This window comes from Salmo salar, chromosome 06 (assembly GCF_965601325.2).
Source record: "Salmo salar chromosome 06, fSalSal1, whole genome shotgun sequence".
In the NCBI taxonomy this organism is placed as follows: domain Eukaryota; kingdom Metazoa; phylum Chordata; class Actinopteri; order Salmoniformes; family Salmonidae; genus Salmo; species Salmo salar.
The window spans coordinates 28,746,829-28,891,007 of NC_138296.1; the positions used below are offsets into that span (position 1 = coordinate 28,746,829).

General features: G+C 42.0%; 3 protein-coding genes, 1 pseudogene and 1 gene segment (V, D, J or C); 1 reads left to right on the forward strand and 4 right to left on the reverse strand.

The window, feature by feature from the left end:
* Window positions 1–10,022: 10,022 nt before the first annotated feature.
* Window positions 10,023–11,790, reverse strand: LOC106606792 (immediate early response gene 2 protein). Its single transcript, XM_014203148.3, has one exon. It carries the CDS (start codon window positions 11,339–11,341, stop codon window positions 10,772–10,774), a length of 570 nt encoding a protein of 189 aa, XP_014058623.1. The 5' UTR covers window positions 11,342–11,790; the 3' UTR covers window positions 10,023–10,771.
* Window positions 11,791–13,014: 1,224 nt separating this feature from the next.
* On the reverse strand, window positions 13,015–30,906 carry LOC106606789 (nucleus accumbens-associated protein 1). Of its 2 annotated transcripts, none has more exons than XM_014203146.3 (8): window positions 30,749–30,906; window positions 23,631–23,783; window positions 22,991–23,248; window positions 20,537–21,158; window positions 20,199–20,369; window positions 17,774–17,879; window positions 17,434–17,531; window positions 13,015–17,238 (listed from the first exon to the last, which is right to left on the reverse strand). In XM_014203146.3, exons 2-8 carry the CDS (start codon window positions 23,754–23,756, stop codon window positions 16,946–16,948), a joined length of 1,674 nt encoding a protein of 557 aa, XP_014058621.2. In that variant the 5' UTR covers window positions 23,757–23,783; window positions 30,749–30,906; the 3' UTR covers window positions 13,015–16,945. The 2 variants fall into 2 exon arrangements, with proteins under 2 accessions (XP_014058621.2, XP_014058622.2); XM_014203147.3 differs by lacking the exon at window positions 30,749–30,906 and adding an exon at window positions 29,574–30,252.
* A 16,075-nt stretch (window positions 30,907–46,981) lies between these two features.
* On the reverse strand, window positions 46,982–98,864 carry LOC106606764 (uncharacterized). Of its 6 annotated transcripts, none has more exons than XM_082976422.1 (14): window positions 98,622–98,864; window positions 61,963–62,259; window positions 54,920–55,258; window positions 54,506–54,805; window positions 54,023–54,337; window positions 53,573–53,866; window positions 53,137–53,436; window positions 52,654–52,968; window positions 52,168–52,497; window positions 51,703–52,029; window positions 51,186–51,506; window positions 48,050–48,337; window positions 47,731–47,882; window positions 46,982–47,358 (listed from the first exon to the last, which is right to left on the reverse strand). In XM_082976422.1, exons 1-14 carry the CDS (start codon window positions 98,746–98,748, stop codon window positions 47,350–47,352), a joined length of 3,714 nt encoding a protein of 1,237 aa, XP_082832548.1. In that variant the 5' UTR covers window positions 98,749–98,864; the 3' UTR covers window positions 46,982–47,349. The 6 variants fall into 6 exon arrangements, with proteins under 6 accessions (XP_082832548.1, XP_082832551.1, XP_082832550.1 ...); XM_082976425.1 differs by lacking the exon at window positions 98,622–98,864 and adding an exon at window positions 63,829–64,053; XM_082976424.1 differs by lacking the exon at window positions 98,622–98,864 and adding an exon at window positions 63,660–63,790.
* Window positions 80,732–88,578, forward strand: LOC106606763 (ER lumen protein-retaining receptor 2-like; annotated as a pseudogene).
* Window positions 98,865–140,555: 41,691 nt separating the features above from the next.
* Window positions 140,556–144,179, reverse strand: part of LOC106606762 (immunoglobulin heavy constant mu-like) — a 5,887-nt gene continuing 2,263 nt past the window's right edge. Inside the window, 5 exon segments of the C gene segment in view lie at window positions 140,556–141,379; window positions 141,710–141,864; window positions 142,730–143,047; window positions 143,386–143,703; window positions 143,832–144,116. Coding sequence covers window positions 141,368–141,379; window positions 141,710–141,864; window positions 142,730–143,047; window positions 143,386–143,703; window positions 143,832–144,116 — 1,088 coding nt within the window.

Sequence of the window (144,179 nt, forward strand, 5' to 3'; positions counted from 1 at the left end):
TATGTAAATAGGGCAGCAGCCTCTAAAATAAAATATAATAAAATGAAATTGTATTTGTCACATGCGCCGAATACAACAGGTGTAGACATGACAGTGAAATGGTTACTCACAAGCCCTTAACCAACAATGCAGTTTCAAGAATTAAAAAAAAAAATTATAATAATTAAGGAGCAACAATAAAATAACAGTAGCGAGGCTATATACAGCAGGTTCCGGTACAGAGTCAATATGCAGGGGCACCGGTTAGTCGAGGTAATTGAGGTAATATATACATGTAGGTAGAGGTAAAGTGACTAAGCATGGATAATAAACAGAGAGTAGTAGCAGCGTAAAAATGGGGGGTGGGGTGGGGACTATTCAAATAGTCCGGATAGCCATTTGATTAACTGTTCAAGAGTCTTATGTTAACTGTTCAAGAGTCTTATGGCTTGGGGGAAGCTGTTAAGAAGCCTTTTTGACCTAGACTTGGCACTTCGCTACTGCTTGCCGTGCAGTAAAAGAGAGAACAGTCTATAGCTGGAGTCTTTGGCAATTTTTTGGGCCTTCCTCTGACACCCCCTGGTTTAGAGGTCCTGGATGGCAGGAAGCTTGGTGCACCTGTACTGCCCTCACCTTCTGGATGATAGCGGGGTGAACAGGCCGTGGCTTGGGTGGTTGATGTCCTTTATAATTTGTTGTACTTTTTACCCCTTTTCTATCCAATTTTGTGATATTCAATTCATAGTTACAGTCTTGTCCCATTGCTGCAACTCCCATACGGACTCGGGAGAGGTGAAGGTTGAGAGCAATGCGTCCCTCGAAACACGACCCCGCCAAGCCGCATTGCTTCTTGACACAGTTCTCGGTTAACCCAGAAGCCAGTCGCACCAATGTGTAGGAGGAAACACCTTACAGCTGGCGACCGAAGTCAATGTACATGCACCCGGCCACCACATGGAGTCGCTAGAGCGTGATGGGACAAGGACATCCTAGCCGGCCAAACCCTCCCCTAACCCGGATGACGCTGGGCCAATTGTGCACCGCCTCATGGGTCTCCCGGTCCCGGCCGTCTGCGACACAGCCCGGGATCGAACCCGGAATCTGGAGTGATGCCTCTAGCACTGCGATGCAGTGCCTGAGACCGTTGTGCTACTCAGGAGGCGAGGTGGTCGATATCCTTGATGATCTTTTTGGCCTTCCTGTGATATCGGATGCTGCAGGTAGTGTGCCCCCGGTGATGTGTTGGGCAGACAGCACCACCCTCTGGAGAGCACTGCGGTTGCGGGCGGTGAAGTTGTCGTACCTCTCAATTGTGCATCTGTAAAAGTTTGTGAAGGTCTTAGGGGCCAAAGCAAATCTCTTCAGCCTCCTGAGATTGAAGAGGCGCTGTTGCGCCTACTTCACCACACTGTCTATGTGGGTGGACCATTTCAGATTGTCAGTGATGTGTACACCGAGGAACTTGAAGCTTTCCACCTTCTCCACTGTGGTCCCGTTGATGTGGATAGGGGCGTGCTCCCTCTGCTGTTTCCTGAAGTCCATGATCAGCTCCTTCATTTTCTTGACGTTGAGGGAGAGATTATTTTCCTGGCACAACTCCGCCAGGGCCCTCACCTCCTCCCTGTAGGCTGTCTAGTCATTGTTGGTAATCAGGCCTACTACTCTTGTGTCATCTGCAAACTTGATCAAATCAAAATCAAATCAAATGTATTTATATAGCCCTTCTTACATCAGATGATATCTCAAAGTGCTGTACAGAAACCCAGCCTAAAACCCCAAACAGCAAGCAATGCAGGTGTAGAAGCACGGTGGCTAGGAAACACACCCCAGAAAGGCCAAAACCTAGGAAGAAACCTAGAGAGGAACCAGGCTCTGAGGGTTGGCCAGTCCTCTTCTGGCTGTGCCGGGTAACAGAACATGGCCAAGATGTTCAAATGTTCATAAATGACCAGCATGGTCAAATAATAATAATCACAGTAGTTGTCGAGGGTGCAACAAGTCAGCACCTCAAGAGTAAATGTCAGTTGGCTTTTCATAGCCGATCATTGAGAGTATCTCTACCGCTCCTGCTGTCTCTAGAGAGTTGAAAACAGCAGGTCTGGGACAGGTAGCACGTCCGTTGAACAGGTCAGGGTTCCATAGCCGCAGGCAGAACAGTTGAAACTGGAGCAGCAGCATGGCCAGGTGGACTGGGGACAGCAAGGAGTCATCATGCCAGGTAGTCCTGAGGCATGGTCCTAGGGCTCAGGTCCTCCTAGAGAGAGAAAGAAAGAAAGAAAGAGAGAAAGAGAGAATTAGAGAGAGCATACTTAAATTCACACAGGACACCGGATAAGACAGGAGAAATACTCCAGATATAACAGACTGACCCTAGCCCCCCGACACATAAACTACTGCATCATAAATACTGGAGGCTGAGACAGGAGGGGTCAGGAGACACTGTGGCCCCATCCGATGATACCCCCGGACAGGGCCAAACCGGCAGGATATAACCCCACCCACTTTGCCAAAGCACAGCCCCCACACCACTAGAGGGATACCTTCAACCACCAACTTACCATCCTGAGACAAGGCCGAGTATAGCCCACAAAGATCTCCGCCACGGCACAACCCAAGGGGGGGGGGCGCCAACCCAGACAGGAAGACCACGTTAGTGACTCAACCCACTCAAGTGACGCACCCCTCCTAGGGACGGCATGGAAGAACACCAATAAGCCAGTGACTCAGCCCCTGTAATAGGGTTAGAGGCAGAGAATCCCAGTGGAGAGAGGGGAAGCGGCCAGGCAGAGACAGCAAGGGCGGTTCGTTGCTCCAGAGCCTTTCCGTTCACCTTCACACTCCTGGGCCAGACTACACTCAAACATAGGACATACTGAAGAGATGAGTCTTCAGGAAAGACTTAAAGGTTGAGACCCGAGTCTGCGTCTCTCACATGGGTAGGCAGACCATTCCATAAAATTGAGCTCTATAGGAGAAAGCCCTGCCTCCAGCTGTTTGCTTAGAAATTCTTGGGACAATTAGGAGGCCTGCATCTTGTGACTGTAGCGTACGTGTAGGTATGTACGGCAGGACCAAATCGGAAAGATAGGTAGGAGCAAGCCCATGTAATGCTTTGTAGGTTAGCAGTAAAACCTTGAAATCAGCCCTTGCCTTAACAGGAAGCCAGTGTAGGGAGGCTAGCACTGGAGTAATATGATCACATTTTTTGGTTCTAGTCAGGATTCTATCAGCCGTATTTAGCACTTACAGAAGTTTATTTAGTGCTTTATCTGAGTAGCCAGAAAGTAGAGCATTGCAGTAGTCTAACCTAGAAGTGACAAAAGCATGGATACATTTTTCTGCATCATATTTGGACAGAAAGTTTCTGATTTTTGCAATGTTATGTAGATGGAAAAAAGCTGTCCTTGAAACAGTCTTGATATGTTCTTCAAAAGAGAGATCAGGGTCCAGAGTAACGCCGAGGTCTTTCACAGTTTTATTTCAGACGACTGTACAACCATCAAGATTAATTGTCAGATTCAACAGAAGATCTCTTTGTTTCTTGGGACCTAGAAAAAACATCTCTGTTTTGTCCGAGTTTAAGAGTAGAACGTTTGCAGCCATCCACTTCCTTATGTCTGAAACACAGGCTTCTAGCGAGGGCAATTTTGGGGCTTCACCATGTTTCATTGAAATGTACAGCTGTGTGTCATAGCAGTGAAATGTAACGTTATGTTTTCGAATGACATCCCCAAGAGGTAAAATATATAGTGAAAACAATAGTGGTCCTAAAACGGAACCTTGAACACCGAAATGTACAGTTGATTTGTCAGAGGACAAACCATTCACAGAGACAAACTGATATCTTTCCGACAGATAAGATCTAAACCAGGCCAGAACTTGTCCGTGTAGACCAATTTGGGTTTCCAATCTCTCCAAAAGAATGTGGTGATCGATGGTATCAAAAGCAGCACTAAGATCTAGGAGCACGAGGACAGATGCAGAGCCTTGGTCTGACGCCATTAAAACGTCTTTTACCACCTTCACAAGTGCAGTCTCAGTGCTATGACGGGGTCTAAAACCAGACTGAAGCGTTTCGTATACATTGTTTGTCTTCAGGAAGGCAGTGAGTTGCTGCGCAACAGATTTTTCTAACATTTTTGAGAGGAATGGAAGATTCGATATAGGCCGATAGTTTTTTATATTTTCTGGGTCAAGATTTGGCTTTTTCAAGAGAGGCTTTATTACTGCCACATTTAGTGAGTTTGGTACACATCCGGTGGATAGAGAGCCGTTTATTATGTTCAACATAGGAGGGCCAAGCACAGGAAGCAGCTCTTTCAGTAGTTTAGTTGGACTAGGGTCCAGTGTGTAGCTTGAAGGTTTAGAGGCCATGATTATTTTCATCATTGTGTCAAGAGATATAGTACTAAAACACTTTGGTGTCTCCCTTGATTCTAGGTCCTGGCAGAGTTGTGCAGACTCAGGACAACGGAGCTTTGGAGGAATACGCAGATTTAAAGAGGGGTCCGTAATTTGCGTTCTAATGATCATGATCTTTTCCTCAAAGAAGTTCATGAATTTATTACTGCTGAAGTGAAAGCCATCCTCTCTTGGGGAATGCTGCTTTTTAGTTAGCTTTGCAACAATATAAAAAAAATATGTGGATTGTTCTTATTTTCCTCAATTAAGTTGGAAAAATAGGATGATCGAGCAGCAGTGAGGGCTCTTCGATACTGCACGGTACTGTCTTTCCAAGCTAGTCGGAAGACTTCCAGTTTGGGGTGGCGCCATTTCCGTTCCAATTTTCTGGAAGCTTGCTTCAGAGCTCGTGTATTTTCTGTATACCAGGGAGCTAGTTTCTTATGACAAATGTTTTTAGTTTTTAGGGGTGCAACTGCATCTAGGGTATTGCGCAAGGTTAAATTGAGTTCCTCAGTTAGGTGGTTAACTGATTTTTGTCCTCTGATGTCCTTGGGTAGGCAGAGGGAGTCTGGAAGGGCATAAAGGAATCTTTGGGTTGTCTGAGAATTTATAGCATGGCTTTTGATGCTCCTTGGTTGGAGTCTGAGCAGATTATTTGTTGCGATTGCAAACGTAATAAACATAAAACATATATTTTTTTTATAATGTCACAGGGGCAACAATGCATGTCATGTTGCTATGATTTTCAGTTTGCTTCCATATGACTGGTTTCACATTTGCCTCCAAGGATCATAAGGAAAAATAATCAAAACCAATTGCTTTTTTTAATTGCAATCCCTTCTCCAAACGGATTACTCATTTAACTTCTATGGGCTACGTGGGACGCTAGCAGCCAGTGAAATATCAGGGCGGCAAATTCAAAAACAACAAAATGTCATAATTCAACTTTCTCAAACATACAACTATTTTACACCATTTTAAAGATACACTTCTCCTTGATGTAACCACATTGTCCGATTTCAAAAAGGCTTTACAGCGAAAGCAAAACATTAGATTATGTTAGGAAAGTACATAGACAAAAATAATCACACAGCCATTTTCCAAGCAAGGACATGTGTCAATAAAACCCACAGCTAAATGAAGCACTAACCTTAGACGATCTTCATCAGATGACACTCCTAGGACATTATGTTACACAATACATGTATGTTTTGTTCGATAAAGTTCATATTTATATCCAAAAACAGCATTTTACATTGGCGCGTGATGTTCAGAAAATGTATTCCCACCAAAACTTCCTCTGAATGTGCACATCAATTTACAAAAATACTCATCATAAACGTTGACAAAATATATAACAATTATTTAAAGAATTATAGATAGACTACTCCTGGATGCAACCGCTATGTCAGATTTTAAAATAGCTTTACGGAGAAAGCACATTTTTCAATATTCTGAGTACATAGCTCAGCCATCACAGCAAGCTATATAGACACCCGCCAAGTTCGGGGCCACCTAAACTCAGAATTAGTATTAGAAATATTCTCTTATCTTTGCTGATCTTCGTCAGAATGCACTCTCAGGACTGCTACTTCCACAAGAAATGTTGTTTTTGTTCAAAATAATCCATATTTATGTCCAAATACTTCCGTTTTGTTCGGGCGTTCAGAGCACTATCCAAAGGCATAACGCGTGAGCGCGGTACCAGAGACGAAAAGTAAACATTTTCCATTACCGTACTTAGAAGCATGTCAAACGCTGTTTAAAATCAATCTTTATGGTATTTTTAACATAAAATTGCGATAATATTCCAACCGGACAATAGCGTATTCATTCAAGGAGAAAAAGAAGGAACGGTGTGCTCGCGGGATCGAGCATATCCAATCCCTTTGTAGCCAGGCAGTCCGCTCACTAACTGAGCTCCTATTATCTGCCCAGTGACAGGAGAATGCTAAACAACTTTCTGAAGGCTTTTGACAGCCAATGGAAGCCTTAGGAAGTGCAACGTAACTCCACAGATACTGTAGTTTCGAAAGGGACTAGAAAGAAGAACTACAATTCTCAGATCCTCCACTTCCTGGTTGACTTTTTCTCAGGTTTTTGCCTGTCATATGAGTTGTGTTATACTCACAGACACCATTCAAACAGTTTTAGAAAACACTCTGAAGTTTCTATCCGAATCTACTAATTGTATGCATATTCTAGTTTCCGGGCCAGAGTAGTTACCTGTTTAAATTGGGTACACATGCTTTGCTTTGCTTGCTGTTTGGGGTTTTAGGCTGGGTTTCTGTACAGCACTTTGAGATATCAGCTGATGTACGAAGGGCTATATAAAAATAAATTTGATTGATTGATTTGATTTTATTGGTACGTTTTTCATCCGGCCGTGAAAATACTGCCCCCTAGCCCAGACAGGTTAACTAGCTCTTATCAACAGCTATGACACTTCATTTGTAATGTATTCAGACCCATCCCTTTTTCCACATTTTCTTCACTCATCAATTTACACACAATACCCCATAATGACAATGCAAAAACAGGTTTTTAGAAAAGTGTGCAAATTTATTACAAATAAGAAACAGAAATAACGTATTTACATACAATACCATTCAAACGTTTGGACACACCTATTCATTCAAAGGTATTTCTTTATTTTACTAATTTCTACACTGTAGAATAATAGTGAAGACAATCAAAACTATGAAATAACACATATGGAATCATACAGTAAGAAAAAAGTGTTAAACAAATCAAAATATATTTTTAATTTTAGAATCTTCAAAGTAGCCACCCTTTTCCTTGATGACAGCTTTGTACACTCTAGGCATTCTCTCATCCAGCTTCATGAGGAATGTTCTTCCGACAGTGTTGAAGGAGTTCCCACATACAGTTGAAGTCGGAAGTTTACATACACCTTAGCCAAATACATTTAAACTCAGTTTTTCACAATTCCTGACATTTAATCCTAGTAGACAATCCTGTCTTAGGTCAGTTAGGATCACCACTCTATTTTAAGAATGTGAAATGTTAGAATAATAGCAGAGAGAGTGATTTATTTCAGCTTTTAATTATTTCATCACATTCCCAGTGGGTCAGAAGTTTACATACAGTTAATTCGTATTTGGTAGCATTGCCTTTAAATTGTTTAACTTGGGTCAAACATTTTGGGTAGCCTTCCACAAGCTTTGCACAATAAGTTGGGTGAATTTTGTCCCATTCCTCCTGACAGAGCTGGTGTAACTGAGTCAGGTTTGTAGGCCTCCTTGCTTGCGCACGCCTTTTCAGTTCTGCCAACAAATTTTCTATAGGATTGAGGTCAGGGCTTTGTGATGGCCACTCCAATACCTTGCCTTTGTTATCCTAAAGCCATTTTGCCACAACTTTGGAAGTATGTTTGGGGTCATTGTCCATTTGGAAGACCCATTTGCGACCAAGCTTTAACTGCCCGACTGATGTCTTGAGATGTTGCTTCAATATATCCACATCATTTTCCTACCTCATGATGCCATCTATTTTTTGAAGTGCACTAGTCCCTCCTGCAGCAAAGCACCTCCACAACATGATGCAACCGTGCTTCACGGTTGGGATGGTGTTCTTCGGCTTGCAAGCTTCCCCCTTTTTCCTCCAAACATAACGATGGTCATTATGGCCAAACAGTTCTATTTTTGTTTCATCAGACCAGAGGACATTTCTCCAAAAAGTACGATCTTTGTCCCCATGTGCAGTTGCAAACTGTAATCTGGCTTTTTTATGGCGGTTTTGGAGCAGTGGCTTCTTTCTTGCTGAGAGGCCTTTCAGGTTATGTCAATATAGGACTCGTTTTACTGTGGTTATAGATACTTTTGTACCTGTTTCCTCCAGCATCTTCACAAGGTCCTTTGCTGTTGTTCTGGGATTGATTTGCACTTTTCGCACCAAAATATGTTCATCTCTAGGAGACAGAACGTGTCTCCTTCCTGAGCGGTATGACGGCTGCGTGGTCCCATGGTGCTTATACTTGCGTACTATTGTTTGTACAGATGAACGTGGTACCTTCAGGCATTTGGAAATTGCTCCCAGGGATGATCCAGACTTGTGGAGGTCAACAATTTTTTCTGAGGTCTTGGCTGATTTCTTTTGATTTTCCCGTGATGTCAAGCAAAGAAGTACTGAGTTTGAAGGTAGGCCTTGAAATACATCCACAGGTACACCTCCAATTGACTCAAATTATGTCAATAGGCCTGTCAGAAGCTTCTAAAGCCATGACAAGCTGTTTAAAGGCACAGTCAACTTAGTGTATGTAAACTTTTCACCCACTGGAATAGTGATACAATGAATTATAAGTGAAATAATCTGTCTGTAATCAATTGTTGGAAAAATGATCTGTGTCATGCACAAAGTAGATGTCCTAGTGGACTTGCCAAAACTGTAGTTTGTTAACAAGAAATTTGTGGAGTGGTTGAAAAACGAGTTTTAATGATTCCAACCTAAGTGTATGTAAACTTCTGACTTCAACTGTATGCTGAGTACTTGTTGGCTGCTTTTCCTTCACAAAGAAAGTAGAGGTTTTTACACTTGGAACCGGCAGGTTTGCTCGACCTTATTTACGGTTTCCTCGCACATAAAAGTGGTGGAATTATGAGTGAATTAGTGAAGGTCATAACTCACCTCCACCACACCTTAATTTCTTACATCTCCACCCTGAACAAATTGCAGGTGCTATTCTCATTCAATTCAAGGTAAGAATAAGCATAGAGAAAAAAGTGCATACAAAGGAATTACTTTCTATTTACATGCGCTTAACTTGGTTCGGAATCGGCCCACAACAGCGCAAATACAAACACCAATTTGAAAAACCCTCATGAAAGCAGCTCCAGGCAGCCCCTTATTGCCGTTTCACACTGTATTTTTGTCTGGTTATCCAACAAGAATCTTGGTCCAGATACATGGGCCAGTCGTGCAGAGTCATGCCCAGATTGTGATTGGGCTGGTCAGGCCGATGCCCCTGCATGCCACTGGGAGAACAGTGTCCCATGTCTGACCGTACTCCACAGCTGTCAGGTTGGCACAATAGACCCTCTCAAGTTTCCCGAGGTTAACAACAAAAGTGATACATTGTACCCATTCCGTCCGTAATTTGATGACGGGGAAATAGTGTTTGTCCTGCGTCTCTTTCTTTACAACAGCGTAACCTCCTGGAAATATAACCTCTCTCTCTGTGTGTGTGTGTGTGTGCGCGAGAGAGAGAATAGCGATGACAGCGTGCTTCCGACTCATCACACCCATTGCCGTTTCCTCCCCACACGCGCCATGGGGCAATATTCTTACTACCCTTGTTTCTTTTAGTCACGCGTACCCCATACCACACCCACATCCGCCCAACCACTGGGTACAGATGTCAGTTCAACGTTAAGTTTTTATTTACGTTGGTTGAGTTGTCAACTAACGTGAATTCAACAAATATGTGACCATGTCATCAGGAAATAATTTAAACGTTGTGTGAAAAAGAATCCAATCAGTCTTCCACGTTAAAAACAGATTTTTAGGGGTTGAAATGAAATGGAAACAACGTTGATTCAACCACTGTGTCCAGTGGGCACCCATGTCATGATGAATAGTTTCCACAAGGCTACAACAAGTTAAAAGGAAACGAGACAAGGTTCAAGTTCATTATAAAACGTTTTAATAAATAAAACTGAGGTAGTGTCATTGGAATGGTTTGTTTCACAGTTTTGGTTATCAGTGTCGATACAATTCATGTTGGTTCGTATGGAAGAAAAGTTCCACAGTTTAACCAATTAACGTACAATTCCAAATTAACAAAATATACATTTGCATGTATCATACAGGTAGAACATTCAGAACATTTAATGGATCAATTTATGTAATAGGTCAAATGTTTGGATTACTGGGGCCCACAACAGTGATTAATAGTAAATAGTTGGTCTAGTATTTTCAGCATCATGGCGCACGTGTAGGCTATAAAAGTCCGTGAAACCAGCACTATTCAGTCGGTTTAGGCTTGTGCCATATATTGTATTCAGTCCTTTTCCACCAGGCCCAGACCTAGAAAGTATTAGACCAAACAATGTTCTTCCGTCTTCCTCTTTTGGCGCACAGCCAGCGGGGAAAGTCACAGCGGCAGAACAGGAACTATTTTACGGTAACGATCAGTCACTTCTTTCACAAAACAAGCTCCAAGTTTCGGAGAAATCTCAACTGAGTTCCCGGGACAGCCCCGTTTCCAACATTAGAGACCATAGCGTTTTATAGTGTCTGAACGCATATGCGGCCTCCTCTCTCTCTACCCGGCTCATACCCGGATAGTTTTGCCCATGGCGCATTCCTCCTACTCGGTCACAAAATTATATTTATGAACCCAAATCAAAGCAAACTCTTCATTGTCCCTTCAAAACGCTGCAATGGTTCTTAACATGGGCACCGATGAGGCCATTGAGTCCTCACTGACACGGTAGCAGTTCACAGAGCTCCGTATGACGGTATTTCTCCCTTGCTCCATTTTAGCTTTCTTGAAGGGGAGGAAGTCGGGCTCTGAGGCCGCCTTGCCGCGTCTCTTCCTGACGTTACGGTCAGGCCTCGACGGGCCCCGGTTCTCCTTGTCTTCTCTACCTGCTGTTACACTGCAGTGCTGCGGGAGTGAGCTCGTTTCGTCCTCGGAGGATGAGGCACTCTCCTGGGGCTGGGGGGTCGCGGGTAGTCCAGACAGAGACGAGGAAACCTCCCTCTCCAAAGGGTCTCCAGTTGTTTCCTCCATCGGTGACTCTTGCTGGACCGGCTCTGCTGCTGTCGTGGTTTCACAACTGGCCTGCGATGCGTGGTAGATATCCCGGGCGGACTGCATTACGAGCGTGAGCAGCAGACTCCGGTGGAGACGGTGTCCCCCGCGCTGTGCGCGCGAGCTGTATAGTTTGCCTAGAGCGTGGACCATAATCCTCTTGGCCTCAGCGCTGACCTCCATGTTGTTGCTTATTATTGATCTTAAGACGTTTAAAGACTCGTTAATTTGATTGCCACAACTTTAGACCTTCCTTTACCGTTAGGGCCTATATTCTCCAAACTTCACACACATACAGACATGAACGTGCCTGTACAACCCGCTTTATTATAACTTCGCTGACGTCAGTGGCTCGCTCTCATCTGAGAGGTGTAAATTCTTCCATGAGCTCCTCCTATGCCAAAAGCCCCACAAGAGCTGCGGATAACGCAGATAGACAACTATTTATGACTAGACACATGTGTAGGTTGTGTTTAGGCTGTGTTTATTTGTACCACATTTGTTTGCATAATTGTGTCATTTGAACAACCGAATATCAACGCAAATCTGACCACTGTCAACAGGCCATACACTTTATACTAGGCTAATGAAAGAACAGAAACCCGAGAAACCAATAAAATTCATAAAATATCGGTGCCATTTAGTTGTTGCATTGTCTTACTATCACCAGGCTAATTGTCTCTCTGTGTTTGTGTGTGTGGCATCTATTATTAAGTGGAAGGGAATTGCATTTTGTTTTCTTGTGTAAATGGACTACTGCTTTCTTGAACATGTCTCTCTTGCAAAATAGATTAGCCTGTAGGCTAATTAAAGGTTAAATAAAAAAATTGCATTTGAGACTGTTCCAATTTTTTTTTATGAATCCTTTGAACAAAAATGATATGGCTAAAAGGCTAACAGCCATGCCTCAATAGCCTTATATTTAGCTACTGGTATCAGGTCAAGACCACCAATCAAAGCCATTATATAATGATTTTCTACTGGGAAAAGCTGTGTTGATAAATTACTCTTGAATCTTCATGTTTTTCTTGCTTCACATTACTATAACATTACTCCGATGGGGGCTGTTTTTCAGAGGGGCTATCGACAGATGCCCATATAAAGTACATCCGACGGGTAACCGAGGCGCGCGCGCTGCAGTGGAAAACCCGTGACGCGCCTAGGAGACCCTTGCTTCCATTGGCCATACAAAGTGCGAACCATTAGGGATTGCGTCAGAACACATCTCCTTATATGGTGTTGTCAAGACTCTGCGCTCTGCTTCCCTGAGCCCAAATATGGGCATCGGGAGCGCGCTTAATACAGTAGTGCCGCGTTTGGGGTCAACTCAACACATCTATTTTAGGATGCACATCTGGCAGCAAGGATGCCGCTGGAAATCTGACATTGATGAAAGGAGCAAGCAAGCCATGCTAAGTGCTAATCAAACTACCAGTCAACTGTCTCTGGATTGGCAAAGAAAACTGTTTTTGTAATTTAGAGACTTTTTTTTTGTATTCCATCAATCCAAAATCACACCTCTAGTATTTCCTGTCCGATCCTCCATCTGGACTCTTTGGTTCAATATGTCCCTGTCCAATATAAGTTGTATGCATCATTTCTAAGTCAAGGTCCAAATGGAACCAAGAAGCATTCATTTGCTGAGCTGTGATTTGATTCACTTACTATGCACTCCCTTGCCCACATTCCATTTGGTGCTCTCACTTTAAATTGCCCATCTTCATTATTGCCAAAATCCCCACAAGAGTGAACAGACCTTTGATAATGTCTAATTACAGCAGGTAGCAAACCTATAATTTACAAGTCAATCTTGTCAGTGGTACAAATATTAGGGAAAAAATGAGCTAGGCCACAAATCATTTGTTACAAACCTTTTATTAAGATAGTTTTTTTAAATCCATGTTGACATTTATCTTAATGATTTTTCTTTACAGTAGTTAATGTGCAATTACCTTGAATAATATTGGGTCACAGTTAAGGGGTTTCACAAAGTTATTGGCACTTGGAAAACAATGAGAACAGAATGAGCACTGGCGCTACAGGGTCACAGAGGGCAAGGAGCAGGGGCAGAGACATTGGGGACGCTACTGCACTGGTTTCAATAAGCGGTTTGTGGGTATATACCTCATGCTGAGAGTGCACGACTAACAATCCAACTTCTTTAGTGCCTCTATGTATAATATACAGTATATATCTATACATATATTCATATTTATATATGTATATGTGAAAAAAGGTCCTTTGCCAAGCCTATATACCACACTGGACACTGCCTTTGTTTGTCCATCCTCTTGAGGTGTGTGTGTTGGGGGAGGAGGAACATCTACCTGTAGGGATGGAGGATGAATCAGCTTGAATTGTCCTGTCTCACACAAACAAACATTCCTTTCTGTTCCTTTAGTCTTGTGCTTCAGAGCTGAGAGAAGTAACCCTCCTCAAAACACACAAAACTAAACTTTGATCACTTAGTAACCAACTCAGTCAATGACTATGGTCTGTGGGGGAAATACTATCATCTGGTGGTGGCTCCAGGCAGTGCACTGGTCTGCAGTACCACATGTGAACATCAGGTGGTGAACAAGAGTGGATCTGACAGTGTCCATAATATCATGGGATCTGTTCAGCAGGGTGAAATCAGACCCTGGTGTACAGGTTCAATAACAGGTGCAAAGTTTGTAATTCAGACCTCTATAGCTCCAAACACCCACTATTACCCACCCACCTCCCCAAAAATCATTCCCCCCAATAGACAAGAGAGACAGTACAGTGCCCTAGTCTGTCCCATCACCCCCCCCCCCCCCCCCCCCCCGGAAGAACCTCTCATGGAACCCTCATCACAAACAATTAAAAAAAATATACAGTTCTCTGTCTAGCTACCGGTGCTCTGTCTAGCTACCGGTGCTCTGTCTAGCTACCGGTGCTCTGTCTAGCTACCGTACCGTTATCTTTCTTTCCTTTTCAAATTTTTCTTCAGCAAGAAGTTGGTAAATCTTTCACCACCTTTAATTAGTAGCATTTCTTTAAGGTCTTTACAGTACACGTTTCTTTAAAGAAAAAAGAAGCAATACAAGAAAAAAAAAGAAAAAGAAAACATTTTTAAAATTAATATTGTTTTCTGTACAACATTCTGATGGACAGAGAGTCTGCAGCCACGACACCTCTCTCCCTAAACATGACCCCTCCTCCCTCCCTTCAGTCACACCAACTCAGTAGCACATTAGGCCAGTACTTTAAGACCAAAGCAACCATCATCCTCCTCCTCTGACCTGTAGGCCAAATGCATGCTGGGAGCTCGCTCACACACACACACACACACACACACACACACACACACACACACACACACGTCTCCATGACGTCTCGACAACATGCGAGACCAAGTAAAAAATAACAAAACATATAAAAAAAATGGTCCTTTCATCGCTTCCACAATTTTACACAATCACCCTACATAGGAAATCGCTAGACGAGCGTAGAAAGTCAGTTCAACGGTCCCAATCTTTACAACAGGAGTCATCCCAGTGCATCCCACATCCATCTGAGACGCAGGCTATGTTCCAATACTCTCTAAATGCACCCTTCCTTTAGTCCCTTCCCTGAAGTGCTTACATCAAGGAAAGGGAGGAAGGATGCAGCTTAAAAGTATTTTGAACAAGGCCGTGCCTTTGCATGACCCTTGGGTTGATTCTCCACACGAACCATCAAAACCCTTTATCAAAGGTGCAGGAAACATGGGTTCATCCCATATAAAAAGGTGCTTCACCTCCCCTTTAACATATCCACCATTGTCCATTTTGGATTTACCAAGCGTGAGAGAGAGTTAAACAACAGCAATCAGGACAGAAATGTCATGCATAGAGTGGACCTGCTTCTCTGCCGTATGGATAAAAGTGAATTGTGTCCGCTCTATACATCACTTTTCTATCTGAAGGTGTCTCACATCTTTTGGATTGCAAAGGTGTATGGAAGATGGTGTAGGTCATCGTTCACAAAGACAAGAGTCCCAGCAGAGGGAGCCTTAAACCAATCCAAAACACTACCAGGTGGAGGACACACACACATAAAAGCACACTCACTCACACACGCACATCCACCTAAAGCACACTCACACACATCAATCGCACAGGAACAAATATGCTTTTCAGTAACATTCAAGGAATGAACACAAATGCTTGCTCTCGCACATACAGGAGACTGTTTAAAACACACCAACACACTCCACCGGAATGCCAGTCCCCCTGGCCTCACCCCATCTCTCTTTGGGACACGTGTGTGTTACAACTCTGTCTCAAGCTGAACGACCTACCACCTTTTAAACCCCGTTCTACTCCCTCCTTCCCAACATCAACATAAGCAGGACCCACCCCTGCATATCCATGTCGATTAAAAAAGGCACATTCCATTATTCCAAATGTTTTCCGGTCATTGAATCACCACCTCATGATGTGTAATAATGTCAGTAGTCTGCTTCGGAGCACGTCGCTAACCACCAGAGGAGGGGTTAGCTAGCTAGCACGATAGTTGCAGCAGTCAACCAGTTGATTCAAGCTGTGCATTTTTACATTTAGCTGTGATTTGAGTAAGCAGTTTAGCTAGCATAGTAACGTCGCTAGCAAGCATAACATAGTCAGTCATCGTTGTCAACAGCCACATAGGTAGGCTTCCTTGACAATTTCCATAGAGAAAAAGGACAAGAATAAGATAATAAGCTATATTGGATTGCCGCAGGTAGAAAGTGCCCAGTTCTGTCTTAAAAACAGATATTTTTCAGTTCAATAGTTTGTCAAAACAAAAAACTCAAAAGGCCCTACTTTAAGACTTCTCTGACCACTTGATCAATACCATATTTTTATGCAAAAAATAGCACTTATTTATTTGCTTTTAAATCTTATTTTTTCGGAGCATGACTTTCTTTGCAAAAACAGCTGTTCAAAATACAATAAATCAACAGAGATTTAAAACCAATCCCTCTCTTTCTCTCTGTACACACCCACGGTTGTATAAATACATATTCAAAAAAATATGGCCGTCTTTCTCTGTTCCCCTTGGATTTCTTTACAATTATGGTACAACCTGTAGTCCTCATCTCTGGATCCATCGCATGTTACAGAGAAACCAGCTGTGATCATAAAAGCTACAAGAAGAGAGACAGTACATTAAAACTGAGGACATAATCATTTTGTTCTGGTCACAGAAGGGTGTGGGGTTGGAGGACTGGTGGAGTAGGGGTCTATCTATCGCTCCCTCTCTCCCCCTTTTCTCTCATTCTAGAGAGAAACTACAGTCTCTCTCATATCCATAGAGTAGTTATCTTTCTGTCGGTTTGTTTTTCCTCAAGCGGTTGGGATACAATCGTTCAGACTGACATTGTGCAATGCTGCTGACATCTACATTCAAAACCAGGGGAATGTGTTTTGATATGGAGAGGCAGGAATTTGGTTAAAAAAAATATTAAAAAATAAAGAAAATACTGCATCCCCACAAACCCATCACCCTTTCTCTACCCCCATACTAACATACAGCAGAAACCATATCGGAAGTTACGATTGCTTGGACTCTCGCTTTCAAAATTAAAGCATAACTTCCTGGTTAACATCCTGGTAACAACCCCTGTTTCCCCTAGCAACGTTTCAGAGTCACATGTCGAAGGTGGAGGATCAAAAGGCCAAAGGGTCAGGGGGATGGGCCACACCACCAGAGGAGAAGAAAGAGGGGAGTACAGGGAAATATAGGTATTCATCATCATCATCATCGTCTTCTAAACACTTCTGTACTCCACCTCCCCATCTAAAACAAAGTGCCTCCGTCGCTGCCCACCCCCTGCAGCGACTCGCCGGACGAGACACCCGTCTCGGCGCCCTCCAGTGAGTTGGGTTCAAAGCCTGGCTCCGCCCCTAGTGCGTCGGCCTCCATCTTGGCGTCAGGGAGGAAGGCGGAGTACGCGTCGCCCTCGGCCATGAGCAGCTTCAGCTTGGGGATCCAGCTCTTGCGGACGACACGGCGGGCGTTGGTGCACATGTCCGCCGCGATGGCGTTCATCTCGCTCTCCTTGAAGCTCGTGGCGAAGTTCTGGCTGTAGACTGATTGAGGGAAGGAGGGAGGGAGGAGAGAGAGAGAGGAGGAAGGAATCAGGGAGGAAGGGAAGGAGGGGAATAGAGAGAGAATAAGAGAGAAAAGAGGAAAAGACCAGAGAATTAGGATTGATGAGCCTAATCATAAATCAGCCGTCCATTTGTACTAACAAAAAGGCACTTGTGTTTAAGTGAAACACTCACATTTGACTGCGTGCAACACTCTGTTGTCCAGGGGCTTGCGGCTGGGGTCGTTAGTGGAGGAGCGGATTCCTGTTCCACAGCTGTTAGCCAGAGTATTCCTGACAGGGAGAGAGTATAATGATACCTTTATAAACATACAGACATCCATCAACTGTTAACACACACACTGGCAGGCAGGCACACACACGTCAGACGTATAAACACACACACACACACACACACACACACACACACACACACACACACACACACACACACACACACACACACACACACACACACACACACACACACACACACACACACACACGTCAGATGTGAGAGAGAGACACACACTAACCTGTCGAAGAAGGCAGCCAGCAGCCTCCTGAGCAACACCTTGTGTCTGGTCCCTGCACTGACATGACAGTTCATCAGCTGGGCTCGAGATATGAACACACACGTACCTGCAGACACACACACACATTAGTGAGAATCAACATCAAAAAACAAACACACAGAACAGTGTTACCATGGACTACTCCAGACACTACCCCTATTGAATTTCTACACACACACAAACCTGGATATACCCCTCATACACCACACACACCATCTGTAAAACACACATAAACCTGGATATACCCCTCATACACCACACACACCATCTGTAAAACACACACAGACACATCCTGTTTACACACACAAACCTGGATATACCCCTCATACACCACACACACCATCTGTAAAACACACACAAACCTGGATATACCCCTCATACACCACACACACCATCTGTAAAACACATAGAAACCTGGATATACCCCTCATACACCACATACACCATCTGTAAAACACACACAAACCTGGATATACCCCTCATACACCACACACACCATCTGTAAAACACACACAGACACATCCTGTTTACACACACAAACCTGGATATACCCCTCATACACCACACACACCATCTGTAAAACACACACAAACCTGGATATACCCCTCATACACCACACACACCATCTGTAAAACACATAGAAACCTGGATATACCCCTCATACACCACATACACCATCTGTAAAACACACACAAACCTGGATATACCCCTCATACACCACACACACCATCTGTAAAACACACACAGACACATCCTGTTTACACACACAAACTTGGATATACCCCTCATACACCATCTGTAAAACACACACAAACCTGGATATACCCTCATACACCACACACACTATCTGTAAAACACACACAGACACGTCCTGCTTCAGACACACATCCTGGGACTGACTCTGCACAATAAACAAACAAGCAGCAGGCCAAACAAATGGGAATACTTGACTGTAGTCCACATGTAGCCTGACAGTACACTCCTGGACAAGGTGGCAGTAGAACGTTACATAGGCATGTTCCCAGAGGCCTTGACTTGGCTAATATTAACCACACTGACACATGCCTCATCTCTTACATACAGTCATCTCACAGTAAGGACCACTCTCAGTGTAGTGTAGAACCAGGCCACGTCCCATTTCACTAGTCATGTAAGGACCACTCTCAGTGTAGTGTAGAACCAGGCCACGTCCCATTTCACTAGTCATGTAAGGACCACTCTCAGTGTACTGCAGAACCAGGCACCGTCCCATTTCACTAGTCATGTAAGGACCACTCTCAGTGTCCTGTAGAACCAGGCCACGTCCCATTTCACTAGTCATGTAAGGACCACTCTCAGTGTACTGCAGAACCAGGCACCGTCCCATTTCACTAGTCATGTAAGGACCACTCTCAGTGTCCTGTAGAACCAGGCCACGTCCCATTTCACTAGTCATGTAAGGACCACTCTCAGTGTAGTGCAGAACCAGGCCACGTCCCATTTCACTAGTCATTAAGGACAACTACTACAGTAGACTATACAGTGTGTGTATAGTATACACTAAGAGTGCCAAACATTATGAACACCTTCCAAATATGGAGTTGCAACCCCCCTTTTGCCCTCAGAACAGCCTCAATTCGTTGGGGCATGGACTCTACAAGGGGTCAAAAGTGTTCCACAGGGATGGTGGCCCATGTTGACTCCAATGCTTCCCAGAGTTGAGTCACGTTGGGTGGTGGACCATTCTCGATAGACACAGGAAACTGTTGAGCATGAAAAACCAAGCAGCGTTGCAGTTCTTGACCCAAACCGGTGCCCCTGGCACCTACTACCATACCCTGTTCAAAGGCACTTCAATATTTTGTCTTGCCCATTCACGCTCTGAATGACACACATACACAATCCATGCCTCAAGGCTTAAAAATACTTGTTTAACCCGTCTCCACCCCTTCATCTACACTGATTGAAGTGGATTTAACAAGTGACATCAATAAGGGATCATAGCTTTCACCTGGTCAGTCTATCATTGAAAGAGCAGGTGTTCTTAATGTTTTCTACACTCAGGGTATAAGCGGTGTACTATCTTCATTTGATCACTCTGTTGCTGCAGAGAAAATGCAAACTTGTGTATTCAAGGTTTAAAAAAGGCTTCCATTTTAACATTTCAGACTTGATTTGCCCTAACAAAAAATCTATCAACCCCTACAACATGTCCATTCATTATAATCCTCATAATAATTCACATTTCCTGTTGCTGCAGGATTAGTTTCCTGCTGTTCAAATTAAGATAGCACATCTTTAACAAGGCCACATTCCACTTCGGTCCCTAGACCCTTCTCTGACCCTTCTCCTACTCCAGTTCTGAAATGACAGAATGGATCCACACACACACATAACACACACTGACCTGAGACAAGCTCCAGTTTCTCTGCGGGGTCCCCCTCCTCGTATAGTTTGGGGTGGCAGCGGTTGCCTATCTGTGTGATGAGCTCAGCGGGGAGAGACGACAGGTCCTGGCGACCGCGCATACGACCCCGGGTCTCTGAGTGGTCCGGCAGGGCCTCCACACGCTCACCAGCTACCAGTGGGAGAAAGACATGTGTTAGATCTGTCTGGTCTGACCTGTTACACACACACACACACACACACACACACACACACACACACACACACACACACACACACACACACACACACACACACACACACACACACACACACACACACACACACACACGTCGGTACCTGCGGCGCCCACGTTGAGCATGCTGTACATGGTGTACATGTTACAGATCTGCCTGTACTGTTCCTCTGTCTGCTCCTCCGTCACCTCCTCCTCTTCCTCCTCGTCATGGTAACTGATAGGCGAGTCACTGGTGTAGGCGCTCATCGTGCCCGGGCTGGCGCCCTCCGATGCCACGTTGCCCATGGAGACCACACTCCCGTTGGACCCGCTGCCGTGACCCCCGACCCCTGTGCCTATCCCCGCCCCGCTGGTGCCCATCCCCATGGCCAGTGTCAGCGCCCCCGAGCTCTGGATGGCACTCCCTCGCACGGACTCCTGGGAAAAGCGGGCGGCCTTCCTGGACCCGCCTCCGCATGAGCCCCCTCCGCCCCCGTCTCGGCTGCTGCCGCCCTCCCACAAGCGCTTGGCCACAGGGGTGCACACCACCGAGTAGGGCGAGGCTTCTGATTGGTTGCCCTGCTGCTCTGTCTTCACCCGCGACACGAGGGGGAGGGGGGTAAGGCAGGAGGCGGGGCGACTGCCAGTCCCCGCGGCAATGGTTTGAGTGACAGGGCTCTGGGGTTCGGAGAGCGGAGCCTCCTCGGCCTGCAGGCCCTGGGAGTCACAGCTGGGCGAGGAAACCTGGAGGAGGAATATGGAGAGAATACATTTATCAATAGTTTATTATGGAAATATAAATACACTGTATATGCAAATACTTGCAATGATTGTGATAAGTGGTTGTTTACGCATCTCAATTGAGAGTACTGTCGCTCTGGAAACGCCTGGTAGAGTTCTGATAAACATGTATCAGGGTTTCTGAACATGTGGTGCCGGACACTTGATCAGCAACATTTTAATTTACCGGACATTTAAGAAATTTACCGGGCACATTTGCATTTGGTGCATAGCGTGATTAGGGAGTCCACCCACGGTGCTCAGAATGACAGCAATCACATTTAGAATATGGTCATTCATATTAACAGAACATGCAAGTCCAGGATGCAACGATGTGCGGTGCTTCTTAACGCATTCTGATGTGCACTTCAAACACATTTATTTTTCCTCATCCAACAAGATGAGTAACAAACAGCAAAATCACTAGCCTATGTCAATCTACTATAGTAGAAATGTTTAGCTACCTATTCTATTGGTCAGCTTGTTGAGAATAAATTGCCCATTTCAAACAGACTCTGGGCCAGTTGTGGACCGATAGGCCTACTGATGAATTTGGGCTCTAAGCTACATAAAACGCAATGAGGCTGATGCAACAGATCAGAACGTTTAGCTTAAAATGTCGATAAACTATTATTTCTTCACATTATAAGCGTAGCAATGTGCACAAGGCAGTAGGCTATGCACAAATGTTCATTCCATACCACAATTAGCAGGAAAACACCATTATCAAAAGGGCACTACACGTGAGCGGTTTCATGTAACAGATGAAAATATCCGTTCTAAATTTAGAACGAGAGGAGATCTAACAGGTTACTTTGAAGCAACGTAAGACATGCCTCAATGTGTATTAAAACGTTCAGGTTTCAAACAATTAAGTATATGTTTTCAAAATGCATACTGCCTCCAGCTCATTGCAAAGCGGTGTGTGACACACTGATGAAGCCTGCCTTCTGTTGCCGTTTGATGCAGCGTTCAAAGCAACTGGGAAATCTCTCACTTCTGACTTCAGTGCGTTCAAGACAACTGGGAACTGGGGAAAAAACAAGCTCTGACTAGGAAAAAAGTTTTGAACAGTCATCCAACTCGGAATTCCAACTCAGGAAATCCGGCCTCTTTCCAGAGCGCCAACGTAATAATTTGACCTCGTATTTTAAGATACTGTACATACAAAATATACTGTACACACGTACCAATTTACTTCCACTAAATTATGCAGATTACCCAATAGACCGATAAGCATGACCAGTCAAATGTATTTCCATCAATAAATAGGCTAAAAAGCATTATTTCGCAATGGGATTTTCTCTTCTCCCTAGCAGTTAGCCGACGCAAATCTTATTTATCTGCATTTTTTTATACGGACAAAAGCAAGCTATTACAGGCTAACAGAAACCCTGGTATGTATGTGTGTATCATTCTAAGACCTCTGAATAAAGAGCACAGCATAACGACACAACCTGTGGTCACTGTGTGTGATTGTGATGCAGGACAAGCCTCCCCTTTGAAGGAGACCTCCTATCCACCTCAACCTTAAAGGAAAACTCCTCCCACAAACAATACTTTGGTCAAATGTTTTGCAGCCGGTATCACATGATGCAAAATGCATCATAAAGTCTGTATTTCTGTATTTTGAAAGTTATATATCTTGAAAACTTGATTGCTGACATGCAAAACATTTTTGGACTATATCAACAATGGACTAATGAAACAAATACCAAAATATCATTTTTGGGTGGAGTTTTCCTTTTAACATGCTTGGGTTGTTAAAAAGGCTATACAAACCCATGTATTAATACCTTGAGGAAGAACTCTGTGCCCTTCTCCATGATCTGCTGGATCTGCAGGAAGCCTGCGGTGTACATGAGGAGGAACTGGTCTCCCACTGTCATGCTGAGGCGGCCTGTGTAGCAGAAGGCCAGGATCTGCTGGAAGCTCTGGGGCTGGACGGCCGGGGGGAGCTCCACCACTGTGGGGGTCTTGGAGCCGCTGCCTCCCCCAGTGCTGAACAGGTCCCGGAAGTAAGAGCTGCTGGCCGCAAGCACAGCACGGTGAGCCTGGAGGAGAAGGAGGGAGGAGTAAGAAGATACTATAGAGTTATGAGTTATATAAGGAATGTTTCCTTTGTTTGAATGATACATTTATTTTAAAACTGTGTGGTTGATCTTTTGGGAGGTGCAAAATGTCATGATTCTGATAATTGAGGGCGGCTTTCATTCAGTGATTCAATTTTCTCTGTTCTTTTTCTAACATCAAAATTGTTGACCAATAATGGCAAGTCATGAAGGGCAACGGGATAATAAACTCATAAAAAAAATCAAGCCAATACCGCCGGGATAGACTGATAGATAAATAATTGGTATTGCACATCAGAACACTTAAAAAAATAAATGTACATTATAGTACACAATCTATGCAATTCACACAGTAATATCCCACCTTGAAGGCGTGTCCCTTGACGACCACGGAGACATCGCAGTAGAGCCCCTGGAGACGCTGCTCGTTCAGACACTCCAAGACGTTGTTGCCAAAGTTAGGAATCGCCATCTGAAGGGTCTGGGCCATGGTGCGCTACGCACACCACCACAGGGTCTGGAGGGAGAGAGATATCAGCAACATATTTTAAAAGAGCCAATTAAATCAGTTACCAATCTTCTGCATGAGGCTGACCCGTTTGTCCCCGACCTAATGAAGCAACAAACAGTAATGCCCTGTACTTAACCTATATCATGGATACCAACACCATTGGTAACTACACTGAACAAAAATATAAATGTAACATGTAAAGTGTTGGTCCCATGTTTCATGAGCTGAAATAAAAAATCCCAGGAATGTTCCATAGTTACAAAAAGCTTATTTCTCTCAAATGTGCATCATTTTTGTATGTCTCTTTTAGTGAGCATTTCTCCTTTGCCAAGATAATCCATTCACCTGACAGTTGTGGCATATCAAGAAGCTGATTAAACAGCATGACCATTACACCGTTGCACCTTGTGCTGGGGACAATAAAAGGCAATTTAAAATGTGCAGTTTTGTCACACAACACAATGCCACAGATGTCTCAAGTTTGGAGGGAGTGGGCAATTGGCATGTTGAATGCAGGAATGTCCACCAGAGCTGTTGCCAGATAATTAAATGTTCATTTCTCTACCATAAGCGGTCTCCAACGTCGTTTCAGAGAATTTAGCAGTACGTCCAACCAGCCTTACAACCACGTGTAACCACGCCAGCCCAGGACCTCCACATCTGGCTTCTTTACCTGCGGGATTGTCTGAGACCAGCCACCTGGACAGCTGATGAAACTGAGGAGTATTTCTGTGTGTAATAAAGCCATGTTGTGGGGAAAAACTGATTGGCTGGGCCTGGCTCGCCAGTGGGTGGGCCAATGCCCTCCAAGGCCCACCCATGGTTGCACCCCTGCCCAGTCATGTGAATTCCATAGATTAGGGCCTAATTCATTTATTTCAATTGACTGATTTCCTTATATAACTCAGTAAAATCTTTGAAATTGTTGAGGTAATATTTTTGTTCACTATAACAAGTAACATGGTACTAGTGGTGCATGTTACAATCAATCAATGAGAAACCACTAAGAATGAGGGCCTAATTATCAAGTAATGTAACTATTATTACCATCTCATTTCTAAGGACACCAGGTAAATAGAGGGCTGTAAAATAAAGCACAACCATAGCACCCATCATAGAGAGAGGAAATCCTATCAGCTCAACTCTGACCTTAACACTAGCGGACAGCACCCTCCAATGGATGAAACATGTTTAGTGATGATACCCATTTGGAAGCAACTGAAGTGAACCTAACGCTTTCATTTGTCATTCAGACAAAGTAAACCATTTTACAGTGTGTTTTGAGCAGAAAGGAGACCCTTAAAATACTATTTGAAAAAGCCTACTTATCCATATGTAGCAAATGTCAATGCCCATACACACACACACATCTTATTCTGAAAAGTTAAAGCATATCACTTCTATCTGCTATTTATATAGGCCTAAAACTGTCTAAAACCAATTCAATGATGTTATTTGATTGTAAAATGTGTGTTTACATCTGTGTAAATGTCCTACTGCTACAGTACTACAATGTGGGTTTGTTTGAATTGCCCATAACCTATTCTCTCAAACATACAACAACCTAAACCTGCAGCCCTCTAATATTTGATAGGCCTATGCTCAAAAGTCCACAGAAATGAAAGGTCTGTCATTCCTCTTGACAACATCATATAGAATGGCGTGTGTGGATGAAGAGGAGGAGACAAAGACAGTGAGCCACTCTGGACTATTAGATGCACCCTTAAAAGGTTCAGTGTAAGCGCCACCTCTCCCCTCCCACTATCTCTGAAGCTCAGCACAGACATCCACCTCAGCTGACCCCATAACAACCATAAACAGCACAGACATCCACCTCAGCTGACCCCATAACAACCATAAACAGCACAGACATCCACCTCAGCTGACCCCATAACAACCATAAACAGCACAGACATCCACCTCAGCTGACCCCATAACAACCATAAACAGCACAGACATCCACCTCAGCTGACCCCATAACAACCATAAACAGCACAGACATCCACCTCAGCTGACCCCATAACAACCATAAACAGCACAAACATCCACCTCAGCTGACCCCATAACAACCATAAACAGCACAGACATCCACCTCAGCTGACCCCATAACAACCATAAACAGCACAGACAACAGAGAAGCAGTACTGTCACATCAACGTTTTATCGTCTATGAATCAGTACCCAAAACAGAATTCCAGCTATCAGCTTATAAGCACTGTCACATATAGCGGTTCCACTGCATGGTGCTGGCTACACCAGCATTGTTGGGGGTTTGATTTAGAGGTTGACCGATTAATCGGAATGGACGATTAATTAGGGCCGATTTCAAGTTTTCATAACAATTGGAAATCTGTATTTTTGGACGCCGGTTTTTTAAATATTTTTTTTAGACCTTTATTTAACTAGGCAAGTCAGTTAAGAACACATTCTTATTTTCAATGACGGCCTAGGAACCGTGGGTTAACTGCCTTGTTCAGGGGCAGAACGACAGATTTTTACCTTGTCAGCTCAGGGATTCAATCTTGCAACCTAGTCCAACACTCTAACCACCTGCTTTACATTGCACTCCATGAGGTTACGTGAATGCAGTAAGAAGCTAAGGTAAGTTGCTAGCTAGCATTAAACTTATCTTATAAAAAAACAATCAATCAATCATAATCACTAGTTAACTACACATGGTTGATGATATTACTAGTTTATCTAGCCTGTCCTGCGTTGCATATAATTGCTTAGGTACACGTTGCTCCAACCATAAACATCAATGCCTTTCTTAAAATCAATACACAAGTATATATTTTTAAGCCTGCATATTTAGCTAAAAGAAATCCAGGTTAGCAGGCAATATTAACCAGGTGAAATTGTGTCATTTTGCTTTCATAGCACGCAAAGTCAGTGTATATGCAACAGTTTGGGTCGCCTGGCTCGTTGCGAACTAATTTGCCAGAATTGTACGTAATTATGACATAACATTGAAGATTGAGCAATGTAACAGGAATAACGTTTTGTTTTCGAGATGATAGTTTCCGGATTCGACCATATTAATGACCTAAGGCTCGTATTTCGGTGTGTTATTATGTTATAATTAAGTCTATGATTTGATAGAGCAGTCTGACTGAGCGATGGTAGGCAGCAGCAGGCTCGTAAGCATTCATTCAAAATAGCACTTTCGTGCGTTTTGCCATCAGCTCTTCGCAATGCTTCAAGCATTGCGCTGTTTATGACTTCAAGCCTGTCAACTCCCGAGATTAGGCTGGTGTAACCGATGTGAAATGGCTCGCTAGTTAGCCGGGTGCGTGCTAATAGCGTTTCAAACGTCACTCGCTCTGAGACTTGGAGTAGTTGTTTCCCCTTCCTCTACGTGGGTAACGCTGCTTCGAGGGTGGCTGTTGTCGATGTGTTCCTGGTTCGAGCCCAGGTAGGAGCGAGGAGAGGGACGGAAGCTATACTGTTACACTGGCAAGACTAAAGTGCCTCTAAGAACATCCAATAGCCAAAGGTATATGAAATACAAATCGTATAGAGAGAAATAGTCCTATAATTCCTATAATATCTACAACCTAAAACATCTTACCTGGGAATATTGAAGAATCATGTTAAAAGGAACCACCAACTTTCATATGTTCTCATGTTCTGAGCAAGGAACTTAAACGTTAGCTTTTTTACATGGCACATATTGCACTTTTACTTTCCTCTCCAACATTTTGTTTTTGCATAATTTAAACCAAATTGAACATGTTTCATTATTTATTTGAGGCTAAATTGATTTTATTGATGTATTATATTAAGTTAAAATAAGTGTTCATTCAGTATTGTTGTAATTGTCATTATTTCAAATAAATAAATAAAATCGGCCGATTAATCGGTATCGGCTTTTCGGTCTTCCAATAATCGGTATCGGCGTTGAAAAATCATAATCGGTCGACCTCTAGTTTGATTCCTGCACGGGCAGCGGGCCACCCATACTGAATGTGTCACTGTCAACTAGTCACTTTTCATAAAAGCATCTGATTCGCTAACTGATGCTATAGGCTATTATTGCATCCATTACACATGCATGTTCTAGCATGCATCTATGCACCTACACATGCAGTCACACGCAGTCACCCGCTTATAGACTACACACACACACACACACACACACACACAAAATCTGCCATTGACGGGGTGGATACTATGTGGCAGCATTAACAGACAGACAGACAGAATCTTCTCACCTAGTGAAACACAAGATTCACAAGAAGTCTGACTAACATATTAAAGGTGAAGTAAGCAGCCCAACATATAAGCCTTGTTTTGGGAACCAGCCAGCCACACTGGTAAAAGAAACACTGTATTTGTCTCCATCCCTCTCTCTCATGCCCTCTCGCAAAAACACAGATGCGCACTCACACACACCAACGCAAACAAACACACACACATTCACACACACACACTAAACAATACTGCCTGTTTACAGTTTGGCAGGACACACACACAGAATAGAATAAAGCCTGGGTGTGTTTGCAGAGTTTGCACTGAGAGAGCGACCAAGGAGGGTAGGAGAGGGGCCAGGAGAGGGGCCTGAACAAGGGCTGTGCCCAGCAAAGGGGTCATGTCAGGCACAGCAGCCAGGTTAGAGGGCAGAGGAGGAGAAGTTCAGGTAACACACTGCCTCACATCTCATACCGGGCAGTGGAGTCAGTCACAAAACTAGGTCACACAGTGTCAACATAAGAGCCTGTCTTTTCACAGGAGCCTCAAGAATGTTTTGCCAGCATTTAAAATGCAGCCACAGCTTATGTGATGTTGTGATGGACCAAGGACCAACATATTTGTGATCTTATAGAAAGTAAAAATATTTTCCAGTTTATCCACACTCCTAGACTATAGTCTGTGAAAACACCAACTGCTAAATTCATTTAGATTGCCTTACAGATTATTAGAGAGGGTTGCATGGGTGGTGGCCAGCAGCATACCACCCTGCATCCCACTGTTGGCTTGCCTCTGAGGCTAAGCAAGGTCCTGGACAGTCCCTGGATGGGAGTACATTTTACATTTTAGTCATTTAGAAACGCTCTTATCCAGAGCGATTTACAGTAGTGAATGCATACATTTCTTTTTTTCTCTCCGTACTGGTCCCCCGTGGGAAACGAACCCACAACCCTGGCGTTGCAAACACCATGCTCTACCAACTGAGCCACACGAGTAGGGGGCGCTACTGCCTCTGGTCGAAGGAGATCCCAATGCCCCAGGGCAGTGATTGGTGACATTGCCCTGTGTAGGGTGACGTCTTTTGGATGGGACATTAAGCATGTGGCCTGACTCTCTGTGGTCACTAAAGATCCCATGGCACTTATTGTAAGAGTATGGGTGTTATGTTAACCCCGGTGTCCTGGATACATTTACAAACTGGTCCTAATCATCACCAGCTTTCAATTGGCACATTCATCCCCCCTCCTCCTCGTTGCTTTAAATTAGAATGGGTTCAGTAAATTTACCTGGTAAAATAAGGGTAAAAAAAAATAAGGTGCTGGCACAACTATTTTATAGGCATTTCCTGGTTTCAAACCCCATGTCTACTGTAAGGATATAGCTTGCCTGCTATAAAATGTTGCCTACACACAATGTAACTATCAATTCAATGTTTACTTTTCTTCTTGAAGGGCTACTGACCATCATTGAAATACATTGTTCATCGTTTCAATGAATTCGATTAGCATGCAAATTGATATAGGCATGCTTAAATTGATCACATCGAAAACTGTTCCCGAACCACATTCATTAAATACCAATTCAATTAAACAGTTCAAAGCAAACCTCTTAAGTGATAGCTAGCTGTTACTAGCTACAAATTGTATCTCCCGTGAGTTGCGTTTTGACCAGGATGCAAGATCAAACCGCGGCGATAGCTGTCTGTGTACCGAGGTGACCGCCGCGCTGTGTGCCAGTCTGCCCGCTCGGAGTGCTCCACTGGCACGGGCCGGGGGGCGACAGAGAATGGCAGTGAATGCAGCAACACGCGATCCAAGGAGCGCCACGGCGTTTGCCAGCTGTCAAAAAAGTATACGGATATAATAACGAACTTTAATCAGTTTGAAAAGGTCCACATCTTTCCCTTTTAGTCCCGTCTTTCATTGCAATATACGCATCCCATCCGCAGGCCTGTGAATCGGGTGCCTGTCAGGACTAGCTAAGCTAGCTAAACTAGCAAGCTAACATAGCACTGCTAAAATATTTTGGGTTCGCTCCAGCGCACCATCCACCTCATGCACTCAGACAACCGCACAGTATCCGCTGCTTCCGCGATTACCCACGAATTAAAAACAACCGATTGTCACAAACTGTATCTATGAGGTTGACAGTTGTCACACGGTGTCAGCTATCGATTCAAAATCGTATTTATTGAAATATTTTTGGGATGGGGAAATGACTCCCACTGCTATACTCCATTTTACCGACATCAACAGGTCATCTCAGGACACGCAGCAGCTGAGGGCGAGCCAGACGGAACCAGTGCGGCACAGAACAGGGGGGTTCCAAGTCGGTAGACAAGACATCTATTTAACCACTTCTCACCAATGTGATAGATGGCCAAAATATTTGTGTCTGAAACTTACAATTATTTTAATCGTTTAGCTCACGTAAATTCTTACAATTGACGGTACATAAAAATATTTGATCGTGCACTGTAAAAAGTTTTTGATCATATGCCTAGGAGAAAGTAGCCACAAAGGCATGTGGGGCTCGGAAGCCGCAAGCCGGTGAGGTGTTTAAAGTTTGTGATGGTGCCATCCTCTTACCAACCCATCCCCCATCACACACCTTTCTCAAAACAATAGTTTACCCCCACGAAACATTCCGAACCCATCTGATATCTGCCCCAAACCGCGGTGCCAACTAGGGACACCGGTCTAGCCCCGGCGTCATCGCCCACCGCCCCTGCATCCTCGTACGACCCCAACAGACATCCTCATTCTCCAGCAGATACTCACCCCCTAGCTGGGAAACTGATGCAAAGCGTTTCAATGGAGGATTCGATAGCCCTCTCCCCGCACTCTCTTGCTACAGGCAGCCATTCGTTGTGAGCAATGGCGAGACGCCGATAGCAGAGCTATCGAGGGCGGAACAGTGTCCCAGGGGATTGCGGAGCGCCGAGTCACCGATCGCGCAGACCAGAAAGACAAGCATGACGCGCTCATCATTCAATCGCATGATCGTCTCAAGCACAGCCTCAATTTGGGGAGACCTATCCCACGGCGTGATGTGTTTGCGCATTGGCACAGCAGCGTGCAGGAAACCGCCTCTCTCCCTTCTCCCTGTGCTGTGTGTGAGATAGAAATGGGAAAGTAAGCTGTGCGCGTGTGTCTAGACTACATTCATTTAGGTGAACCCAGTGCGTGCAAAGAATAAATAATCATGCCTGCAAATAACGGGGAATCAAATACAAACATATTTTGCTTAGAGAGAGATGGAGCCCTGTGTTCTACCATTGCATGGCTGTTGGACCTGCTTTATAGCCTATGTAGGCTATGTCATGGGGAATATATATATTTTTTGGGTGGTTCATCCCCGATAGTTGTATTGGCAGTCAGCCATATTCAGGCTACCTACACTTTAAATAGTCACTGGCTAACTCATTCCTGAAAATGAGTAGTGACTACTCAAACATCTCCAACCGTCAGTAGAACTCAAATCATAAAAGTGGTACTAAATCATATGTCAATAAGATTTCATATAATTTCATGTTTTTGAGTACTGTTAACAAATATTAAGTTACTGAGTAAATAACTGTATTTGTGTTCGGCTAATGTAAAGTTAATGATTATTTAATATTTTAAAGTCAATCAAACATTTATGAAATAAGTTAATCTTACTTGATTGTATTATGTTTTACATCTTTACCTAAATGATAAGAGGTCGTCTGCCCTCTTTTAAGGTCCTAACTACTGAATAGTGTCTATTCCAGATGCGTAGGAGTCAAAATAAGAATACTGTCAAAAAAAATGTCTTGATATTTTAGTAAAAAACACTTGATTTATCTGTGTTGTGCTGATATAGAATTATTACGTTTTTGCAAGTTATGTTTTTTGTTGTTGAATTTAGGATACTTTTACACAATGTTGTATGCATGTTTGAAGAAAGAAAAGTATAGTAATGAAGGTAAATAATTAAGTAGAAGGGACCGTACATGTTTATGTTCAGTACAACAAATAATGTTCAAGTAACTTCAATCGTTATATTTCAGAATACATAATAGAATTTAGTGTTAAAAAGTTAATAGAACACAAAACAGTTAAGTATTTAGAACTTAAAAAGATAACAATATGGTTGGTGATGTCACTTTATTACTTTAAGTCTTGAACACTGTAATACTTTTGGTTACTCGAATGGTTCTAGGCAATGGGTTTCCTCAAAAAAATCCAGCATTTCCCAAACTCGGTCTTCAGGGCCCCAAGGGGTGCACGTTTTGGTTTTTGCTCTAACACTACACAGCTGATGCAACTGAACAAAGCTTGATGATTTGTTGATTATTGGAATCAGTTGTGTAGTGCTAGGGCAAAAACCAAAACATGCACCCCTTGTGGTCCCGAGGACCAAGTTTGGGAAACCCTGGCCTATACTGTTACCTGCCATATCCCCCAACACGATCAATAGAGCACTACAGACCTTATACAATGTAAATGCTTTTACTAATATGGAAGCAATCAGTATGAAGGGTATAATGTAAAAAATTATTCACAGCACCAGATATATCTCAGAGTGAGTTTGCCTCCATTTTCGCATGTAGGCCTATATATTTTCAGGTCTGTATTAACATACAGCTCCAAAACGCATTTATATATGCATTCATACATGTTTGTATGTCTGCATATATAAATGCGTTTTGGAGCTGTATATATATATATATATATATATATATATATATATACACAGTGGGGGAAAAAAGTATTTGATCCCCTGCTGATTTTGTACGTTTGCCCACTTACGAAGAAATTATCAGTCTATAATTTTAATGGTAGGTTTATTTGAACAGTGAGAGACAGAATAACAATGAAAGAAATCCAGAAAAACGCATGTCAAAAATGTTATAAAATGATTTGCATTTTAATGAGGGAAATAAGTATTTGACCCCTCTGCAAAACATGGCTTAGTACTTGGTGGCAAAACCCTTGTTGGCAATCACAGAGGTCAGACGTTTCTTGTAGTTGGCCACCAGGTTTGCACACATCTCAGGAGGGATTTTGTCCCACTCCTCTTTGCAGATCTTCTCCAAGTCATTAAGGTTTCGAGGCTGACGTTTGACAACTCGAACCTTCAGCTCCCTCCACAGATTTTCTATGGGATTAAGGTCTGGAGACTGGCTAGGCCACTCCAGGACCTTAATGTGCTTCTTCTTGAGCCACTCCTTTGTTGCCATGGCCATGTGTTTTGGGTCATTGTCATGCTGGAATACCAATCCATGATCCATTTTCAATGCCCTGGCTAAGGGAAGGAGGTTCTCACCCAAGATTTGACAGTACATGGCCCCGGCAAATTGATGCTGTGAAGTTGTCCTGTCCCCTTAGCAGAAAAACACCCCCAAAACATAATGTTTCCACCTCCATGTTTGACGGTGGAGATGGTGATCTTGGGGTCATAGGCAGCATTCCTCCTCCTCCAAACACGACGAGGTGAGTTGATGCCAAAGAGCTCCATTTTGGTCTCATCTTACCACAACACTTTCACCAGTTGTTCTCTGAATCATTCAGATGTTCATTGGCAAACTGCAGATGGGCATGTATATGTATTCTTGAGCAGGGGGACCTTGTGGGCGCTGCAGGATTTCAGTCCTTCACGGCGTAGTGTGTTACCAATTGTTTTCTTGGTGACTATGGTCCCAGCTGCCTTGAGATCATTGACAAGATCCTCCCGTGTAGTTCTGGGCTGATTCCTCACCGTTCTCATGATCATTGCAACCCCACGAGGTGAGATCTTGCATGGAGCCCCAGGCCGAGGGATATTGACAGTTCTTTTGTGTTTCTTCCATTTGCGAATAATTGCACCAAATGTTGTCACCTTCTCACCAAGCTGCTTGGCGATGGTCTTGTAGCCCATTCCAGCCTTATGTAGGTCTACAATCTTGTCCCTGACATCCTTGGAGAGCTCTTTGGTCGTGACAATGGTGGAGAGTTTGGAATCTGATTGATTGATTGCTTCTGTGGACAGGTGTCTTTTTTACAGGTAACAAGCTGCGGTTAGGAGCACTCCCTTTAAGAGCGTGCTCCTAATCTCAGCTCGTTACCTGTATAAAAGACACCTGGGAGCCAGAAATCTTTCTGATTGAGAGGGGGTCAAATACTCATTTCCCTCATTAAAATGCAAATCAATTTATAACATTTTTGACATGCGTTTTTCTGGATCTTTTTGTTGTTATTCTGTCTCTCACTGTTCAAATAAACCTACCATTAAAATTATAGACTGATCCTTTCTTTATCAGTGGGCAAACATACAAAATCAGCAGGGGATCAAATACTTTTTTCCCCCACTGTATATATATATATATATATATATATATATATATATATATATATATATATATATATATATATATATTTATCATTATGTTCATGCATACATATTTTCATACACATATATGAGCATGGAAGCACACCCTGCAGATAAGCCTACAGTCATCATACATAAACTCAGCAAAAAAAGAAACATCCTCTCACTGTCAACTGTGTTTATTTTCAGCAAACTTAACATGTGTAAATATTTGTATGAACATAACAATATTCAACAACTGAGACAAACTGAACAAGTTCCACAGACATGTGACTAACAGAAATGGAATAATGTGTCCCTGAACAAAGGAGGGGGGTCAAAATCCAAAGTAACAGTCAGTATCTGGTGTGGCCACCAGCTGCATTAAGTATTGCAGTGCATCTCCTCCTCATGGACTGCACCAGATTTGCCAGTTCTTGCTGTGAGATGTTACTCCACTATTCCACCAAGGCACCTGCAAGTTCCCAAACATTTCTGGGGTGGAATGGCCCTAGCCTTCACCCTCCGATCCAACAGGTCCCAGATGTGCTCAATGGGATTGAGATCCGGGCTCTTCGCTGGCCATGGCAGAACACTGACATTCCTGTCTTGCAGGAAATCATGCACAGAACGAGCAGTATGGCTGGTGGCATTGTCATGCTGGAGGGTCATGTCAGGATGAGCCTGCAGGAAGGGTACCACATGAGAGAGGAGGATGTCTTCCCTGTAATGCACAGCGTTGAGATTGCCTGCAATGACAACAAGCTCAGTCCGATGATGCTGTGACTCACCGCCCCAGACCATGATGGACCCTCCACCTCCAAATCGATCCCGCTCCAGAGTACAGGCCTCGGTGTAATGCTCATTCCTTTGACGATAAATGCGAATCCGACCAACACCCCTGGTGAAACAAAACTGCGATTCATCAGTGAAGAGCACTTTCTGCCAGTCTTGTATGGTCCAGCGACGGTGGGTTTGTGCCCATAGGCGACGATATTGCCGGTGATGTCTGGTGAGAACCTGCCTTACAACAGGCCTACAAGCCCTCAGTCCAGCCTCTCTCAGTCTATTGTGGACAGTCTGAGCACTGATGGAGGGATTGTGTGTTCCTGGTGTAACTTGGTCAGTTGTTGTTGCCATTCTGTACCTGTCCCGCAGGTGTGATGTTCGGATGTACCGATCCTGTGCAGGTGTTGTTACACATGGACTGGCACTGCGAGGACGATCAGCTGTCTCTCCTGTCTCCCTGTAGCGCTGTCTTAGTACGGACAATGCAATTTATTGCCCTGGCCACATCTGCAGTCCTCATGCCTCCTTGCAGCATGCTTAAGGCACGTTCACGCAGATGAGCAGGGACCCTGGGCATCTTTCTTTTGGTGTTTTTCAGAGTCAGTAGAAAGGCCTCTTTAGTGTCCTAAGTTTTCATAACTGTGACCTTAATTGCCTAACATCTGTAAGCTGTTAGTGTCTTAACGACCGTTCCACAAGTGCATGTTCATTAATTGTTTATGGTTCATTGAACCAGCATGGGAAAGTGTTTAACCCTTTACAATGAAGATCTGTGAAGTTATTTGGATTTTTACGAATTATCTTTGAAAGACAGGGTCCTGAAAAAGGGACGTTTCTTTTTTTGCTGAGTTTATTTCATGTGTGAATACACATACAATACACAACACATGAATAACATGGAAGTCTGCATTTAATGCATTTATTAATACATTTCTGAAATGAGTGACTCCATGCAGGAATTTAACCTGTTATGGCTAGGGGGCAGTATTTTCACGGCCGGATAAAAAACGTACCCAATTTAATCTGATTATTACTCCTGCCCAGAAACTAGAATATGCATATAATTATTAGCTTTGGATAGAAAACACTCCAAAGTTTCTAAAACTGTTTGAATGGTGTCTGTGAGTATAACAGAACTCATTTGGCAGGCCAAAACCTGAGAAGATTCTGTACAGGAAGTACCCTGTCTGACCATTTCTTGGCCTTCTTGATTATCTCTATCCAATACAGGGGATCTCTGCTGTTACGTGACACTTCCTACGGCTCCCATGGGCTCTCAGAAGGCGGCAAAAAGCTGAATGATATCGAGGCAGCCCCTGCCTGAAAAACATTAGCGTGTTTGGATAGTGGCCAGTCACAGTACTATGAGACTCAGGCTCGTGCACGAGGGGATCCCATGCTTTTATTTTCTCTCTCTTTTGTACGTAAACACGCTTTCCCGGTCAAAATATTATCGCTTTTTTACGAGAAAAATTGCATAAAAATTGATTTTAAACAGCGGTTGACATGCTTCGAAGTACGGTAATGGAATATTTAGAATTTTTTTGTCACGAAATGCGTCGTGCTCGTGACCCTTATTTACACTTCGGATAGTGTCTTGAACGCACGAACAAAACGCCGCTATTTGGATATAACAATGGATTATTTGGAACCAAAACAACATTTGTTATTGAAGTAGCAGTCCTGGGAGTGCATTCTGACGAAGAACACCAAAGGTAATCAAACTTTTCTAATAGTAAATCGGAGTTTGGTCAGGGCTAAACTTGGTGGGTGTCTAAATAGCTAGCCGTGATGGCTGGGCTATCTACTCAGAATATTGCAAAATGTGCTTTCACCGAAAAGCTATTTTAAAATCGGACACCTCGATTGCACAAAGGAGTTCTGTATCTATAATTCTTAAAATAATTGTTATGTTTTTTGTGAACGTTTATCGTGAGTAATTTAGTAAATTCACCGGAGGTTTGCGGGGGGTATGCTAGTTCTGAACGTCACATGCTAATGTAAAAAGCTGGTTTTTGATATAAATATGAACTTGATTGAACAAAACATGCATGTATTGTTTAACATAATGTCCTAGGTGTGTCATCTGATGAAGATCATCAAAGGTTAGTGCTGCATTTAGCTGTCGTTTAGTTTTTTGTGACATTATATGCTAGCTTGAAAAATGGGTGTCTGATTATTTCTGGCTGGGTACTCTGCTGACATAATCTAATGTTTTGCTTTCGCTGTAAAGCCTTTTTGAAATCGGACAGTGTGGTTAGATAAAGGAGAGTCTTGTCTTTAAAATGCTGTAAAATAGTCATATGTTTGAAAAATGGAAGTTTTTGTATTTTTGAGGAATTTGTAATTCGCGCCACGCCTATCATTGGATATTACAGCAGGTGTTCCGCTAACGGAATGTCTAGATGTAAGAGGTTAACCTCTTGACGGTCGCCTAGGATAGGGGGCGCCACAGCGCATTTTGAAAAAAATTCGTGCCCATTTTAAACGGCCTACTACTCAAACTCAGAAGCTAGGATATGCATATAATTAATACTTGTGGATAGAAAACACCCTAAAGTTTCTAAAACTGTTTGAATGGTGTCTGTGAGTATAACAGAACTCATATGGCAGTCAAAACCCCGAGACAGATCGAAACAGGAAGTGGAATTCTGAATTGCGAACTCAACTTCATCACGTTGCCTATTAATCACACCGTGAGCTATGGTTCATTGAGCACTTCCTATTGCTTCCACTAGATGTCCCCAGTCTTTACAAAGTGATTTGAGTCTCCTACTGTGAAAACTGACAGAATGACACGCTATGGAACGTGGTCACACGGAGAGGGCCATCACCATTATGACGCCGGCGCCCCTGGTTACCCTCCCCTTTTGAAACGTTTTGAAACACAATGCAATCGTCCTCCTCGAATCTTATTGGAGCTCTGGTTGAAAAAGTCCCTAAAGATTTATGTTATACAACGTTTGACATGTTTGAACGAACCTAAATAAGAAAAAAATGCATTTTGTTGAAAGAGTAGCCCCGCGCATGTCGGACCTTTTGGTGCAGCCTTCAGAACGCGCTAACAACAACAAGCTAATGGAACAAAAAGGATTAACTTTTTCAAACGAAAATACATTTGTTGTGGACCTGGGATTCCTGGAAGTGCCTAAGGATGAAGATAAGGCCGCACAGGGGTTAACGTTTGCTTCAATTATGTGACCGACATATACTGGGTCATGCATGTGACAGACCAATACCTCACAAAGCTTCTTCTCTCTAAGCTGAGACCTTGAAACTGAGATATATTAGGTTCTCAAAACAAGGGCGTACTGACAAATTGCAGATACTGAGAGTGAGGATTTGTTAAATCAATCACTTGCATGAACAAAGAAATTGGTTATTAGAAAAGCACAAACATAGAACACAGAAATTGGTTAATAGAAAAGCACAAACATACATTTTTTTAATCACATTCCCTTCTTGTATCACTCTGTGATAATTATCATTACATTTTAAGGTAAGCATTATATTATAGCTTCTATCAAAAGGTTTCATACTTCTATTAAAGTAAGGGAAATCAATACATAAAACCAGACACTTCATAATTTCAAACCCTTCATTCTGGGTTGTACAATCCTTTTTGTAAAACCATGGCTTATTAAGACCTTCGCTTCATACAGTTACACAAATTCTTCATTACACAATTTAATTTATGGATTCTGACAATAGCATTTCAGCTGGAGCTTTTGTCGCAAGTGGCTGTTAACCTCTATGGGATCAGTGTCCCCGTGTGGGACAGTTGAGCTAACGTAGGCTAATGTGATTAGCATGAAGTTGTAAGTAATAAAAAAAATCCCCTGGACATAGACATATCTGATATTGGCAGAAAGCTGAAAGTCTTGTTAATCTAACTGCACTGTCCAATTTACAGTACCTATTACAGTGACATAATATCATGCTATTGTTTGAGGACAGTGCACAATTTTGAACATGAAAATATATTAATAAACTATTTAGGCACATTTGGGCAGTCTTGATACAACATTTTGAACAGAAATGCAGTGGTTCATTGGATCAGTCTCAAACCTTGCACATACACTGATGCCATCTAGTGAACAAAATTTAAATTGCACCTGGGCTGGAATAATACATCATGGCCTTTCTCTTGCATTTCAAAGAGGATGGTACAAAAAATACAAAAGAACAGTTGGTTTTTTCTTTGTATTATCTTTTACCAGATCTATTGTATTATACTACATTCCTTTAGATTTGGGTATGTCATTTTAGGCAGAAATTGAGGTTAAACAACAGGTCTACACCTAAGGTCTACACCTGTTGTTTTCGGCGCACGTGACAAATACTCTTTGATTTCATTTGATTAGGTTTCATATTTTGAATAGTTTATGTCCCAGGGACAGTTAGTACAGACCTGTATGTCAATGCAACAGGTCAAAAAGATTAAGATTACAGAGAGGGGCTCTGAGATTGTTTACTTTAGAAGGTGCCTATTCAGCTTTACGGGACACCTTATCATCTGATGTGTCTGGAGTATAATTCTGTATACACATGGGTTTATCAAGACTTCCTGCCCATAATTCAGTAATCTCGATTAAGATTATGCATTTTTAGGACTGATCTGCAAACTAAGAACATGTTTATTTTCTTTCTTCCAGGACTTTCAAGTTGTTTTTACATGTTTATTAATGATTCTGTATCTCTCCCTTTGAAATTCTTTCTGAGGCAGGTGCCTTGGGAGTTAGTATAATGGTTCCCGAAGTGAGCTGTTGAAGGAGCCCCAAATTAAGTAAGGCTTGGCCATTTTGTTTGTTTTTATCTGTTATGAATGTTTGTTAATGGTGTAAAATACTGATATATTGTTTGGGGTCTTTTTATTTTGGTTTGAGTGGGTTCTTCACAGGTTAGAAATTATGCACCTTATTAACGGGCACACAAATGAAATGTTCTGAAGTATCTATTGTCCGAGTTTTGGTTGCACACATGTAAATTCTCTTGATAAGAAATGTAATTTATAACCCAATGTAAACCTGTTCCCCAAAATGTTTGACATTTTTTAAATATCTTTAAATAATCTTTGAGGTACAGGGAAAGAAACAATCACATAATGGGGTTGAATGACCTCTGACCTCTGTTCTGACTTTCTGGTGAGGCCTGATCACCCCTCACTAAAAAGACTAGAGACATTGGTTGAGATTTAAATGGGCTATGTAAACACTAATAATTAAAAGAAGTTTATAATTTAGCAATAGTCTTATGTGTGATTTGAACCACGAGAAGGACAGAGAGAGAGTGCTGCCCCTGAATGAGGGACACCTGTCTCTAGTCTATTTGACTATTTATTGAATTACCTTATGGGATACAATTAAGTTAAGATGGAGTCATCAAGGGTTGTAATTCTAATTGTATTTGTTATTTTGATTTAACAGGCAGCGTTGTTTTTTTTGTGTGTTTTTTTCATCCACTTTGAACATGTGCCATTGGGAGGACGAACAGAAACACCAGAAGAATGAGTCCCCAGAGGTATCAGGTTGATTGTGGAGGTCTGCACACTGCAAAATGTATATCACTTTAGACTAGAGAATTGAAATACTGATCTGTCATTAATAACCTGAACAGATCTGAGCACACAAGATGTGTGGAAGCAATAGGTATTTCACATCTGTGCAGATGAAAGGAAGGAGAAAAGGAGAGGAAGCCACTTTAGTCTATTGGGATGCATTACATCTCCCTCTACTGATCCATACAGAGATAAAGATATCCAATACACAAATCACTAACCAGAGCAATGAAATAAACAATATACTGTGGAGATAGGCAGAGCAGTGCAGAATCTTGGAAGAGGATAGTTATGATGACAATGGTAGAGCTGACAACAAAGTTGATAATGATTTAGTTACTGTACACTTTGAAAAAATAGTTTCAAAAGGGTTCTTTGCAGAGGGATAGGGTTCTATCAAGATGTCACGACGTCCGCCGAAGTCGGTTTCTCTCCTTGTTTGGGCGGCGCTCGGCGGTCGGCGTCGCCGGTCTTCTAGACATCATCGATCCACTTTTCATGCGCAGGGAGACCAGAGGAGGTTCCAGCTCGTGCACCATCTGTGGCCGCAGAGGTCACACTGTCGGTCGGTGTCGGGTTGGTTCCTCTGGGGAAGGCAGCAGGCAGTGTGCTCTGGCATCACCCCAGATGAGCCAGCACCATTCTCACCCAGAGCCCTCTGTTGCATATATGTTTTTGTATGTTACTTTTTCTGAGTTTTCCCCGCATTCCCAGCATAAGGCACTCGTCGATTCAGGCGCGGCTGGGAATTTTATAGACAGATCGTTCGCCCTTAGCTTAAGGATCCCCATTGTTCCCGTGTCTGTGCCCTTCCCCGTTCATGCCTTAGACAGTCGACCATTAGGCTCAGGGTTGATTAGGGAGGCCACCGCTCCTCTGGGTATGGTGACGTAGGGGGGTCACAAGGAGAGAATTAGTCTCTTCCTCATTGACTCTCCTGCATTTCCCATGGTGCTAGGCCTACCCTGGTTAGCTTGTCATGACCCCACTGTTTCTTGGCAATGGAGGGCTCTCACGGGGTGGTCACGAGAGTGCTCGGGGATGTGTTTAGGGGTTTCCGTTGGTGCTACTACGGTGGAAAGTCCAGACCAGGTCTCCACCGTGCGCATTCCCCCAGAATATGCTGATTTGGCTCTCGCCTTCTCCAAAAAGAAGGCGACTCAATTACCACTCCATCGATGGGGCGATTGTGCGATAAATCTCCAGGTAGAGGCTGCACTTCCCAGGAGTCACGTGTATCCCCTCTCACAGGCGGAGACGGCGGCTATGGAAACATATGTCTCCGAATCCCTGCATCAGGGGTACATTAAGTCCTCCACTTCACCCGCCTCCTCGAGTTTCTTTTTTGTGAAGAAGAAAGAGGGAGGTCTGCGCCCGTGTATTGACTATCCAGGCCTGAACCAGATCACTGTGAGGTATAGTTACCCGCTACCGCTCATAGCCACAGCGATTGAGTCAATGCACGGGGCGTGCTTCATCACCAAACTAGATCTCAGGAGCGCTTACAACCTGGTGCGTATCCGGGAGGGAGACAAGTGGAAGACGGCTTTCAGTACCACCTCAGGGTACTATGAGTACCTCGTCATGCCGTACGGGTTGATGAATGCGCCATCAGTCTTCCATGCCGTACGGGTTGATGAATGCGCCATCAGTCTTCCAAGCCTTTGTAGACAAGATTTTCAGGGACCTGCACAGGCAGGGTGTAGTGGTGTATATTGATGACATTCTGATATACTCTGCTACACGCGCCGAGCATGTGTCCTTGGTGCGCAGGGTGCTTGGTTGCCTGTTGGAGCATGACCTGTACGTCAAGGCTGAGAAATGCCTGTTCTTCCAGCAGTCCGTCTCTTTCCTAGGGTACCGCATTTCCACCTCAGGGTTGGAGATGGAGAGTGAACGCATTTCAGCCGTGCGTAATTGGCTGACTCCCACCACGGTAAAGGAGGTGCAGTGGTTCTTAGGGTTTGCCAACTACTAGCGGAGGTTTATCCAGGGTTTTGGTCAGGTAGCGGCTCCCATTACCTCACTACTGAAGGGGGGCCCGGTACGTTTGCAGTGGTCGGCTGAGGCGGACAGGGCTTTTGGTCACCTGAGAGCTCTGTTTACCTCGGCTCCCGTGCTGGTCCATCTGGATCCCTCTTTGGCGTTCATAGGGGAGGTGGACGAAACTATGACGTGGGGGACCGGGAGCTGTTGGCTGTCATCAAGGCCTTGAAGGCATGGAGACATTGACTTGAGGGGGCTAAACACCCTTTTCTCATCTGGACTGACCACCGCAATCTGGAGTACATCCGGGCAGCGAGGAGACTGAACCCTCGTCAGGCAAGGTGGGCCATGTTTTTCACCCATTTTGTTTTCACCCTGTCCTACAGACCAGGCTCCCAGAACGTGAAGTCAGACGCACTGTCCCAGCTGTATGACACAGAGGAGCAGTCCATGGATCATACTCCCATACTTCCGGCCTCCTGCCTGGTAGCGCCGGTGGTGTGGGAGCTGGACGCGGACATTGAGCAGGCGTTATGTACAGAGCCCACTCCCATCCAGTGTCCCACTTGGCGCCTGTACGTCCCGTCTGCTGTCCGTGACCGGGTGATCTATTGGGCCCACACGTCACCCTCCTCTGGTCATCCTGGGATTGGTCGGACAGTGCGCTGTTTGAGAGGGATGTATTGGTGGCCTACCTTGGCTAAGGACGTAAGGGTTTATGTTTCCCCCTGCTCGGTGTGCGCCCAGTGTAAGTCTCCTAGGCACCTGCCCAGAGGGAAGCTACACCCCTTACCTGTTCCACAACGGCCGTGGTCGCACCTGTCAGTGGATTTCCTTACTGATCTCCCCCCTCACAGGGCAACACCGCGATCCTGGTCGTTGTGGATCGGTTCTCTAAGTCCTGCCGTCTCCTCCCTCTGCCCGGTCTCCCTACGGCCCTACAGAATGCGGAGGCCTTGTTTACGCACGTCTTCTGGCACTACGGGGTGCCTGAGGATATAGTGTCTGATCGAGGTCCCCAGTTCACATCGAGGTGTCACCCCGAGAGTAATGGGCAGGTGGCGAGAGTAAACCAGGATGTGGGCAGGTTTCTGTGGTCTTATTGCCAGGACCGGCCGGGGGAGTGGGTGGCGTTCGTGACCTGGGCCGAGATGGCACAGACTCGCTCTGCCACTCCTCCACTAACCTCTCCCCCTTCCAGTGCGCCCTGGGGTACCAGCCGGTTCTTGCGCCTTGGCATCAGGTGCTGGGTTCTGGTCGAGGACGTGTTGGACCCTTCAATGCTGCAGGAGTTCCCCCGTCTCCGTCCGGATCGCCCTGCGCCTCGCCCTACGGGTCGTCCCCGAGTCCGGTGTCGGCGCACTGCTGGAGCCACACGTCAAGGGGGGGTACTGTCACGACTTCCGCCGAAGTCGGTTCCTCTCCTTGTTCGGGCGGCGTTCGGTGGTCAGTGTTGCCGGTCTTCTAGCCATCATCGATCCACTTTTAATTTTTCATTTGTTTTGTCTTGTCTTCTCACACACCTGGTCTCAATTTCCCTCATTACATGTTGTGTATTTTAACCCTCTGTTCCCCCCCATGTCTTTGTGCGGAATTGTTTATTGTAAGTGCATGTGCACGTTTTCTCTGGTGTGCGACGGGTTTTGTACCCATTTGTTTGTGATTCTGGTTACCGGAAACTGCTCCGTTGATTACCAAGTTTTGCTCTCCTGCGCCTGACTTCCCTGCTGCCAGTTACGCACTCCCTTACACAAGAACCGTTTTGATCAGAAGAACTGTTTTTGGAAGACAATTGTTTGAAAAGCAAAGAGTTCTACCTAGAATCTTTAACATTCTAAGAACTGTTTGTGGAACAAAGGGTTCTTTGATGATTATTTGGAAGGCAAGAAGGATTATTTGGAGGACAAGAAGTGTTCTACATAGAAACATATAATATTTCCCAGCTTGCTCTATTGCAGGGAGATGTCAGAATGAGTTGTTTTGATGTGATATCTGTGTTTTTGCATGTACACTGAACAAAAATATAAAAGCAACATGCAACAATTTCAAAGATTTTACTGAGTTACAGTACATATAAGGACATCACTCAATTAAAATAAATGTATTATGCCTCAATCTATGGATTTCACATGACTAAATACAGATATGAATACAGATATGCATCTGTTTGTCACAAATACCTTTCAAAAAAGCTAGTGGATTGGATCAGAAAACCAGCCAGAATCTGGTGCAACCACCATTTAACTCATGCAGTGCGACACGTCTATCGCATAAAGTTGATCAGGCTGTTGATTGTTGCCTGTGGAATGTTGTCCCACTCCCCTTCAATGGCTGTGCGAAGTTGCTGGATATTGGCGGGAACTGGAACATACTGTAGTACACGTTGATCTAGAGCATCCAAAACATACTCAGTGGGTGACATGTCTGAGTGTCCAGGCCATGAAAGAAAGAGTACAGATCCTTGTGACATTTGACTGTGCACTATCATGCTGAAACATGAGATGATGGCACCAGATCAATGGCACGACAATGGGCCTCAGGATCTCATCACAGTATCTCTGTGCATTCAAATTGCCATTGATAAAATGCAATTGTGTTCGTCATCTGTAGCTTATGCCTGCCCGTACCATAACCCCACCGCCTCCATGAAGAACTCCGTTCACAAGGTTGACATCAGCAAACCACTCGCCCACAAGGCACCATACACACTGTCTGCCATCTGCCCGGTATAGTTGAAACCTGGATTCATCCATGAAGAGCATACTTCTCCAGCATGCCAGTGGCCATCGAAGGTGAGAATTTGCCCATTGAAGTCAGTTACGATGCCGAACTGCAGTCAGGTCAAGACCCTGGTGAGGACAACGAGCACGCAAATGAGCTTCCCTGAGATGGTTTGAGCCGAAATTCTTCTATTGTGCAGTTTCATCAGCTGTCCGAATGGCTGGTCACAGGCAATATCCCTGGTGAAGAAGCCGGATGTGTAGTGTCACACCAGCCTTCGCTTTGGCTCCCCCTCCTGTCCAGCTCAGGCTTTCGACGTCGCCGGCCTTCTAGCTGCTGCCAAACCTACTGCTGGCAAACGCCCTTCACTCATCAACCCCGGGCATGTCTCATCATCATTACACACAACTGGTTTCAATCCCCACTCTATCACTGTATATATACTCCCTCTGCCATTTGTCTTTGTCTGTCATTGTAAATGTTACTTGTTTTCCTGAGAGTAATCTCTCCTACTATTTCCTGAGTACTTTATATTTTTCACTTTGGGTTCGCCCTGTGCCTTTTTGTTTATGAAGATATTTTGAGCACAACAGTGTTTGGGTTTCGTCCCACTTTGATCTATGGTGCTTAAATAAATTCAGTAGTTCTAAACCTGCGACTGCTGGCAACAGCTCTGGTGGACATTCCTCCTGTCAGCAGGCCAACTGCATGCTCCCTCAAAACTTGAGACATCTGTGGCCTTGTATTGTGTGACAAAACTGCACGTTTTAGAGTGACCTTTTGTTTTCCGCAGCACAAGGTGCACCTGTGTAATGATCATGCTGTTTAATCAGACAGGGAGATGCTGCTGGATGCGCAGCCTGCTGGGCATTGTGCCCTCCTCTCCCCTGTCGCCAGCCCCTTGGCACGTCAGTTGGCAACATGTTGTGACTCTGTCCCGGCAACAGTGTCACAGCTTTGGTCCTCAGCCACGAGCCACGGCGGTCTGAGCCAATCAGAGTACTTACGATGCCAGATTACACGAGAGCCAGCCAATTGGGAGGCTGGGTGAACTCAGTCTCTTCCCTCCCAGATGTGAATTCCTTCAAACCCTCCAGACATACACACACACACTCTAACAGATATTCTTGCTGACATATGCAGACATTTTGAGAATAACTGTCTCTTCCTCTGTATTCATGGGGACCTTCCCTGAATGCAGCCAGCTAATATTTCCAGTTGATTTCCTACTGGTGAGCATCTGCATACAGACCAGTGACCATTGCCACACATGATTGGCCTTTCACATGGGAAATGTACCAGCCCCACAGTCAGATGCACCACAGTCTTGTGGCGTCCTCTAGTGGGCAACAATGTGGTTACAGTGATGAAACAAGGTGCATGACAGCAAAGGGGGAAATAAGATATTGTATTTAATTGACATAAGCTGTCTCCAATCTGGTTGTGCGTGTGTGTTTGGGGGGTCACCTAAACCAGGGGAGGCTGATCTACAAATAGTATTCCCTGCCAAATAATAGGCTTTGTGTGATTAAGATTCACAGAGATACGCCTCCCCTGGCTAAGATGAATCCCCCCACCAAATACACACGCACAACAAGACTGTGATCAATAAACTACAAATAACACTCAAGAGGGAGGACAAAGTAGGTTGTTTGAAATAATGTTTTATTATCAGCAGATAATTCAGCAATAACTGGTGTCTAAACACTTCATCATAAAGCGTAATGGTATGCTTTATTTAATAGCGGTTAAACATCCCTTTTTATCTCTGCTCAAAAATTCTATAATGCATTAACAAGAGATGAGAGCAAGTAAGCGCACCACCACATTGTCTGTCTTTGTGGGGAATAAAAACAAGAACAATTCCCTGTCATCAAACCTGCTACAGGAAACCGTAAGAAATTCAATCTATGCAATGTTGTAAAGAAACGTGTTGTGATTGTATAAGAAAAGGTTGAAATAAATGGTTTCCTTTCCAGTTGAAGGGTTCTGTCATATGGAAGTGTCCTGAAGTCATCATTTTGTCTGAAAAAAAGAAAAGAAAAATGTAAGTAAGTATAAGTTGTTGTGAAAACCTTGTAATGCTTGTTTTATATTCAAAATGTAACTGTGGCTTAACCAGCAATAAAATGCAAGTAAGTGTGATAATGAGGTTGCAGTGACATACAAAATACAAAAAACAAAAACAGATAGCCTCTAGGTAGACCAATTTGATTTATATTGAACATGAAGATAATCTGAATACCCTCTGTGTGGGATGACATTCGCAGTAAAGACACACTGGGATATAAGAATGCATTCTTATATTTATTGTTTTACGCTAATCGTACAAACATATATTTGCACTTCAAAGCCAGGCAGTGAAAACCTGTGAGGTGGTTATATCCTTCCTCTCACCTTGACCAGAGTGACTGTGATGCTGTAGAGGAGGGAGATGAGGAAGAGGACCAGGAAGATGCAGGCCATGTTCCAGTTCTCCTCTGCAGTGTCCGCCAGAATGGGGTCAGACCTGTTCTCGTCAAAGAAGACACCCTCCACCCCAAAGAGCACTACTCAAAAGGAAAAAAGGAGATTTTCATTGAGAAAGTGTTGCAGAAACAGGCTTGCCTGGAATCCAAACTGTAACGCTCTATTACAATGGTGAAAGAGGCTAGAAAGAGGCTAGCACCAGGAAAATGTTATTGTATCAGAATTGAGTGAACAGACAGACAGACACCTGGTTTGGATATGTTCAGGGCCAGAGTCTGGGTGGTGTGGGTCACCCTGCAGGTGTAAACAGCCCCCGGTGTCCAGTCCTGGTGTGCCAGGCTCAGGTGGCTCCTGATGCCGAACTTTCCTCCTGGTGCCCTGTAGGTGGTGCTAGTGTTGTTGTTCCACAGCTCTGTGACGTTGTCCAGCAGCCAGGTGATGTTGATGTCCGAAGAGCTGAAGCCAAGCACCAGGCAGACGAGCTCACTAGGACCCTGGAGCAGGGTTGCTGTTGGTGCAGAGGGGGTCACTGAGCCTGGAGAGAGAGATAGTGAGAGTCATGGAAGGAGAGACTGGAGTGGATGAGACTGGGGACAGAGGGGGACGTATGACTGATAGTCTGGAAGAGAAACTGGGAGGGGAGAGAGGGGGCTGTATAACTGACAGTCTGGGAGAGAAACTGAGTAGAGCATGGATGCTGGATCAGGACAGGAACTGGGGTAATGGTATTTGATCATGGGAAAACTTGATAGATTGGAGATTTCAATATGTTTTAATTTTTAACTTTTTGATTATGTGTGTATTATTATTGTATTGCCTGATATTCCTGCATTGTTGGAGCTAGAAACATAAACATTTCGCTGCACCTGCGATAACATCAACAAAACTGTGTAGGTGACCAATAAACTTTTATTTGATTTTTATGAGTGATGATGACTGAATGAAGGATGTACAGTTGAAGTCGGAAGTTTACATACACTTAGGTTGGAGTCATTCAAACTCGTTTTTCAACCACTCCACACATTTCTTGTTAATAAACTATAGTTTTGGCAAGTCGGTTCGGACATCTACTTTGTGCATGACACAAGTAATTTTTCCAACAATTGTTAACAGACAGATTATTTCACTTATAACTCACTGTATAACAATTCCAGTGGGTCAGAAGTTTACATACACTAAGTTGACTGTGCCGTTAAACAGCTTGGAAAATTCCAGAAAATGATGTCATGGCCAATCAGCCAAGACCTCAGAAAAACAATTGAAGACCGCCACAAGTCTGGTTCATCCTTGGGAGCAATTTCCAAAGGCCTGAAGGTACCATGTTCAGCTGTACAAACAATAGTACGCAAGTATAAACACCATGGGACCACGCAGCCGTCATACCGCTCAGGAATGAGACGTGTTCTGTCTCCTAGAGATAAACGTACTTTGGTGTGAAAAGTGCAAATCAATCCCAGAGCAACAGCAAAGGACCTTGTGAAGATGCTGGAGGAAACAGGTACAAAAGTACCTATATCCACAATAAAACGAGTCCTATATTGACATAACCTGAAAGGCTGCTCAGCAAGAAAGAAGCCACTGCAACAAAACCGCCATAAAAAAGCCAGACTACAGTTTGCAACTGTACATAGGGACAAAGATCATACTTTTTGGAGAAATGTAGTCTGGTCTGGTGAAGCAAAAATAGAACTGTTTGGCCATAATGACCATCGTTATGTTTGGAGGAAAAAGGGGGAGGCTTGCAAGCAGAAGAACACCATCCCAACCGTGAGGCACGGGGGTGGCAGCATCATGTTGTGGGGGTGCTTTGCTGCAGGAGGGACTGGTGCACTTCACAAAAAAGATGGCATCATGAGGTAGGAAAATTAAGTGGATACATTGAAGCAACATCTCAAGACATCAGTCAGGAAGTTAAAGCTTGGTTGCAAATGGGTCTTCCAAATGGACAATGACCCCAAGCGTACTTCCAAAGTTGTGGCAAAATGGCTTAAGAACAACAAAGTCAAGGTATTGGAGTGGCCATCACAAAGCCCTGACCTCAATCCTATAGAAAATGTGTGGGCAGAACTGAAAAAGCATGTGCGAGCAAGGAGGCCTACAAACCTGACTCCGTAACTCCAGCTCTGTCAGGAGGAATGGGCCAAAATTCACCCAACTTATTGTGCAAAGCTTGTAGAAGGCTACCCGGAACATTAGACCCACATTAAACAATTTAAAGGCAATGCTACTGAATTCTAATTGAGTGTATCTAAACTTCTGACCCTCTGGGAATGTGATGAAAGAAATAAAAGCTGAAATAAATCATTCACTCTACTATTATCCTGACATTTCACATTCTTAAAATAAAGTGGCGATCCTAACTGACCTAAGACAGGACCATTTTTACTAGGATTAAATGTCAGGAATTGTGAAAAACTGAGTTTAAATTTATTTGGCTAAGGTGTATGTAAATGTCCAACTTCAGCTGTATTTTGTAGCTACAGTATATCTACTTTTTCGAAATCCTTGTCGTATGTGAATCTGGAATCCGCTCCTTTGCTGCAAGCAACATAGATTATTATTGGTGGTGGTGGTGTTGTATCATTGACACTAGGGTTTGCATTTGCAATGTTTCTGTCCTGTCTAGACTGTACGTTCTGTCCCGTGCGGCACTCGACCGCAAGTGAGTTCGGCCCCAAAACTTCGGAACCTTTGAGTTGAAAACTTGCTGAGAAGAAAGGATATATCGGTACGTCATTTTAACCACTCAAATCAAATAGATTCATTTTTACATGTTTACACTTATGAGTTATAATTAATATCTACTTGTATTGTTTTGCTTGTGAGAACAATTACCAAATTACAGTACTAGCTAGCATAACAATATAGCTTGGCTAGCTGGGTTAGCCAGCTCGATAAACTTAACCAGCGAGCCAATACGATTTTAGTTAGCAAATCCAACAGGATTGATCATTTGACTAATTTAGGAATACACTGAGTAAATGTTATTCTGAGGTGTTTATAAAAATATTAATATAGGAAATGGTCTGATGTCAATTCTAAATGCATCTCAAGAGTGCTCTGCTGACCTAGCCTTAATTTCTGTCATAATTACATTATTTTTGACAAAGTGTTTTGGGCATTGAATAGCCTATCTGTTGACCTACTGCAGGGCATGAAAGAGAGAACTCAAAATAGACATGGGATGCACAAAATGGGCATTGTGCACTACAATTAAAATATATTGGGAGACACACTAACCGCATATCTCTGGTATTGTTCTCATCTATACTCTCCAAGTCTTTAGACAACATTATCAACCATCAACCAACATTATTACTATTTATCAGTACATGTTATTACAATCTAATTCATGCCACTGTTCAAATCAACAGTCCACTCACCAAATACATTCTCTATTGTGCTGGTGATAGGTCTCTCGGACGACTCGTGTCTGACAGCACAGGAGTAATTGGAGTTGTGATCCCACTCGGACCTGGGCACGATGAGTCTACTGTTCATGGAGTAGGTGCTGCTCCCTGCATAAAGGACTGATGGGATACTGGAGTAGCGAGAAAAAGGTAGACGACTGCCAGCCTTCTCCCAATTCACTATTACATCAGAGGGGAAGAACCCAGACACCAAGCAAAGCAGTGTGGCATTATTTGACCCCCATAGATCAGAAACTGATGGTCTCACTATCTTTATAGAGGGTGGCTTGGGATCTGGAGGAACAAAACAAATGAAAAGGAAAGTGATAAGTTAGTTAATTTTAGGCCTATTCAACAAAATGTAACAGAAATATATTGTTTATTAATATGTCAGATAGGCACCGACATAATAGCATGCACAAAGATGTATGTATGTATCAAAATCAGCATTCTGGGTTATGTGTACCAATTGAGTATTCAATTAGCCTACCTCTGCATTTGGTGATATGCTCCACCTGGGCTTGGCTGGAGCAGCGGTGCTTCACCTCACAAGACACAAGTTTGTGTGCATGCCAATCCCTCGCAGACACATTAAACATGATCTGCTCAGTCTGTGTCCCATTGGAATGGTCCTTTGGGGCCCGTGTGACCCCACCTTGAGAAGCCACAAACCCATCCACCTTCCAGCTGACAGAAAAGTCCCCAAGGCTGGGACCCACCAGCAGGCAGGTGACAGGCACCTGTCCATCTGTCCTCAGCTCCTGAAGAGTGGGTCCCTGTAGGTACACCGCTACTTTCTGAGAGGATATTGGAGTCACTGAGAGGAAAGGGAATTGAGTGTGTTAAGCCACGTTCAGATATTGCTCTAAAGAATGCATACATTACTGAATGATGTTCAGGCTATAGGTGTATATCACTGCTCAAGGATAGAATATGTCATAATACCAAAAACTACCTGCACATATATTGATGCTCATTCTGACTTTCTGAAGGTCCTCTTTCTGAAGATACTTGTCGATGACCTCACAGGTGAAGTCCTTCCCCTGGTTCCACTCCTGCTGTGTAACTGTGATATGACTGGTTACTGCCACATGTCCGTCTTCCCTCATCCTTCTCTCATTGTCTGCTGCAGACCTCTGTTTAGACCTAATCTCATAGGCTGCTGCAGACACAGAGAGCCACTTGATCTGAGGGTTGAAGCCCCGCCCAGAACACATGAGTTTCTGGGTCCCTGAGCCTGACATCTCCTCATTAGGGACTAGAAGGAGTTCCATGGACAGTTCACCTGGAAACAACACAAACACTTTTCAATTTTAGACCTATGGAGTGCTAAATTAAGACTATACAACAAACAATGGAAACTTAATTTCATGTTGGTAGGCCTAATTACATAAAAGATTGAAATGGTATCATAAGGTAACGACGAGAGAAGTTGACCCACCAAAAAGTGTTCCTGTGGAGTTAGACACCCAGCTGTTGGAGTAGCCTTGGTTCACTTTACAGGTGAAAGTGTTTTCTTTCTTCCAGTGTGATGTGGGTATAGAGAACCGTCTGGTGAGTGAATGGGGGTCTTTGGAGGCAGGCAGATCTACATACTGTTTCTCAGGGAAATCAACCCCATTGGCCTGAAAGGTGACGTAGAGGTCACTGGAGGAGAGTTGTGTGATGGCACACTCCAGCACAGCACTGTCTCCATCCAGTAAGTCTGGGAGAGACCTCCTGATCAGAACTGTGGGAGTGCTGGTCACTGCAGGTCCTGGAGAACACACACACAGAGGAGAGGGATCAACAGGAGAAAGGAATATTCATCTGACTTAATGACAATATACTATACATTTCTTTTATGTGGTAGACTTGTTGAAAGACATGGCAGCTTTGCTGCTGCAGTATCTCTGAGTATATGAGAAAATAGATACATTCTAACCATTAACATTGCTGGTCCTCTGTGTGGGGTTGAAGCAGCGATGTTCAGCTCTGCATGTTATTGTGTTCAGGGTTTTCCATTGGCTTGAGGGAAGAGTCAGGTTACTGCTGATGCTCTGAGTTGTGCTGCTGGCCTGGTTCACTGGGGTCCTGCTGGTTGGGTCTTTTCCATCCAGAAGCCAGGACACTTTGGCGTCATACGCAGAGTGGACCACACATGTAGCTGTTACCTCAGTCTGTGTCATCACTGTCCTGAACCTGGGGGTCTCCAGGTGGAGCGATGGAGTAGACGAGGGAAAAGCTGAGAGCAAATCAGATGAGTGTGGAGATAAAATCAAATCATAGTTTTTTATACTCCAAGGTAATTAGGTTATGATTTATGACTTTTGAAGCAACACTTTAAACAGGTAAGGGGCTTCTGTAAGTTTACAAACTACCTGTGCATAAACTGGTGCTCTTCCTGACAGTTTTCTGAAGATCTTTGTCTATGACCTCACAGATGAAGTCCTTCCCCTCATTCCACTCCTGCTGTGTTACTGTGATATGACTGGTTACTGCCACATGTCCGTCTTCCCTCATCCTTCTCTCATTGTCTGCTGCAGACCTCTGTTTAGACCCAGACAGCCACTTGATCTGAGGGTTGAAGCCCCGCCCAGAACACATGAGTTTCTGGGTCCCTGAGCCTGACATCTCCTCATTAGGGACTAGAAGGAGTTCCATGGACAGTTCACCTGGAAACAACACAAACACTTTTCAATTTTAGACCTATGGAGTGCTAAATTAAGACTATACAACAAACAATGGAAACTTAATTTCATGTTGGTAGGCCTAATTACATAAAAGATTGAAATGGTATCATAAGGTAACGACGAGAGAAGTTGACCCACCAAAAAGTGTTCCTGTGGAGTTAGACACCCAGCTGTTGGAGTAGCCTTGGTTCACTTTACAGGTGAAAGTGTTTTCTTTCTTCCAGTGTGATGTGGGTATAGAGAACCGTCTGGTGAGTGAATGGTGGTCTTTGGAGGCAGGCAGATCTACATACTGTTTCTCAGGGAAATCAACCCCATTGGCCTGAAAGGTGACGTAGAGGTCACTGGAGGAGAGTTGTGTGATGGCACACTCCAGCACAGCACTGTCTCCATCCAGTAAGTCTGGGAGAGACCTCCTGATCAGAACTGTGGGAGTGCTGGTCACTGCAGGTCCTGGAGAACACACACACAGAGGAGAGGGATCAACAGGAGAAAGGAATATTCATCTGACTTAATGACAATATACTATACATTTCTTTTATGTGGTAGACTTGTTGAAAGACATGGCAGCTTTGCTGCTGCAGTATCTCTGAGTATATGAGAAAATAGATACATTCTAACCATTAACATTGCTGGTCCTCTGTGTGGGGTTGAAGCAGCGATGTTCAGCTCTGCATGTTATTGTGTTCAGGGTTTTCCATTGGCTTGAGGGAAGAGTCAGGTTACTGCTGATGCTCTGAGTTGTGCTGCTGGCCTGGTTCACTGGGGTCCTGCTGGTTGGGTCTTTTCCATCCAGATGCCAGGACACTTTGGCGTCATACGCAGAGTGGACCACACATGTAGCTGTTACCTCAGTCTGTGTCATCACTGTCCTGAACCTGGGGGTCTCCAGGTGGAGGGATGGAGTCGACGAGGGAAAAGCTGAGAGCAAAACAGATGGAGAAGTCAGATTTAGATTGTTACTATGTCTTTCAATTGTACAGTTTTCTATACCCATCCTCTGACCTAATACACAGTTCTGTCACTGAAACCCACCTGAGCAAATGCTAATTGTCCTGGAGACTGTTGTTCCTGGATGTGGTCCTTGTGCTGCATTGTGGATGGCCTTGCATGTGACCTCTGACCCTTGAGTCCATTGGCTCTGGTCCAGCTCCAGCTGGCTGTTCAGGCTGAAAGTTTTCTCCTCACCTTCTACACTCTGCAGCTTCCGCTGGACTGGATAGGTGGTCACAGTCTTGTCATCCAGCAGCCACTCCACACTGAGCTTGTCAGGGTAGAATTCACTCAGAATGCAGAGGAGTCCCACCTTCGATCCTCCCTCCAGTTCCTCCCAGAGAGGATACAGGGTGATATTTGGAGGAATGACCCGCTGCACTAATACAAAGTGGAAGGAGGAGGAAAATTCAGGGCCACTTTTGACTTTACAATTTTTCCCGATTTGGTGATTAACAAGATGTAAACCAAAGTCAGATTGTAAACTTTTAATCAAATTCTTCATACCTTTTTTTATGCAGTTTAATGTAACCCAGTCTATGAAAACCAGGCCTGAGCTGAGTGTAATGACTTTTAACATAGCCTAGATGGCGCTATGGACCTATTAGGGAGCTGGCTGGCTGGACCTTGAGAACTGGTAATGGTAGTGGTCAGATTTGGAGTTGGAGGGTTGTGAAACGCAGGTGTTAGAGCAGGACATGCCTCAGCGAACAGGGAATGCAGCAGGCAGAAGCGTGGGGTAACACCCTGGTCCCAAAAAAGCATCCCAAAAAACAGAAGTGAAACATGTTGCTGAGCAACCGTGTGTATCAGAAGCCAGGTGTGAGGTCTAGTTCTGCTTAAGGAAATCAGTTGTCTTTTGCATGTTTCCGAGCTATTTACATTAAGAGTTATTTTCTTTACTTCTGTTATGTAACTTCTTTCCACTTGGTGTTATATTTTCATTGTCTTGACAACCCATCAAGCTATTTCTGAATAGTTTGCATGCCAAGTGTAGCAAGGCCCACTGATTCCAGATGTGTTCATGCAGAACCCAGTATGCAAACAGCATCCAGCAAAAATAAGTTGTAGATTACTTACTGTAGATTCACCCACACATCACAACAGCCACACAGTTCTAAAATAACTTTTAAAACACTTCTACTAATGTAACCGCAAATAAGAAATGTGTTTCTTCAATGTTTATAATACATTATAATGCATCATTCTAGCTGCATTTTCTTTCTAATGAATGGAGAAATGCTAAGGGAAGAACAATACACTGCTGTTCACTTCAGTTACACTTTTATTATCTTAATAGTTTAAAAAGGCACAATGAAATATTTACAAATCTAACCTCTACAGTTGAACTATTCAAACAAAATCAACAATAAAGACAAGCAGGAGAACAGTTACATATATTGTATCCATTCATATATTGCAAGTATGAAAAGTTATATCTTCTTCAAGTACTTCAAACTCAGTTTCTTCATTTCACCTGAAATAAGAAGCAAACATTTGTTCACTTAAATTACTTACAATAATTGTGACATCTATTTAGATGCAATTATTATTTGTATTAGCTGACACTTCAAAGAAATGACTTGTGTAATTAACTATACTTATATATAATATAACTATTAGGCCTATATAATAATATAGTTATAATGTAAGTTATAGATAATATATTTAGCTTATTCCCTCTCACTAGTATGCCTCTTGCAGAGAATTGCAACACACAAAATAGGCCTATGTGTACATTCTTATCTTGCTAGAATCTGTTCATGTTGCTACTGAAAGTTCTACCACGTATACATGTTTGTTTGTTTGAATGTGGATCCATCCAGACTATGGAACTTTCAAAACCAAAATGTCTTCCTTTCACATTACTCTTCCCACACTACGGTCATGGCTATAAGGGATACAGCTTTTGTCAAGTTAACTTTATTTTTGCATTTTAGCTAACCCTAACCTCTTTCCTAACCTTAACCTAATTATCCTAACCTGCTACGATAATTCTCCTAACCTGTTGCGGCAGGTAGACTAGTGATTAGAGCATTGGGTCAGTAACCGAAAGGTTGCTGGTTCGAGTCCCTGAGCTGACAAGGTACAAATCTGTTGTTCTGCCCCTGAGCAAGGCAGTTAACCCACATCTCCCTCAGCTCTGAAGATGTGTTGGTTATGGCAGCCCCCTGCACCTCTCTGATTCAGAGGGGTTGGGTTAAATGTGCAAAACAACTGACTAGGTTACCCTAACCTGCTACAAAAAGTCAAATCTGACAAAAGCTTATCCCATTTAGTAAAAACCCCAGATTCCCAACAAGGTATTACCTTGATGGCAGTTGCTCCAACGCCATACAGCAGAGTTATGAGGAAGAGTATGATGAAGGTGAAGGCTGTTTTCCCCATGCTGTCCCTGTCGGTTTCTATGGTGTTGCTGCATGGACAGTCAGTCAACACGAGACACTCTGCATATGGATATAAGAACAGTGTCAGTAGGCAGTCAAAACGGTTACTCATCACTCTGGTGCCCAGTCTGAAACCCAATCACAAACCCCAACTTCTGGACACTTCTTGATGGCTCCTAAGAAATCTGAAAGTATTTGTTATAGATCTTAGTGCTGCCATAGCTCCAGCCATATTGTTAACAAGAGGGAGTTTTCACCGTATTGCATGTATCCTACCCTTACTGTTCATTGCAGATCTAAAGGGGCTATCAATACGTGTCAAATGGTTGGAATGGGTATACTTTGAACTGTTTTATGGGAAACCATGCATAGTACAGCTGTCTCCGGTATTAGTCATAGATAATACTCTCTCCGGTATCAATCATATATAATACTGTCTCCGGTATTAGTCATAGATAATACTGTCTCCGGTATTAGTCATAGATAATACTCTCTCCGGTATCAATCATATATAATACTGTCTCCGGTATTAGTCATAGATAATACTGTCTCCAGTATTAGTCATAGATAATACTCTCTCCGGTATCAATCATATATAATACTGTCTCCGGTATTAGTCATAGATAATACTGTCTCCGGTATCAGTCATAGATAATACTGTCTCCGGTATCAGTCATAGATAATACTGTCTCCGGTATCAGTCATGCATTTACATTTACATTTTAGCCATTTACCAGACGCTTTTATCCAGAGCGACTTACAGTAGTGAATGCATACAGTTCATACACTTTTTTTCTCCGTACTCCGTCATAGATAATACTGTCTCCGGTATCAGTCATAGATAATACTGTGATATTTGGTAGGACATGAGAAAAAAATGTAAAGCATGCTTTGTCTATTGGACTTGAGCATTTTTTTTCTGCCTCACCCCCTATGACCTTTCATCAATTACTGAGTTATTACTTAACGAATGCAACACATTGAAAATCTAAAACATGAGGATATCAAACCAGCAGTGAAGGTGACCCTGACTTGCTTTGGTCAAACGGCACACTTGCCGATCAATGGGGACTTCCAACTTCTACTTGGCTTGGCTTGCTTCTTGTGAACGAACCCTAGTCATATCTCATCCATTTCCAAACCCATGGTGGTAGACTTTGAATCAATAGAACAGACATATAGCATTTCTATAGGTGAAACCCAGTGGAGAGAACAGAAGCACACAAAGCCAAACAACAAGAAGACAGGAACACCTGATTAAGTTCAATGCACTACATCTGATTACACCAAAGACATGAGGAGAATATCTGAAAGAGCAGATAACTGGGTGGCTAATGCTAGAGCTACACTTCTGTAGTTCATTCCTGTCATCAGGGGAACATTTTAACAATGTGAGTGTACAACACTTCTCTATTGTGTACAAGACTATAGCTCAGTGTGCAAAATAATCTTTATACTAATACATCATTCAGTGTCCACCATTATTGTATTACAGATATATTGCATGATAATTGTGACCTGATTGCAAATGTAAAGCATCAATACTTTGTTTGACTTGTATTGTCACTTTATCATTAGTTCTAGTAGTGTGAGAGTTGACATTTTCCCCAAACAGAGATACTGAAGCTTTGCACAAAAGTGGGGAGACGGGACAGACATGAGTAGGAACTGCATGACATACAGTACATAAACAGGATTAATGATTTAAAGTTTTTATTTGGATTTTGATTCTGCACTTAAAAGACACACAACATGTTATGTCACAAACACAAACAGCAGAGGTAACACACAGCAACACACATCAACAAAACACAACACAACCTCTACTGGGCCTTGCAGCTCTGAGGCACATTCAAGCTGAGGTTAACTAGGTAGGGTTGGTTTGAGGTTCTGTCAATGGTTCTCATAAGAATTTTTGTGGACTTGATCATGCTTTCGTGGTAAACTACACAGCTATACACCACTTCTTTGTTCTTCCACAAGTCATTGCTAAATGTGAGCTGACTGTAGACAGAGTAGGTCCTTCCTGTTTGAATCTGGCTAGTGGTGTTGAATTGGTACAATGCTGAACTGCTCGTTCTCTCCACCGGCTCATCATCAATAAGCCAAGCCACTAAAACTTCCTTGGGGTAGAAGTCTTTGACGTAGCAAGTCAGGGTCACCGTATTATCACTAGTTTTTTCTGCTGGGGCCAGCAGAAAGACAGATGGACGCTGTGGATCTCCTCCTGGAAGCACGAGAGAACAGTCAGGGCTTCTCTCCATGCAAGTACTTGGCAAACAATTTACATTTTGCTAAATGCTGCCTATATTAATCCAACCAAACAATGTCTTCCCTCACAGGAGTTTCGTCTTGAGAGACCAAAGGGACCCATCATATACAAGCATTTTGTCATTTTGCAGTCAGTCATCATCTGATTTAATCAGATCAAATTGCTATCAGCTCCATTGGGTTCCTTGCAACTCTGACAATTAAAGTCATTTTTCACTAGTCTACACAATCTCCTATCATAATTTTTAATTCCCAGAAGATGGCCAATTGGATATCTGTTTGATAGGTTTTGAAACATCGTAAATATGAAATCCCAATGAAGTAAAAAGAAAAGTGAGAGGGAAACCAAAGCAGTTTGTCTTACCGGTCTCCCTCTTGTAGGGTTTCTTTACCAAGGACCCCAGGTTTTCCAAGTGATCTACAGCGCAGTAAAATACTGTCCCATTGCTCCAGTCCTCATAAGTGATGTCAAGTATGGCAATTCTGTCAGTGACACCCTTCCGGCTGGTTAAGGTCTTTCCATTGTCATTTTCCCATTTGACACTCATGAAGCCAGGAACTAGTTCCTCGACATCGCACACAAGCTCAGCTTTTTTGTTCATAAGCATATCCTCAAGAGACGGCGGGGTGATCTTAATGACTACTGAATGTGCATGGACTGGACCTGCTGAGAAAGGATGTAAGGAATGTTCACCAAGCTGTTTGTGACAACAGCAACTAAAATGTAAACAGTTTGTATGTTTTGGATCAATGTAGGCTATTCTGTTTTCCCTCCAGCTGGCTGGTCACAATCAATCATTTTTCATGCATGAGCTATTTTGATGGAATTTAAGATAAACCTTTAAGTGCTCATTAGAAAAATGTGCTAACTTTTCAATCTGGCCTGGAGCTCTGTCACAAAATCCCTGCTTCTTGAAGCTCTTTTAATAAGATACCAAGAGAAGATAATCTGACGTATTTTACTCACCATCTGATGAAGTGTAGCCCACAGTTCTCCTCACATTTCCAGCTTTGTTCTCAAACACGCAAGTGAATGCTACTTCTTCACTCTTCCACTCACTCTCATTGACCCTGAGATAGCTGGTTGTGCTGTACAGAGTTTTGTCACTCTTCTTCTCACTCTCACAAGAACTCTTGAAATCAGATACAACTTCTTTTTCTATTCCTTGTTCCATCCTCATCCATTTGATTGTGTGTGTACGGGGTGAAAAGTCATTGGCAAAGCAGGCGAAGGAAGCCGTCATATTTTCTGCCATCTCCTCTTTAGAGGGGGTCATTACGTAAAGAGACGGGTGCTGCAGATATTCCGCTAAAAAACAAACATACACACATATATATATATATATGCAGAAGCAGAGAGAAAACAACATACATTTGCAGAAGCTGGCATAGGCTACAAATGCGCAGTAAAGATGAATAGAACAGCTAAACAGCTTATGGGAAATTTCACAGTAACAGAGTGATAGTGAGACTCCGATTTTTCACTTCTAAAATGTTTTTCAAACAAAAATCTGAGATTGCAAAGTTAATCAAACCATGCAACTCTATCCACAAGGAGTCATTTTTACAATTTCCACAGAAGATTTTACAAAAACACATTTACTTGGAGAACAGTGTAACAGAATGACGGTTTGTGCTGTTTGTGCTGTCATTCTGTTACCAAACTTTGAATCGGTAGTATTCAAGTAAATATCCTTTCATTTTTAAAAAGTGTATCAAAGTATAGAAAGTCTTAGACTGTGGACATAGAATAATTATGCTGGCAGACGAAAGCAAAAAGCTCAACACTGTTTGTAGCATGCCTTCTTGGGGAGATGGCTTAAATAGTCAGCAACTAAAGGGGCAAGCTACAGCCACTCCAACCAACCCTCATCCTAGTGCCATAGCACATTCACCACAACTAGACTGACACCTATTAATGTTTATACAATTGGCCTAAATGGTTAATTCTACAGTGGGTGACAGTGACACAAATGTTGATTGTTACAGTGAACAGCAATTAGCAATGACTACGTTTTAATGCATTTATAGTTTAATTTGCCCCAAGGTGTCAGGGAATTTAGGTGTTATACTTACTGCATGAGCGTTGATAGCAATTGTAATATGTAGGCATCAAAATTATTGTAGCCTAGGCTGTATAGTCCATAATTGCAGCAGTGGAATTTTCCAGCAAAAATATGTGCAAATTGTATGTCTTATTCAGATTTAATAAGCTTATTATCTTCAATATTTAGATTTCTAAAAATGTATCTTTCAACAAAACTAAACATAAAATAACCCGCAAATTACGATTATCACAGAGGCTATGTTTTTTACAAAATTAGTAGATTAATAGGCTACATTGATATAAATACATTAAACTCAACAATATATTATTATTATTATTAGTGACATATGTTATTAAATGGATAAACAAATACATCTTACCTTGTTTCTTCACTGGTACAGTCTTTGAACCAGCTGAATGTTCCACGGCGCATTCAAAGATTTTACTGTCCCAGTCTGCTCTCTTTACACGGAGTTGACTGACTCCCATGTAGCTTCCACTGGTTTGGACCGCAGGGTACTGAACGAAATCAGTCAGGGAATTCCCGCCTTGTTCATTCCATTTGAAGGTGAGGGAGGCAGGCGTGAAGCCAGTGGCAATGCAACCCAGAGTCATCATATCTCCGGTCCCGGAGCCACATTGCGCAAGAGGAAACAAAGTCGGAGCAGTTGATGAGGCTGTAAGATAAATAATGTGTTACAAATACCCCATAAAGCCCAACAGTTTTATAGAATACACCATGAAAAAATAAATACATAAATCAACCAACACTGACCAAATAAAATAGTTAACAGTTCTAAGGACCTATTCTATTTTACATCGTCAGGTAATTTAACATTCATTTAGTAGGCTAGGTTTAATATATGATGATTTATTACCAGACTTAGGGTAGGATATTGTTCACTCCAAATACATGCACATAGGTTACACCGAGTTGAATGTGTTATCAAAAACGTAAAATACAATATCCACTGATAAAAGACAGGTAGTTAGGACTGTAGGCTATATACTTCTTTGATTGATTAAACATAAATATTTTCATTGATTATATATTTGTCCTTATATTTAAGCGATCATTTTCCACTATGAACTATGCCTTGCATCAACCAAAATGAGATTCTTACCTAATGAAACGGTTACTATTGTACCCTGACCCCAGTAGTCAAAAGCAGCGTAGCACTGTGTTCAATTACCTTAACAAGTGGTATAAAAAACATTCTCCCCAGGTTCTATACCCTCTTATTCCCATTCTTAACCAAAGAGCGCAAAAGGAACGCAAGTATTTTGTACCCTTTCTGATATTTACGTTTACTGTAATGTTAGGTTATGATGTGTAACTTTAAGTTTGTTTGGCACACTTTACTTCAAATAGGCTTCATTATAGACATGTATCTTAATTCCATTGCAGATTAAAAGTTACAAACCTTTAATTTAATAACCTAAAACAGAAAAATATAAACGGTTTCAAAATGTATTTGTAAGATTACGACATTTTCATTTCAAAGTCTCACCTGATGAAACTGTAACCATTGTCCCTTTCCCCCAGTAGTCAAAACCGTAGTCACAGTGCAAATAACCAATACAGGCTATGCACAAAAACCTGTGCCAATGTATTTCGATATTTAATATTGTCCATATCATACTTTTTAAAGGTTTGTTTTAAAATCACATCAATGAATTTCCGTTGTTTTTGTCCAGATTATGAATATGCCTTTGTTATAGAGTAGGCCTACTGTTACTGTTTTTGATCCTCAATTCAATTTAGCAAATTGACAAAATGAAGCCTAGAATTGAGTTGTAAAAAAACGACATGTATTTGACTTTTCGAATGATCACTGACACATTTGATGAAATGATAATACTTTTTCTTACCTGATGAAACGGTAACCATTGTGCCTTTCCCCCAGTGGTCAAAAGCATTGTCACAGTGCAATCTTTCAATACGTGCAACGCACAAAAACTACCGCAAGTGAAGACCAAAAATACATATTTCCAGCCTTTAGGAGAGAGGGACTTTTAACTCAAAGTCCAACCTCAATAATAATGCAAAAATAAACAGAATATGTTTTTGTTTTACCTGTGGACACGGTCACCATGGTCCCTTTCCCCCAGTAGTCAAAGTAGTTGTCACAGTGAATGGTCTGACCAATACTTCATACAAAATCAGTCAAAATAACCTTAATAGTCACTAGTTATGTGTCAATAATGAAATAACTTTTTTAGGTCTGAATGTTAAGGCTACTTACCAGAAGTTATCGTGACTTGGGTCCCTTTCCCCCAGTAGTCGAAATAGTAATCACAGTGATAATTGTTTATCTGCCCCTAAACTAAAAACCCAATTCATTTCAAACGTATTGCTTCATTAACTTTATTTTGTGGCATCTTGATGGTTGGCTCCTTCCCTGGGGAGATGCACTTCCCATCAAAACGGAAGTGTTGCATGAAGTTAACTTTGGCTGAAAGTGTGAGCACATTTTTCTTCCTGTCCTTTTTGAGAGTGAGCCCCTGCTTTCTCTATCCGTTGTGAATGTTGATATATGGGAAGCATCTTGAGCATCATCCTGATAGTTATTATTCCTGATAGGGCTATTTCATTCCAGATACTGTGGGTGTGATACCTTGGTGACACACAGGATTGACAATCATAGGTCAAAATCTCTGCTCCTTGTTTCCATACAGTTGTTGGTAGTTGGTCGTGAGTGGTGGCCATCAGTCCCGAATTTGATATGTATAATCTAGGTCAACGCTTAACACAGACATTTGGCCAAAAACATTCATGGCTGACCATCACTTAATTGGTCTTCTCTATAGAAACAATTAGAAGACCACAATCATTCCAGTGCCCAAGAAAACCAAGCTGACATGCCTAAATGACTCACCCCGTTGCACTCACCCCTGTCATCATAAAGTCCTTTGAAAGGCTGGCACACATCAAGGCCAGCATGCCAGACACACTAGACCCACTCCAATTTGCTTAACACTCCAACAGATCCACTCAAGATGCCATCTCCATTGCAATCCATACAGCTCTATCACACCTGGACAAGGGGAACACCTATTTGAGAATGCTGTTCATTAACTATAGTTCAGCATTCAATACCATTGTTCCCTCCAAGCTCGGGCCCTGGGTCTAGACTCCATCCTTTGCAACTGGATAGAGGCAGACCACAGGCTACAACAACTGAGGATTGGCAACAACTCCTCCACTACACTGACTCTCAAAAATACCTCCACTACACTGACTCTTAACACGGGGCCAGGCACGACACCAACTCCATCACCAAGTTTTCAGATGACACCACGGTTGTAGGCCTAATCAACAACAGTGATGAGACAAGGGAAGAGGTAAGAGACCTAGCAGTGCGGTGCCAGGACAACAACCTATCCTTCAATATCAGCAAAAAGAAAGAGGTGATTGTCAACTTCAGGAAGCAGGGAGAAGGATATGCCCAATCCACATCGATGGGACTGCTGTGGAGAGAGTCAGTGACTTCAAGTTCTTCTGCGTCCAAATCACAGAGAACCTGACATGGACACACAACACCATCACTCTGGTCAAGGCGGAGCAACAGCGCCTCTACTTCCAAAGGCTGATGCAGAAATTTGGCATGTCCCCCCGGATACTCTCCAACTTCTACTGCTGCACCATTGAGAGCGTCTTGACCGGCTGCATCACAACCTGGTATGGAAACTGCTCCACTCTCGACCACAAGGACCTTCAACAGGTGGTGAAGACGTCCCTGTCCATCACTGGTGCCGTGCTCCCACCCGTAAAGTACATTAACTTCAAGCGGTGCCTGAGGAAGGCACGTAACTTCATCAAGGACCCCACATACCCAGCCACAGACTGTTCACGCCTTTACTGTTTGGCAGATGGTATCAGAGCATTGAGTCTCGGTGCTCAGAGACAACTTCTACCCACACGCTATCAGACTGCTGAACACCTGAACCAGGACGACCACCTCTACACCAACAGTTTATTTGCATGGACTTTTCACACCTTTGCAGACATGCACTCGCTCACACATCCACTCACATGCACACACAGTCAGTTTTTTCTGCTACCGTACGGCAAGCGTACCAGAGTGCCAAGTCTGGGACCAAAAGGCTCCTGAACAGCTCTACCACAAAGCTACGAGACTGCTGAACAGTTCATTAAACAGCTACCCGCACTTTCTGCTTTTCACCACCTACCTACATGAAGATAATAATTCAATCAATCAATCACCTAACCAAACCTACATGTACGTATTACCCTTAATCAATCACCCCAACTATCTTGTACCCCAGTACACTGAATCGGTACCAGTTCTCATTGTATATAGCTTGTATATAGCCTGTTATTGTTATTTTATTGTGATATAATATTGTGTTAATATTTTCTTTTGATCTATTTGTTAATTTTCATACTTTTTAACTGCATTGCTGGGAAAGGGCTCGTAAGTAAGCATTTCACGGTAAAGTCTACACTTGTTGTATTCAGCACATGTGACAAATATAATTTTATTTTATTTGATATGCACAAACACACAAACCATGACTACTGCTTTTGGACTTATATAATTATTGCAGAAACTTACCTCATAATTCAACACTTTTCTCTCCATTCTCCCCCTCCCCAGCACATGTAAATATCCTACTGTAAATTGTTTGTGCCTTTCTTGAATTTATATTTCTGCTAAATGTGTTATATTTATATTCCATTGAGCTTTTATTTTTTACATATTTACTCCTATTCTTATTGCTGTCGCATTGTTGATAGGTGAACCTGCAAGTAAGCATTTCATTATACTGTGTACCAATTGTATCCTGTGCATATGACAAATAAACTAGGGTCTATTTTTCTGAATTTCTGCCTGACTGACGTGCCCAAAGTAAACTGTCTGTTACTCAGGCTCAGAAGCCAGGATATGCATATCATTGGTAGCATTGGATAGAAAACACTTTGAAGTTTGTAGAAATGTTAAACTAATGTATGAGACTATAACACAATTGATATGGTAGGAGAAAATCCAAAGAAAAAACAACCAGAATTTTTGTTTTTAGTACCCATGCTCTTATCATTTACATTACATTTGAGTCATTTAGCAGACGCTCTTATCCAGAGCGACTTACAGTAGTGAATGCATACATTTCATACATTTTTTTCCGTACTGGTTCCCCGTGGAAAGCTATGGGTCCTATGCAATTCCAGCTCCCAGATTGCAATTCCTATGGCTTCCACTAGATGTCAACAGTCTTTGATCAAGGTTTCAGGCTTGTTTCTTCCAAAACGAGGAAGAATTTAGAGTTTTGGTACAAAGAGTCACAGTGGAAAATCAGCCCGTGGGCGCGCACTTGCTAATTTTACTTTTCTATTGAACATACTTCTTTCCGTATTAAATATTATAGTTTATTTACATTTTAGGGTACCTGAGGATTAAATAGAAACGTAGTTTGATTTGTTTGAACAAAGTTTAGCGATAGATTTTTTTATTCCTTTGTCTGCATGTTGAACGAGTGGATTACTGAAATCGATGGCTCCAATTTAACAGACTTTTTGGGATATAAAGAAGGATTTTATCTAACAAAACGACCATTCATGTTGTAGCTGGGACCCTTGGGATTGCAAACAGAGGAAGATTTTCAAAAAGTAAGTGACTATTTAATCGCTATTTTTGATTTTATGAAGCCTGTGCTGGTTGAAAAATATGTTGATGTGGGGCGCCGTCCTCAAACAATCACATGGTATGCTTTCGCTGTAAAGCCTATTGTAAATCGGACAATGCAGTTAGATTAACAAGAATTTAAGCTTTTAACTGATATAAGATACGTTCATAAATGTTTAATATTACGATTATTTATTTGAATTGCGCGCCCTCCAATTTCACCGGATGTTGTCGACAGGTGTCCGCGGGACACCTAGCCTTGGGAAGTAATTAAATCAGGGTTTGGCAACTCTAGTCCTGGAGAGTGCAGTGTGTCCAGACTTTTGTTCCAGCAAAGCTACATTTGATTATTTTGCCTTTATTTAACTAGGCAAGTCAGTTAAGAACAAATTCTTATTTACAAATATGGCCTATCCCGGCCAAACCCTAACCCAGACGACGCTGGGGCAATTGTGCTCTGCCCTATGGCACTCCAAATTACGTCCGGTTGTGATACAGCCTGGAATCAAACCAGGGTCTGTAAGTGACGCTTCAAGCACTGAGATGCAGTGCCTTAGACTGCTGCGCCACTCGGGAGCCCGAATTGGGGTGTGTTAGTGCAGGGCTGGTACAAAATGCAGTATTTAGCTGACAGCATAGAATGAGCTTGCATATAGTTGTGCAGTGACATTCCCCCCTCTGAGGTAATATAAGTCCAATAGCAGGTAGGCCTACTGTTATCTCTGTATGATATCAGATCAAGCTTTCAGAATTAGCCGTTATTCTCACTGAAGTACTAATTCACCCCTGCGCTTAAAGGCTGCAGAAGCTACTATTTATCCCAGGGAAGCATTGTAGTACTCCAGTCCAGTACTAATACTAGTCCAGTCCCGATTTTTATGCTCGTGACTAGATTCAAGACTCGACCAGTGATGACTCAGACTTGGACTCGGACTTGATCAATAATAATTATGATAATTTATTACATTTGAAAAGCACTTTTCATCATAAAATAATAATCTCAAAGTGCATAAAATAAAATAGAAAAATTTAAAAAAAATACATAGTAATATCTAACCATATAATGAAAGCAACAATTAAAGTCGAGGAGGAAGGGTAGGCTAGCTGATAGACATGAGTCTTAAGGCCTGCTTTAAAAGCTCCAACAGTCTGAACAACCCTGAGATTATCTGGAAGGGAGTTCCATAGGTATGGTGTGAGGGAGGAAAAAGCACGGTCACCCATTGTGAGGAGCCTGGTCCTGGGGGCATAAAGAAGTTTGGCATGGCTTGAACATAAGGTGCGTGGAGGTTCATAGGGGGAAAGTAGGTCTGACAGGTAGGCGGGTCCCCGATGCCATTTAGGGGTTTGTAGATGAGGTAGAGAATTTTATAATCAATTCTTTGAGGAACAGGTAACCAATGGAGATAATGGCGCCGGAGGGGATTGCTCACGTTTTACGGGCTCCTAACCAATTGTGCTATTGTGTGTTTTTTCACATTATTTGTAAATGATTTTGTGCGTAATGTTTCTGCCACCAAAAATAACTTCTGGATATCAAAACAGCGATTACTCACCTTGTACTGGACGAATATTTTTTCTTTAACGAGTCTGACGCAAAGGATTTACTTCAGACACCAGACAAGAACCAAATACCCATCATTCACATGAAGAAGAGACAGAGATATAGGTTGTGGTGCCTTATCAGAATCCGACGGCGAGCCAACGTGAAATCATTGGATAATAAACTGGATGAGTTTCGATCAAGACTATCCTACTAACTGGACATTAAAAACTGTAATATCTTATGATTCACCGTGTCATGGCTGAACAACGACATGGATAACATACAGCTGGAGGGGTTTTCCATGCATCGGCAAGATAGAACAGCTGTCTCTGCTAAGACAATGCGTGGCAGTCTGTGTCTATTTGTCAATAACAGCTGGTGCACGAAATCTACTATTACGGAAGTCTCAAGGTTTTGCTCACCTGAGGTAGAGTATCTCATGATAAGCTGTAGACCACACTATTTACCAAGAGCATTCATCTATATTTTTTTGTAGCTGTCTATTTACCACCACAAACCAATGATCGCACTCAATGAGCTGTGTAAGGCCATAAGCAAACAAAAAAAATGCTCATCCAGAGACGGCACTCCTAGTGGCCGGGGACTTTAATGCAGGCAAACTTCCATCCGTTTTACCTCATTTCTGCCAGCATGTTAACATGCCCAACCAGAGGGAAAAAAAACTGCAGACCACCTTTACTCCACACACAGAGATGCATACAAAGCTCTCCCTTGCCCTCCATTTGGCAAATCTGACCATAACTATATCCTCCTGATTCCTGCTTACAAGCAAAAACTAAGTAGTTTTTAGTGACTCACTCAATACAGAAGTGGTCAGATGACGCAGATGCTAAGCTACAGGACTGTTTTGCTAGCACAGACTGGAATATGTTCCGGGTTTCTGGGGCGGCAGGGTAGCCTACTGGTGAGAGCATTGGACTAGTAACCGAAAGGTTGCAAAATCGAATCCCTGAGCTGACAAGGTAAAATCTGTTGTTCTGCCCCTGAACAAGGCAGTTAACCCACTGTTCCTCAGCTGTCATTGAAAATAAGAATTTGTTCTTAACTGACTTGCCTAGTTAAATAAAGGTAAAAAAAAATATTCTGATGGCATTGAGGAGTACACCACATCAGTCACTGGCTTCATCAATAAGTACTTTGATGACATCGTCCCCACAGTGACTGTATGTACATACCCCAACCAGAAGCCATGGATTACAGGCTACATCTGCACTGGGCTAAAGGGTAGAGCTGCTGCTTTCATGGAGCGGCACTCTAACCCAGATGCTTATAAGAAATCCTGCTGCGGCAATACAGGACTGAGATTGAATCCAACTACACCAGCTCGTTGGACGTGGCAGGGCTTGCAAACTATTACAGACTGCAAAGGGAATCAGAGCCGTGAGTTGCCCAGTGACACGAGCCCACCAGACCAGCTAAATTACATCTATGCGCGCTTCGAGGCAAGCAACACTGAAGCATGCATAAGAGCACCAGCTACACTCTCCGTAGCCAATGTGAGTAAGACCTTTAAACAGGTCAACATTCACAAGGCCGCAGGGCCAGACGGACATATACATTACCAGGACATATACTCCGAGCATGCGCTGGCCAACTGGCAAGTGTCCTCACTGACATTTTCACCTGTCCCTTACCGAGTCTGAAATACCAACATGTGCCTAGGAACATCAAGGTAACCTGCCTAAATGACTACCGACCCGGAGCACTCACGTCTGTAACCATGAAGTGCTTTGAAAGGCTGGTCATGGCTTACTTCAACATCATTATCCCAGAAACACTAGACCCACTCAATTTGCATACCACCCCAACAGATCCACAGATGACGCAATCTCTACTGCACTCAACACTGCGCTTTCCCACCTGGACAAAATGTACTTTTAATTCACGCTTTGTTTTACCCACATAATTTTTACCACAAGGACAAGTTATAAGATAAATAACTGCCTTAGTGGTGCATGTGATAACACCTTTGATTGGGATTGATTTCCCTGTTTGAGGATGTTTGAAGGATCTACATTTATAAGTGCCATTGCATTGAGCCAAAAGGCTTCATAACAGCTTCTACCCCCAAGCCATAAGACTCCTGAACAGCTAATCAAATTGCTACCCAGACTATTTGCATTGACCCCCCCCCCCCCCATTTTTACGCTGCTGCTGCTCTCTGTTTATTATCTATGCATAGTCATTTTACCTCTATGTACGTATCACCTCTATTACCTCAACTAATCTGTGCCCCCACACATTGACTCTGTACCGGTACCCTCTGTAAATTGCCTCGTTACTGTTATTTTATTGTTGCTCTTTAATTATTTCTTATTTTCTTATTTTTTAGTACTTTTCTTTTTTTGTATTGTTTTTATAACTTATTAACACTTATTTTTCTTAAAACTGCATTGTTGCTTGTAAGTAAGCATTTTACTGTAAAGTCTACGCATGTTGTTTGTGACCACTATGTGACAAATACAATTTTATTTTATTTTGAGATCAGCAAGGATGGGAGTGATGTGTGCAGACTTTTTATCAGTATCCTTGAGGCACTGTTTTGGATGAGCTGTAGTTTATGAATTAAATTTGCAGGCAGGCCCCCCAGTAAATGCATGTATTAGCTTTTCTGCGTCAGTTGTGGTGAGAGAGGGTCTTAGTCGGGAGATGTTCTTCAGGTGAAAGAATTACGTTTTACAGAAGTGACTTATGTGGGAATTGAAGGAGAGAGCAGGGTAGAATTTCACACACAAATTTGTGATGACTGATGTGAGTGGGATGATGTGGCCATCTATGGCAGGGCGGATGCTGCAGGAGTTGGTGGTCTGCTGGGGTATGCTTATCAGCATTGCTTCTGTCTTGCTGCTGTTGAGTTGAAGTAAGTTGTTCTGCATCCAAGATTTGACCTCTTCCAGACAGTTGGACAATATTGACAAAGCAGATGATGTGTCAGGATTTGTTTTCATGTTCACCTGTGTGACATCTGCGTAGCAGTGGAAATGGACACTGTGTTGTCTGAAGATCTGGCCAAGTGGGAGCACATAAAGCAGGAAGAGGATAGGTCCCAACACCTACCCTTCTGGGACACCGCAGGTTATGTTGGAGTCCTCTGATCTTGCCTCACAAAGTGTGACGTACTGCTTGCGGTTAGTGAGGTAGGAGGTGAACCAATGGTACCTTGTTGTCTGAAAGTCTCTCTCCTTTGCTTAATTCAACATAGTTACAATAGCTACTGAATTACTGTAGCAAGCTATCCCGACTAATGTGCAATACTCTAAGATAGTTAGCGTTCTGCTTTATGTAATGTAGGTTCTAGGATTGTTGGAATGCAGCTTTTAGCACTACCAAAGGACTCATGACTCAAGCTTGGACTCGAGGACTCTGACTCGATCACTAGTGACTTGACTTGGACTCAAGGTTTAGTGACTAGACTACATCGCTGCAGGGAAGAGAGCTGTTTTGCTTATATACCTAGAACTTCTAAATATTGGTCAAACATGAAATTCATGGAAAATATTGTGTATTGTGTTGACTAATTATGTGGGCTGAGGGAGGGGAAGACATGTTGCCACTTTGTGACAGATGTTTAGACAACATTGTGGTGCCATGTAACTCTTCTAGTTCCAGAGCTGTATGGCATGTAGTAAAAGGGTATCCAAGTCCTCAGGCTGCAGTATCTGCCGGTTGTCATCCTTGCCTTCAGGTACTGCGTTCATTGGTGGGCCATGAATTTACATTCTCTACCTACTGTTTAAGTCGGAAGTTTACATTCACCTTAGCCAAATACATTTAAACTCAGTTTTTCACAATTCTTGACATTTAATCCTCATAAAAATTCCCTGTCTTAGGTCAGTTAGGATCACCACTTTATTTTAAGAATGTGAAATGTCAGAATAATAGCAGAGAGAATGATTTCTTTCAGCTTTTATTTCTTTCATCACATTCCCAGAGGGTCAGAAGTTTACATACGCTCTATTCATATTTGGTAGCATTGCCTTTAAATTGTTTAACTTGGGTCAAATGTTTTGGGTAGCCTTCCACAAGCTTCCCACAATAAGTTGGGTGAATTTTGGCCCATTCCTCCTGACAGAGCTGGTGTAACTGAATCAGGTTTGTAGGCCTTCTTGCCCTCACGTACTTTTTCAGTTCTGCCCACATATTTTCTATAGGCTTGAGGTCAGGGCTTTGTGATGGCCACTCCAATACGTTCACTTTGTTGTCCTTAAGCCATTTTGCCACAACTTTGGAAGTACGTTTGGGTCATTGTCCATTTGGAAGACCCATTTGCGACCAAGCTTTAACTTCCTGACTGATGTCTTGAGATGTTGCTTTAATATATCCACATAATTTTCCTACCTCATGATGCCATCTATTTTGTGAAGTGCACCAGTCTTTCCTGCAGCAAAGCACCCCCACAAAATAATGCTGCCACCCCCGTGCTTCACGGTTGGGATGGTGTTCTTCCCCCCTTTTCTTCCAAACATAATGATGGTCATTATGGCCAAACAGTTCTATTTTTGTTTCATCAGACCAGAGGACATTTCTCCAAAAAGTACGATCTTTGTCCCCATGTGCAGTTGCAAACCGTAGTCTGGCTTTTTTATGGAGGTTTTGGAGCAGTGGCTTCTTCCTTGCTGAGCTGCCTTTCAGGTTATGTTGATATAGGACTCATTTTACTATGCATATAGATACTTTTGTACCTGTTTCGTCCAGCATCCTCACATGGTCCTTTGCTGTTGTTCTGGGATTTATTTGCACTTTTTGCACCAAAGTACGTTCATCTCTAGGAGACAGAACGCATCTCTTTCCTGAGCGTTATGATGGCTGCGTGGTCCCATGGTGTTTATACTTGCGTACTATTGTTTGTACAGATGAACATGGTACCTTCAGTAATTTGGAAATTGCTCCCAAGGATGAACCAGACTTGTGGAGGTCTACATTTGTTTTTTTCTGAGGTCTTGGCTGATTTCTTTAGATTTTCTCATGACGTCAAGCAAAGAGGCACTGAGTTTGAAGGTAGGCCTTGAAATACATCAACAGGTACACCTCCGATTGACTCAAATGATGTCAATTAGCCTATCAGAAGCTTCTAAAGCCATGACATAATTTTCTGGAATTTTTCAAGCTGTTTAAAGGCACAGTCAACTTAGTGTATGTAAACTTCTGACCCACTGGAATTGTGACACAGTGAATTATAAGTGAAATAATCTGTCTGTAAACAATTGTTGGAAAAATTACTTGTGCAATGCACAAAGTAGATGTCCTAACCGACTTGCCAAAACTATAGTTTGTTAACAAGAAATTTGTGGAGTGGTTGAAAAACGAGTTTTAATGACTCCAACCTAAGTGTATGTAAACTTCCGACTTCAACTGTAAATAATGAGTCAATTGATCAATTAACACAAAAGCAAGAATTTGGTTGGTATTTGTTCTAGGACGATTGTTGAAAAAAATATTTTTGATTCACTTTTACTGTACATTTTGAAAAACAGGCTAAAGACTGAATGCTTGTTGATTTAGAAAGTGACATTTTCACACACTGTTTCATAACATAGTGGTTGTTTCAGAGGGCTCTATCTCCCCTCAGTCCAGAGGAGGTTTCAGTCAGTGTGCCTATGCTATGAGGAAGCACTTGCTCCCTCAGTGTGGTGAATGACATGGCTGGTTTCCTGTCTGTTACCTCTCATTACATCAATAATATCAAATCAAATCAAATCAAATGTAATTATAAAGCCCTTCTTACATCAGCTGATATCTCAAAGCGCTGTACAGAAACCCAGTCTAAAACCCCAAACAGCAAGCAATGCAGGTGTAGAAGCACGGTGGCTAGGTAAAACTCCCTAGAAAGGCCAGAACCTAGGAAGAAACCTAGAGAGGAACCAGGCTATGAGGGGTGGCCAGTCCTCTTCTGGCTGTGCCGGGTGGAGATTATAACAGAACATGGCCAAGATGTCCAAATGTTCATAGATGACCAGCAGGGTCAAATAATAATAATCACAGTGGTTGTCGAGGGTGCAACAGGTCAGCACCTCAGGAGAAAATGTCAGTTGGCTTTTCATAGCTGATCATTCAGAGTATCTCTACCGCTCCTGCTGTCTCTAGAGTTGAAAACAGCAGGTCTGGGACAGGTAACACATCCGGTGAACAGGTCAGTCTTCCATAGCCGCAGGCAGAACAGTTGAAACTGGAGCAGCAGCACGGCCAGTGTGGATACGCTCTACCACAAGACCAAAATGTTCCCACTATGTCTGTTATTTTAGTTTAATCATCATTAATTTGTATATTTATCAACAGTATGTTTCTGTCCATCCATACATCAACTCATATCAACATCAGTTTTATGACGAGCGATATGACACTGTAAACGATAATGGCAAATTTAGGTACCAGTGTTCAACACAATTAAAGACCTAGACCTTTCATTGCTACCTCTTATCATCAAGATCGGCCCGTGTGGCTCAGTTGGTAGAGCAAGGTGTTTGCAATGCCAGGGTTGTGGGTTCGATTCCCACGGGGGACCAGTATGGGGGGGAAAAAATTATGAAATGTAAGATAACTTAGCAAATTTTTGGGAAATATTTTCAGACTACATATGTATAGCTCAGCTAAGAAAAGTGCCAACCCTTCGTTATTTTGATACTATCTTTGTAGGTGTCTTGTCACATGATATAACTAAAGAAAACAAAACATTTCACATTAGGTCTAATTAGATTAGATATAAGGTATCAGTGAACTAAATCTGCACTAAATCTATTTGGATTGGGGCAGGTATTGTCATATAAGCAGTCACTTGGCAGAGAGTCTGCTGAGGTTTCAGTAAGTATGTGCTGTCATGACCAGCATGTAGGCTGAGGTTTTTGTATTGGTGTGTATCACTGTGGCTGCCCCCATACACAATGACACACACCATTACAAAAACCTGCGTCAAATACTCCCACAGTAAGGGTAATGTATTTATGTGAAAAATCTTTTCATTTGCAGCAAAATTTGACGTTTGTCGAAATGCCTAAATGTGACAAATAATTCAGCTTAAAAAATGTCAATGTGACTTTTTAAGTCCAGACAATTGAACGTTTGTTCCAATGATGAAAAAAATGATGAAAAAAAGAAAAAACAGGAGACCTGCTAGTTTAAGATTATGAACATAATATTTAAAAAAGAGGATATGAAAAAAGTATGTGATGGTTTCAGTGCTTATCAAAGCTTAAGCGCAAATAGAGTTTCTAAAACATAAAAAACTTTGACAAAAAACTATGATATTCAACATAGCCCATAGTCATTATATCCAGAATTCATATAAGGTGTATTCAGAACATTCCAGTATGATCCGTCACTTAATACAGAGTCAGGAGAGGTAACCACTTGTGCTGAGGTTTTTGTACTGGTGTATATCATTGTGGCTCCCAGTGTACACAGTGATACATGCCAGTACAAAAACTCATGCCACATAATGACACCCTCAATAAAACCATTTGCTATTTTATCTCCAACATTGACACCATAGTTTTCCCCTAATAAACTTACATTAACAATCAACTTAGGCATAAACTGGTTGTCACGCCCTGACCTGAGAGAGCCTTTTTTATGTCTCTATTTAGGTGTGGTCAGGGTGTGATTTGGGTGGGCATTCTATGTCCTTTTTTCTATGCTTTGTATTTCTTTGTTTTTGGCCTGGTATGGCTCTCAATCAGGGACAGCTGTACATCGTTGTCGCTGATTGGGAGTCATACTTAGGCAGCCTGTTTGCTTTTGGGGTTTGTGGGTAGTTAATTTCTGTTTAGTGTTTTGTTATACCTGACAGAACTGTTTGGCTGTCATTTTCTTGTTTTGTTCAAAGTGTCTCGATTAAAATTAAATATGAGCACTCAACACGCTGCGCCTTGGTCTACTTCTTCAGACAGCCGTTACACTGGTTTCCCACTTCATACCAACGTTATGTCCAATTTTCATAGATAAATGTTTCTCATTAATTAACAGATGATAAATATGTTGGTAAAACAGAAGAATTAAAAAAACAACCTATAAAATATCAAGCATGGTGAACCAAAGGTATGAGAAACAGACTACGCTCTTCACCTAGTTTCTCCCCTAATACACACTCTAAACCCAGCATCAGTGTTAGAGAGGGGGTAGGGTTTTGTCATGGGCTGTATCACTGTGGCCGTTATTCTGCACTGTTATACATCCCTGTACAAAACCCACATTCCTGTCTAGACGGGGGAGTTTACAATGTAGTGAGGGCAGTTGTGTGAAACATTAGACATTGATGCATTTTATCTCAATATCAAAAGGAAGCATCTGTTGTGTTCTGTAAAACATTGTTTCCCAACAATTGATTATGAACAGTATGGTGTCAACATCTTTATGGATCATTCATGTAGCCTATCAACTAACCTCAGATGGAGCATTTGACATTGCTTTATATTCCTAACCTACTACTAGCTAGCTATGTAGCTGCTAGCTACAGAACAAACAAGCATCGAATGGCATTTACGTGCTGATCAATATACACTGCTCTAAAAATTAAAGGGAACACTAAAATAACACATCCTAGATCTGAATGAATGAAATAATCTTATTAAATACTTTTTTCTTTACATAGTTGAATGTGCTGACAACAAAATCACACAAAAATAATCAATGGAAATCCAATTTATCAACCCATGGAGGTCTGGATTTGGAGTCACACTCAAAATGAAAGTGGAAAACCACACTACAGGCTGATCCAACTTTGATGTAATGTCCTTAAAACAAGTCAAAATGAGGCTCAGTAGTGTGTGTGTGGCCTCCACATGCCTGTATGACCTCCCTACAATGCCTGGGCATGCTCCTGATGAGGTGGCGGATGGTCTCCTGAGGGATCTCCTCCCAGACCTGGACTAAAGCATCTGCCAACTTCTGGACAGTCTGTGGTGCAACGTGGCGTTGGTGGATGGAGCGAGACATGATGTCCCAGATGTGCTCAATTGGATTCAGGTCTGGGGAACGGCGGGCCAGTCAATAGCATCAATGCATTCCTCTTGCAGGAACTGCTGACACACTCCAGCCACATGAGGTCTAGCATTGTCTTGCATTAGGATGAACCCAGGGCCAACCGCATCAGCATATGGTCTCACAAGGGGTCTGAGGATCTCATCTCGGTACCTAATGGCAGTCAGGCTACCTCTGGCGAGCACATGGAGGGCTGTGCGGCCCCCCAAAGAAATGCCACCCCACACCATGACTGACCCACCGCCAAACCGGTCATGCTGGAGGATGTTGCAGGCAGCAGAACGTTCTCCACGGCGTCTCCAGACTCTGTCACGTCTGTCACATGATCTCAGTGTGAACCTGCTTTCATCTGTGAAGAGCACAGGGCGCCAGTGGTGAATTTGCCAATCTTGGTGTTCTCTGGCAAATGTCAAATGTTCTGCACGGTGTTGGGCTGTAAGCACAACCCCCACCTGTGGACGTCGGGCCCTCATACCACCCTCATGGAGTCTGTTTCTGACCGTTTGAGCAGACACATGCACATTTGTGGCCTGCTGGAGGTCATTTTGCAGGGCTCTGGCAGTGCTCCTCCTGCTCCTCCTTGCACAAAGGCGGAGGTAGCGGTCCTGCTGCTGGGTTGTTTCCCTCCTCCACGTCTCCTGATGTACTGGCCTGTCTCCTGGTAGCGCCTCCATGCTCTGGACACTACGCTGACAAACACAGCAAACCTTCTTGCCACAGCTCGCATTGATGTGCCATCCTGGATGAGCTGCACTACCTGAGCCACTTGTGTGGGTTGTAGACTCCGTCTCATGCTACCACTAGAGTGAAAGCACGGCCAGCATTCAAAAGTGACCAAAACATCAGCCAGGAAGCATAGGAACTGAGAAGTGGTCTGTGCTCACCACCTGCAGAACCACTCCTTTATTGGGGGTGTCTTGCTAATTGCCTATAATTTCCACCTGTTGTCTATTCCATTTGCACAACAGCATGTGAAATTTATTGTCAATCAGTGTTGCTTCCTAAGTTGGCAGTTTGATTTCACAGAAGTGTGATTGACTTGGAGTCACATTGTGTTGTTTAAGTGTTCCCTTTATTTTTTGAGCAGTATATAATCAATCATGAAGCAAAAGTATATGCAGATCATGTTGTGTGCACTGAAGTGTTCGCAAGCTAGTTAGCTTTAATTGGTTGAACGTTAGCTACTTAACCACAGTAGCATGTCAACATGCTAGCTGTCTATTGGATTGCTGTGATTTAACGTTAACTAGCTAGCTAAACTGATTGTTTAATCAAAGCCTTCCTTGAATATCTATATTTTGCCACCTATGTAACTGTTAGCTAGCTAACTGGCTATGCAAAACAACATGTTAGTTATGGTATCTAACTATCTAGCTACTTGTAACATAGCCAAACTAGTTGATGATTAAAAAAGTGATGTAAGTTTGAACACTGTACCTTGTTGTCAGTTGAGGAATTTATAAATAACTATTGTTTAACTTCATTGGGATAGGGGGCAGTATTTTCATGTCCAGATGAAAAGCGTGCCCAAAGTAAACTGCCTGTTTCTCAGGCCAAGAAGCTAGGATATGCATATAATTGGTAGATATAGATAGAAAACACTCTAAAGTTTCTAAAACTGTTAGAATTATGTCTGTGAGCATAACAGAACTTATTTGGCAGGCGAAACCCCGAGGACAAACCATCCTGGAAAAAAATTGAGGTCACTGTGTTTTCAATTAGGTTTCTATGGGAAACTATATTTATGAGGAACCTGGTTGCCGTTCCTATGGCTTCCACTAGATATCAACAGTCTTTAGAAATTGATTGATGTTTTTCTTTTGAGAAATGAAGAAGTAGGGCTGTTCATTGTGAGTGTCAAGCCAAGTCGACTCTTCTGTGTAGCGCGGGTGACCAGGAGCTTGCTCCCTGTTGTTTTTATCCGCTATCGAACACAGTATATTCCGTCTTACATTTTTATTGATTATTTACATTTTAGGATATCTAAGGTTGGATTAGGAACGTTGTTTGAAATGTTTGGACCAAGTTTACAGGTAATTTATTAGATACTTTGTAGTCATGTTGGGCAAGTTGGAACCGGTGTATTTCTGAATCAAATGAGCCATATAATGGACATTTTGGGGATATAAAGAAGGAATTTATCAAACAAAAGGACCATTTGTGATGTTTCTGGGACCTTTTGGAGTGCCAACAGAAGAAGATCTTCAAAGGTAAGGCATTTTTTATATCGCTATTTCTGACTTTTGTGTCGCACCTGCCTGGTTGAAATATGTTTTTTTATGTGGTGGTATGGGGGGCGCTGTCCTCAGATAATCGCATGGTTTGCTTTCGACTTAACCTGTTGGGGATAGGGGGCAGTATTTGCACGGCCGGATAAAAAAACGTACCCGATTTAATCTGGTTACTACTCCTGCCCAGTAACTAGAATATGCATATAATTGTTTGATTTGGATAGAAAACACCCTAAAGTTTCTCAAACTGTTTGAATGGTGTCTGTGAGTATAACAGGCCAAAACCTGTTATACTCACAGGCCAAAATCTGAGAAGATTCCAAACAGGAAGCGCCCTCTCTGACCATTTCTTGGCCTTCTATATGCTAGCTTGAAAAATGGGTGTCTGATTATTTCTGGCTGGGTACTCTGCTGACATAATCTAATGTTTTGCTTTCGTTGTAAAGCCTTTTTGAAATCGGACAGTGTGGTTAGATTCCACTGGCTGTTGAGTAGGTGGGACGATTTCGTCCCACATACCCTAGAGAGGTTAACTGTTATGAGTTGGGCCAGGCGGAATCTGTGGAATCCCTTACAGAGTTGACTGCATAAGCAATTGACAACGTCATCACCAAATCTCTCTGGGGCTTCAGAAAAGTTCTCTCTCTGTAGATTTCATCTGGCCCTAGTCCTTATGAGAGACGGTCTAGACTGTGCTACTATTTACTTCACAGCCCCATTAACATGGGATATGCTCATTTTCTCACACTCCTCTTTCCTGAAGGTGATCTACATTGGTTTTACCTGATCTACATGACGTTCAAGGGCACCTACGATAGGAACAACGACAGCTTCCGAATGGAGTTCCTGGTGGTTCCTGTAGGGGGCCTCGCCTGCCTGGTCAACCATGACTTCTCTGTCCTAGCGGTTAGAGACATTTACATTACATATGAAGGAGAAACCCCTAGTTGATGGCTACTTAACCTGTTTAGGATAGGGGGCAGTATTGACACGGCTGGATAAAAAACATACCCGATTTAATCTGGTTACCACTCCTACCCAGTAACTAGAATATGCATATACTTATTACATATGGATAGAAAACACCCTAAATTTTCTAAAACTGTTTGAATGGTGTCTGTGAGTATAACAGAACTCAAATGGCAGGTCAAAACCTGAGAGATTCCTTTACAGGAAGTGGCCTGTCTGACCATTTCTTGAACTTGTTTTCCATCTCTATCATTTACTAAGGATCTCTGCTCTAACGTGACACTTCCCACGTCGTCCATAGGCGCTCAGAGCCCGGGAAAAAACAGAATGTCGTCATTCCAGCCCCAGGCTGAAACACATTATCGCCTTTCTCAAGTGGCCGATCAAGGGACACTGGCTTATGCGCGTGACCCCGACCGCCCCCGCCTTTGGGATCTTTTCCTCTGTTTGCCGAAAAGGAGATTCCCTGTCGGAATATTATCGCTTTTCTACGAGAAAAATGTCATAAAAATTGATTTTAAACAGCGGTTGACATGCTTCGAAGTACGGTAATGGAATACTTAGAATTTTATTGTCACGAATTGCGCCATGCGCGCGACACTTCTTTACTATTTCGGATAGTGTCTGGAACGCACGAACAAAACGCCGCTATTCGGATATAACGATGGATTATTTTGGACCAAACCAACATTTGTTATTGAAGTAGCAGTCCTGGGTGTGTATTCTGACGAAGACAACAAAAGGTAATCAAACTTTTATAATAGTAAATATGATTATGGTGAGTGCTAAACTTGCCGGGTGTCTAAATAGCGAGCCCGTGATGCCTGGGCTATGTACTTAGAATATTGCAAAATGTGCTTTCACCAAAAAGCTATTTTAAAATCGGACATATCGAGTGCATAGAGGAGGTCTGTATCTATAATTCTTAAAATAATTGTTATGCTTTTTGTGAACGTTTATCGTGAGTAATTTAGTAAAATGTTAGCGAATTCCCCGGAAGTTTGCGGGGGGTATGCTAGTTCTGAACGTCACATGCTAATGTAAAAAGCTGGTTTTTGATATAAATATGAACTTGATTGAACAAAACATGCATGTATTGTATAACATAATGTCCTAGGGTTGTCATCTGATGAAGATCATCAAAGGTGAGTGCTGCATTTAGCTGTCTTCTGGGTTTTGGTGACATTATATGCTGGCTTGAAAAATGGGTGTCTGATTATTTCTGGCTTGGTACTCTGCTGACATAATCTAATGTTTTGCTTTCGTTGTAAAGCCTTTTTGAAATCGGACAGTGTGGTTAGATTAACGAGAGTCTTCTCTTTAAATGGCTGTAAAATAGTCATATGTTTGAGAAATTGAAGTAATAGGATTTTTAAGGTTTTGAAAATCGCGCCACAGGATAGCAGTGGCTGTTACGTAGGTGGGACGAATTCGTCCCGCCTAGCCTAGAGAGGTTAACCTATTCAGTATGTTCAGTTGTGAGAGAGCTGGCGGATGAAATTAATGGCTAATATACAGTGTTGCATGTTTGTCTTTCTATCAGATCCTGTGGACATTCCCCATCTACATTTACATTTACATTTACGTCATTTAGCAGACGCTCTTATCCAGAGCGACTTACAAATTGGTGGATTCACCTTATGATATCCAGTGGAACAACCACTTACAATAGTACATCTATATCTTTTTTGGGGGGTGGGGGTTAGAAGGATTACTTTATCCTATCCCAGGTATTCCTTAAAGAGGTGGGGTTTCAGGTGTCTACGGAAGGTGGTGATTGACTAAGCTGTCCTGGCATCGTGAGGGAGCTTGTTCCACCATTGGGGTGCCAGAGCAGCGAACAGTTTTGACTGGGCTGAGCGGGAACTGTGCTTCCGCAGAGGTAGGGGGGCCAGCAGGCCAGAGGTGGATGAACGCAGTGCCCTTGTTTGGGTGTAGGGCCTGATCGGAGCCTGAAGGTACGGAGGTGCCGTTCCCTCTCACAGCTCCGTAGGCAAGCACCATGGTCTTGTAGCAGATGCGAGCTTCAACTGGAAGCCAGTGGAGTGTGCGAAGGAGCGGGGTGACGTGAGAGAACTTGGGAAGGTTGAACACCAGACGGGCTGCGGCGTTCTGGATGAGTTGTAGGGGTTTAATGGCACAGGCAGGGAGCCCCGCCAACAGGGAGTTGCAGTAATCCAGACGGGAGATGACAAGTGCCTGGATTAGGACCTGCACCGCTTCCTGTGTAAGGCAGGGTCGTACTCTGCGAATGTTGTATAGCATGAACCTACAGGATCGGGTCACCGCCTTGATGTTAGCGGAGAACAACAGGGTGTTGTCCAGGGTCACGCCGAGGCTCTTAGCACTCTGGGAGGAGGACACAATGGAGTTGTCCACCGTGATGGTGAGATCATGGAAAGGGTAGTCCTACCCCGGGAGGAAGAGCAGCTCCGTCTTGCCGAGGCTCAGCTTGAGGTGGTGATCCGTCATCCACACTGATATGTCTGCCAGACATGCAGAGATGCGATTTGCCACCTGGTTATCAGAAGGGGGAAAGGAGAAGATGAATTGTGTGTCGTCTGCGTAGCAATGATAGGAGAGACCATGTGAGGATATGACAGAGCCAAGTGACTTGGTGTATAGCGAGAATAGGAGAGGGCCTAGAACTGAGCCCTGGGGGACACCAGTGGTGAGAGCACATGGTGCGGAGACGGATTCTCGCCACGCCACCTGGTAGGAGCGACCTGTCAGGTAGGACGCAATCCAAGAGTGAGCCGCGCCGGAGATACCCAACTTGGAGAGGGTGGAGAGGAGGATCTGATGGTTCACAGTATCAAAGGCAGCAGATAGGTCTAGAAGGATGAGAGCAGAGGAGAGAGAGTTAGCTTTAGCAGTGCGGAGAGCCTCCGTGACACAGAGAAGAGCAGTCTCAGTTGAATGACCAGCCTTGAAACCTGACTGATTTGGATCAAGAAGGTCATTCTGAGAGAGATAGCAGGAGAGCTGGCCAAGGACGGCACGTTCAAGAGTTTTGGAGAGAAAAGAAAGAAGGGATACTGGTCTGTAGTTGTTGACATCGGAGGGATCGAGTGTAGGTTTTTTGAGAAGGGGTGCAACTCTCGCTCTCTTGAAGACGGAAGGGACGTAGCCAGCGGTCAAGGATGAGTTGATGAGCGAGGTGAGGTAAGGGAGAAGGTCTCCGGAAATGGTATGGAGAAGAGAGGAGGGGATAGGGTCAAGCGGGCAGGTTGTTGGGCGGCCGGCCGTCACAAGACGCAAGATTTCATCTGGAGAGAGAGGGGAGAAAGAGGTCAAAGCATAGGGTAGGGCAATGTGAGCAGGACCAGCGGTGTCGTTTGACTTAACAAACGAGGATCGGATGTTGTCGACCTTCTTTTCAAAATGGTTGACGAAGTCATCCGCAGAGAGGGAGGAGGGGGGAGGGGGAGGAGGATTCAGGAGGGAGGAGAAGGTGGCAAAGAGCTTCCTAGGGTTAGAAGCAGATGCTTGGAGGTTAGAGTGGTAGAAAGTGGCTTTAGCAGCAGAAACAGAGGAGGAAAATGTAGAGAGGAGGGAGTGAAAAGATGCCAGGTCCGCAGGGAGGCTAGTTTTCCTCCATTTCCGCTCGGCTCCCCGGAGCCCTGTTCTGTGAGCTCGCAATGAGTCGTCAAGCTACGGAGCAGGAGGGGAGGACTGAGCCGGTTGGGAGGATAATGGACATAGAGAGTCAAAGGATGCAGAAAGGGAGGAGAGTAGGGTTGAGGAGGCAGAATCAGGAGATTGGTTGGAGAAGGATTGAGCAGAGGGAAGAGATGATAGGATGGAAGAGGAGAGAGTAGCAGGAGAGAGAGAGCAAAGGTTGCGACGGCGCAATACCATCTGAGTAGGGGCAGAGTGAGTAGTGTTGGAGGAGAGCGAGAGGGAAAAGGATACAAGGTAGTGATCGGAGACTTGGACGGGAGTTGCAGTGAGATTAGTAGAAGAACAGCATCTGGTGAAGATGATGTCAAGCGTATTGCCTGCCTTGTGAGTAGGGGGGGGACGGTGAGAGGGTGAGGTCAAAAGAGGAGAGGAGTGGAAAGAAGGAGGCAGAGAGAAATGAGTCAAAGGTAGACATAGGGAGGTTAAAGTCACCCAGAACTGTGAGGGGTGAGCCATCCTCAGGGAAGGAACTTATCAAGGCGTCAAGCTCATTATGAACTCTCCAAGGGAACCTGGAGGGCGATAAATGGTAAGGATGTTAACCTCTCTGGGCTAGGCGGGACGAATTCGTCCCACCTACGCAACAGCCAGTCTAATCCAGTGGCGCGATTTTCAAATACCTTAAAAATCCTATTACTTCAATTTCTCAAACATATGACTATTTTACAGCTATTTAAAGACAAGACTCTCGTTAATCTAACCACACTGTCCGATTTCAAAAAGGCTTTACAACGAAAGCAAAACATTAGATTATGTCAGCAGAGTACCAAGCCAGAAATAATCAGACACCCATTTTTCAAGCTAGCATATAATGTCACAAAAACCCAGAAGACAGCTAAATGCAGCACTAACCTTTGATGATCTTCATCAGATGACAACCCTAGGACATTATGTTATACAATACATGCATGTTTTGTTCAATCAAGTTCATATTTATATCAAAAACCAGCTTTTTACATTAGCATGTGACGTTCAGAACTAGCATACCCCCCGCAAACTTCCGGCGAATTCACTAACAATTTACTAAATTACTCACGATAAACGTTCACAAAAAGCATAACAATTATTTTAAGAATTATAGATACAGAACTCCTCTATGCACTCGATATGTCCAATTTTAAAATAGCTTTTTGGTGAAAGCACATTTTGCAATATTCTAAGTACATAGCCCAGCCATCACGGGCTAGCTATTTAGACACCCAGCAAGTTTAGCACTCACCAATATCAGATTTACTATTACAAAAGTTTGATTACCTTTTGTTGTCTTCGTCAGAATGCACTCCCAGGACTGCTACTTCAATAAAAAAATTTGGTTTGGTCCAAAATAATCCATCGTTATATCCGAATAGCGGCGTTTTGTTTGTGCGTTCCAGAAACTATCCGAAATGGTAAATCAGGGTCGTGCGCATGGCGCAATTCGTGACAAAAAAATGTAAATATTCCATTACCGTACTTCGAAGCATGTCAACCGCTGTTTAAATTCCATTTTTATGCCATTTTTCTCGTAAAAAAGCGATAATATTCCGACCGGGAATGTCCATTTAGCTAAACAGAGGAAAGAAAACAAAGCTTTCGGTCGACGCGGGCACGAGCCTGAGTCTCACAGTACTGTAACCAGCCACTACCCAAACGCGCTACTTTTTTTCAGCCAGAGCCTGCAAAGCCACGATTCAGCATTTTGCCGCCTTCTGAGAGCCTATGGCAGCCGTCGGAAGTGTCACGGTACAGCTAAGATCCTCACTCTTCAATAAACAGAGACAAGAAGAACGACACCTTGTCAGACAGGCCACTTCCTGCATGAAATCTTCTCAGGTTTTTGCCTGCCATATGAGTTCTGTTACACTCACAGACACCATTCAAACAGTTTTAGAAACTTTAGGGTGTTTTCTATCCAAAGCCAATAATTATATGCATATTCTAGTTACCGGGCAGGAGTAGTAACCAGATTAAATCAGGTATGTTTTTTATCCAGCCGTGTCAATACTGCCCCCTAGCCCTAACAGGTTAAACTTGAATGGGCTAGTGATTGTGACAGCATGGAATTCAAAGGAGGAGATAGACAGATGGGTCAGGGGAGAAAGAGAGAATGTCCACTTGGGAGAGATGAGGATTCCAGTGCCACCACCCCGCTGACCAGATCCTCTCGGGGTGTGCGAGAACACGTGGTCAGACGAGGAGAGAGCAGTAGGAGTAGCAGTGTTTTCTGTGGTAATCCATGTTTCCGTCAGCGCCAAGAAGTCGAGGGACTGGAGGGTAGCATAGGCTGAGATGAACTCTGCCTTGTTGGCCGCAGACCGGCAGTTCCAGAGGCTGCCGGAGACCTGGAACTCCACGTGGGTCGTGCATGCTGGGACCACCAGGTTAGAGTGGCAGCGGCCACGCGATGTGAAGCGTTTGTATGGACTGTGCAAAGAGGAGAGAACAGGGATAGACCGACACATAGTTGATAGGCTACAGGAGAGGCTACGCTAATGCAGGGGAGATTGGCATGAAAATTAACTAAACAACTGGGGAAGCGAGAGAGCAGGGCCTCCCTCACTAACAATTCACTGAAACGCTAAAATATAACTTTTCTAGCTACCACTAGAAATTAAAATTGATGTAAACTACAGTGGTTCAATGTTTCAGGAATAGGCTCAAACTTAATTTATTCCGCTAGATAACTTGGTACAGTATTCTTCCGTGAAAACCCACCTAGTGCACCGTGTCCTATGACGCCGTAGCTAACTAGCTAACTAGCATGCGAGCATCCTATAACACACGGTTAGCACCAATACTTGGTAACAACAACAAGCTACCAATTCGTGTCCGTGTCTAGTTCATAACGCAGAAGTAATTAAACGTTGGCTAGCTAACACAAAGTCAGTCCTGCTAGCTACACAAGTGGACTACACATCTCGAATGTTCAGAAAGTTAAGCTTACGTTGCAAAAATATTATTGAGTAAAAATGATACAGCTAGCTGGTGGGGTTATCTAGCTAGCAGTGGGCACGTTGTTGACTATGTTAGAGAATGTAGCTGGCTAGCTAACCTCGATAGTTACTCTGTACTACGCCTTTATATTGATACAAAGACAACTATGTAGCTAGCTAACATTACACTAGTCAAATCGTTCCGTTGTAATGTATATAGTTTCTAGAGTACTGCTAATTGGTAAAGTTGGCTAGCTAGCTGTGGTGTTATGGTGTTGACGCCGTTTCGAAAACGGCGCGAACGAACGAATACAGCTGGCTAGCTAACCTTGTTAGTTCCTCAGAGCTACACCTTTATCCTTGATACAAAGACAGCAGAGACAACTATGTAGCTAGCTAACAATACACTAATCAAATCGTTCCAATGTAATGTAATATTACCCGCGGAGCGAGGTGTCGCACGACTACTCACTCCAGCATCCGGAAGTACTACCTGGAGTTGGTGGCCATCCTGCCCCAGCTCTTCATGATCAGTAAGACGGGAGAGGCGGAGACCATCACCACCCACTACCTGTTCTTCCTGGGTCTCTACCGGGCCCTGTACCTCTTCAACTGGATCTGGCGCTTTTATTTTGAGGGTTTCTTTGACATGATCGCCATTGTGGCCGGCGTGGTGCAGACCATCCTCTACTGCGATGTCTTCTACCTTTATGTCACCAAAGGTGAGTGTCCACCTCTATTTTCTGTTCTGCCATCTGTGTATTCGCTATTTGACCTTCTGGTATTTTATGTATGCGTAAGTAAGCATTGTTGGAGTAATTGATGGTTGAGTTTGTAGGACTACATCATATCCTAAATGAGTTATAATTGATCTAGATACAGTTTGAATGTTGTAGTGCACAGGAGTCAGCACATTGCAAGGGAAATACATTAAAAAAAAAATTGGGCCCTTTGACATGTATCTTTATAATTCTCAGTGCTGAAAGGAAAGAAGCTGAGCCTATCAGCATGAGAGGTTCAGATGGAGACCCCATGTTCTCCCAGCAGACTCAGGGTGCGTGGAGATGACATCACGGGAACCCCGCTGAGCAAGCACAAGATGCCTGAGAGACAGAGCCACTCAAGGGGAAAAACACTAGTCTTCTTCATGAGTTACTTTGAACTGGTAAACAACAAGCAGCTTCAGAACTGAATGAGAGGTCATCCCAGGTCTTCACGCAGTCTTCAGATATCTGTGTTTAGCATCTTGCCTTACCTTTTCTCATTGCTGTTCAAAATAGAAAGAAAACATGTTTTTTTTCAACATGTGAGGTGTGCTCTTAATGATGGCTCAACATGCCTTGTAGCGATTAGGGTTGACTCAATGCAAAGTACCATTCCAAACTTCTTAATGAAATGTAGTCTTTATGATTAAAATTGAAACGATGTGTCTAGGAGTGTTATGTAATGATGATTTTATGTCTTGCTATTTTTTCATACATTGTTTTTTACATGACTGTACCCCCTTGGCCAATTTGTTTATTCACAAATACATTTACATATGTTTTGTAGGTGCTCTTTCTTTTGGATATCTGTAAAGGAGTGCGTAACTGGCTGCAGGGAAGTCAGGTGCAGGAGAGCAGAAATGAGTAGCAAACAGAGCCCTTTATTGATGCGAACAAAACACGGCACTCAGAAAACTAAACACGGGTTACAATAACCCGGCGCAAACCAGCCTGGAGTACACATACATTTACACATAACAATTCCACACACAGACATGGGGGGAAACAGAGGGTTATATGCAAGATGAGTAATGAGGGAATGCAAACCAGGTGTGCGGGAAAGCATGACAAAATAAATGGAAAATTAAAGGTGGATTGGCAATGGCTAGAAGACCGGTGAAGTCAACTGCCGAACGCCGCCCGAACAAGGAGAGGGACTGACCTCGGCGGAAGTCGTGACACTATCCCAGTTTGCACTCTTCTCTTGAAAAATATATCCTGCAAAGCCCACTTCATGGTTCTTGTGTTCATAGATCAGTTTGCCCATTTTATTTCTCCATTTGCCCTTTTATCATTTTTGCTAAAATTTGCTTCTCAACGCAGTTTGACCTAACATTGCCAAAATGCTTTATTTTCTGAAAAGCATCTTGGTGTTCTCCATTATGTACATACTTGCCATTCTAAGATGAAGTTCCCATCTTAATATGCTAAATATCACCTTTCCCATCACATAAATGTCCTTCCCGATAGGGCTATTTGGTTTATCTTTTCAATGTAGTCATAGACTAAGTGTCACTGATATAGAGAGGAGTAGGCAGTTGCAGGTTTAGAACTACTGAATTTATTTAAGCACCATAGATCAAAGTGGGACGAAACCCAAATTCTGTTGTGCTCAAAATATATATTCATTAACAAAAAGTCACAGGGCGATCCCAAAGTGCAAAATATAAAGTACTCAGGAAATGGTAGGAGAGATTCCTCTCAGAAAACAAGTAACATTTACAATGACAGACAAAGACAAATGACAGAGGGAGTATATATACAGTGATAGAGTGGGGATGGAACCAGGTGTGTAATGATGACAAGACAAGTCTGGGGTTGATGAGTGAAGGCAGTAGGTTCGGTAGCAGCTAGAATGCCGGCAACGCCGAACGCCTGAGCTGGACAGGAGAAGGCTACTCTGGACGGTTCTGACCTAGAATATGTGGACAACTACAAATACCTAGGTGTCTGGTTAGACTGTAAACTCTCCTTCCAGACACACATTAAGCATCTCCAATCCAAAATTAAATCTAGAATCAGCTTCCTATTTCGCAACAAAGACTCCTTCACTCATGCTGCCAAACATACCCTCGTAAAATTGACCATCCTACTGATCCTTGACTTCAGCGATGTCATTTACAAAATAGCCCCCAACACTCTACTCAGCAAACTGGATGTAGTCTATCACAGTGCCATCCGTTTTGTCACCAAAGCCCCATATACTACCCACCATTGCGACCTGTGTGCTCTCGTTGGCTGGCCCTCACTACATACTTGTCGCCAAACCCACTGGCTCCAGGTCATCTATAAGTCTTTGCTAGGTAAAGCCCCACCTTATCTCAGCTCATTGGTCACCATAGCATCTCCCACCCGTAGCACTCGCTCCAGCAGGTATATTTCACTGGTAACCCCCAAAGCCAACACTTCCTTTGGCTGCCTTTCCTTCCAGTTCTCTGCTGCCAATGACTGGAACGAATTGCAAAAATCACTGAAGCTGGAGATTTATATCTCCCACTCTAACTTTAAGCATCAGCTGTCAGAGCAGCTTACCGATCACTGTACCTGTACACAGCCAATCTGTAAATAGCACACCCAACTACCTCATCCCCATATTATTACTTACCCTCTTGCTCATTTGCACCACAGTATCTCTACTTGCACATCATCATCTGCACATATATTCCTCCAGTATTAATGCTAAATTGTAATTATTTTGCCTCTATGGCCTATTTATTGCCTACCTCCCTACTCTTCTACATTTGCACACACTGTACATAGATTTTTCATTTTTTTTCTATTGTGTTATTTACTGTACGTTTGTCTATGTGTAATTCTGTGTTGTTGTTTTTGTCACACTGCTTTGCTTTATCTTGGCCAGGTTGCAGTTGTAAATGAGAACTTGTTCTCAACTGACCTACCTGGTTAAATTGTGACACTAAGGTTAATTTGGTATTGATTGAATACTGTATTCACCTTGCATGTTCAGTTTTCTGTTGTTTAGCTGTTTAAATAAAGATGCAGTCATTTGTCACAGAGGGAAAAGACCCATTGAAATATAAATGATATTCTAGAACAGTGTTCAGGAGGAATGCATTTGAGATATGGTGTTTGGTGTAGATGCATTTGAGTTAAATGTTGAGTTTTGACCCATTTTCCCAGCTATGTAAACCCCCATTGCCTTTTCATTTGAGTCATTCCTATAGCTTCCTTTTGTTTTACGTTGCATGATACCTGTGATACCACCTCACTTCAAATAAACTTTTTATGAAAAAACACAATTTTACCTTGTTACTGTGAAAAAACACCACCTATGTACAGATAGCTAGAAAAAGCTCAGCCAAAACACCGTAAGTACTTAAAATGACTTGTAATCTATTGGTATATTATTAGAATCCCCATTAGCTGTTGTGAAAGCAGCAGCTACTCTTCCAGGGGTCCACATTAAACATGACATAATACAAAACATTTAACAATAACAGCGCGAACTACCAATCTGTGGTGAAGTGTCAATCGTTACAATCATTACTTTTGTAAATGTATTAAAATGTCTTACAATACTGAGACACTGGCTTTCAAGAACAAATCAATTTAGTGCAGTTGAAGTGATTTACTTCTAACATTCCACCAAAGTAACATCTCACCACTAATCTTCAGAGAAAAGGTACATTAAATTGAATACAAACATAAAAACACAGAATTTGAATTTTAGATTGATAACAATCATCAGTCACTATCATCTCTGTTTGTGCATACTTTACATTCTGTATATCTGGAGTGTTTTTGGTTCACACAAACGGACATGACCATAGTCACAGAAACTAGCTCCCACTGTTCAAATGGACCACAGATTTTAAACTTAATCAAAAGACTTCCCTGTTAATCAAAATACTTCCCTGAAAAGGCATGGTCCCCCACTGTGAGGAGCCTGGTCCTGCAGGCATGAAGGAGTATAAGCATGGCTTGAATGTAAGGTGCGTGGAGGTTCATAGGGGGAGAGTAGGTCTGACAGGTAGGCGGGTCCCCGATGCCATTTTGGGGTTTGTAGAGGAGCAGGAGAAACAGGTAGCCAATGGAGATCAACAAGGATGGGAGTGATGTGGGCAGATTTTTTAGTTTGTGTCAGTATCCTTGCGGCACTGTTTTGGATGAGCTGTAGTTTATGAATTGAATTTGCAGGCAGGCCCCCCAGTAAATGCATCTATTAGCTTTTCTGCGTCAGATGTGGTGAGAGAGGGTCTTAGTCGGGAAATGTTCTTCAGGTGAAAGAATTACGTTTTACAGTAGTGACTTATGTGGGAATTGAAAGGGAGAGAGCAGGGTAGAATTTCACACCCAAATTTGTGATGACTGATGTGAGTGGGATGATGTGGCCATCTATGGCAGGGCGGATGCTGCAGGAGTTGGTGGTCTGCTGGGGTATGCTTATCAGCATTGCTTCTGTCTTGCTGCTGTTGAGTTGGAGGAAGTTGTTCTGTATCCAAGATTTGACCTCTTCCAGACAGTTGGACAATATTGATAAAGCAGATGATGTGTCAGGATTTGTTTTCAAGTTCACCTGTGTGACGTCTGCATAGCAGTGGAATTGGACACTGTGTTGTCTGTAGATCTGATCAAGTGGCAGCATGTAGAGCAGGAAGAGGATAGGTTCTATCACCGACCCAAGTGGGACACCGCCGGTTAAGGTGGACTCCTCTGAACTTGCCTCACAAAGTGTGACGTACTAATTGCGGATAGTGAGGTAGGAGGTGAACCAATGGTATATTTGTTGTCAGAAATTCTCTCTCCTTTGCTTAATTCAACATAGTTACAGTACAGTAGCTACTGAATTAGCTCGCCATCCTGACTAACTTGCAATACCGATTTCCGAAACGTAGGTTCAAAGATTGTTGGAATGCAGCTTTTAGCACTACCAAGGGAGTTGTTACTCGACTTTGGACTCAAGGACTCTGACTCGAACTCAAGACACTCGACTTGGACTCAAGGATTCTGACTCGAACTCAAGAGACTCGACTTGGACTCAAGGACTCTGACTCGAACTCAAGAGACTCGACTTGGACTCAATGTTTAGTGACTTGACTACATCACTGCAGGGAAGAGACCTGTTTTGCTTATACCTAGCCCTTCTAAATGTCGGTCAAACATGAAATGGCAAATATTGTGTTGTGTGTTGGCTAATAATGTGGGTTGAGGGAGGGGAGGACATGTTAGCACTTTGTGACAGTTGTTTTGACAACACTGCAGTGCCACATAACTGTTCTAGTTCCAGAGCCGTATGGCATGTAGTAAAATGATATCCAACTCCTTAGGCTGCAGTATGTGCCGGTTGTCATCCTTCCTTTCAGGGACTGAGTTCAGTGGTGTGCCAGGCGTGTGGACTCTCTAGCTACATAATGGCATCAATTCTCTCAAAAACAAGAATTTGGTTGTTATTTGAATGGCAGGTGGCAGTTAAGATAATTGGATCAGTAAACAAAAGGTCACTGGTTCAAATCCACAAGAAGACTAAGTGAAAATCTGTCAATGTGCCCATGAGCAAGGCACTTAACAATAATTGCTTTGGATAACGGTGCCTACTAAAAACATTTTTATAGAAATATATTTAAGATGAACTGTGACAGTACAATTGAAGAACAACCCTGTGAGGCTAAAGTCTGAATGCTTGCTGACTTAGATAGTGACATTTGGACACGCTGTTTCATAACATAGTGGTTGTTTCAGAGGGCTCTATCTACCCTCCGTCCGGAAGAGGTTTCAGTCAGTGTGCCTATGTTATGAGGAAGCACCTGTTCCCTCAGTGTGGTGAATGGCATGGCTGGTTTCCTGTCTGTTACTGCTCATTACATAAATAATATCCGGTGTGGATACGTTCTACCACAAGGCCAAAATGTTCCCACTTTGTCTGTTATTTTAGTTTAATCATCATTCATTTGTATGTTAATCTATGCTTCTGTCCATCCATACATCAACATCAGTTTATGACAAATGATATGACAATGTAAACGATTATTGCAAATTTAGTTACTTGTTCAACAAATCATTAAAGACCTGCCACTCATCAGACCAGAGGACATTTCTCCAAAAAGTATGATCTTTGTCCCCATGTGCAGTTCCAAACCATAGTCAGCCTTTTTATGGAGGTTTTGGAGCAGTGGCTTCTTCCTTGCTGAGCGGCCTTTCAGGTTATGTCGATATAGGACTCATTTTACTGTGGATATAGATACTTTTGGACCTGTTTCCTCCAGCATCTTCAAAAGGTCCTTTGATGTTGTTCTGGGATTGATTTGCACTTTTCGCACCAAAGTACGTTCATCTCTAGGAGACAGAAAGCGTCTCCTTCCTGAGCGGTATGACGGCTGATTGGTCCCATGGTGTTTATACTTGCGTACTATTGTTTGTACAGATTAACATGGTACCTTCAGGCGTTTGGAAATTGCTCCCAAGGATGAACCAGACTTGTGGAGTTCTTCAATTTCTTTTCTCAGGTCTTGGCTGATTTCTTTTGATTTTCCTATGTTGTCAAGCAAGGAGGCACTGAGTTTGAAGGTAGGCCTTGAAATACATCAACAGGTACAACTCCAATTGACTCAAATGATGTCAATTAGCCTATGAAGCTGTTTAAAGGCACAGTCAACTTAGTGTATGTAAACTTCTGACCCACTGGAATTGTGATACGGTGAGTTATAAGTGAAATAATCTGTCTGTAAACAATTGTTGGAAAAATGTATTGTGTCATGCACAAAGTAGATGTCCTAACCAACTTGCCAAAACTATACTTTGTTAACAAGAAATTTATTTATTGGTTGAAAAACGAGTTTTAATGACTCCAACCTAAGTGTATGTAAACTTCCAACTTCAACTGTAACTCAAGAAAACAACAAGTATTTTTTCAATGTATATCTTTGGTATAAGGTCTGTGTAATGCACAGTTGGATATCAGTATTTGATATTTGTAATCAGTGCACTAAATCTGCACTAAATATTTTTGCATTGGGCCAGGTTTTGTCTTGTAAGCAGTCCGATGAGCAGTCACCTGGCACAGAGTCTGCTGAGGTTTCAGTAAGTATGTGCTGCCATGACCAGCATGTAGGCTGAGGTTTTTGTATTGGTGTATATCACTGTGGCTGCCCCCATACACAGTGACACACACCATTACAAAAACCCACGTCAAATGCTCCCACAGTAAAGGTAATGTATTTATGTGAAACATGTTTTTCATTTGCAGTCAAAATTTGACGTATGCCGAAACATCTATATGTGACAAATAATTCTACTTTAAAATGTCAATATGTTACTTTTTTTAATCCAGCCAATTCAATGTTTTTCCAAATATGATGAAAGAATCTAGTTCAAAGTTATGAACATAATTTTTAAAGAAAAGCGAGAATGTTTACGTGCAGACAGAATTCAATGGTTGTTCCAAATATGACATAAAAAGGAAAAGCATGAGACCAGCTAGTTTAAGATTATGGATTGTTTAATCTTAAGATTAAATATTCAACATAGCCCATAGTCATTATATCCAGAATTCATATAAGGTGTATTCAGAACATTCCAGTATGATCCGTCACTTAATACAGAGTCAGGAGAGGTAACCACTTGTACTGAGGTTTTTGTACTGGTGTATATCATTGTGGCCCCCAGTGTACACAGTGATACATGCCAGTACAACAACTCATGCCACATAATGTCACCCTCAATAAAACCATTTGTTATTTTATCTCCAACATTGACACCATAGTTTTCCCCAATAAACTTTCATTGACAATCAACTTTAAAAAATCTAGCATAATAGAATTGGAAATCATGTTTATGCATAAACTGGTTTTCCACTTCATACCAACTTTATGTCCAATTCTCATAGATAAATGTTTCTCCTTAATTAACAGATGATAAATATGTTGATGAAACAGTATAATTAAAGAACTACTATGAATATATCAAGCATGGTGAACCAAACGTATGAGAAACTCACACTACGCTCTTCACCTAGTTTCGCCCCTAATATACACTCTAAGCTCAGCATCAGTGTTAGAGAGGGGGAAGAGTTTTTGTCATGGGCTGTATCACTGTGGCCGTTATTCTGCACTGTGATACATCCCCGTACAAAACCCCCTCTCCTGTCTAGACTGGGAATTTACACTGTAGTGAGGGAAGCTGTGTGAAACATCAGACATCGTTGCCTTTTCTCTCAATATCAAAAGGAAGCATCTGTTGTGTTCTGTACAATATTGTTTCCCAACAATTCATTATGAACAATATGGTTTAACGTCTTTATGGAGGAAACATAAAAGTGTCTCATCAATCATTGATATAGCCTACCAACTAACCTCAGATGGATCACTTGACATTGCTATACCTGTATATCAGTAGTTGGCAATATAGAATGTTTCTAAATGAACTTACAGTAGAAGGAATACTCTTTGGACTAAGGCAGTGTTTGATATGACTATAATAGGAGACTTGGTATTTGATACCTCCTGTAAATAAAGCTATATGTCTGGACAACTTGATAACCATGATTGTTACATCTGAAATGTCAGGATAGACCACCTTTAAAGAGTGCTACTGTATATTTATATGGACAGGCATGTCAGAAAAACAAACATGATTGTCATACAACAATTTGGCTAAAAACAGCACAGTAGGAATCAGTATGAAATCAGAAACATAGGACACAATAGCAGAATAGCAACCAATACTGGAATGGAGAAAATGAAGATGAGAATATGACCATTCAAATTCATAGCAGTGAAATGCTCTCCCATATGGGTCCAGAGTGCAGTCAGTGTGCAGACAGTACAATTCTGTCAACCCTCATGTCCATGGAGGGGTTTTTGTATTGATGTTGATCACTGTGGCCATTCCCATACACAGTGACTCACACCATTACAAAAACCCATGTCACACACAGCCACAGAATCCTCCGTTAAACTCACTGAAACCTCCAATGTCTCCATGTGGACAATGATTTTTCCAATCCTACATCATTTACAACAACCATTTAAGCTCAATTCAAGCAAATGTTTTGATCACATGATTTACAGCGTACAGAAAATAGTTGTTCCCCAGTGTATACCTGTTTTAAAGTTTTTAATGTTGAGATTTCTTTGTCTGAAGTAGGCCTAAAGAGTATGGACATTTGTTTGAGTTGATAATGTGTATAAATGTACCAGCACGTTTAGGTTAGCTGCCTATAGACAATTAGAATATATATGTCTGTGTTCCTTAGCTGTCAGCACTCTCACACTCTGTGCTTGGTAGAGGTGGTAGGTTTTTGTCATGGACTGTATCATTGTGACCCGCTATATGGCACAGTGGTTTAACCCTGTACAAAAACCTCCCCACCACTCTGTGCAGGGCCAAAGATGGAATAAACATGTGTGTCACGGTTGTCGTAAGGAGAAGTGGACCAAAGTGCAGCGTGTGTGTCGTTCAACATTTTATTTTCACTGTGAAACTTTGCAATACATACACAAATAAACTGAACGAACAAAAACAACAAACCGTGATGCAGAGTAGAAACATACACTAACTCAGAAATAATCTCCCACAAACCCAGATGTAAAAAAAACCCTACTTAAGTATGATCTCCAATTTGAGACAACGAGGACCAGCAGCCTCTAATTGGAGATCATCCCAAACAAAACCCAACATAGAAATAGAAAACTAGAACCTGACAACATAGAAATAGAAAACATAGAATAGAACAAAGAACTACAAATCTTGAATGCCCACCCAAATCACACCCTGGCCTAACCAAAATAGAGAAACAAAATGTCTCTCTCAGGTCAGGGCGTGACAATGTGCAACTTTTCAAAACAACCATAAGATGATTTATTGATTTTAATCTGATGAACATTATGTCAAATGATGTTTTACTACTTATAACTATTTTATTAGTTTGGGCTTTCAGCTTTTGCTCTGTCAGGCATTTTGACCATAACAAGGAAGAACCTCGCTGGGACAGTTTTATAGACAGTGATTAAATTCATTTTTAGTTCTTATATAAAATGTAAAAATACTGCTTTTTTTTATTTAAAACAAATACATTCTGTTGTCAGAATCCAATAGTTGGAGTAGCTATTTAAATGTTTTATCTTGTAATTGCATATGATATAGTAGGTAGCCATTCCACTACAGTGGTTTTTGTTAAGGCGTGCAACACTGTGCCTCCGTAGTTATCACGATGACACACAGCCATACAAAAACCTCCCCGCACACCAGAGACCAATACATCTATCAGGTACCTGTCATATCTCCCTGGAGTCATCACAAATCTCTCTGATACAATAAATTATCTTATTTTTACCTTGGAAATTTGTCTTTAGCCAGTAGAGTTGATCTTGTCTGATTTTATAATCCAAATGTATATGAAGAAATGCCAATCCGTTCTCACCGTCCATTGTGGATAAAGGATAGAGTGCACAGATGAGCATATATAATTATAAAACTTAAAGAGTGAGTTGTGCATCATCTCTTTAGGTTGTAAAATAAATGTTCTTTGCACTACAGGAGTATGAATGAGAATTTGTAAGAATGTGGAGTGTTACATGTTATTGTACAGTATTGAGACGTCATACTGTAGAACAGTGTTATTCTAAGAAGGGGCAGTGACCCCTAGGTGGGTGACAGAGGTATTGCGTGTGCATATGTGGCGTAGTTTTTACTGGGTGGTTTTGGAGTAGCTGCCCCAGCAATTTCAGTCACATTGACTCTCGAGCACAATAATAAACAGCAGAGTGTTCTGATCTCAGACTCTTGGCCTCTATGAACTGGGTACTTGTGGAGACGTCCTCAGTCAGGGTGAACTGGCCTTTCAGGGAGTCTGGTGCATCTGTTGAACCAGACTTATTTCTCCTAATCCACTCCAGAGCTTTGCCTGGTTTCTGCCTTATCCAGTTCATGTAGTAGCTTGTCATGTCAAACCCAAAGATTTTACTGGACAATTTAACAGTTTCACCTGAGAAGGTGACTGATCCATCTCATCACAGCAAATTCCTGCAAACATTACGGCGGTCATTCAAAAAATTATTAATTCAACAAATGTAACTTTCTTGGTGAAAATGTACTGGATTCATTCTCACCCAATATTCATACTAGTGTAAAAAATACCAAACCCACAGGTATTCATAATCTGGTTTCTGAAATGTCACATAACTCTAGTAACTATTGTATGAGTTGAATGATGAGTTGGCAACATGCTGCTTTATATACAGAGGGGGAAGGGAAGTAAGTTTGCATAGCTCGCCCTCTGGAGGTTGGCCACAGCTGGCACTGGGCTATTAACCTTATCTCCTGTAGGTTCTACACCTATCACTGAAATTGTTTTACCATTTATTACACAATGCATAGGATAGACTTTTTCCATCTTATCCATCATTTCATTCCATATTCAAAAAGTCTATTATTATGGTAAAAAATACTTCCTTCATGGTGTGACTTCAGATTACCACTAGATGATAGTGTTTAGCTGGTTTACAAGAGCTGCTGTCCTCAAGCTCCCTGTAGTTGTTAGCAGAAGAAGCCTCATGCGCTGAATACAAGTGTTGCTGTGAATAGCAGCTCTGATGCCTGGCAGCCTGTTAGTCTCCAGTAGCATTTACACACATAGTAAGTGACCTGTATTGAAGTCAGTGGTTCCCAACATTTTTTTAAACGTGGTACACCTTGATGGGATATATAATTCTGTGGCACACCTAAAACTTCCCTATTGATTTATTTAGTAGTAATAACCTCTCTCATCTGATCCATACTGCAAATCATTTATTTTCTGTGACAAATGTTTTCTATCGATGAAATAGGGTTTGTTTGAAATATTTTTCAGTTTCTTACTCATGATGGTGAATTTGTGTGTACCCCTTTAAAATCCTTAATCGATTGACCTGTGTGTCAATGTAATTAACATAATACATCAATATAAATCTGTCAGTTTAAGATAGAGGGAAGAACTACACTGTTTGTATTCTGCCATATTCCCAGTCACCTTGCCATGGTTTAATGCAGTAGTTTGCACTTTCAGTTTTGTGTGAATGTTACCATCTATCCACGGTTGTAGAATAATAGTGAAGACATCAAAACTATGCAATAACACATGGAATCATGTAGTAACCAAAAATGTGTTAATCAAAATATATTTTAGATTCTTCAAAGTAGCCACCCTTTGCCTTGATGACAGCTTTGCACACTCTTGGCATTCAGTCAACCAGCTTCATGAGGAATGCTTTTCCAACAGTCTTGAAGGAGTTCCTACATATGCTGAGCACTTGTTGGCTGCATTTCCTTCACTCAGCGTTCATCCCAAACCATCTCAATTGGGTTGAGGTCAGGTGATTGTGGAGGCGAGGTCATCTGATGCAGCACTCCATCACTCTCCTCCTTGGTCAAATAGCCCTTACACATCCTGGAGGTGTGTTTTGGGTCATTGTCCTGTTGAAAAACAAATGATTGTCCCACTAAGTTTAAACCAGATGGGATGGCGTATCACTGCAGAATGCTGTGGTAGCCATGATAGTTAACCCTTGTGTGGTGTTCATATTTTTGTTATTCATCCAATGTTCGCAGGTCTGATGGACCCACAACATTATTCGGTTTTTAAAACAATATAGCCACAACAATTTACATACAAATACTTAATTCTTAATACTTAGATGTTGACTTATATCAATTACCAGCAATACAGACAGCATACATGGTTAATATTTGCCATTTACCTATGCTAGATAACATTTAGCAATAAAAGTGCTATTCGTTCTACATTTTTTACATACAATGTTTTATAGAAATTATAAATTAGCCCCATTGAACATAAATTAAAGCCGGTCTACACACCACATGAGGGACATATTTTGTGTGTGTTGCAAATGCATTTCTTGTATTTGATGCATGTGTACTGTGTCTTCCTGTCCTTCTTGGGTCCACACACATCACAGCGCTTCTTCTTGTTGCTACGAGCTGCAATCTAGAATGATGAAAACACTTAGTTCAGGAATTTTACCAACATTGCACTCATTCACTCACTCACTCACTCACTCACTCACTCACTCACTCACTCACTCACTCACTCACTCACTCACTCACTCACTCACTCACTCACTCACTCACTCACTCACTCACTCACTCACTCACTCACTCACTCACTCACTCACTCACTCACTCACTCACTCACTCACTCACTCACTCACTCACTCACTCACTCACTCACATATATAGTTACAGCAGGCCAAGGTAAGAGAGTCAGACACACACATGCAACATCACTCACACTTACTTCCGGTATTGGAGTTGTTGGTTCTGTGGGTTGGGCAGATGGGGAACCAGCATCCCCCTCCTGAATCCTCCTCACAGGGGTCCTTGGGATATGTTGCCTCCTCTGGATTTGAGGTCTTACCAATGCCTTGCCCAGCTCTTCGAGAAAGAGCTGTCACTTCTGGAGCTTCCCTCTGTTCCAATCTGGGTTCAACACCATCCAAATGACAATTGCGTTGTACGCCGAGATGTCCAAGATGTTGAATATCTCAAGTGGCCAGTGTAGGGTTCTGCTTTTGCAGCTGCAGCCAGTCACCAGCTTGTCTAAATTGTCCACCCCTCCTTTTGTGGCATTGTAATCCATTATGATTTCTAGTTTTTGATGTTCCTGGCCACAGATTCTCCAATTACTATGCAGCGTACTCATAAGTACCACATTTTTGCCTTTCTTTGGCACGTAGAACACTAGGGGCGTGTCGGCCGTTAACACAAACTTAGAGGATTTGATAGGTCTGTTCCGTATATTCAACAGTTGAGGTAGTGTTCCTATCATTGTCAGCTTCCTCTTGAGGAGCTCCTGTCCCAGCTTGTGCGAAATAAAAAAGTTATCACGTGATGTTGTGGTCAGAGTCCCTGTGTCACATCCAGAACAACTCACATCCCTTGGTTCTTCTCAGGGGCTCCTGCATCTGACTTCCCCTTATACACTTACAAGTTCCACACATATGATGAAGCAGCATCACAGGCAGCCCAGATATTGATTCCACATTTTGTAGGGGCAGCAGCCACTAAATGGCATAAGCTGCTCATTAACAGTACTGTTGGGCCCAGGGTTGTAAAACAGGGGACCTAATTGTTCCACTCTGACCTGATTGCAGCTAGCTTGTCTTTCTGCTGCCGAGCTGGTCTGGTGTCTCGGTTTTTGAAGTGGGTAATCCTGAAAATAATGTGGAAGTTTTCCAGAGACATTGTTACACGGAAAACTTCTCTGCCAGTGTATTCTGTGGATTCCCCATTGGATATGAAAACGCCAGCAGGGATAAGAACACCAAAGTATGCATTTAAAGGAGTCCAAAAACACATCTTCCCTGCAAATTAGTGCAGTCCAGAATAATTTTCTGGGTGGTGTCTGGGATGAACAGTTCAAAAATAATACCTTTTGTCCTGCACATGAGTAACCACCATCCGCGTCTGCCCTGGTTGCATCCTTATCAAATTGGCAGCCATGCGGGGTGGCTCATTCCTTGGGCAAGAAGACCATTCAATTTCACAATTTTTTTACATCCATATTTCTCCTCCTGCAGGCTGCTGATGAGCTGGTTGCTGACAGGCTGGTCCTGGGGCTGGCTGAGGGTCAATCTCATCCTCTTCTTCCAACTCACTATCAGACTCCGAATTGACAGAGACATGATCCTCATATTTGGAAAGTGGAAGATGCTCCTTCCACACTAGCTTCTCTCCACACTAGCTTCTCTCTCCTTTTTGCCATACTGATTGATTGTGGTAAGGAGCCACACATGCAAAGCTATTTATTTGTTGTTTCCCTCCCCCAATTTGCACCTGGCTGGGGTAGAGTGTGGGAAAATACTGAATTGTTTACAATGTATCGAAATAATGTATTGAAATAACATTGTGAAGGTTCCCGCAAGATATTGTGTAGTTTCACACACTACAAAGGGTAAAGAGTACAAGAAAAGCGGGGGACAGGCAGACAGGCAGGGAGACAGGCAGTTTCTTGGTGCTGTGTTGAAAAAGCAGGTCCAGGGAGGAGGAAGACAGAGTGAAGGCACACAGCAAATATTTTTGTTAAATTTTTACTTGTTTTCACCTACACACGCACACTTTTCCACGCTTTTATAAACCTCGGGTGCAGTGGACCCAAACACCCATGTAATATACTGTAAATGTGTGTAGGGGGGTTGAACAGGGTGCATTAAATGAAAATGTGTTATTTTACATGCTCGCACATCTGAGCTATCTTTTTTGCAAGTGCATGGTAACAGTTGAATAAAATGAGAAAAAAGAAGAAACCCGCACACTGCTCTTGATAGTATCACTGCTCTTTAATAAGCTTTACGTATCGGCCTCACAGCCTTCGTCAGAGCTTTTGTGAGTTAAAAAAAAGCACCCTTATGTAGACCTAGCCCCACCCACATCCGGAACGGTACTGTATACAGCGGTGTTTGTCAGACGAGTAGACATCCCGAAAATCGCATAGCGTCCCAATGGATTGGCTACAAGATGAGACTCTCATAAACAGCATTAACACAATGGTGTTTTCCATTTGTTCTACGACGCCCACAAGTCTCACAAAGGTAACCTGGTACCGGTAAAAAAATTCATGGAATATGGAACTATTGTTGTGCCAACAAAAACAAAAGGGGTTAAATGTAAAAAAATATATACTGCTCAAAAAAATAAAGGGAACACTTAAACAACACATCCTAGATCTGAATGAAAGAAATAATCTTATTAAATATTTTTTTTCTTTACATAGTTGAATGTGCTGACAACAAAATCACACAAAAATAATCAATGGAAATCCAATTTATCAACCCATGGAGGTCTGGATTTGGAGTCACACTCAAAATTAAAGTGGAAAACCACACTACAGGCTGATCCAACTTTGATGTAATGTCCTTAAAACAAGTCAAAATGAGGCTCAGGAGTGTGTGTGGCCTCCACGTGCCTGTATGACCTCCCTACAACGCCTGGGCATGCTCCTGATGAGGTGGCGGATGGTCTCCTGAGGGATCTCCTCCCAGACCTGGACTAAAGCATCCGCCAACTCCTGGACAGTCTGTGGTGCAACGTGGCGTTGGTGGATGGAGCGAGACATGATGTCCCAGATGTGCTCAATTGGATTCAGGTCTGGGGAACGGGCAGGCCAGTCCATAGCATCAATGCCTTGCTCTTGCAGGAACTGCTGACACACTCCAGCCACATGAGGTCTAGCATTGTCTTGCATTAGGAGGAACCCAGGGCCAACCGCACCAGCATATGGTCTCACAAGGGGTCTGAGGATCTCATCTCGGTACCTAATGGCAGTCAGGCTACCTCTGGCGAGCACATGGAGGGCTGTGCGGCCCCCCAAGGAAATGCCACCCCACACCATGACTGACCCACCGCCAAACCGGTCATGCTGGAGGATGTTGCAGGCAGCAGAACGTTCTCCACGGCGTCTCCAGACTCTGTCACGTCTGTCACATGCTCAGTGTGAACCTGCTTTCATCTGTGAAGAGCACAGGGCGCCAGTGGCGAATTTGCCAATCTTGGTGTTCTCTGGCAAATGCCAAACGTCCTGCACAGTGTTGGGCTGTAAGCACAACCCCCACCTGTGGACGTCGGGCCCTCATACCACCCTCATGGAGTCTGTTTCTGACCGTTTGAGCAGACACATGCACATTTGTGCCCTGCTGGAGGTCATTTTGCAGGGCTCTGGCAGTGCTTCTCCTGCTCCTCCTTGCACAAAGGCAGAGGTAGCGGTCCTGCTGCTGGGTTGTTGCCCTCCTACGGCCTCCTCCACGTCTCCTGATTTACTGGCCTGTCTCCTGGTAGCGCCTCCATGCTCTGGACACTACGCTGACAGACACAGCAAACCTTCTTGCCATAGCTCGCATTGATGTGCCATCCTGGATGAGCTGCACTACCTGAGCCACTTGTGTGGGTTGTAGACTCCGTCTCATGCTACCACTAGAGTGAAAGCACCGCCAGCATTCAAAAGTGACCAAAACATCAGCCAGGAAGCATAGGAACTGAGAAGTGGTCTGTGGTCCCCGCCTGCAGAACCACTCCTTTATTGGGGGTGTCTTGCTAATTGCCTATAATTTCCACCTGTTGTCTATTCCATTTGCACAACAGCATGTGAAATTTATTGTCAATCAGTGTTGCTTCCTAAGTGGACAGTTTGATTTCACAGAAGTGTGATTGACTTGGAGTTACATTGTGTTGTTTAAGTGTTCCCTTTATTTTTTTGAGCAGTGTATATATCTAAAACATTATGAGCTTTCTTATACACTATATATACAAAAGTATATGGACACCCTTCAAATAAGTGGTTTTCGCTATTTCACCAACACCAGGTGTCACGACATGGCCCTCCCTCTCCTCACCATAAGTCTTATGACTTTACGACAGGTCATAAATACCTGGTAGAAACTGCCATGCAGTATTGAGGGAGAGAGTCTACCAGCACAAAGAGCTTCTCTTTGTTCAAAACTCCTAATTCCCAAAATGGGAGAACTAAACAATATTTATATTTTTGAGAATGTGGGAATGGTCTGTGGACACTTAAGGGACAGTCATGTCAAGTGTGTTTCATTTGGTGACATCGTGAAGGACAGGAAACACACATAACTATGTCTCTTAAAGTGTACATTTCCCAGCTGTCTGGTTAACATATAAATATTGTGAAACGTATGTGATTAAACATGAAACTATTTGTGAAAAGATGTATTGTGAAGTTAAATGAGAGTATGGATTATCATATAAAGATGAACTAGTCATTGGCCACACCCCCGTGAGCCCAGACATCACATTAGGCGTTATAGAACCACCCCCTTTTTCCACAGAGTATAAAACCCATTTCCTACAAAATATACATTGAATCAGAGAACGCCGGGACAGAGTCCCCACGTTGGTTTGGCTACAATTCTATAGACCATTAGACCATTCAGCTGTAGTTTTGGCTACACGGCTGGAAATGGTTAAAGTTCGACAGCCATAGGCAATGTCCCTAAGCTTCCCATCTTGCTTTTGATAAAGAACTGCTCCCAAGCCTTGGTGTGACGCATCAGTGTGTACAACAAATGGCTGAGTGAAATCAGGGAAACCTAAGACTGGTGTGTGAAGCAAACACTCAATCAGCTGTTCAAGTGCCTGTTGATGCTGGTCAGTCCACAGGATTGGCTTGTTTGAGGGCACCACATGACTTACTTTCTTTGTTTTTGTTTTCCGTGGGTGGTCAGGTAATTTCTCTGAATCTGCTTTTAGGAGGTCATACAGGCAGCTGGCCCTCCTAGAAAAGTCTTTGATGTACTGTCTGTAGTAAGTGAGTAAACCAAGCATTTTTCTGAGCTGGCCCACAGTCTCTGGTCTGATTTCTTTCAATGCTCTTACTGCTTCAAATTCGGCTGGGTCAACTCGGCTGCCCTCTGCAGACACTATTCTTCCCAAATAACGGACCTGGGGTTTAACCTGTTATGGCTAGGGGGCAGTATTTTCACGGCTGGATAAAAAACGTACCCGATTTAATCTGATTATTACTCCTGCCCAGAAACTAGAATATGCATATAATTATTAGCTTTGGATAGAAAACACTCCAAAGTTTCTAAAACTGTTTGAATGGTGTCTGTGAGTATAACAGAACTCATTTGGCAGGCCAAAACCTGAGAGATTCCTTTACAGGAAGTGGCCTGTCTGACCATTTATTGGCTTTCTTTGACATCTCTTTCCAAAACAAAGGATCTCTGCAGTAACGTGACACTTCCCACGGCTCCCATAGGCTCTCAGAGCCCGGGAAAAAGCTGAATGTCGTCATTCCAGCCCCAGGCTGAAACACATTATCGCCTTTGTCAAGTGGCCGATCAGGGGACAGTGGGCTTAGGCGCGTGCACTGGTCGCCCCCGTCTTTCTTTTTTTCCCTCTATTTACCGAAACGCAGATTCCCGGTCGGAATATTATCGCTTTTTTACGAGATAAATTGCATAAAAATTGATTTTAAACAGCGGTTGACATGCTTCGAAGTACGGTAATGGAATATTTAGAATTTTTTTGTCACGAAATGCACCATGCTCGTAACCCTGATATACCATTTCGGATAGTGTCTAGAACGCACGAACAAAACGCCGCTGTTTGGATATCTAATAAGCTCTATCCATATCTAATAATCCGCTCTATCCATATCTAATAAGTATATGCATATTCTAGTTACTGGGTAGGAGTAGTAACCAGATTAATAAATCGGGTACGTTTTTTATCCAGCGGTGTAAATACTGCCCCCTAGCCCTAAGAGGTGAAAGGAAATATCAGTCCTTAGATCAACATTGGACTCTCTCCTAACACAGGACGCTGAAAAGAAAATGAGATTTGTCAAGCAAAAGCTATATAAACATGGCGATAAGCCAGGAAAGTACTTGGCGTACCTAGCTAAAAAGAGAGCTGACTCACAGTCAATTGCGGCTATTACTGATTCTGATGGCAATCATTTATATGAAAATAAATTGATAAATGACTCATTTAAGAAATTATATGCAAATCTATATGCCTCAGAACTGGGTTAGGGGAAAACTCAGTTGGTAGAGCATGGTGTTTGCAACGCCAGGGTTGTGGGTTCGATTCCCACGGGGGGCCAAGTACAAAAAAATAAATAAATAAATAAATAAAATAAATAAATAAATTGTATGAAATGAAAATGAAATGTATGCATTCACTACTGTAAGTCGCTCTGGATAAGAGCGTCTGCTAAATGACTAAAATGTAAATGTAACTGCCAAATGACGCACCCAAGTTAATGGAGAACTTATTTTCTAAGATTGAGCTCCCTACTATCTCCGAAGAACAGAGTTCTCTCCTTAACCTGTTATGGCTAGGGGGCAGTATTTTCACGGCTGGATAAAAAACGTACCCGATTTAACCTCTATGGGCTAGGTGGGACGCAAGCGTCCCACCCGTGGTGCACTCCATCAACAGCAGGTGCATTTCAAGAGCGGCAAATTTGAATCCAAATAAATGTCAAAATTCAAATTTTTCAAACATACAACTATTTTACACCCTTTGAAAGATAAACATCTCCTTAATCTAACCACGTTTTCCGATTTCAAAAAGGTTTTACGGCGAAAGCATAAATTTAGAGTATGTTAGGACAGTACATTTACAAGAGTTGTGTGTAATGTTGTGCCAATTCAAAGACAGGCGTCACCAAAACCATAAAATCAGCTAAAATTATGCACTAACCTTTTACAATCTCCAACAGATGACACTCCTAGGACATTATGTTAGACAATGCATGCATTTTTAGTTCTATCAAGTTCATATTTATATCCAAAAACAGCGTTTTACTGTGGCGTTGATGTTCAGGAAATCGTTTCCCTCCAATAACCGGCATTCAAGTCAGCACCACAAATTAAATAATTAAAATTAGAAAACATTGGTAAAATATTATATTGTCATTTAAAGAATTATAGATTTACATCTCTTGAACGCAATCAACTTGCCAGATTTAAAAATAACCTTACTGGGAAATCACACATTGCAATAATCTGAGCACTGCGCCCAGAAAAATACGCGTTGCGATACAGACTAGCCGCCATGTTGGGGAGATCTAAAATCGAAAATACTATGTAAATAATCCATTACCTTTGATTCTCTTCATCAGATGTCACTTCCAGGTATCACAGGTCCATAACGAATGTAGTTTTGTTCAAAAAAGCTCATCATTTATGTCCAAAAATCTCCGTCTTGTTAGCACATGATCTAAGCCCGCCGGACTTCACTTCATGAACGAGGGGAAAAAATATATTTACGTTCGTTCAAACATGTCAAACGTTGTATAGCATAAATCATTAGGGCCTTTTTTAACCAGAACATGAATAATATTCAAGGTGGACAAATGCATTCTCTTTTATAACGTATTGGAACGAGGGTACCCAACATGAACTCGCGCGCCAGGTGTCCAATGGGCCATCATCGTTCCATGGCTCTTGTTCGGTCAGATCTCCCTCCAGAAGACTCAAAACACTTTGTAAAGGCTGGTGACATCTAGTGGAAGCAATAGGAAGTGCCAAAATATTCCTCAGCCCCTGTGTTTTTCAATGGCATAGGTTTAAAGGTAATACAACACATCAGGTATCCACTTCCTGTCAGAATCTGTCTCAGGGTTTTGCCTGCCAAATGAGTTCTGTTATACTCACAGACACCATTCAAACAGTTTTAGAAACTTTAGGGTGTTTTCTATCCATATATAATAAGTATATGCATATTCTAGTTACTGGGTAGGATTAGTAACCAGATTAAATCGGGTACATTTTTTTATCCAGCCGTGCAATACTGCCCCCTAGCCCTAACAGGTTAATCTGGTTACCACTCCTACCCAGTAACTAGAATATGCATATACTTATTACATATGGATAGAAAACACCCTAAAGTTTCTAAATCTGTTTGAATGGTGTCTGTGAGTATAACAGAACTCATATGGCAGGCCAAAATCTGAGAAGGTTTCATTCAGGAAGTGGCCTGTCTGACAAGGTGTCGTTCTTCTTGTCTCTGTTTATTGAAGAGTGAGGATCTTAGCTGTCCCGTGACACTTCCTACGGCTGCCATAGGGTCTCATAAGGCGGTAAAAAGCTGAATCGTGGCTTTGCAGGCTCTGGCTGAAAAAAAGTAGCGCGTTTGGGTAGTGGCTGGTTACAGTACTGTGAGACTCAGGCTCGTGCCCGCGTCGACCGAAAGCTTTGTTTACTTTCCTCTGTTTAGCTAAATGGACATTCCCGGTCGGAATATTATCGCTTTTTTACGAGAAAAATGGCATAAAAATCGATTTTAAACAGCGGTTGACATGCTTCGAAGTACGGTAATGGAATATTTAGAAATCTTTTGTCACGAATTGCGCCATGCGCGCGACCCTTATTTACCCTTTCAGATAGTGTCTGGAACGCACGAACAAAACGCCGCAATTTGGATATAACGATGGATTATTTTGGACCAAACCAACATTTGTTATTGAAGTAGCAGTCCTGGGAGTGCATTCTGACGAAGACAACAAAAGGTAATCAAACTTTTCTAATAGTAAATCTGATTTTGGTGAAGGCTAAACCTGCCGGGTGTCTAAATAGCTAGGTCGTGATGCCTGGGCTATGTACTTAGAATATTGCAAAATGTGCTTTCACCAAAAAGCTATTTTAAAATCGGACATATCGAGTGCATAGAGGAGTTCTGTATCTATAATTCTTAAAATAATTGTTATGCTTTTTGTGAACGTTTATCGTGAGTAATTTAGTAAAATGTTAGCAAATTTCTCCGGAAGTTTGCGGGGGGTATGCTAGTTCTGAACGTCACATGCTAATGTAAAAAGCTGTTTTTTGATATAAATATGAACTTGATTGAACAAAACATGCATGTATTGTATAACATAATGTCCTAGGTGTGTCATCTGATGAAGATCATCAAAGGTTAGTGCTGCATTTAGCTGTCTTCTGGGTTTTTGTGACATTATATGCTAGCTTGAAAAATGGGTGTCTGATTATTTCTGGCTTGGTACTCTGCTGACATAATCTAATGTTTTGCTTTCGTTCTAAAGCCTTTTTTAAATCGGACAGTGTGGTTAGATAAAGGAGAGTCTTGTCTTTAAAATGCTGTGAAATAGTCATATGTTTGAAAAATTGAAGTTTTTGTATTTTTGCGGAATTTGTAATTCGCGCCACGCCTATCATTGGATATTGGAGCAGGTGTTCCGCTAGCGGAACGTCTAGATGTAAGAGGTTAATGCCCCTATTACTGAGAAAGAGATAATGTTCGCAATTAAGAATCTGCAAAATGGTAAGGCCCCAGGACCAGACGGGTTTTGTAGTGAGTTCTATAAGGAGTTCCATGGCCTGATCCTTGAGCCATTGCGTGATATGTTTAACCACTCATTTTCAAATGACCAGCTCCCCCAAACGCTGCGAGAAGCCAACATATCACTTATTCTCAAAAAGAGAAAATGTCCGGAGTCTTGTTCCTCGTACAGACCAATTTCCATTCTGAATGTGGATAGAAAATTGCTTTCTAAAATTCGAGCCACAAGATTAGAGGACTCACTGCCACTAATTGTGAAAGGAGACCAAACTGGCTTCATTAAGGGCCGTAGGTCATGTAACAATGTCAGACGGCTTCTTAATGTAATTCAAGTCTACCAACAAAGTGCTATGGATGGTCTTGTGCTCTCCCTAGATGCTGAGAAAGCATTTGATCGTGTGGAGTGGTCTTACCTATTCTTAGCTCTAAATAAATTTGGTCTGGGGGACAACTTTATAAAATGGGTGAACGTTTTATATGAAGATCCTCAGGCTGCTGTCCTTACTAATGGACTAAGGTCAAATAGCTTCTCTACACACAGAGGTACCAGACAGGGCTGTCCTTTGTCCCCCCTCCTATTTGCACTCGTTATGGAACCACTGGCCGAGGCCATCAGGGTAACGCCTGCTATACAGGGGCTGCTCATTGGTGATGTTCACCATAAAATAAGCTTGTATGCTGATGATGTCCTGATATTCATTTCTAATCCCGAGACTTCAATCACATCTCTTATTAATATTATTTAATTATTCAGTGAATTCTCAGGCTACAAGATTAACCTAACTAAATCAGAGGCTATGCCACTTGGTAACCTTCACTCTGTACCTAATACTTCTCCCCCCTTCCCTTTTAAATGGTCTCCCTCAGGTTTTACGTATCTGGGTATATTTGTAACTCCTAAATTCCAACAAATGTACAAAGCCAATTTTGTTCCCTTGTTCGACACAATAAGACAGGATCTGGAGCGCTGGAACTCTCTTCCGATTTCATGGTTGGGTAGAATATCCCTCTAGAATATGAACATTTTACCTAGGCTACTTTACCCAATCCAAATGATCCCAGTATTACTATCCAATAAGGTAATAAAGGATGTAAATGGATGGCTAAGTTCCTTTATATGGAGTAAACGCAAGCCAAGACTTAAGATGGCAATATTGCAGCTGCCAAGTTCTATGGGCGGCTTGGATCTGCCCAATATCAGGTTATATCAGTGGTGTGCCCACCTATGTTATATTTCTGACTGGATCACAAATGATGACTCCTCTATTTGGTTAGACATTGAGACTTCTCTTTCAAAATACCCCTTACAGGATCTTTTATTTTTCACAAGTTTCAAGTCTGTAAAAGATCACTGTAATAACCCCATTACACTTAACACACTCAAAGTATGGAGGTCAGTTCAACGTTTTCTGGGAAGGTCCAAACTAACCTCTGCTCTTACCCCAATTCTTAACAAACCAAAATTTTGGCCCAGGATTGCTGGATGCTGGCTTTAACTCCTGGCTTAATAAGGGCATACGCAGACTAAATGACTTATTTGCGGATAAGATTTTATTGTCATTTGAGCAGATGGTCGAGAAATATCAACTCCCAAAGCAGGACTTTTTCCGTTTCCTACAAGTAAGACATTATATTCTGAAGAGCACCACCTTAATTGGCGACCCTGATATGTCTGTCATTGAAAGAATGCTTTTTTTCCCACAAAGGAAAATGTCTGTAAGTCTGTTCTATGATGCTTTAAGGCCCTTTTCTGCTGTCGACACACAGAGGGTGAAACAAGTTTGGGAGAAAGAACTGTCTGTTACTATTGGTGAAGAGATGTGGTAGGACATTTGGAAATATGCAAAAACAATATCTATATGTAATCGTACTAGAGCAATTCAATTAAGAATAATACACAGATTGCATATATCCCCAAATCGTAGATATGCATTTAGCCCCTCTTCCTCTTCTCCTCAATGTCTTAAATGTAAAACTGATACAGGCACCCTAACACATTGTTTATGGTCATGTACCAAAATACAAAGATATTGGTCTGGTGTTCTGCAAGAAATTGAAAAGATCCTAGGGGTTGATCTAGAATTGGACCCAGTTTCTCTACTGTTAGGTCTCCCTAGTAGGCATGTAACTTCTGTGGGTAAGAGGAGGCTTTACAACATCCTTACCTTCGCAGCGAGGAAAAACATACTTTTACAGTGGATTAGTGATAAGGTTCCCTCTATTAAAGATTGGCATAAGATACTATTTGAATGGGTGCCGCTGGAATATGACATGTACATTGCATTCTAAGACAGATCAGTTCTACAAAGTATGGGAACCTTACCTAAATTACCTAGAACCTGAAGTATCAGCTATTATGCTGCAAGGATTCTCTTAGAATGGTGATCTATGTATTTCAGAATTACACTGTACGGTCCATGTGGGGAACCCAACTTCTTAGTTTAAACTGAGCTTTTTTTTATTTTTATTTATTTATTTATTTATTTTTTATTTCTGTTTATGTTTGTTTAAAATGTATGTATTGAGAGACGCAATGAGGGGGATGGGGTGAGAGAAGCGCTGAGCGGGGAGAGGAAAATGGTGTGTGTGTGTGTACGTGCGTGCATACATACGGATATGTGTAAGTGAGTGCTGTTTTTTTTGCCTTGTCTTTGTTGTTGTATCTCTTAATATGGGTGAAAATGGTGAAACTCCAATAAAAATACTGTTACAAAAAAGAGATCCCTCCAGCAACTCTGTGTCTTTAAAAAGGCAGAGTCTGCAACCTGAAGACACAGCTGTGTATTACTGTGTTCGCTACCCTCCACAGTGATACAAACCAGCACCAGACCTGAACAAATACCCAGATACCCATGTGAGAATGATGCAAGCACAACATAATATAAATGTATCTCCACACCAACATATCAACATATTTAAGATTAACACTCAGTCTCAAAAACAGTTAAATTATAACTTGATAAATAAACATTACATAAATCGTTAAGACATACATCATTAAAAGCTTTAAATAAACGTAAACCCAAATAAAAATGCAGAACTTTTGTTCCCGATCGTCAACGCATCATACTAAAGCCATTATATCTAGTCAACACATCTCATGAGTAAAATCTGAACTACACAGAGCAGAATAAAGGACAGAGAGTAGAGCGAATCAAGGAATAGAGCAGATTTCTCCCACTCAGTCTGTATTTAAACCTCTAGAGGGTGGTCTATGCAAAGTCTCCCTCCCCTTCATCCCTTTATAATCACACACTGATCTCTGGCCTTCTCATTACAGGCAGCTTGGACCGACATTACAAGTCCTGTACTAACAAATACTGAACAATGGAGTTTCTGACTGTCTGGAGTTTAGTTGTCATGGTGATGTCCATACACAGTAAGTAAAGCATACCAGGACTGAAGAATGTATGAGTATCATGGTTAAACTCAACATGTATGTAAATACCAGATCATCAACTGAGTGTCAACATTTTTGTTTTGCAGGTGTTTGCTGTAATGAGATGGATCAGTCTCCTTCTCAGGTGAAAAGACCTGGAGACACGTTTAAATTGTCATGTAAAATCTCTGGGTTTGATATGACAAGCTACTACATTCACTGGATAAGGCAGAAACCAGGCAAAGCTCTGGAGTGGATTGGGAGAATGAACACTGGTTCAGGAACAGATGTTACCTATGCAGACTCCCTGAAAGGCCAGTTCATTCTGACTGAGGACGTGTCCACAAGCACCCAGTTCTTAGAGGCCAAGAGTCTGAGATCAGAGGACTCTGCTGTTTATTATTGTGCTCGAGAGACACACTGACTGAAGCTGGTGAAGCAGCTGTACAAAAACCTCCCTAACAACATGGCTAACTGGTGTACTACTTCCTCTCTTTGTGTCACACCATAATAATACTGAGTATCATTACTGTAAAGAATACAGCAATATCACAAAGCACTACACAATAAAAGACTCCAGCCTCTATCATTCAAACTATACAAAAATACGATCTCTTGCCCAGTGTTTCTTCAAGTTTGAAATGCGCTATTTTCATCAACAGGTGTTCAGGGTCAGACACTGACTGAGTCTGGACCAGTAGTTAAAAATACAGAAGAACCACACAAACTGACTTGTACAGACTCTGATTTAGACATGAATAGCTACTGGATGGCTTGGACCAGACAGGCTCCTGGGAAAGGACTGGAGTGGGTTGCAACTATTATCCATGACAGCAGAAGCACTTTCTACCCCCAGTCTGTTCAGGGTCGGTTCACCATATCCAGATGAACAGCTTGAAGAGTCTGCTGTTTATTATTGTGCCAGAGACACAGTGACACAGGAGACTGCAGCACTGTACAAAAACTGATCAAGCACTTCTCTCACTGGCAGAGTCAAATGGGACGTGAGACAGACAATAAACTGAGGATCCAGCATAAATTCCAAGTTCATTTCAAAGCATATCATTCTTCATCAATGTTAAGGCAGCTTAATCCACTCCTCTGGCCATTTTGATCAGTAAACATCATCTTCATTACATTCACTTGTATATCATCCTAATCCAATTAAGAGTTTGAATTGCTGATAGGTATTAATTCACTTCCTCATTGAGTATAATGAAATATAAAAGAGGAATTTTGATAGCAGACTTTTACTGTTAACTAAAAGCAGTAATAGCCCATGTATATACTGTATCTTTGGGGACACCAATAGTTAGATTCTCACCATCTGTGGCTTTTGTGTAGTTCTCCAAAGCATTATAATAATAATTATGATAACATACTGTAAACAATGAGCAGAACAGATTCATTCATAATAATTATGAATGGTTTAACCTTTAACCGAGAGAGCCATGAGACGCCGCACAATTGGCCCAGCGTCCTCCGTGTTAGGGGAGGGTTTGGCTGGCTGGAATGTCCTTGTCCCATCGCGCTCTTGCAACTTCTTCTGGCGGGCCGGGCTGTACAGTGTTTCCTCCGACACATTGGTGAGGCTGGCTTCCGGGTTAAGCGAGCAGTGTGCCAAAAAGCAGTGCTTCGTGGCAGGGTCGTGTTTCAGAGGACGCATGACTCTCGACCTTCGCCTCTCCCGAGGCCGTATGCGAGTTGCAGCGATGGGACAACACTGTAAATAACAACTATTAAAAGGTTAAACCATTCATAATGATGCTGACTAAATAACAACTATTAATAAAGGTTAAACAATTCACACTAATGCTGACCAAATTACAATTATTTTGAGTGAGTTGAAATGAAAAGGTTATAAACCTTACTATAAGAAAGGCTCATACTGTACATGTTTGTTACAATTATAAAGCATTGTACCTGCAAGATTTAGGTAACATTTTGTAATTCTAAAGAATAATTTAATGTTATGATATATACTACTTTACAAAACAGTTAACTGATGGTTAAAATATGTTTTAATATTTGAAGAAATACTAGATATTTATTTGATCACCTATCCACAACCATCTGAATGTGTTGCTATCCTCATAGAGCAGGTGTGTGGTACTGGTGGGAGGTTTTTGTTATGGTGTGTATCACTGTGACTATACGGGGGCCACAGTGATATTACATCGTACAAAACCCTTTGCTCCTGTATGGACACATCAACATTGAACAGGTCAAATTAACACCCTCCACAACAATGGTGGTAACATAATGAAACCTCACCATAAACATGATTTTGGCAATAGCCATGTTAGTAGATTTTATACTGCAACACTTAAATCCATACATTTGCAAACAACTGTTACAAACTGACAATGGCACAAACATGGAAGATGAATCCAACAACTCATAGATTAATATTATAACGTAAGAATCTGTTGTAATGCTATACTATAGTGTCTACCATGGTTTATGTTTCTTACACCTCACTGAGAACAGACAGAGTCATATTGTCACGTCCTGACCAGTAAAGGGGTTATTTGTTATTATAGTTTGGTCAGGACGTGGCAGGGGGTATTTGTTTTATATGGTTTTGAGTGTGTGTTTATGTAGAGGGGCGTTTTATTTATGTTTTCGGGGTTTTTGGTTTAGTTCTATGTTGTACAGTTCTATGTCTGTTTCTAGGGTGTTTATTTCTATGTTTAGCATTTGGGATTGGGGCCTTCAATTGGAGGCAGCTGGTTATCGTTGCCTCTGATTGAAGGTCCTATAATTAGGAGTTTGTTTGTTTTGGGGGATTGTGGGAGATTGTTCTTTGTACTGCTGTGTGAGCCGACAAGGCTGTTTGTCGACCGGTCATTGTTTTCTTGTTTTGTTTCATGTTAAATAAAATGAGCATTCACATACCCGCTGCGCTTTGATCCATCCATTACGGCGATCGTGACACATATTGAATCCCTACAGAGATGTGAAGGAGGTGTTTTTGTACTGGGGTACATCTAACATTTTTACATTTGTATTTTTTCTTCAGAAATGATTACTTATGGGTTACCTTCATGTGTGTTCAAAATATTACTCTTCTCAGATTATTACATTTTTTAATTTTAGATGTGTATTAAAAAAAAATTGGGCGGGGGCAAAACTGAATATATTCCTTGTATAGCTGGAATGACATTTTCATATCCTATATGTTTTACTGTGATATGTGACTGTCTCACCTAGCTATCTTAAGATGAATGCACTTACTGTAAGTCGCTCAAGATAAGAGCATCTGCTAAACGAGTAAGATATCAAATGCTTTACATACAGATCTCATATTACTGTATTGAATTATAAAAAAAGATATACATTTAAATATATTAGTGTCAGAAATGTATCATTTGTATAGTTCTTTATTAAAAATGTAGTTATGAATTACTTATTTCTCTGAGAGTGAGGCGGATATATTGCATTTTGCAAAAAACATGATTATTAGTCTACTTAATGAAACCATCAAGTGATAGACTTTAAACAAATACATGTACAGTATGTCATGATTAAATAGTGAAAAAACACAATCTCTTTCATAATTTCTTTAAACAAGAAATGCTAATTGACCAACATTTCTAAAAATGGAAATATAGCGTTTGGAATGAAACTCTTCAAATGTACTTTTAGATACCAGATGAAAGTCATTAAAGTAAACAAAAATCATTAAATGGACCAAGGATAGATCCTTGAAGAACATCCTAAACTAAACTAATGTTCTGTTTTTTTAATTTAACCTTTATGATTAAGACAAGGCAAGTCAGTTAAGAACAAATTCTTATTTACAATGACAGCCTACCGGGGAACAGTGCCTTGTTCAGGGACAGAAAGACAGATTTTATCCTTGTCAGCTTGGGGATTCAATCCAGCAACCTTTCGGTTACTGGTCCAACGCTCTAACCGCTAGGCTACCTGCCGCCCCTGTTCAGTGATGACTATAACAATGGAAGTGATAAACATTATAATAATAAACTAAACTGTAAAGAAATGTAAAACCAAAGTTGACAAAATGGTGTATTTAATTTTGACCGTTCATAACCCATTTTATAACACTGACATCCTTTTATACCAGCTCTATATGCAAAGGACCTAACACATCACCCCTCTCTGTATAAAAAGTGGTCTGTCTGTCTCAGAGTCAGTTGGAGTAGAGAAGAACAGCTCCCACCAGTTCAGCTTCAGCACAAACCATGTTCCCTGCATCTCTGCTGCTGCTCCTGCTGGCAGCTGCCTCCCATGAGTCTCTCAAGATTTGGGGAAAGGAATGGGTTGATGCTCGATAAAATATATTGAGAAAATATTATTTTAACAATAGCCTTTACAGTCACACTGAGCTATCCCATGTAGCATAATGAGTAATTATGTTTTTATCCCATAGATGAGTACTGTGGTGGTCTTGAACTCAGCCAGCCAAGTGTAATGGTTATAAAGCCTGGAGAGTCTCCAAGCATCACCTGTAAGGTCTCTGGGTATTCTGTTAGTGATAGCAGCATAAGCTTTGCCACAGGTTGGGTTCGAAAGCCTGCAGGGAAAGCAATGGAGTGGATTTCCCATATTTGGTATGATGGAGATATATTAAAAAATTATGCACTAAAAAACAAGTTCACCATTTCAAGAGATGCCTCCAGTAACTCTGTGTCTTTACAAGGGCAGAGTCTGCAACCTGAAGACACAGCTGTGTATTACTGTGTTCGCAACCCTCCACAGTGATACAAACCAGCACCAGACCTGAACAAATACCCAGATACCCATGTGAGAATGATGCAAGCACAACATAATATAAATGTATCTACACACCAATATATCAACATATTTAAGATTAATGCTGTCTCAAAAACGGTTAAATTATAATTTGGTAAATTAACCTTACAAAAAAAACATTAAAATGTAAATCTAAATAATAATGCTGAACTTTTGTTCCCGTGTTGCTGATGTTCAACATCATACATAAGCCATTACAGTCAACATGTCTCATAAGTAAAATCTGAACTACAGAGAGCAGAATAAAGGACAGAGAGGACAGAGAATCAAGGAATAGAGCAGAAGATTTCTCCCGCTCAGTCTATTTAAACCTCTAGAGGGCGGTCTATGCAAAGTCTCCCTCCCCTTCATCCTTTTATAATCCCACACTCAATTCTGGCCTTCTCATTATAGGCAGATTGGACTGACATTACAACATTACAAGTCCTGTACTAACTAATACTGAACAATGACTGTCTGTAGTCTAGTTCTCATGGTGATGTCCATACACATTAAGTAAAGCATTACATGACTGAAGAATGTATGAGTATCATGGTTAAACTCAAAATGTATGTAAATACCAGATCTGCAACTGAGTGTCAACATTTTTGTTTTTCAGGTGCTTGCTGTGATGAGATGGATCAGTCACCTTTTCAGGTGAAAAGATCTAGAGACACTTTTAAATTGTCATGTCAAATCTATGGGTTTGATATGACAGGCTACTACATAAACTGGATAAGGCAGAAACCAGGCAGAAGTCCGGAATGGATTGGGAGAATTAACTCTTGTTCAACAGATGCTCCTGACTACTCAGGCCAGTTCATTCTGACTGAGGACGTCTTCACAAGCACACAGTACATAGAGCTCAAGAATCTGAGATCAGAGGACTCTGCTGTTTATTATTGTGCTCGACAGACACACTGACTGAAGCTGGTGAAGCAGCTGTACAAAACCCCCCCAACAAAACAGTTGGCTGGTGTACTACTTGCTCTCTTTGTGTCACACTAGAATAATACTAAGTATCATTACTGTAAGTAATACAACAACAATATCACAAAGCACTACAAAATAAAATACTTTAGCCTCTAACAATCAAACTACACAAAAATATGATCTCTGTCCGTTCTGGTCAGTCTTACTTATTGTCACATGAACAAGTATTTAACAAAGTATTCAGAACATATGAATCTGTTCCCCATCTCTGAATTCTCTATTTAACCTCTAAGGTACTAAGCTAAAATATGGAATTGTTTTAAGATTGTCATACCTTGGATCATTTAGCTATTTGATTTAGATTTTTAGTACCCCTTCAGGTTAAAAAATATATATATTTCCAAAACGATTTTGATAAAATATTTAAATGTGGCCTTTCCCACTATAGCCAGTGGAAATGCATTGAATAAGACCTTCGTGAATGTAAAATATATTGTTGTTTTTGGGCACATATTTAAAACCTTATTTTTGTTGGCACAAATCTACCTCCATACTTCCATTAATTTGTATGGATTACCTTCATACGAGTCCCGTGACACTTGTGTTCGAGCCTCTCCCTTTTCCACAGTGAGGTCAGGTCATACAGTGTTGGAAAAAAGTACTTGATCCCCTGCTGATTTTGTACGTTTGCCCACTGACAAAGAAATTATCAGTCTATAATTTTAATGGTAGGTTTATTTGAACAGTGAGAGACATCACAAAGTAGAAACAAATTCAACAGGATTGTTCTTTAAGTACCCAAGGACCATTCCAACTGTTTGGATTACAGAAATATTGTTTCATTACTCAACCTTTTGATGTCACAGTACTAGAAAATCTCTCCCTGTTGTAACGAAGAGATTTTTCACTTCCCTTTCATTGTGTGGGAGAGAGAGAGTTCCTGCCGGTATTTATGACCGTGATAAAACTGTGGTGGGAGAGAGAGAGAGGGGGTGGGGAATCTGGTGCCTATGATCCTCACCCAAAAGGGCAAGTCATGACAATACCATTTGAAAGTTTGTGGAAATGTGAAATTAATGTAGGAGAATATAACACACTAGACCTGGTTAAAGATAATACAAACAAAAAAACATGCATTCTTTTTTTTTGTTCCATCATCTTTGAAATCCAAGAGAAAAGCCATACATTCAGATAGGAGTCTAGGTGTAATTTAGATTTGGGCCACCACATGGCAGCCGTGTGTGTGGAAAGTTTCAGACTGATCCAGTAAAGAATTACATTACTACACAATATTTTTATCAAGTCTGCCAGTAGTTTGCCCAAATGTGCCAAATTGGTCAATTTATACATTTTCAAGTAGATAACTATAGAGAACATACAAAAACACTATGGTAAAAAAAAATGTACGTTTACACACTCCCAGGAATGTCATACAATGGATAATTAGCTTCCCTATAGAAAATACACTAACCTTCACACATCTAGATGGCCACGCGGGGTGGGTTTGGGGCCAGAGACAGCAGTGGTTCACACTGTAAAACCCATTTCCTACATTTGAATATAAAAATGGATTTTATCAAACAAACTATGCTACATTTTATCTCTGGGACCCTCAGGATGACAAATCAGAGCAAGATTTCTGAATGTAAGTACATTATTTACCTTCAGATGTGAATGTATCAAACCAGTTACTGTGATAAAACTGTTTTGTTGTTGTCCACTCTCCTCAGACAATAGCATGGTATTTTTTACAGTAATCGGACACTGCAGTTAGATTAACAAGAATTTAATATTTCTGCCCATATATGTCCCGGAAAATTGGTTGTTGTTAACAACGTCATTCTAGTCACTTTAGCGCATGTTAGCAACAACCGTCCCGGTATAGGGACACCGATCCCTTAGAGGTTTAAGGATTTAACCTGAAAAATCAACAAGGGAAATCAACAAGGGATCAAAGCTTTCACCTGGATTCACCTGGTCAGTCTATGTCATGGAAAGAGCAGTTGATTACATTTACATTTTAGTAATTTAGCAGACGCTCTTATCCAGAGCGACTTACAGTAGTGAATGCATAGATTTCATACATTTTTTTTCCCGTACTGGCCCCCCGTGGGAATTGATTATAATGTTTTGTACACTCAGTGTATAATTTCATGATTGTGAGAAGAACATGAGGTGTTTACTATAAATCACTGTAAATCCACCGTGATCAGAATTCACATACTAAAAGAGCACTTGGGAAAAATCCCCAATTCTAAGAATACTTAAACCAGATGGCAAACATTTATCATCTACAAATTACAATACAGCCCCTTTTGAGTAGTGAAGTAATACATGACATTATTTAAAGTCTGTCATCTTCCCACCCAGTGAGGAGGAACTCTTCCATCACTACTTATCTCACTGCAAAGTGGATGAAATGCACACTGACTAGATTGAGGAAGAGACACATCATGCTAAGAGTTCATCATGACATTTACTGTTGTGTTTCTACTGATGACAATAGGCCTGACATGTGGAAACTTTAAGATTGTTAGAATAAAACCTTAATATTGTTATTATATGAAGTTTTGAGTTCAGCTATTACCTCTAATGTTACTTTCTTTCAACAGGTGTTCAGAGTCAGACATTGACTGAGTCGGGACCAGTGGTTTAAAATCCTGGAGAATCCCACCAACTGACATGTACAGCCTCTGGTTTAGACATAAATGGCTACTACATGGCTTGGATCAGACAGGCTCCTGGGAAAGGAATGGATGGCAGCACTTACTACCCCCAATCTGTCCAGGGTCGGTTCACCATCTCCAGAAAAAATAGCAAGCAGCAGGTGAATCTCCAGATGAACGGTCTGAAGACTGAAGATAGTGACATAGGATGCTGCAGGGCTGTACAAAAACTGGTCAACACTGATCTCTAAACTGTAAAATGAGTCTATTGTCCACTCAGTCACCATCAACTCCATGTCACGAACTTCAAAATGATCAGACCAAGGCGCAGCGTGCATTGAGTTCCACATCTTTTTAATAAACAGTGAAAATAGACACAAAACAACTAAACTTACAAAGACTGTGACGACGTAGTGCCCAAACACACTAACACAAACAATATCCCACAAAACACAAGTGGGAAAAAGGCTACCTAAATATGATCCCCAATTAGAGGCAACAATTACCAGCTGCCTCTAATTGGGAACCATACAACTCACCAACATAGACATAGAATGACTAGAACACCCCCATAGTTAAGCTCTGACCTCAACACCATAGAGAACCAAGGGCTCCCTATGGTCAGGGCGTGACACTCCATGACATCCACAACACACACACTGGTTGGCACATACACTACCGTTCAAATGTTTGGGGTCACTTAGAAATGTCCTTGTTTTTGAAAGAAAAACACATTATTTCCATTAAAATAACATCAAATTGATCAGAAATACAGTGTAGACATTGTTAATGTTGTAAATGATTATTGTAGCTCGAAACTGCTGATTTTTAATGGAATATCTACATAAGTGTACTGAGGCCCATTATAAGCAACCATCCCTCCTGTGTTCCAATAGCACGTAGTGTTAGCTAATCCAAGTTTATCATTTTAAAAGGCTAATTGATCATTAGAAAACCCTTTTGCAATTATGTTAGCACAGCTGAAAACTGTTGTGCTGATTATAGAAGCAATAAAATTGGCCTTCTTTAGACTAGTTGAGTATCTGGAACATTAGCATTTGTGGGTTCAATTACAGGCTCAAAATGGCCAGAAACAAAGAACTTTCTTCTAAAAACTCTTCAGTCTATTATTGTTCTGAGAAATTAAGGCTATTGCATTTGAGAAATTGCCCAGAAATTGAAGATCTGGTACAATGCTGTTTACTACTCCCTTCACAGAACAGCTCAAACTGGCTTTAACTAGAATAGAAAGAGGAGTGGGAGGCCCTGGTGGACAACTGAGCAAGAGGACAAGTACATTAGAGTGTCTCGTTTGAGAAACAGACACCTCACAAGTCCTCAAATGGCATCTTCATTAAATAGTACCTGCAAAACACCAGTCTCAAAACACCAGTCTCAAGAGTGAAGAGTTCTTCTGTCCTGTGTCTATTCTTTTGGCCATCTTAATCTTTTATTTTTATTGGCCAGTCTGAGATATGGCTTTTTCTTTGCAACTCTGCCTAGAAGGCCAGCACCCCGGAGTCGTCTCTTCACTGTTGATGTTGAGACTGCGTTTTGTGGGTACTATATAATAAAGCTACCAGTTGAGGACTTGTGAGGCATCTGTTTCTCAAACTAGACACTCTAATGTACTTATCCTCTTGTCCAGTGTAGGAGAGAGGAGAGGAGCTGTGATACCTAGCTGGAGGGGCACAGTCATCTAAACTCTCTGTCTGTTCTTCAGCTGTTTAGGGACAGTCACTCACCTCTTCTGAGCCAGTGGTGAAGAAACCTAGAGAGTCAGTAACATTGTCCTGTGCTGTCTCTGGCCTTTCTGTAAGCTATCTGCATTGGATCCATCAGAAACCAGGGAAAGGACTTGGGTGGATTGGGAGCATTGACAGTGGCACTGGCACCACATTTGCCCAGTCTATCCAGGGCCAGTTCACTATCACCAAAGACAACTCCAAAAACCAGCTGTACTTAGAGGTGAAAGCCTGAAGACTCTGCTGTTTATTATTGTGCCAGTGACAGTGACACAGCAGCATCGTACAAAAACAGATCAACAGTGATCCCAGTATGAGAGGCAATGAAGCGCGTCTGATCTTAAAACACACAGTTAACACTACTCAAAAGTTGTGGAAATTATTATAGATCCTTGGGGAACTCTACAATAGATTCCCAAGAGGGGATGAGCAGTAAGAGATACAGTGAGGGAAAAAAGTATTTGATCCCCTGCTGATTTTGTACGTTTGCCCACTGACAAAGAAATGATCAGTCTATACTTATTTCCGTCATTAAAATGGAAATCAATTTATAACATTTTTGACATGCGTTTTTCTGGATTTATTTGTTGTTATTCTGTCTCACTGTTCAAATAAACCTACCATTAAAATTATAGACTGATCATTTCTTTGTCAGTGGGCAACGTACAAAGGCCTACAAACCAGACTCAGTTACACCAGCTCTGTCAGGAGGAATGGTCCAAAATTCACCCAATTTATTGTGGGAAGCTTGTGGAAGGCTAGCCGAAACGTTTGACCCAAGTTAAACAATTTAAAGGCAATGCTACCAAATACTAATTGAGTGTATGTAAACTTCTGACAAACTGGGAATGTGATGAAAGAAATAAAAGCTGAAACATTGACCTCATCTTTACTAGATGCTGTTCTTCCACTAATCTCATTGCAACTCCCCTCCAAATCTCCGACCACTACCTTGTATCCTTTTCCCTCTTGCTCTCATCCAACACTTCTCCCTCTGCCCCTACTCGGACGGTATTGCGCCGTCCCAACCTTCGCTCTCTCTCTCCCGCTACTCTCTCCTCTTCCATCCTATCATCTCTTCACTCTGCTCAAACCTTCTCCAACCTATCTCCTGATTCTGCCTCCTCAACCCTCCTCTCCTCCCTTTCTGCATCCTTTGATTTTCTCTGTCCCCTATCCTCCAGGCCGGCTCGGTCCTCCCCTCCTGCTCCGTGGCTCGACGACTCACTACGAGCTCACAGAACAGGGCTCCGGGCAGCCGAGCGGAAATGGAGGAAAACTCGCCTCCCTGCGGACCTGGCATCCTTTCACTCCCTCCTCTCTACATTCTCCTCTTCTGTCTCTGCTGCTAAAGCCACTTTCTACCACTCTAAATTCCAAGCATCTGCCTCTAACCCTAGGAAGCTCTTTGCTACCTTCTCCTCCCTCCTGAATCCTCCTCCCCCTCCCCCCCCCCCTCCTCCCTCTCTGCGGATGACTTCGTCAACCATTTTGAAAAGAAGGTTGACGATATCCGATCCTCGTTTGCTAAGTGAAACGACACCGCTGGTCCTGCTCACACTGCCCTACCCTGTGCTTTGACCTCTTTCTCCCCTCTCTCTCCAGATGAAATCTCGCGTCTTGTGACGGCCGGCCGCCCAACAACCTGCCCACTTGACCCTATCCCCTCCTCTCTTCTCCATACCATTTCCGGAGACCTTCTCCCCTTCCTCACCTCGCTCATCAACTCATCCTTGACCGCTGGCTACGTCCCTTCCGTCTTCAAGAGAGCGAGAGTTGCACCCCTTCTGAAAAAACCTACACTCGATCCCTCCGATGTCAACAACTACAGACCAGTATCCATTCTTTCTTTTCTCTCCAAAACTCTTGAACGTGCCGTCCTTGGCCAGCTCTCCTGCTATCTCTCTCAGAATGACCTTCTTGATCCTAATCAGTCAGGTTTCAAGACTGGGCATTCAACTGAGACTGCTCTTCTCTGTGTCACGGAGGCTCTCCGCACTGCTAAAGCTAACTCTCTCTCCTCTGCTCTCATCCTTCTAGACCTATCTGCTGCCTTTGATACTGGGCATCTCCGGCGCGGCCCACGCTTGGATTGCGTCCTACCTGACAGGTCGCTCCTACCAGGTGGCGTGGCGAGAATCTGTCTCTGCACCATGTGCTCTCACCACTGGTGTCCCCCAGGGCTCTGTTCTAGGCCCTCTCCTATTCTCGCTATACACCAAGTCACTTGGCTCTGTCATATCCTCACATGGTCTCTCCTATCATTGCTATGCAGACGACACACAATTAATCTTCTCCTTTCACCCTTCTGATAACCAGGCGGCGAATCGCATCTCTGCATGTCTGTCAGACATATCAGTGTGGATGACGGATCACCAGCTCAAGCTGAACCTCGGCAAGACGGAGCTGCTCTTCCTCCCGGGGAAGGACTGCCCATTCCATGATCTCGCCATCACGGTTGACAACTCCCTTGTGTCCTCCTCCCAGAGTGCTAAGAACCTTGGCGTGATCCTGGACAACACCCTGTCGTTCTCCACTAACATCAAGGCGGTGACCCGATCCTGTAGGTTCATGCTCTACAACATTCGCAGAGTACGACCCTGCCTCACACAGGAAGCGGCGCAGGTCCTAATCCAGGCACTTGTCATCTCCCGTCTGGATTACTGCAACTCGCTGTTGGCTGGGCTCCCTGCCTGTGCCATTAAACCCCTACAACTCATCCAGAACGCCGCAGCCCGTCTGGTGTTCAACCTTCCCAAGTTCTCTCACGTCACCCCGCTCCTCCGCTCTCTCCACTGGCTTCCAGTTGAAGCTCGCATCCGCTACAAGACCATGGTGATTGCCTACGGAGATGTGAAGGGAACGGCACCTCCATACCTTCAGGCTCTGATCAGGCCCTACACCCAAACAAGGGCACTGCGTTCATCCACCTCTGGCCTGCTGGCCCCCCTACCTCTGAGGAAGCACAGTTCCCGCTCAGCCCAGTCAAAACTGTTCGCTGCTCTGGCACCCCAATGGTGGAACAAGCTCCCTCACGACGCCAGGACAGCGGAGTCAATCACCACCTTCCGGAGACACCTGAAACCCCACCTCTTTAAGGAATACCTAGGATAGGATAAAGTAATCCTTCTACCCCCCCCCCCCCCTTAAAAGATTTAGATGCACTATTGTAAAGTGGTTGTTCCACTGGATATCATAAGGTGAATGCACCAATTTGTAAGTCGCTCTGGATAAGAGTGTCTGCTAAATGACTTAAATGTAAATGTAAATGTAAATAAATCATTCTCTCTACTATTATTCTGACATTTCACATTCTTAATATAAAATGGTGATCCTAACTGACCTAAGACAGGGAATTTTTTTATAGGATTAAATGTCAGGAATTGTGAAAAACTGAGTTTAAATGTATTTTGCAAAGGTGTATGTAAACTTCCGACTTCAACTGTATTTATCAAGTTATTTTTGTAAAAACAAATGTATGGCAGTGCTTGTGAACATTTCCGGCCATCTAGATGTGTGAAAGTTAGTGTATAAGCTAATGATCCATCATGTATGACATTCCTGGGACTGTGTAAACTTACATTTTGAATTACCATATCATTTTTGTATGTTCTCTATCGTTATGTACTTGAAAATGTATCAATTGACCGATTCGGCACATTTGGGCAGACTTGATACAAGATATTGTCCAGTATTGCAATACTTAACTATATCAATCTGAAACCCTGCACACACACTGCTGCCATCTAGTGGCCAAAATCTAAATTGTGCCTGAACTGCAATATTATATTATGACCTTTCTCTTGCACTTCAAAGATGATGGAAAAAATATATAAATAGAAAACAAATGTTTTTTTGTTTGTATTATCTTTTACCAGATCTAATGTGTTATATTCTCCTACATTGATTTCACATTTCCACAAACGTCAAAGTGTTTCTTTTCAAATGGTACCAAGAATATGCATATCCTTGCTTCAGGTCCTGAGCTACAGGCAGTTAGATTTGGGTATGTCATTTTAGACGAAAATTGAAAAAAAGGATCCGATCCACATTATGAAGAACCTACAGGATAGGGTGAGTGACACTCCTAGCTTAACAACCATTGAACCTGGCTGAGTTAGAACAACATCAAAATGAACACCTGTAAGGAGAAAAAAAAACATGAAAACCATGTATTGGTATCACTGTGTACATGGAAATGATTGAGTGTATATTGAAGATTTTAATGTTCCTTTTAGTTTATACTGTTGATGTAGAGACTCACAAGAGGCAGCTGCCAGCAGCAGCAACAGAGATGTAGGGGACATGGTTTGTGTTGAAGCTGAACTGGTGGGAGCATCTTTTCTCTACTCTCCAGAACTCAGAGGGCCTCAAAGGATAGACAAACACACTGTTTAAGTAGGGAAAGGGCCTGAGGGAGGGTTTGCACTGATGTAGGAAGAGGGCGGGAGTATACTGTATTCAGTATGTAGCCATACTAATGCATTTATCCAGGTCCTCTAGATAGATGCAATAAATAATAAATTAGGCTATGTTTATTATGAATTAAAAAAATTCTCTCCAATATTTAACACTGTAGGACATTCATATTAAATAAAATGTTTTATTCTTTGGGAGTTAAGAGGCTTTTATCATGTAGATATCTATCAGGTTAGTGGTTTACATATATCTTTTTTATGATTATCCCCATTTTTTGAATGATTGCAGGGTTGGGGTCAATTTCAAATTAATTTGAAATGTCAATTCTTGAATTCACTCAAAGTGAAGCATTTATGTGGAATTCAATTTGAATTTCAACAATCTTCAAGTTATGGAATTGGAATTGAATTGGAATTAGACAGTTTGAACTGTTTGAATTGGAATTGTAAAAACATTTAACCGTCAGAATTTGTATTAATATTAGTACATTTCCTAGTTAAAGGAATGAATCCACGTAATATCAAACATTTGTTTTTAGTCATTTCAACTATTATTTCCAGTATGGCTAGGCTTTCTGAACAATGACATTGTCCGCCTGAAAGCCTGAGGGAATTTGAATTTGAATTTGTGGAATTGTTGAGAATAATATTGAATTGGTAATTGAATTCTTGGAATTTACCTAACATTAGAATTCAGAGGAATTGAATGATCTCTGAATTCAGAGACTGACTTGGAATTAGAATTTAATTAAATGGAATATACAGAGAGAGGGGGTTGAATTAGAATTTAATTTGTGGAATTAACCACAACCCTGAACGATCGACTTTCACTGTGATGACAATAGTCATTAGTTAATAGGCTTCAGTTCATTGGAAGGTTAGCTTGGCCCCTCCTGGGATAAATATACTGTATAATATACTGAGTTTTGTACAGGTCTGCTGCTGGTTTGTATCACTGTGGTGGAAAGCACAGTAATACACAGCTGTGTCTTCAGCCTGCAGACTCTGCAAGTTAAAGTCACTGTATTGGTGGATGAGTGTGAGGCTGAATTAGATTTCAATGATTCCTTGTACACTGAACAAAAATATAAATGCAACATGTAAAGTGTGAGTCCCATGTTTTATGAGTTGAAATAAAAGATACCAGAAATGTTCCATACGCACAAAAAATGTATGCAAATTTGTTTACTTCCCTATTAGTGAGCATTTCTCCTTTGCCAAGATAATCCATCCACCTGATAGGTGTGGCATATCAAGAAGCTGATTAAACTGCATGATCATTACATAGGTGCACCTTATTCTGGGAACAATAAAAGTCCACTCTAAAATGTGCAGTTTTGCCACACAACACAATGACACAGATGACCTAAGTTTTGAGGGAGCATGCAATTGGCATGCTGACTGCAGGAATGTCCACAAGAGTGGCTGCCAGAGAACTGAATGTTCATTACTCTACCATAAGCCGCCTCAAATGTCGTTTTGGAGAATTCAGCAGTACATCCAACTGGCCTCACAACCACAGACCACATGTAGCCACGCCAGCCCAGGAACTTCACATCTCGCTTCTTCACCTTTGGGATCATCTGAGACCAGCCACATGGACAGCTGATGTAACTGAGGAGTATTTCTGTCTGTAATAAAGCCATTTTGTGGGGAAAGACTCATTCTGATTGGCTGGGCCTGGCTCCCCAGTGGGTTGGCCTATGTCTTCTCAGGCCCACCCATGGCTGCATCCCTGCCCAGTCATGTGAAATCCATTGATTAGGGCCTAAAGAATTTATTTCATTTGACTGATTTCTTTATATGAACTGTAGCTCAGTAAAATCTTTGAAATTGTCGCATGCGTTTATATTTTTGTTCAGTATATGTCTGAGGGGTTTTTGTACAGCTCCACCACTCACGTCACTGTACCCAGCGTGCCCAGTAATACACAGCAGAGTCAGACCAGACAGTTTCTGATGTCATGCTCACTGAGCTGTCTTTGGTCAGTTCAATCTGTCCGTCCAGGGTTTTGGCATAGCCTGCTGCTACAGTATTGGTATTGATCCAGCCCATCCATTCCAGTGGTTTCCCTGTAGGTTGGTGAATCCAGTTCATACCATATGTTGAAAAAGGTATACCCAGCTCATCTACAGGAGAGGTTGAGAGTTTCTCCAGGCTTGTTCTGGAGTGGACTGGAGGGAATGGACTCCATACTCTGACAACGTAGACCTGATGGAGAGAAAGAGAGAGAGGAAACAGGGGGAAAGGAGAAAGGAGAGAGGGTGGAATATTGAGGGAAAACATGAAATATTGTAAATCTTCTTTGCTCAGCATATGAAGAGTTGATGAGGAGTAAAACCAAGCAGAACTCACAGGGCAGACAGGTAGATTTTTCCCTTCATACTGAGGGTGGAGATATGAACTCAGCTGCTCCACAGCTGATGTCATGGGGGGAGTGTCTGATGACTTTAAGGTCAGGGGTCAATCTATGACTCATCGGTAGGGCCAGGAGTTTTTTTGGACCACATGACATGTCACAGACAAACTAGGTCCCCATGCCCGAACCAGGGCATAGAGTTTTTTGTGCTCAGGTCACGGAGGTTGGTAAAACTGTAGGGAATCTTCGAGAATGATTTTCTGAATATTTAGAGAAATCCTTCACCGTTTGGGTTACAGTAATTTACTGTAAATGTCAGATTAGGGATCAAGCTATCAAGGACAGCTCATCTACAGGAGAGGCTAAGAGTTTCTCCAGACTTTTTCTGGAGTGGACTTGAGGGAATGGACTCCATACTCTGACCATTTAAACCTGACGGAGAGAAAGAGAATGAAGAAGTGAACATGAGAAGGAGAACAGTACAAATTGATCAAAACAAAGAATAAAACAACTAACTAAGAATATTCAAGGGATAGCTCATATTTTAGTGTAAGCACAGTAATTAAAGGAGAACACCTCACATAGCCTGTACTCTTTGTTTCTGCACATATGTGTATATACACTGAGTGTACAAAATATTACTTTCTATGATGTAAGACTGACCAGGCGAATCCAGGTGAAATCTATGATCCCTTATTGATGTCACCTGTTAAATCCACTTCAATCAGTGTAGATGAAGGGGAGGAGACAGGTTAAAGAAGGATTTTTGAGCCTTGAGACATGGGTTGCGTATGTGTGCTTTTCAGCGGGGGAATGGCAAGACAAAATATCTGTGCATTTGAATGGGGTATGGTAGTAGGTGCCAAGCTCACCAGTTTGTGTCAAAAACTGAAACGCTGCTGAGTTTTTCAGACTCAACAGTTTCCCATGTGTATCAAGAATGGTCCAGCACCAAAAGGACATCCAGTCAACTTAACACAACTGTGAGAAGCATTGGCGACAACATGGGCCAGCATCTCTATTGAATGCTGGAGCCACCTTGTAGTCCATGGTCGAATTGAGGCTGCTCTGAAGGCAGAAGGGCCCCCAGAACAATATTAGGAAGGTGTTATTCATGTTTTGTACCCTAAGTATAGATGATGTAATTGAGCAATAAGGCACAAGAGGCCATGCTATGTGCTGAATACAGTCATAGGTAAATGCCGTTGTTCAGCCCGATGCAACAGCCCATGTGTTGGTGATGCCTGCCAAATCTTACAATGCCTGGATAGGTCTCGGAGCTCTACAGACAATTCCTTCGACCTCATGGCTTGGTTTTTGCTCTGACATGCACTGTCAACTGTGGGACCTTATATAGACAGGTGTGTGCCATTCCAAAGCATGTCCAATCAATTGAATTTACCAAACGTGGACTCCAATCAAGTTGTAGAAACATCTCAAGGATGATCAATGGAAACAGGATGCATCTGAGCTCAATTATCGAGTCTCATATCAAAGGGTCTGAACACTTACGTAAATAAGGTATTTCTGTTTTCTGTTTTTGATACATTTGCTAACAATTCTAAAAACGTGTCTTGCTTTGTCGTTATGGGGTATTGTGTGTAGATTGATGAGGAATTGTATTTATTTAATACTTTTTACAATAAGGCTGTAACGTAACAAAATGTGGGAAAAGTTAAGGGTCTGAATACTTTCCGAATGCACTGTAAGTACACAGACAGAATTTGCATGACAACCATTGTTGGGTGGTAGAATGTCACATGCATATAAAAGAGGTTTCAAGGCCATGATTAAATTAAAGACAAAGCCAGACATCAGTGATCACAGTCGATAAGAAAACATTTTCTATATTGTTTGAAGAGTAAAGTCATTTTGTGTATTTTTCAACATTAAGAACAGTCATTTAATTTTTTATATTAAATCATATTGCATTTTGATATTTATCACAACAATATCACAGGCACATTCACACAAGTGGTGCCAGAAAGAAATTGTGGTATCTTGTCAACATAGGGCCTACTGCCCTACAACCTCTATCTTTTATCACTGTCATCCTCTCTCTCTATCTGTTCAATAGTCAGAAAATACCTTTTTTATTATTATTCCTTTTATTAAACACATAAATCAAGATACCAAAAAAATATATACTATTCACATCCTGAGGTACTGTACCCTAAAATCTTTTATTTTATTCAACCTTTTATCAACAATAGAAAACATACGCATACAAACAACGACATCATACAAACATCAACAACATCACACCTACCCAGACCAACTAGCCCTCACCCCTATCTCCAGTGCCCGTATCACTTTCTGCCACATGGCCTCAAACTGTATGATTTTGTTTCTCTCCGTTGCCCACGCACTTTCAATTTTTAGATAGTAAATCATTTGACATTTCCATTGTGTGAATGACAGACATTTGGTTGATTTCCAGTTTGTAAGTATATGTATTTGTTATAAGATGATTGATGACAAAAGTATTTTCCAACGCACCAGGTATTCCACTGTACCCTCATGTCTTGAAATATGCATACAGACAAATTAAAAGTACATTTACATTGGAATACTTCTGACAGCCGTCTTTCCAACTCTGACCATAACTTTTGGACTTTATAACATTCCCAGAAGTCATGAATTATTGAGTAACTGTTAGTTTAACACTTCAGATATGACTCTGCCTTGTAGAATTTGTGAATGCTGTCAATTGTATAATACATTCTATACATTAGTTTATGTTGGATTAATTGTACATTTGCAATAACTGTAATCTCGTTAGTTATGTTCCAACATTCCCTCCATCTTGTGCCAATATCAGTTATTTTAAAATCTTGGTTCCAATCATTTATATTTATTTCTAAGAAATTGTCAGTTGGATAGGCTCTCTGCAACGTTTTGTATAGCTAACCAATCATATGAAAGTATGTTCACATTTCATTTGCTCTGTTAACTGTTAAACCTACCCTTTGCAATGACTTTGATAACAACAGTGAATTTATTTCGTTTTTATATGTGTTACTGCACTTTTACAATGATATATTGGTCATTTTTTGGGTTAATCAAGATACTATACCAGGGAAATGTCTTTATCAGAGTGCAGGTGCGTCCTGGGTAGAAGTCATGCTTGGGTAGCTTTGAACTACTGCACCCAACACTCATTTTGATAGATACGCCTGATAAAAACAAATTCTTAAACTCTCTCTCCCTATAAACAGTTAGAATCAAGACATAGTAAAGTATTTAGGGGGAGTTTCCCAGAACAGCTATGAGAAACCACATAGAGCAATTGGTTATTTTAGTTAAGGACTCATTGTTCAATGTAATTCTTGAAAAGTGTGTTATATTTATTACAAACACAAACCATGAATATGGTCTGTCAATAACATTGTGTGTGATGAATATCAGTGAATGACTGAAAATATGAAATAATATAATTAATACAACTGTTAACAAGGTCTATCATATAAATGAAACCGTGACAAAATGGTCTGGCTATTTGATCATTCTCACCATTTAATCAAACCAAATGCTAATCGTTTTCATGTGGTTGAAACATTATATGGTTACCAGCAACCAGCTGGCTTATGCAAAAGTCAGTTTCTCCTCAGGTGAAACAAGGTAGTGAGAATTAGATCATGAAAGTGCAGTCCCTGAGATACTTAACTGCTTTAATAACTGTTTATCTGAATCATGAGAGACGCTAAACTGGGACCCTGAAACACCCAGGTGACAGACTGGAGTTCACCAAGCATGGTGCCACACAGCTGTGAAAGTCACATAAGAGAAGAGAGGGGTGGGGTGTGTGAGAGAAACAGACACAACTGAGAAAAGCAGAGCAGGGCCGGTGTGGAATGGAATGGATTATCAAACATAAACCCTTAGACTATGGAATGGATGCATTAATACTTACTTCTTATACAGTTTGACCAAAAATGATGGAAACTATGGTGGTTCTGTGTGACTTGAAACATAATAATTATGACAAAAGTAACTGTAAATTTGTTTATTCCATACTTTAAGTATGTGTGTATTATTAAGTAGTCCGTTTATATTGATATATTCAGTCAATGTGGTCAGAATCTGTGACTATTTAGCTTCTTGTACACTTAACTCTTAAAAATTTCATACGTTTCAATATCTCAGGCCCAGAAAGTAAGATTCTGACTACGTAAAGTTCTCCTGGTTCAGTTTTCTCAGAGGGTCTACGTCATCAGAGAATGGTCCTTGGTGGTGCTATAGACCACAACTGCATTTTCATCCTTTCTGTATATTTGCATGTCTTAAAGCATAACAACTGTTTGAAAAGTAACAGTCCGCTGTAGATGGACTGCTCTGTCCATAATAAGTCCTGAGACAGGATAGACTGGGCATTAAGTTTAGCATGTTCAACATCCATTGGTTCTACTGACAGTGGCTCCTCCTTTAAAAGTTGTGTCATACTGCGGCACACCTAGCGTGCTGCTGCAGCATTCTGTGGCACGTCATTTAATTCTCAACAATTTTTTCTGTTACCGCAAGATATGGCTAGTTTGACCACCAGAGGGCATCTTTGAATAAAAATGGATAGTATTCCTTATTGGCATTACCAGAGAATATAAAACCTTTTTTGTAATAACATAATATATGGGATTGACTTGAAGAAATTTGGCTTAATTAATTTGATTAATATTATGGTGTTTCTATTCAGAGAAAAACGAAAAACAAAACCCTCAGGGTTTCTATGTCGCTGTACAACGGTCAGGAGCAGGCTACAGGATCGGAGGATTCGAAATTGTTTGTCTTCATTAGATAACTTTGTTCCAATATTTCTGTAAATCAGGGCATTCGTTTTCTGTCAAAATGTCAATACCTCCTGTAAATAAAGCTATATGTCTGGACAATTTGAATGTCAAGATAGGCCACCTTTAAAGTGTGCTACACTGTATATTTATACGGACAGGCATGTCAGAAAAACAAACATGACTTTCATTCAACAATTTGGCTAAAAAACAGCTCAGTAGGAATCAGTACGAAATCAGAAACATAAGACACAATAGCAGCATAGCAACCAATACTGGAATGGAAAAATTGAAGATGAGAATATGACCATTCAAATTCATAGCAGTGAAATGCTCTCCCATATGGGTCCAGAGTGCAGTCAGGGTGCAGACAGTACAATTCTGTCAACCCTCATGTCCATGGAGGTGTTTTAGTACTGATGTTTATCACTGTAGCCATTCCCATACACAGAGACTCACACCATTACAAAAACCCATGTCACAAACAGCCACAGAATCCTCTCAGTAAAACTCACTGAAACCTACAATGTCTTTATGTGAACCATGTATTTTCCAATCCTGTGTCATTTACAACCACCAGATCACAGTGTACAGAAGATAGTTGTTCCCCAGTTTATGTCTGTTTTAAAGTGTTTAATGTTGAGATTTCTTTGTCTGAAGTAGGCCTAAAGAGTATGGACACTTGTTTGAGTTGATAATGTGTATAAATGTACCAGCACGGTAAGGTTAGCTGCATACAGACAATCAGAATGTGTATGTCTGTGTTCCTTAGCTGTCAGCACTCTCACACTCTGTGTTTGGTAGAGGTGGGAGGTTTTTGTCATGGACTGTATCATTGTGACCCGCTATATGGCACAGTGGTTTAACCCTGTACAAAAACCTCCCCACCACTCTGTGCACGGCCAAAGATGGAATAAACATGTGCAACTTTTCACAACAACCATAACATGATCTATTGATTTTGATCTGATGAACAAAATGTCAAATTATGTTTTACTACTTATTAATAACACTTTGATTAGTTCAGGCATTTTGACCATTACAATGATTAAAGCACCTTCCTGAGGACATTTGTTTTAAACAGAACATTTTTTGTCATCATTGAAAGTTACAAATATATTTTTTTACTTAAAATAAACACATTCTGTTGTCAGAATCCAATAATTGGAGTAGCTGCTTAAATGTTTCTCTTGTAATTGTGTATGAGAGGAAGTAGGTAGCCATTTTCCACCACAGTGGTTTCTGTGCCCCGTAGTTATCATGATGACACACACCCATACAAAAACCTCTCCACACACCAGGGACCAATATTTCCCTGGAGTCATCACAAATCTCTATGATTCAATTAATTATCTTATTTTTACATTGGAAATGTGTCTTTAGCCAGTAGAGTTGATCTTGTCAGATATTATAATCTAAATGTATATGAAGAAATGCCAATCCATTCTCACCGGCCATTGTGGCTGAAGGATAGAGTGCACAGATGAGAATGGATAATCATATAAACTTAAAGAGGGAATTACGCAGCATCTCTTTAGGTTGTAAAATAAATGTTCTTTGCACTACAGGAATATGAATGAGAATTTGTATGAATGTGGAGTGTTACATGTTATAGTACAGTATTGAGACCTCATACTGTAGAACAGTGGTATTCTAAGAAGGGGCAGTGACCCCTAGGTGGGCCACAGAGGTGTGTGCATATGTGGCGTAGTTTTGACTGGGTGGTTTTGGAGCAGCAGCCCCAGCAATTTCAGCCACGATGTCTCTCAAGCACAATAATAAATAGCTGAGTCCTGCTAGTGTAAAAAATAACAAACCCACAAGTGTTCATAGTGATTCTGGTTTCTGAAATGTCACATAACTCTAGTAACTATTGTATGAGTTGAATGATGAGTTGGCAACATGCTGCTTTATATACAGAGGGGGAAGGGAAGTAAGTTTGCATAGCTCGCCCTCTGGAGGTTGGCCACAGCTGGCACTGGGCTATTAACCTTATCTCCTGTAGGTTCTACACCTATCACTGAAATTGTCTTAACATTTATTACAACATGCTGCTAAGGATAGACCTTTTCCATATTTTCTATTATTTCATTACATATTAAAAAAGAACAATGTTGAATAGCGCTGGGTATTAAATAAAAGTTGCCATAACACCTGCAAATCATATACGCGACCATTAAACTTTGATTTGGTTGATCTCCAGGACTATTCAACATCATTCTCTCTGAATAATACTTACTGTATTATATGTGGCAGAGATGAGGGCCAGTCTCTTATTACAGTAAAGAATATTTCCTTCATGGTGTGACTTTAGATTTCCACTAGATGATAATGTTTAGCTGGTTTACAAGAGCTGCTGTCTTCAAGCTCCCTGTAGTTGTTAGCAGAAGTAGCCTCATGCGCTGAATACAGGTGTTGCTGTTGATAGCAGCTCTGATGCCCTGGCAGCCTGTTAGTCTCCAGTAGTTGTAAGGTTCTGCTTTTTTTTCTTAGTCAATCTTGTGTTCTTTTTCTTTGTGTTCTTTAACGTAGCCCTGTTTCTTTGTGTTCTGGAACGTAGCCCAGTCTTTCATTTTTGTTAATTGATTTCACCTGTGTTCGTTTTTCAGCTCCCTATTTAGTTCAGTTCTTTCTGTTTGTATGGTTGTGAGGTATTGTTTGTTTTTGACTGCCTGCCTGTGACCACGATTCCTGCCTTCTGCTAAGGCTTAATAAACATCTGCCGTGCTCTGCGAGTGAATCTACACCTTTTTCTCCCTGAGTATTCATTACCATAGTATTTACACACATAGAAAGTAACCTGTATCTAAGTCAGTGGTTCACAACTGTGATGGGATATAAAATTCTGTGGCACACGTAAAATGTCCCTATTCATTTATTTAGTGGTAATGACCTCCATCACATCTGATCCATTCTGAAAATCACCTATTTTATGTGACAAACATTTTTATCAATAAATGATATAGGGTTTATCTGAAATATGTTAATAGTTTTCATAGTTTCTTACTCTTGAGCGTTAATTTGTCTTTAAGAGTCGTTTGGTCCGGGGTTAACATAACATAACAAAAAAAAAATAATCTGTCAATTTAATCTGTCAGTTTAAGATAAATCAATTCATTTTTCTTTTTATGGGCTGCCTTTGGCATCTGCGGTGGAAAGTGTCAGAGCTACAACGTTGTTTGTCAGACCAGGAGACATCTCGGAAATCTGTCTTCTCATGAAAATCTGTAGTGTCTGAATGGATTGGCCAACAAGATGAAACTCGCACAAACACAATGGTGTCCTCAGTTTTGTCCTACAACCCCCACGAGTGTCATAAAAGTAACACGGTACCGGGTGAAAAAATTATGAAAATCCTGAGCTTTCTCATATCTCCTAAATATAAGACAAACACTTCAAAACCATATTTCTTTTGATAGATATGACTGTTTTGCCATTTATAAATGTGTTATTCAATGCATTTCTGTGGACTTGCAGTAAAGGCCAAATTCAATATTTTATCAAATACTGTAATTTGTTTATATATTTTTGTTGATACCTAAAGGAGTCCTAAAATTCAAAATCAAATAGATAAATTATCCATGTTATGTCCATTTTTAAACAATTCCATATATTCATTTACGTGCCCCTCAACAGCCTGAGGGCACTGGACATGAAACAACGTTACAGATGTAACCATGTTCCATTTAATGTATTATCTGACCGGGACTAGAGCTCCCAGGTCAAAAGTCCATGTGCATACATTTTTTGTGGTCCATTTTTTTTTCAGGAGAAGTTTCAAAGTATACCTGAGAGTTCCTCAACTCACACCAGTGTGCGGCGGCACATCGGTTGGGAACCACTGATCTAAGTTACCAAATAATCAACAACTATAATAATAATCATCAAAGCACTGAAATATAAGTATACGTGTGTGTGTGTGCTGGTGTGGGTGTGTGGGTGCGTTGCTTTCATACATTCAGTGTTTCTCTTCTTTCAAGGAAGTGTATTTGTGGCCCTGGCAGTTGCTGGACAGTCTCAGTGCCACAGGTGTGGTATCAAGGGGAAAGAGAGAGAGGAAGCTGCTTTTGCATGACACTATTATTAGACAAGTTAGAGAACCAAGAAACCACCTCAGATCAACTGATAACAGAATGTTGAAGTCTTGTTGTGTATTGCGGATATAGCCTAACGTTGTTTTAGTCTGTCCTGGGAGGAAGTACAGCTGCAAATTGGCTCCATAGATAACTGACAAGCAGAAACATTTCAATAGGCAATGTCTTTTTATTTTACCTTTATTTAACCAGGCAAGTCAGTTAAGAACAAATTCTTATTTACAATGACGGCCTAGGAACAGTGGGTTAACTGCCTTGTTCAGGGGCAGAACTGTCCCGGGTGTCGTAAGGATTTGACCAAAATGCAGCGGGAATGTGTATACTCATCTTCTTTTATTCGGCAGAAAAAAGGAAAACCAAAACAAAAGTATACAAAAATAACGACGATAAACAGTCCTGTAAGGCATACAAGGAACAACTACCCACAAAATCCCATAGATAAACACCCCTCTTAAATATGACCTTCAATTAGAAGCAACGTGGAGCAGCTGCTTCCAATTGAAGGTCCACCCAACAAACACCACATAGAAATAGATATACTAGAACTAACATAGAAATAGACTAACAAGAACATAGCCCAACAAACCCAGAAACACTCTAAACAAACACCCCTCTTAAAACAGAACATAGCCCATCAAACCCCGAAACACTCTAAACAAACACTGCCACGTCCTGACCAAACTACAATAACAAATAACCCCTTATACTGGTCAGGACGTGACAAGAACAAACGTTACTGGCCCAACGCTCTAACCACTAGGCTACCTGCCGCCCCAAACACAATATAGGATGTGTCCTTCTCCCAGCATTAGCATCCAGTGGATGTGTCAGCAAAATGACAACGACTAGCTAAAAGTTAGATTTTATTAAAGTAAAAAAGGACACAGACTTCACAGGATACACTTTATATTTAAAGATACTGTACAATATAAATCAATGAATTAAAAATAACATATCACCACAATGCTTGAATAATATTGAGAACAACAATACTAATCAATCATAATCAATAATGTATTGGATATATACATAACATTATTACTGAAGAACACTATGCTATAACCATCACAGACCATTATCTTTCTAATCTAGACACATCTATCTCTGCAGTCCATCATGTGTTCTTCACTGCTTCATCTGAAAAGAGGCAGAGACAGATGCAGGTTATTACAATAAACAGCAAAGTGGAACAAAGTAGGTTACCTTTGGCCCACAAAGAGTTTCTCACCTCTCCTCCGTGTATATAATCATATTTGGAAGGGAAAGGAACAACTCTCGCTCACAATCAAATCAAATCAAATGTTATTGGTCACACATATTTAGCAGATGTTAATGGGGGTGTAGTGAAATGCTCGTGTTCAATTAAACACTTGATACATCATTTGTTTTACTTAAAATCGTGACGTTTCAGCTGCCAATGGCCTTCATCAGAAGTCTACAATCACATGAAATAAGTGGTGTCAGTACCTTGACCAGGCTGAGTACTGTGCTGTAGGTGAGAGAGAGAAGAAAGAGGATGATGAAGGAGGAGGTGGTGGACCACAGGCTGCTGAACTCATCCTCATCGTTGTCTGTGCAGCTCAGAGCGAAGCCCGCCTCAGGCTCAGTCAGTAGGATGTTCGCTGAGAACAGGGAGAGAGACAGGTGGTGAGAAAGGGACATACACTTGTGTCTGCATGTGTGTGTGTGTATTTGTGTGTGTGTTTGTGTGTGTGTGTGTGTGTGTGTGTTTATGTGTGTTCATTTGTGTCTGTGTGTTCATGTTTGCCTGTGTATTGTAAACCTGTATTGTGTTGGTCTTTATCATTTTCTAACAAATACAGCTACTTGAGTTCAAATGATATGTACACACACAGACACACACATCAACCCACAGAGAACACATAACACTGATCTGTGCAGACTCATATCTTGGCCTAATATTAAAATGCACACCCAGTCACATTATTTAAAACTACACCTAAACACAAAATAGTACATCCATGACCACCTTACTGGAAGCATTGTACTACTATGTAGGCTCTTCAGTACTGTTGTGTCTTTTCATGACAAAACAATGATCTTCATTCTGTTTTTTATGTAGAATAGACCAGTATATTTTTCTAAGACTTGAAGTAATTGATATACGAACACCAAACCATGTGATCTCATATGCGGTATTGTTTATTAGCCAGTCTCCACATTAGGAAGACACATTGAACAATGACAAAGGACAACAATGGCAACACAAGACTGTGCAATAGGACTGACATTTTACAAAACAGTAGACTGGACAATATCACATTAGACAATATGTTTACAGTCAACAAAACAATGACAACACTAACATGTTAAATTTAACTCAACAAGGACAACAATGAATTACATATTTGAGGACAGCAGAGCAAAAACCTAGTAATTGGCTATTCTCACCCACAGATGAGTCAATAAGAAGACACAACGACACAACACACACAGGTTAAAATCACTTGTCTTCACATGAGTTACCCATGGACTTGGACACTCTCCTCTCCTTAAGTGCGGTGTTGTTGTCCGAGCCGGCATGCTTGACGGCGCATGTGAAAACCAAGTTTCTCTCCCACTTATCCTTGGTGGTGGTGAAGACGCTGGTGACGAAGTAGTTGGCTTTCTGGGTTTTCTGAGGAGGGCTGGTGACCCCCTCCTGGTACTGACCGCTGTCCACCTGCCACATGATGTAAACATCACAGAGAGACGGGCAGACCACCAGGCACACCAGAGTCACTTCCCCCTCCTTCTTGGTGTCTTCCTCCGGTAGAAGGTGGACAGACACTGAAGGGGCTACACCTGCAAGAGGATTGATTTTAAGGAGAAATGTTACACTCATGTACATGGAGGTACATGTGAACACCAGTATGTGAATATCAGTTTAAAATGAACCTAGTGGTCCTTAACCCTGGTTCTGGAGCAACACAGGGGTGTGCAGGTTTCTGTTCTAGTCCAGCACTAACACACCTGATTCAACTAAGCAAAGGAGATGATTAGTTAATGATTAGTTGATTTGCTGACTCAGGTGTGTTAGCGCTGGGCTGGAGCAAAAGTCTGCACATCCTGTGCCTCCCTCTCCAGAACCTGGAGTATGTGACCACTAATCACAACCACATTGAGACGTTTCAGTGACCTACTTCCTTTGGTGAAGCTGAGGTCCTGAATGACCGGTGTGTCTTCACCACTCTTCATGGCAGAACACTGGACTTTGTTCACATTGGTCCACTCCGTCTGGCCTATGGTCAGAGTACTGACCCTGCTGTTCAGGTTGCCCTTTGATTCAATATTTTTCAGATCGATGCCATCCATCTTGTCCTCTCCATTGACCTGCCAAGTGATAGTGGTACCAGACACTGTGTCCTGGTCTGTACCAGTGATGACACATTCCAGCACTGCTTGGTTGTCCAAGAACACCTCTCTCACACGCGGTGGGTTCAGAGTCACCGTCAGTGGTTCTGAAAAGGGAGAGAAGCAATGGGAAAGAAAGTATGACATGTTACTGATGAGGAACTACACTAAATAATAGAGATCCTGTATGTGAGCATGACATCAATTGTAGTACAGTCTACTCCTATATATAGACCTGTTTTGGAGATCGTCTTGTTGATGGTTTGTTCCTGGTGCTGCACCACACAGCTGTACTTGACCTTGTTGTTCCAGTTAGTGTTGATGACCTTCAGCAGACTGCTGCCTGAGTAGAGGCCTGACGGCTGTTTGACTAGAGTAGGGGTCTGGCCCTCCACCTCCATGTCATTCTTCTTCCAGGTGACAGTGACTGTGTTGGAGGTGAAATCTTCAATCATACACATCAGGTACTGGGTGGTGCCAATGGGCGCCGACAGCAAAGACACTGTTGGAGACTTTGGGACTGAGTAGCGGGAGGTAAAAAAAAATGATGCACGTTAGTTTAACCGCTTATTGAAATAATACT

Bases quoted from the DNA above. Each gene is read 5' to 3' on its own strand.
- LOC106606792 (XM_014203148.3), bottom strand. From the start codon at position 11,341: ATGGAGGTCAGCGCTGAGGCCAAGAGGATTATGGTCCACGCTCTAGGC.
- LOC106606764 (XM_082976421.1), bottom strand. From the start codon at position 63,223: ATGATATGGACAATATTAAATATCGAAATACATTGGCACAGGTTTTTG. The intron at 62,260-63,093 runs GTGAGACTTTGA...TTTATCTTACAG, and splicing joins AATGGTTACAGTTTCATCAG to CCTCATCAACTGCTCCGACT. The intron at 53,437-53,572 runs GTAGTTTGTAAA...ATTTGCTCTCAG, and splicing joins GAGCACCAGTTTATGCACAG to CTTTTCCCTCGTCTACTCCA.
- LOC106606789 (XM_014203146.3), bottom strand. From the start codon at position 23,756: ATGGCCCAGACCCTTCAGATGGCGATTCCTAACTTTGGCAACAACGTC. The intron at 21,159-22,990 runs GTATTAATACAT...TTCCTCCTCCAG, and splicing joins GCACAGAGTTCTTCCTCAAG to GTTTCCTCGCCCAGCTGTGA. The intron at 17,880-20,198 runs GTCAGTGTGTGT...GTGTGTCTGCAG, and splicing joins GAAACTGGAGCTTGTCTCAG to GTACGTGTGTGTTCATATCT.